The 144,179-nt window shown below is 45.9% G+C and overlaps 3 protein-coding genes across 9 annotated transcripts; 1 reads left to right on the top strand and 2 right to left on the bottom strand.

The window, feature by feature from the left end:
* Window positions 1-24,635: 24,635 nt before the first annotated feature.
* Window positions 24,636-37,809, bottom strand: TNFRSF4 (TNF receptor superfamily member 4). 3 transcript variants are annotated; one of them, XM_020976568.2, is made up of 7 exons: window positions 37,004-37,806; window positions 34,798-34,920; window positions 31,752-31,853; window positions 31,099-31,165; window positions 30,647-30,861; window positions 30,051-30,176; window positions 24,636-29,807 (listed from the first exon to the last, which is right to left on the bottom strand). In XM_020976568.2, exons 1-7 carry the CDS (start codon window positions 37,143-37,145, stop codon window positions 29,746-29,748), a joined length of 837 nt encoding a protein of 278 aa, XP_020832227.1. In that variant the 5' UTR covers window positions 37,146-37,806; the 3' UTR covers window positions 24,636-29,745. The 3 variants fall into 3 exon arrangements, with proteins under 3 accessions (XP_020832227.1, XP_078001906.1, XP_020832245.1); XM_078145780.1 differs by lacking the exon at window positions 31,752-31,853 and having other exon boundaries at window positions 37,004-37,809; XM_020976586.2 differs by lacking the exon at window positions 34,798-34,920 and having other exon boundaries at window positions 37,004-37,807.
* Window positions 37,810-48,098: 10,289 nt separating this feature from the next.
* Window positions 48,099-103,744, bottom strand: SDF4 (stromal cell derived factor 4). Of its 5 annotated transcripts, none has more exons than XM_020976539.2 (8): window positions 103,649-103,731; window positions 95,131-95,229; window positions 91,313-91,672; window positions 73,359-73,495; window positions 62,036-62,149; window positions 55,676-55,834; window positions 52,639-52,814; window positions 48,099-49,150 (listed from the first exon to the last, which is right to left on the bottom strand). In XM_020976539.2, the coding sequence occupies exons 3-8, from the start codon at window positions 91,615-91,617 to the stop codon at window positions 48,974-48,976; spliced, it is 1,068 nt and encodes a 355-aa protein (XP_020832198.1). In that variant the 5' UTR covers window positions 91,618-91,672; window positions 95,131-95,229; window positions 103,649-103,731; the 3' UTR covers window positions 48,099-48,973. The 5 variants fall into 5 exon arrangements, with proteins under 5 accessions (XP_020832198.1, XP_078001905.1, XP_078001904.1 ...); XM_078145779.1 differs by lacking the exon at window positions 103,649-103,731 and adding an exon at window positions 103,548-103,565; XM_078145778.1 differs by lacking the exon at window positions 103,649-103,731 and adding an exon at window positions 102,965-103,367.
* Window positions 103,745-103,993: 249 nt separating this feature from the next.
* Window positions 103,994-105,322, top strand: B3GALT6 (beta-1,3-galactosyltransferase 6). The gene has a single exon (XM_020976547.2). The coding sequence runs from the start codon at window positions 104,212-104,214 to the stop codon at window positions 105,217-105,219; it is 1,008 nt and encodes a 335-aa protein (XP_020832206.1). The 5' UTR covers window positions 103,994-104,211; the 3' UTR covers window positions 105,220-105,322.
* The last annotated feature ends 38,857 nt before the right edge of the window (window positions 105,323-144,179 follow it).

Here is a 144,179-nt window from a genome sequence, read left to right as displayed (position 1 = left end):
CTTTGCAGCCAGCAAGGCCCCACCCCAGAAACCCCACCCCCAGCACAAGCCACCTGTTTGACCCTATTGCTGACCACTAGTGAAGCCCTGCCCTGAAGCCCAGGGAAAGCCAGAAAGTAAGACGCAGAGCCCCAGCACAAAAAGCTTGGGACAGTGCAAGACCAGAGGACAACTTTCACATAAAAACACCAAGTCACAAAAAAGGCAGAAAAAATGAGCAAAAAAAGAGCTTGACTATACAAAGTTACTATGGTGATAGGGAGAGGATCAAGTCATAAACTTAGAAGAGGACAATAGTGTCAAAATGGCTACATATGAAGCCTCAAAGAAAAATCTAATTTGGACTCAGTCCCAAAAAGAATTCCTGGAAGAGCTTAAAAAGGATTTTAAAAAGCAAATTAGAAAAGTAGAAGGAAAATGGGGAAATAAATGAGAGTAATGCAAGAGAATCACGAAAAAAAGAATCAATAGCATGGGAAAAGATAAAAATTTACAGAGGAAAACAACTCCCTAAAAAATAGAATTGGCCAAATGGGGGGAAAAAAGTACAAAAGTTCACTGAATAAAATAATTCCTTAAAAATTGGAATCGAATAAGTGGAAACTAATAACTCAATGAAACATCAAGATATGATCAAACAAAATGAAAAAATTTTAAAAAAAGAAGAAAATGTAAAATTTCTCACTGGAAAAACAACTAACAGATAAGGAGAGATAATATAAGAATTATTGGACTATCTGAAAGCCATGATTTTAAAAAGGGGGGGGGCTGGACAACATCTTTCAAGAAATTGTCAAAGAAAACTGCCCTGATATATTAGAACTAGAAGGCAAAATAGAAATCGAAAGAATCCACAGATCAGTGCCTGAAAAAGATCCCAAAATGAAAACTCCCAGGAACATCATAGTCAAATTCCCTTTGCGGATCAAGGAGAAATTATTGCAAGCAGCCAAAAAGAAACAATTCAAATATACTATACCAGAAGGCAAAGGATTAGGATTACAACCAAGAATCACCAGGAAAATTGAATGTAATCTTTCAGGAGAAAAAAATGGACATTTAATGAAATAAAGGACTTTCAAGCATTTCCAATTAAAAGACCAGGACTGAATAAAAAAAAATTGATCTCCAAATACAAGACTTAAGGGGAACATAAGAAGGTAAAAAAGAAATAAGAAAGAGAAAACATAAAAAATTCAATAAAGCTAAACTATCTATATTTCTATATGGCAAGATAATATCTGTACCTCTTAACAACTTTATTACTTTAAGAGCAATTAGTAGGAGTATATGTAGACAGAGAGTGTGGATATAAGGTGATTTTGAAGGGATGATGCCTCCCCCCAAAAAAAGGGGGTAAGAAAGAAAATTACACTGAAAGAAGAAGGAGGGGGAGACTGAATGGGGTAAATTATCCCACATAAAAGTGGCATGAAAAAGCTATTATAATGGAGGGGATGATGGGGGAAGGGGTGACAGGCAAAGCTTAAAACTTACTCTCATCAAAATTGGCTCAAAGAGGGAATAACATACATACTCAGTTGGATATAGAAACCTATCTTACCCTATAAGAAAGTAAAAAGGGACTGCGATAATAGAAGGGGAAAGGGACTGATAAAAGGGAGAGTATATTGGGGAAGGTGGTGATCAGAAGTAAAACACTTGTGAGGAGGGAAAGGGTAGGGGGTAAGAGAGAGGGGGATAATAAACAAGAGAAAAACACATAGCTATCATAACAATAAATGTGAATGGGATTAATTTACCCATAAAATAAAAATGGATAGCAAAATGGATTAAAAAACAGAATCCTACAATATGTTGTTTACAAGAAACACATTTGAAGCAGAGAAATACACACAGGGTGAAGGTAAGGGGCTGGAACAGAATATATTATGCTTCAGCTGAAGAAAAAAAAGCAGGGGTAGCAATCATGGTTTCAGACAAAGCAAAAGCAAAAATAAATCTAATTAAAAGAGATAAAGGGGGAAACTATATCTTGCTGAAAGGTACCATAGACACTGAAGTCATATCAATACTAAACATATGTGCACCAAATGGTATAGCATTGAAACTTTTTAAGAAGTTGAATAAGTTACAGGAGGAAATAGATAATAAAACTATACTAGTAGAGGACCTCAACTTTCCCTTCTCAGAACTGGATAAATCTAACCAAAAAAAAAAATGAAGAAAGAAGTTAAGGAAGTGAATAAATTTCTGGAAAAGTTAGATATGATAGATCACTGGAGAAAGTTGAATGGGAATAGAAAAGAATATACCTTTTTCTCAGCAGTGCATAGCACCTATACAAAAACTGACCATGTATTAGGACATAAGAACCTCATAACCAAATCAGAAAAGCAGAAATAGTAAAGATAATAATGATACTGTGTTATTATTATAAAATGACATTCAATAATGACAATGGAGAGATTAAAAATTAATTGGAAATTAAATAATCTAATCCTAAAAAACAAGTGTGTCAAAGAATAAATCATAGAAACAATCAATAATTTCATTAAAGAAAATGACAACAATGAGACAACAGACCAAAATTTATGGGATGCAGCCAAAGCAGTACTTAGAGGAAAATGTATATCTCTAATTGCTTACATCAATAAAATAGAGAATAGGGCATGCAACTTTAAAAAAAACCCCAAAACTAGAAAAAGAACAAATTTTAAATCTCCAATTAAACACCAAATCAGAAATCCTGAAAATCAAAGGAGAGACTAATAAAATTGAAAGTAAGAAAGCCATTGAACTAATAAATAAAACTAGAAGTTGGTTTTATAAAAAAAAAACAATAAAATTAATAAACCACTGGTTAATTTGATTAAAAAAGAGAAATAAGAAAACTAAATTACCAGTATCAAAAATGAAAGGGGTGAATTCTCCACCAATGAAGAGGAGATCAAGACAATTGTTAGGAGCTATTTTGCCCAATTACATGCCAATAAATTTTGACAATCTAAGTGAAATTGATGAATAGCTACAAAAATATAAATTACTCAGATAAACAGAAGAATTAAAATATGAGATAATCCCATCTTAGAAAAAGAAACTGAACAAGCCATCAATGAACTTCCTAAGAAAAAATCCCCAGGACCAGATGGATTCATAAGCAAATTCTACCAAATATTTAAAGAACAATCAATCCCAATACTACATAAACTATTTGGAAAAATTGGCAAAGAAGGAGTCCTACCAAATTCCTTTTACAACACAAATATAGTGCTGATACACAAACTGGAAAGAGCCAACACAGAGAAATAAAATTATAAATCAATTTCCCTAATGAATATTGATGCAAAAGTTTTAAATAAAACACTAGCAAAGAGATTACAGCAATATATCACAAGGATCATATACTATGACCAGGTGGGATTTATACCAGGAATGTAGGGATGGTTCAATATTAAGAAAACTATTAGTATAATTGACCATATCAATAACAAAATCAACAGAAATCATATGATTATCTCAATAGATACAGAAAAAGCCTTTGACAAAATACAGCACCCATTACTGTTAAAAAAAAAAAAACCATTAGAGTGCATAGGAATAAATGGAGCTTACCTTAAAATCACAAGTAATATTTATCTAAAATCATCAGCAAGCATTATCTGTAATGAGGATAAGCTACAAACCTTCCCAACACAATCAGGGGTGAAGCAAGGATGCCCATTATCACTCTATTATTTAATATTGTACTAGAAATGTTAATCATAGCAATAACAGAAGAAAAAGAAATCAAAGGAATTAGAATAGGCAATGAGGAAACAAAACTATCACTCTTTGTATATGATATGATGGTATACTTTGAAAATTCTAGAGAATCAACTAAAAAAAGCTACTTTTTTTCCTTCCTTCCTTTCTTTCTTTTTTTTTTTTTGACTAGGCAATGGGGTTAAGTGACTTACCCAGGGTCACACAGCTAGTAAGTGTTATGTGTATGAGGCTGGATTTGAACTCTGGTCCTCCTGAATCCAGAGCTAGTGCTCTATCCACTGCACCACCTAGCTGCCCAAAAAACCTACTTAAAATTATTAACAGCTTTAGCGAAGTTGTAGGATACAAAATAAACCCACATAAATCATCAGCATTTCCATATATTACCAACAAAGCCCAGCAGCAAGAGATAGAAAGAAAAATTCCATTTAAAATTACTGTAGATAATATAAAATACTTGAGAGTCTGCCTACCAAGACAAACCCAGAAACTACAAGAACACAACTATAAAACACACAAATAAAGTCAAATCTAAACAATTGGAAAAAATATTAATTGCTCATGGGTAGGGCAAACCAATAGAATAAAACATGACAATTATACCTAAATTAATCTATTCATTCAGTGCCATACCAATCAAACTATCAAAAAATAATTTGAAAAATTCATCTGGAAGAACAAAAGTTCAAGGATATTAAGGGAATCAATGAAAAAAAAATGTGAAAGAAGGAAGTCTAGTTGTACCAGATCTGAAGTAATTATCAAAACAATCTAGTACTAAGAAATAGTGGTAGATCAGTGTAATAGATTAGGTAAAAATTACATTATAGTAAGTAACCATAGTAATCTAGCATATGATAAATTCAAAGATCCAAGCTTTTGGAACAAAAACCCATTATTTGACAAAATCTGGGAAAACTGAAAAACAGGATCATAGAAGCTGGGTATAGATGAATGTCTCACACTGTATATCAAGATAAGGTCAAAATGGGTACATGATTTACACATAAAGGGTGACACCATAAGGAAATTAAGAGAGCATAGAATGGTATATCTGTCTGATTTATGGATAAGGAAAGTATTTAGGAAAAAAAATATGGAGAACATTACAAAATGTAAAATAGGTAATTTTGATTATATAAAATTAAAACATTTTTGCATAAACAAAACCAGTGCAACCAAAATTTTCAGGAAAGTGGGAGCAGCTAGGTGGCACAGTGGATAGAGCACAGGCCCTGGATTCAGGAGGACCTGAGTTCAAATCTGGCCTCAGACATATAACACTTACTAGCTGTGTGACCCTGGGTAAGTCACTTAACCCCATTGCCTAGCCAAACCAAAAAAACAAAACAAAACAAAAAACAAAAATTTTAAGGGAAGTGGAAAACTGGGGGAAAATTTCGTAAGTATCTCTGATAGAGACCTCATTTCTCAAATATACAGAGAACGGAGTTAAATTGATAAAAATACAACTCATTCCCCAAGTGATAGTCAAAGGATATGAACAGGCAATTTTCAGACAAAGAAATCAAAGCTATCTATACTCATGTGAAAAAAATGCTCTAAGTCAGTATTGATAAGAGAAATGCAAATTAAAATAACTCTGAGGTACTACCTCACACCTATCAAAGTGACTAATATAAAAAAAGGAAAATATTGGATGTTGGAGGGGAGGTGGGAAAACTTGGACACTTACGCACTATTGGTGGAGTTGTGAACTGATCCAACCATTCCTGAGAACAATGTGGAACTATGCCCAAAGGGCTAAAAAACTGTGCATACCCTTTGATCCAGCAATACCACTGCTAGGTCTATATCCCAAAGACATCCCTCGCCCTCCCCCCAAAAAAGGGAAAAGGACTTATTTGTACAAAAATATTTATAGCACCTCTTTTTGCGGTGGCTAAGAATTGAAAATGAAAGGGATGTCCATCAGTTGGGGAATGGCTAAACAAGCTGTGGTATATGATTGTAATGGGATATGATTGTGTTATAAGAAATGATGAAGAGGCAGATTTCAGAAAAACCTGGAAAGACTTATGTGAACTAATGCTGAGTGAAGTGAGCAGAGCCAGGAGAATGTTGCACACAGTAACAGCAGCATTGTTCAATGAAGAATTGCGAATGGCTTAGCTATTCTTGGCAATACAATGATTCAAGACAATCCCAAAGGACTAATGATAAAGCATGCTATCATCCTCCAGAGAAAGAACTGATAGTGTTTGAATACAGACTGAAGTGAACTATTTTCCACTTTCTTTCTTTTTCATTTATCTGAGTCTTCTTGTACAAAATGACTCATATGGAAATGTTTTACATAATTGCATATCTAATTGCTATATGTCAATACCTATAATTGCTATATCTAATTGCTTAACATCTGAGGAAGGAGGAGGGGAGGGGAGGGAGGGAGAGGTGGAGAGATAGAATTTGGAACTCAAAACTTTAAATAAAAATGTTAAAAAAATTTTAAAAAAACCTTTTTGTGGTGGTTGTTTCCATCTACATTGTTGCCGTCATTGAGAAGTTAGTCATCCTGGCTTGGCTTACTTCACTCTGCATCAGTTCATGTTAAATGTTTCCAGGCTTCATCATGGTTGGTGTTCCTTACATTGCAGTACAGTAATACTCCCCTACATTCTTGTACCACAATTTGGTTATCCCCTAATCAATGGGCATCTACTTTGTTTCCAGTTCTTTGCTATAAGAAAAAGTCCTTACAAATATTATGTATGTGGATTTTTTCTTCTTTCTTTTTCTTTCTTTCCTTCCTTTCCTTTCCTTTCCCCCCTCTTCACCCTTCCTATTTTCTTGCTTCCTTTCCTTCCCTCCTTCCCTTTTTCCTTCCTTTCTTCCCTCCCTCCTTTCTTTCTTTCCTTCCTTTCTTCCTCCTTTCCTCCTCTCTCCTTTCTTCCTTTTCTTCCTTTCTCCTCCTTTCCTCCTCTCTCCTTTCTTCCTTTTCTTCCTTTCTCCTCCACTCCTTCCTTTTCTTCTTTTTTCCTTTCTTCTTCTCTTCCCTCCTTCCTCCCTTCACTCTTTTTTCCTTTCTCTCCTTTCTTCCTTTCTTCCTTTCTTCTTTCTTTCTTTCTTTCTTTCTTTCTTTCTTTCTTTCTTTCTTTCTTTCTTTCTTTCTTTCTTTCTTTCTTTCTTTCTTTCTTTCTTTCTTTCCTTCCTTCCTTCCTTCCTTCCTTCCTTCCTTCCTTTCTTTTCTCAGTGACCACCTTGGGATATATGCCTATCAATCTTGAGGTCAAAGGTTATAGACATTTTAGCTACTTTAATTGTGTAATTCCATATTGCTTCCCAGAATAACTATACCAATTCACAGCTCCACCAATAATGTATGAGTGTGCCATTCATTCTATTATCACTCTAACACTGATTATTGTCATTTCTCATCATCTTTACTAATTTGAAGGGTATGAGGTGAAATCTTAGGGTTGCTTTGATTTGCATTTATTTATTTAATTTGGAGCATTCGTTCATATGATTATGAATACTTTGTAATTCTTCTTTTGAGAATTTTTTCTTCCTATTCTTTAATCACTTCTCTACTGGAGAATGGCTTTTGGTCTATATATTTTTGATAGTTGTCTATATATCTTGGATACCAAACCCTTATGAAAGAAATTGAGTACAAAGACTTTTCCCTGGACAATTGCTTCCCTTCTTATCCTTGATGTGTTAATGTTGTTATACTTATACCTAAATTCACATTCTAACATGAATCACAATTATTTGTACACAATCTGCCTACCATGCGTACCTTCTCCCCAGTATCATGTAAGCTCCCTGAGGACAGGAAGTGATCATTTTCTTTCTTTGTATCCACAACCATGGAATGAAGTGTCTCGAACATAATAGAAGCTTAAATGTTTAACTGGATTGAAATGGATTGGGACAGAGGCTCAGATGTATTGGAGCTAGTTCCTACAAAAGCTGGTCATTAAATTTCCAACGCGAATGATTACATTTTAGAAATCGGCAAATGCTGCAAATCAAGGTTTGAAGTATTGTTTTGTTTCTTATTTAGACTTTTTTAGTTTTAATTTATGGAATAAAACAAATATTTCCATAACATAATATAATAAAAAAAAGGTTATTGCACATGAAACTGAAAATCTACTATGTACAACTTGCTATTCCTTTCAAATATACAACAAAATTATCATATAAATGTGTTTTTACCCTTTTTTTCTTCCCCCTCCTCCCAACCTACAGATGGCTACCATTAGACACAAATAGGTGTGTGTGAATGTGTGTGTGTGTATAAAATTGTTCCATATATACTTATATTTGATGCAGATAGATTTTTTCTTCATATGTCCTTTATAGTTAATTTGGGTATTTATAAGAGTCAAAATAACTTATTTGCTCAAAGGCATTCTTACAACAATATTGCTGTTACTGTATACAATGATCCCTTGGTTCTGCTCATTTCACTTTTCGTTATTTCATGCGTGTCTTTCCATGTTTTTCTAAAATCTTTGAGCTCATAATTTCTGCAGTATCAACATTAAAGAAATTCAATGCTCATCAATGTTATAACACTCATAAGGGCCACAGATATTTTAAATTAGAGGGAGAGGCATGAAAAGTTATGTTGCAGAAATTAAAAGATGAAAAGCAAAAGCAAAGACAATTCTTTTAAACAGCAATAAGACATGGAAATAATGCCATTGAAGCAACTTATAAAGTAGTAGCTTATACACTCAGGAAAAAAGGGAAGTCATCCAGTGATATAGAAACTGTGAAATAATGCATTGTCAAAGTTGTAGGATGCTTAGACCCTGATAACATTTCAAAGTACAAACAACTGCCTCTTTCAAGGAGAACCATAACTGATTGGCAGCATGAATTAGCCTTCAATTTAACAGAACAACTTCATGCAATACTTCAAAAGGAATGTGTGTGTGTGTGTGTGTGTGTGTGTATAACTCAATTGCTTTGGATGAATCAACTGATCCTACTGATTGAACACAAGTTTTATACTTCATCCGGATCATAACAGAAGATTTTCTTTGCTACAAAGAGTTACTCACTTTGGGCACTCTTATGAACAGAACATGGGGAATAGATATCTTCAATAACTTTCAAGATAAATGTTGCGAAGTTGGACTGAATTTGGTAAATTTAGTGAGTATATGTACAAATGGTACACTTTTCATCACAGGAAAACATGAAAGATTTATTGCACAGATAAAAAAAAGTATTAACAGATCTAGATGCTCTCATTTCTTTTCATTGTATCCTGTGTGAAAGCTACTATTTTAAGTGGCACTTTGCAACAAGTTATACGTATTGTTAATTATATTCATGCAAATGCAACACGGCATTGTCAGTTTTGTAACATGCTAAAATTGAACAATGAGGTATTTCAGTGTGGATGTGCCATATCATTCTAAAGTGCATTGGCTATTGCAGGGACAGGTATTGGTCAAAATTTTATCTTTGTGAGAACAGATAGTTAAATTTTTTGAAGAACAGAATCAGCTGTGTGAATTTTTGAAAGAAGATTGTTATAGGAATGCTGCATTTCCGTGTGATATCATGTCAAATCAAAACGAATTGAATATTTCTTTGCAAGCTAAAACTAAGTCCACACATGATATGTGGCAAAAAAAAAAAAATCCAAGCATATCAAAAAAAGCTCTTTTTTCAAAATATTTCATCTTCAAAAGGAAATTTCGGATGAACATTTTCCCCAGTTAGCAAAAGTTGTTGGTGAGCAAGATGATATATGTGAATCATTTGAAGAATATGCAGCTATTGTAGACCGATTAATTGGAGAATACAAGGAAAGATTTACTGACTTTGAGAATCATGACATCACACTCAAATTAGCTTTTCAGCCTCACGTAATTGATATCACCAATGCACCTAAAAAACTACAGATGGAATTGATTGAGCTCTCAGTAAAAATAAATTGAAAGTCTTTGTTTGATGCCAAGGAAGATCCAATTGAAAAATGGAAAAATGCAGTAGAACACCCATGCCTTAAGCAACACGCCTCCAAAAATGCTTTCTTGCTTTTCAACCAGTTATTGCTGTGAAGGTACCTTCTCCTACCTAACCCAAATCAAGACACCCTTAAAGTCACAAGTGACTGACATCTGTGTAGAAGATCAACTGGAACTGTGGATCTCCATGCTGCAACCAAATATTCAAATGCTTTCCAACAAAAAGCAGACACAACAAAGTCATTAAAAGGTTAGTTAACTTTAAAATTAACAAATAGTTTTCATTTTTTGAAATTATTGAGTATGTAGTAGTTAGATTTTTACAAAATAATGTACATTTTTAAGTATATCTAATTGGAGTTTCTTGAATGTGGTCTTATTTGATTACAGCTAAATATTAATGTGGTGTTCCAACTCAAAAAGGTTCTTCACCCCAGTCTAAAACCATCAGCAAGCGTCATTTGTAATGAGGATAAATTAGAAGCTTTCCCAGTAAGATCAGGTGTGAAACAAGGATGCCCACTGGCACCAATATTTTTTCAATATTGTATTGGAAATCCTAGCAATAGCAATAAGAGAAGAAAAAGAAATAGAAGGAATCAGAATAGGGAGTGAGGTAATACAACTATCTCTTTTTGTAAACGATACAATGATTTACTTGGAAAATCCCAAAGGCTCAACTAAAAAGTTAGTTGAAACAATTAATAATTTTAGCAAAGTAGCAGGATATAAAATAAATCCACATAAATCATCAGCATTCCTATATGTCACAAATAAAACTCTGTAAGAAAAAATAGTAAAAAAAAAAATACCCCATTTAAAACAACTCTAGATCATATAAAATACCTGGGAGTGTACCTGCCAAAACAAACCCAGGCACTACCTAAACAAAATTATAAAAAAAAAAATTTATACAAATAAAATCAGATTTAAATAATTGGAGAAATATTCATTGTTCATGCATAGGCAGGGCCAATTTAATAAAAATTACAATTTTACCCAAACTAATTTATATATTCTTATTTAGACTTAAGAAAGTGATGGAGAATATGTTTTTTTTAAAAAAAAGCAGATTAAACATACAAGTGTGTTGGACTTATATTTTCCCTTTCCCAGAGAGACAGTCATTGAACATTTACTCTTGGGGGTAACTCCCATTTAGAGCAATGGGCTCTGTTCCAAGTCCTGTCCCCTTGAGGCTTCCTTCCTATCCTACCTTCAGTTCGGCCCAAAGCACTATGTGACAGGAACCACGTTTGGTGGCACAAAAATAGAATGGGCTAATGAAACATCCAGTGACCAGCAGAGAGCTAGCTATTAGGGACTAGAGCTCAGGAGAGATAATTGGGCTGGAAAGATAGATCTGAGAATCATCTGCATAAAGAAGGTTGGTATGCCGCATCACTAATTCATAACATCTTCACTCCTGACCCTGGACAATTATTGTCTATGGCCTTGTATGGACACAGGATCTCCCCAACGGGGATGGCTGGGAACTCCATCCTCTAGCCCAGCGGTTCCCAAACTTACTTGGCCTACTGCACCCTTTTCAAAAATAATTATTCGGTGCCTCCTAGAAATCTATTTTCCTTAACCCTTTAATAGTTTTTTTGAAATTTGTATCATTTTAAAAAATACAAAATAAATGTGTATTTTTTTAAATGACATCTTAAATTTAGTAATTTGTTATGAATTTGTGGGGGGTTTTCCTGCATTGAAATTTTGATGATGAAATATCGTATCACGTAACTCTATAGTATCATATTGTAAACAAGTCATTACATGCACATATTCCTGTTGATGCATGCTGGACTTCCCAACAATGCTCACCTGCCAGCACTTGCTTGTTAAGACCTGTCGGTGGACTTGACCACTGATTGGTTATAACTTGCATTTTGTGTGTTTATCTGGAAAGTAATGTAATCATTATGACTCTAACTCTGTTACACAACACATGAAACATGTACAAATAGTTTTTCAAAATTTTCTTCTCTTCTCTTCTTTCCTTATGCTTCTACCACCTCCTTATTTTTATTCAATGCTCTCTAATTGCGCCCAAGGAAACTACCACCCCCTCATCGTTCCAGCACCCCCTAGGGGCTGGTATCACACACTTTGGGAACCTATATGTGCAGCCCTTTTAATATTAGTGGGGGAAGACAACAGTGCTGCACTTGGGCTGACTCACTCTCAGTAAACTCCCAACCCCCCTCATCAGACCTGTTGTTAATGACTTTTAATGCCACTTCTTACAAATAAGTCATTGCTGGTAATATAATAACATTTGCTTATACTCACCATCTAATTCAATCCAATGAGCATTTATTAAGCACCTAGTGTGTGGAAGGCATTGTCCTAGACAGTGAAAATATAAAGACACAAAAATAAAATACAGAGGTCCCTGACCTCATGGAACTTACATTCTAAGAGTGGAGGAGAGCAGACCCAGGAAGCCCAATTGAGCTACCCACCCATCATCTAGTGGGAGGCAGCAAGAGGACAGAAAAGACCCCAGGGTTTTGGTGGACCAGAGGCACGAGTTGTCTTAGCCACACATATAAAAAGGTTTGCAAAGCTCTGTACCCTGCCTCCTTACATATATTATGTACATTTCTACCAGTATATTTAAAAGTTGTGCACAGTATTTCCACTGACACTGTATTTGTAAGAGAGTGTGCCCTAGGATTACAGAGAAATGTTATTATACCTGTGGTTATTACACCATCTTAATAAATGTTTTTGCTGTAAGTTATTTGTGTCTCTTGGATGACTATAACATGTAAGCTGGGGGAGCGGGGAAGGGGAACAGGGTAGAATCCAGATTCACTGGTCCACTTACTGCTCCTCAAACGCAACGCTCCATCCCCCTCCTCCCTGCCGTTTTACTGGCCGGCCCCTACATCTGGAATTCTCTCCCTTCTTACTTCTCTGGATTCCTTCAAATTTCAGCTAAAATCTCACTGTTTACAAGAAGCAAGGTAAGGCATATCATTGTTTAGTCATGTCTAATTCTTTGTGACTCCATTTGGGGTTTTCTTTGCAGAGATACTGGAGCAGTTTGCCATTTTCTTCTCCAGCTCATTTTACAAATGAGGAAACAAAGGCAAACAGGGTGAAGTGACTTGCCCAGAGTCATACAGCTAGTAAGGGTCTGAGGCCAGATTAGAACTCAGGAAGATGAGTCTTCCTGACTCAGGACCCAGTGCTGTATGCAATATGGCGCCACCTAGCTGGCCCAAGGTAAGGCAACAAGCATTTATTAAGAACTTCATGGCAGACATCATACTAGATGCTGGGAGTATAAATATAAGCAAAAAGTCCCTGCCCTCAGGTTGCTTCCTAGAGCCTTCCGTCTGAGACGACCTCCAACTTACCCCATCTCTATCTTGTATGCACAGTTATTTGCATGCTGTCTCTGGAATTTGAATGTGAGCTCCTTAACAGTGAAGATTGTTTCTTATATTTCTGTGTGTCTCCCATGCTTAGCATAGTGCTTAACATATGCTTAATAAATGTTTATTGACTATCACTCAGTCAATAAGAATTCATTAAGTGCCTACAATTTATTAAGCAATTGGAAGTGGAAGTAATGGCAGGATCAAGGATATGCCCCTATGAGTAATTGGGCTGGAGTAGAGGAGTGGCTCACGGGAATTGAGTAGATTAAGGAACTGGGAAGCTAGGGTATTTCCTAGAACAGGGGAAAGAGTCAATGTGGAGAGGAAGACTGTAAGCTAGGCACTGAATTCATTGAGGAAAAGAGGGAGAATGTCCTGGGGGTCCAAAGGTAATAGCTACTAGCATCTGGATTAGATGATAAATTTGGATAGCCTAAACCTCAAAGGAGAAGAGGTTGTCCAATGATGGCAGCAAAGGAGTTTAGCAGTAGAAATGGATGAGTAAGTATTGTGATACCATCAATGGGTCTCCCATCAGTCTGGGAAAACGAATGAAAGCACAACCAGTATTAGGAAGGCTGACCAAAGATGTGTCATCAGAAGATGGTTCTGTCACTCACTAAGTGCCAGAAAATGGAAGGAAGGAATGAAAAAAGGAAATTTGTTAATTATGGAAAAGGCATTCCAGAAGGCACAATGGAAAAGGGCTGGTAGAGTATCTGGAGTGAGGCATTGGAGAAGAAGGTTAGGAATGAGAGGGATCAGAATAAGGGAGTATTGAGCTGAGACTGAGGGGGGAGAGGAGCAGGGAATTCAGTATCATAGGGATAGGGAGAGTAGGAGGGACTGAGCATATGTTAACCAATGGGGAATGCTTCTAAGCATTATAAAAGTAAAGTTTTCTGGAGAAGGTGGGAAATTAGAAAGGATCAAAACCTACAAGTTGTGTCCAAATAACCCCCAACTGCCCAGCCTCCCAATGGGGTGAACGAGTCTGGCTGTGTTGTGGGCTTAGTGCCTTTGTACCCTGGGACCAGGTGGGAGGTCTTGCAAAGAGGGGTAGTATAGGTACCAGAATCTAGGTGTGCTCTCAATATAGCTATAATTGTAAATATATGCATCTGTACAGTATATGCATACACAATATACTATACGTGCACATGCCGCATATGTGTACACACATCGCCGCTGTCCTTCATTCTTGAAGAGGACCAAAATGACATCACTATGTAGGGGTCAAGTTATAGTGTGTCTGACCATGGCTGATCAGATCAATACAAGCTTGGAATGTTCTACTGCAGGTCAGGCATAAATAGTCCACATGAACATCTGTGGTGGATTCTCTAAATTTGCACATCTCATGTTTCTTTTGAGCTACTTCAACTCTGCTTTGCTCATAGAGCATAGCACCTTCTCTGATGAGGACACACAATGCTGGGCAGTGTCTCCTATGTCAAACAAACAATTCTAAAGTTCTGAAGAGAGACCTTGAGAGTGTCCTTGTGTTGCTTCTTCTGACCACTATGTGAACGCTTGCCCTGGTGAGTTCTCCATAGAATAGTCTTTTAGGCAAGTGTACATTTGGCATTCAAACAACATGGCCAGCCCACTGGAGTTGTGCTCTATGCAGTAGAGTTTGAATGCTTAGCAGTTTAGTTTGAGAAAGGACCTCAGTGTCTGGTATCTTATCCTGCCAGGGGATCTTCAGAATCTTCTTAAGACAATTCAAATGGAAGTGATGAAGTTTCATGGCAGGGCGCTGGTAGACTGTCCAGGTTTCACAGGCATGCAATAATGAGGTCAGCACAATGGCTCTGTAGATCTTCAGTTCTGTAGTCATTCTAATACCTCTTCTCTCCCACACTTTCCTTCGGAGCCTCCCCAATACTAAGCTAGCTCTGGCAATGTGTGTGTCAACTTCATCGTCAATGTGTACATCCCTGGAAAATATACTGCCAAAGTAAGTGAACTTATCCACAGTATTCAAAACTTCTCCATTTGGTATAACTGATGTTTCCACCTACAGGTGGTGTGGTGCTGGCTGATGGAGCACCTGTGTTTTCTTGGTGGTGTTAAACCAAAATTAGCACAAGCAGCAGAGAATCAGTCCATACTTTGTTACTTAGCTTCAGAGGCTGTATTGAGTGCACGATGAACAAAAAATCATGTACCAATTCTCCCTCCACTTTAGTCTTGACTTGTAGCCTTTTCAAGTTGAAGAATTTACCATCAGTGCGGTGCCTGACCTTGATGCCATATTGATCCTCATCGAAGGCATTTGACAACATGGTGGGAAGCATGATGCTAAAAAGCGGGGAGCAAGCACACAGCCTTGTTTCACTCCACTGGTGATTGGAAAATCATGAGAGCACTGTCCATTATCCAGAACCCAGGCAAGCATGTCGTCATGAGATTAATGTGCAATGCTCATGAAGTTCTCCAGTCACCCAACTTTTGACATAATTTTCTATAATCCCCCATGACTGATGGTATCAAAGGCTTTGGTCAGATCTACAACCATTGTGTACAGACCTTTGTTCTGATCCTGGCATTTCCCCTGGAGTTGTCAGGCGGCAAACACATCAACCGTTCTTTGGCCCTTTCTGAAGCCTCACTGGCTCTCAGGTAGATGACCATCTTCCAGGTGAAGGATCAGTCTATTAAGGAAGACTCTGGCAAGAATCTTGCCTGCAATGACTAAGAGAGAGACCCCTCTGTGATCGTCACAGGACAGTTTATTTCCTTTACCTTTATAGAGATGGATAATGGAGGTGTCCTTGAACTCCTAGAGGATAATCTCCTCTTGCCATATAACCCCAGAAAATTTCAGTCAGCTTTTGTATGAGTAATGGACCCTCCCCCCCTCACCTTGTAAATCTCAGCTGGAATAGAATCAGCACCAGGTGCTTTGCCACATGAAAGAAGTCTAATGGCATCAAAACCTCTTCTTCAGTTGGAACTTCAGCTAGGGGAGATTGACTTCTACCTGAGGTTGGTTAATGGCAGTAGCGTTGATTGACGCTGGTCTGTTGAGAACATTGTGGAAGTGTTCAGCCCATCTCTCTAGGATCATGTTTTTATCACACATCAATGTGGCTCCATCAACACTGAATAGTTGAGATGCACCATAGATCTTTGGCCCATAAATAGCCTTCAGGGCATCATAAAAGTGCTTTGGATTGTTACCATCAGCATAAAACCGAATTTCATCTGCCTCTTACTGAGTCAAGAATCCTGCATCTCTCTGAGCTTCACTTACGCTTTACTTTTGATGGAATTAAATGCTGCCTTCTTAGAGATGGATGAACTGTCCTGCTGGTGAACCCTGGGGAGTTCTCATTTGTTTTCAATTAGCAGTTTTTTAATTTCCCCATCATTTTCGACAAACCAGTCTTGATGTTTGCCAGCGTTCTGACCCAGATGAGCAAATGCAGTGCTGTACACCCAGTCTCTGAAAGCTGCCCACTCCGTTTCTGCTCCACCATTGTTAATTGTGTGCTGGCTCAGCTTTCCCTCCGAGTTAGCAACAAACTGTTCCTGCTCAGAGAAGTGCTCTCATCTGTAGACATTAATTCTGGCAGTCATTTTGCCTTGGGGACACTGCTTTTATTGAATGCAAATATTTAGCTTGGAAAGAATAAGTCTATGATCCATCAGTCCATCACTCTTCACCACACATTGCCTTCATCACTTTCACATCCTGTCTCTTCTCCTCACAATGACACAATCTATTAAATGTCGATGTTTGCTGTGAGGGTGCATCCATGAGGTTTTATTGCATCTAGGTAAGTGGATGACAGTGTTGCTGATGAGAAGGTCATGAGATGCACAAGTCTTCAGCAGTAAGTGACCACAGCTGTTGCTGTTTCCAACTCCATTCCTCGTAAGGACTCCCTGCCAAGTCTGGTAGCCTGAGCCCACCCTAGCATTAAAGTCACCCAGAGTTATAAGCTTGTCCTCTTTTGGCACAATGATGATAAGGGTCCCCAGGTCTTCATCAAATTTTTCTTTAACCTCATCAGGGTTTGTCATGGTGGTGGTGTGGTGTTTTCCTGCAGGTGTCTATGACATTGTCATCAGTCTGTCATTCACTCCTTTTGGTGGACATGAAATCTTTTTGACTAGACTAGCTTTGATTGCAAAACCTACACCAGCTTCTAGTGTTCCCCTTCATTGCAGCCACTCCAGAAAAATGTGTCCAGCTCCGACTTCAGTAAGCTGGCCCTCATTTGCCAGCCTTGTTTCACTCAGGGCTGCTATTTGGACGTCATACCTGCTGAGTTCTCTTGCAACGAGAGATGTTCGTCCTTCAGGTCTACTGGACTTTGGGTTGTCTATAAGTCTGTGCACATTCCATGTGCTGATGGTGAGTGGAATCATCTTTGCAGAAGTTTTGTACCCTTTTTTCTTTTCAACCACAGGGTGTGATCCCTGCTTGCCACAGGGATCAGGCCAGGGTTGGGGAAGCAGACAATTTTCAGGGCACCTTTTCTAGCCCCTTCTTCACACCAGGAGGTGAGAAGTGTGATCCTTAAAAGGCTGCTCAAAAAACCCAGGGGGCTGCCAAATCCCACTGCTGCTTCCAGTGAGAAGATGACCCTGTGGCCTGGGCTACCTGTGTGAAGGGTTGTGTATCCGCACCTGCTGCTTCGTCACTTGCCCGTCGCCACAGCACTTTGAGATAGGTAAAAAGGGTAAAATGGCATGGGCGATGTTTTTTGATGCGTGCCTAAATCGGATTTAAGTGAGGCAGAATCGCATGAAGTCATCAGCCTCACTCTCTCTTACACAGTCATCATAGACAGCTGGTGACAGCTCCAGAAATAGTGGAGGCCCTCGGCATCTTCGACATCTAACCAAGCTCTAAGTGCTCCACAGCACCACCTTCAGCTGTCTTCATGGCTGCTGGAGCCAAGCGTTCTTCATCTGCCCATTCCCCCAGGAGAAGTCGTCACATGCGTCACATGGTGGACACCACCCCTAACTCATCAATGGAGTTGAGCCCCCTCAGTTCCCCTCAACCTGCTTTAGCCCATCGGCCCGAACAGTTCACAGGGTGTGGCCACTGCGCACGCAGCAGCTTGTTGGAGCCACAGGTGAGTTAGGCGGGACAGGTGGATATCAAAGGTGGGTGAGCAGCCCTGAGAAGGGCTTGGCTGGGGTCACACCAGAGGCACTAGTTTTCCCTAAACACACTCTACACCCCATATACACATATATGTGAGGTTCAGCGAACTTGTCTGTAAAATGAGGGCGCTGGGCTGGATGCGGCTAAGTTGTTCCCACTTCTATGCTGTAGGAGAGAGGAGGGGGAGGGGAATGAGGCGCTTGGGGCACAGGCTGGGGCTGACTTCCGCTCCCCCACAAGCTCCCTCCTCCAGCGCCCGGCCCCAAGGAGGACAGTTCTCTCGTCAGGCATTTGCCACCCACTCCCATCATACTTCCTCTGGGCTAAATGTGGGCAGGTGTTTCTCCATTGGTATTCAGTCCTCTCCCCTCTTAAGGCGATATTCATTGAGAGAGAAGTGTCATCTGGGGCTAGCCTGAGGAGAAGCTTATGGGAAATTCCTAGGAACCCTATGACTTAGTGGTTCCATTTGGAAAGAACCTCAGAGGTCAAGTACAACCTCCTCATTTTACAGATGAGGAAACTGAGACCCAGAATGGAGAAGGGTCTTGCCCGAAGTCACACAAGCAGTGAGCATCAAAGGTGGGATTTGAACCCAGGTCCTTGGGCTTGCTCTGACACCACAAATGGGGGAAGATTGAGGGATGGCCCCCTTCCCAGGGTGGGAGGTAAGAAGTTATTGATTTTTACTAGCTGTGTGACCCTGGGCAAGTCACTTAACTTTTGTTTGCCTCAGTTTCCTTATCTGTAAAATGGGAATAATAGTAATAGCACTTAGCTCCCAGGATTGTTATGAGGATCAAATGAGATACTATCTGTAAAGCGTAGCACAGTGCATGGCACGTAGGAAGTGTTATGTAACAGTTGGCTATGATTATCTTAAAGATATATGCCTTCTTCTCCTCAGTTAATTGCCATAAAGGGAGAGTTGTGTGGGTATTTAATCTCGAAGTCACTGCCATTGCATTGATGATTACAGAGGGCTTCCTTTAACCTGGTTTGCTTTTAAGAGCTGGTCCCCTTCCCTCTGCTCCAGCCACAGTGGACCGGACCCTGACCTCCCTCCTCCCTCCCTCTGACAAAAGAGCTCCAAAGTGAAGAATGGAGTGGGGGTGGACTGGGCTGGGAATGAGGAGGGGGGGACTTCAGGGGTCAGACAGAGAAGGCATTGAGGAGTGAGGCACAAGGAATTGAGGGCGGAGAGAGTAAGCGGTGCATCGCACAAGACAACCAGAGGCAGGGAAGAGGCACGTGACAGAGCAGAAGAGGATGGTGCAGGAGGCCAGCACCGTGGAATGAAATTTAGGACTGGAGCCAGGGCGAGTAGGGAGGGGGCAGGTGGGCGAGATGAAGCATCAGGGGAGGAGGGCATCAAGCATGGAGATGGGAAAGGCTGAGCCCGCCACTGCTTGTCTGCCCCCTTGAATCCCTCCAAGGGGGAGTCAGTCAAGGAGGGGGACAGGGTCTGGGGCAGAAAGAAGGAGGGGGTGGGTGACTGCTCTTATTTACCCTGGGGGGTGTTCAGGGAGGGGGCGGAACAGCTGTTGGTGGGGGGGGCTGGGGAATATAGATGATTATAACTTGGTTTTGCCCCGTTGTTTATAGCAAAGTTTTCCCAAATGATACGTGCAGTGCACATGCATTGCCTGGTGGGGAGCAAGAAGAAATTACATTCTGAGGGGGCAGCTAGGTGGTGCAGCGGATAGAGCACCAGCCCTAAAATCAGGAGGACCCGAGTTCAAATCGGCCTCAGACCACACACTTGTCACTTACTAGCTGTGTGACCCTGGACAAGTCACTTAACCCCCATTACCTAAAAAAAAAAAATAGAAGAAATTACATTCTGAGAAGACTGGGTGCCAGTGAGAAGTGGTTAAGAGGAAGAGAAGTGAGTAGGGGTTGAAGATGCAGTGGATGTTTGTGTGTGTCAGAACACCTGGGGACTGGGAGAAGAAGATGGAATCATCTGCTCAGAGGAGGACAAGAAGAAGCAAAAGAGTCCTGGTGGTCCTGCCACCCCCTCAGAACAGAAATGTTCTCTGTAGCAAGCATCCTTGGCTGGGACCTAGCTATCCTGGGGAAGTGAAAGGGGCAGGCATGGTGAGCTAAGGAGGAAATGAAAATGCCCAGAGGACAGAAGAAGGACTTTGCCAGGAGGAAGAGAGGGGAAAACAGAGAAAAGCAGCTCGACATCTGCTTTGAGGAGGGGGATCACTGGATTATAGATTCAGAGCTGGAACAGACCTCAGCAGGAGTCTCACTCCGGGCAAATATTTTGATAACTAAACATCAATAAAATCGGCTTTCTTTGTAACCCTATTTTATTTTATTCATTTAAAAACATGATTCTGAGGAGAGGTCCAGAGGTGTCACCAGACAGGACCCAAGGGGGCCAGGACACAGAAAAGGCTGAGGACCCCCTGTCTGAGAGGTTGGATCAAACTGAGAAAGCTTCAGTGAGTTAACCAAGATCAGAAAAATAATAAGTTGGAGAAAAGAGATTCAAATCCAGGCCCTCTGACTCCAAAGTCACTTTTCCTTCTACTACACTAACGGGTCTGTCCATGGGAAAAGGCTAGACCAGTGGAATGCCACACATATAACAGGCCTAGCTTTTAGCACATTTGACAAGGTCTCTCCTGTTTGACGTGTGGACAAGATGGAGAGATGCAGTTTAGATGACAGTATTTTTAGGGGGATTTAAAATCGGTAGGAGGCACAGTAGAGAAAACACTTGGCTTGGAGTCAGGAAGACCTGAGTTCAGATCCAGCCTTCAAATCAGCCTTACCAGCTACATATCCCTAGGCAAGTCATTTATCTTCTCTCTGCCTCAGTTTCCCCAGCTATATGGGTATAATAATAGCACCTACCTCCCAAGGTTATTGTGATGATCATTTAACATTTATAAAGTGTAAATGCTTGCTATTATCATTTGAGAATGACTGGACCCAAAGACAACTCAGTATTAAATGGCTCATTATCAGAGGGAAGTGCCTCTGGTGGAGTGCCCCAAGGATCTATCTGTCCTTGGAACTTTGCTGTTAAACTTTCTTTTTTAAATAAATGACTTGAATACAAGTATAGCTAGCACCCTTATCCCATCTGTAGATGATGCAAAGCTGGGACCCATTGCAACATCCCATGTAACCCACTGGATGATCAAGGAAGGGGCCAAAAGGAAAGGGTTTAAATTCGGTACCAGCTGCCATCCAGGAGACTCAGCTTTCAATGGTCCTCCCAGAGAACGACCACGTCAGCCCTCTCTGACCAGCAACAGCCCAGGTGAGCAGGGGAAGGAGCTAACCTGGAGAACAGAAGACAAACGTGGGGGACACGCCAACTGCCCTCAAGTATCAGAAGGGCCCTCACATGGAAGAAGGATTAGACGTTTTCTACTTGGCCCTGAAGGGCAGAACGAGTGGTGAGATGAAGTTCTAAAAGGCAGATTTCATCTTGAAATGAAGGAGGACTTCCTAACAACAAGCCTGTCCAAATGTGGCATGGACAGCCCCAGGAGGTAATGAATGAGTTCTTCCACTGGAGGTTTCCAAGCAAAGAATGACAGTATATTCAGGTGCCCATTTGTATGGGCAGGATGTAGGTGGGATTCATGTTCCTGTATGAGTTGGACTGACTGGCCCCTGGGGTCTCCTCCCAGTCTGAGACAGAGAAGTGAGGACCTGCTGAGCGGAGAAGGGACACCACTATCACCCTCACTCCCTCTGTGGCTGTAGCCTCAACCCCACACCAGGGTTATGATGGATACTAATGGTGGTGAGATTCAACCGGTCCTTCACAACATAGGTCTCTTGACTGCCATGTCCAATTGATGAGGGTGGGGCCCAAGGCAAGATCTTCTGCCCTTTGCCCCAAAGGGAATCTGACTCACAGGCCCCAGACCCTCATCTCCCTTGAAAGCCCTAGCTTACCTTTAGATCTCATTCAGATGCACCTTCAACCCTTGCCCTGAATAGAATCTGGCTCCCTCTTGTCTATAGGCCCCAGAAAGGCCTTCCTTTGTCTCCTTTTGAAAGTCCTAGCCCCACCTTGATTTTGTGCAGATGCCTTCCAAACTTCTGCCTTCCTGTTCCTCCATTATCTATTTCCATTGTCTATTCAATCTCCTCAATTAGAATTGTTACCTACACCCTTTACCCAACCCCCTTCTCTGGCCACCCAAAGTTACTTTAGTATTTAAGATCCACCTTGGCCCTCATTCAGATGCTGAGAATCTCATGCTCAAACGGCTGAGTACCTCTCATGCCAGCTCGTCTTTATGGGCGTCACCCAGCTGAGAATCTCGCCTGCCCCAAAGGCTGAGCCTTTCTCATGCCCGCCTGTCCTTACGGGCGTCACCCGGCCTCTGTGATTTATCACTAATAAACTTTTCCTCTGGCTGAAGAAGATTTGAGTTGAATTCTTTCAGACAGGGCCCGGTACCGCGATCTTGGGGTCCCAGCACCCCAAAACCCCGAGACCTCTTCACAATGACCCTCCCAGGACTAGCACGGGCTCTTTTTGAGGAATGTGATGAAGGATGCAAAAGTGCCCCACCCTGTGGAGGTGGCCTCCACGACCTTTCCAACAGTCGTTGCCATGGAAACCACTGTCATCTCCTGCCCTGATCAATTTGGCTTTCTTGATCCTCAAACTAGCAAGGCCTGATCCTCGCAAGGAAACCCTGCTGGTCAGTTTTCACCCCCTGAACCTTCTGGATCAGGGGTCCTTAACTCTATGATTGCTTTCTTTTGTAATCTGCTAGCTTATTTCCTACATTTAATAACATGATTCTGAGAACTCCATAGGTTTCACCGGGAAGTTAAGAACCCGAGTTGCAGATGGAAAATATGGTGTTAGTGAAGTCACTAAAGTCACTGTGCCCCTTCCCCTCTGTCTCCTCTCCCCATGATTTCATCCCAGTGAAGCTCAGACCTACCACTCCCCAGAGCCCCTCCTCCTCTGCCTAGCCCATCCACTATGCCCTGGCAAACCTCTTCCATCATTCTCTTATTGCCAAATCTCTTCCTTCCTTCCTTCTTTCTTTCCCGCCTTTCTTCCTTCCCTCCTTTCCTCCCTTTTTTTTTTTGCCAAATTTCTTCTTATTCTAGAGCTCACCCTTTCCCTCTAATCCACATAGACCTGGTTTCTTCCAGACGACACTTCATTCCTGGACACTCTCTCCATGGCTGGTGTGTACTTACCTCAAGCTGCAAATGTACCGGGCAAGGACAGTTGGCATATTCCTCGTGCTCCCCACTGGCAGTCCTAGATCTTTCCTCTATCGGCATCATCTCTGCCTTTGAGGTTCATAGCCTCAGACACTTACAAGCTGTGTGAACCCAAGCAAATCACTTCACCCCATTTGCCTCAGTTGTCTTATCAATTAAATGGGGCTAAAAGCATCTACTTCCCTGAGCTGTTGTGAAGACCAAATGAGATATCTGTAAAACATTTTGTAAATCTTGAAGTTCTAGATAAATGCTAGATATCATCATCGTCATCATTATTATTGATCATTATTGTCTTGTCTGTATCCTCACCCTTCCTGGTCCAACTCCTTGGTACAGCAGTCAAGAAAGTTCTGGATTTGCAGCCCAGAGGACCTAGGTTCAAATGCCAATTCTACTGTGTATCTCTCTAGGTCTGTTTCTTCGTCTGTAAAAATGTAGGGGCTGGACTCAGTGACATAGAACGTCTATCTCAGCTCTAAAACTATGACAGCTAAGAGAAAGGAATGAAGGGAGGAAATAAGCATTTATTAAGCAACTATTTTGTGCCAGGCACTGTGCTAAGCACTTTACAAATATTATCTCATTTGATCTTCATGACAGCCCTGGGAGGGAGGGGCTATTATTTATCTTATTTTATAAATGAGAAAACTGAGACCAGCAGAGTTTAAGAGACTTGCCCAGGATTGCACCACTAGTAATGTCTCCTGTTGTTCAATCTTTTTTTTTTTTCAGTCATGTCTGACTGTTCATGACCCTATTTGGGGTTTTCTTGGCAGAGTTAACTGGAATGATTCACTATTTCCTTCTCCAGCTCGTTTTACAGATGAGGAAACTGAGGCCAACAGGGTTAAGTGACTTGCCCAGGGCCATAGCTAGTAAGTGTCAGAGAGGCTGGATTTGAACTCAGAAAGATGAGTCTTCCCAACTCCAGACCCAGTGCTCTATCCCCTGCACCACCTAGTAGGCACTCCATGTTCTAAGGACCCTCCCAGCTCTGACATTCCCTGCTCTAAGCTCTTCCCAGCTCTGACATTCTCTGTTCTAAGGGCCCTCCCAGCTCAACATTCCCTGTTCTGAGGGAGAAAGAACTGATAAACAGAGGTACATATAAATTATTTTACATATACACATATTTGTGTCTAATGGTAGTCATCTTTAGGATGAAGCATGGGGAGAGAAGAAAAAAGAGAAATTTACAAGATATTTTATTATATATTTAAAAGTAATAGCAAATTGTACATAAGAGATTTACAGTTTCACATGCAATCATCTTTTTTTTTATTAAATACATTATGGAAATGCTTGTTTTATTCCATGAACTCAAAATAAAATAAAATAAAAATATAAAAAAGAAAGATACAAAACTGGAGGTCAGGAGAAAGGTTATAGGGCAGGATAAATCGATTTGAGAATCAACTTCAGAGACATGAGATCCCCAAGTAAAATAGTCTAGAGGAGAAGAAAAGAGAGCCTAGAACAGAACCTTGGGGGAACCTACATTTAGTGAGCCAGACATATATGAAGAGCCAGCCAAGGAGACTGAGGAGAGGTCAGACAGGTAAGAGGGGAACCAGGAGAGAGTAGCTTCATGAAAATCTAGGTAGAAAAGAGTGACTGATAGTGTCAAGTCAGGCTGTAGAATACCCTCACTTCCAACTCCCGAGCTCTTGGGATCTAGCTTCGGCTCCGAGGTTGCTGTCCAAGGTCCAGTTTCCTCAAGTTGGTACCTGATGGCCTTTTCTCAGCTCCATCTGACACCACTGGCCTTCCCTTCTCTCTTTCATTCTCTTCTCCTCCCTGGCTTCTGGGGCGCTCCTTTCCTGGTTCTCCTGACTGCCTGACCATTCTTTCTTCATCTCCTTTGCCAATTCATCATAGATCTCCTTCCCCTTCAGAACATGTTTCTCCGGGCTCTGGTGGCTTTGGGCAAGTCACTTAACGTCCTCAGGACAGATGAGTTTCCTCATCTGTGAAATGAGGGGGGTTGGGTCTGTCGTCCCTTGACATCCCTTCCTGCTCTGGATATATGATTCTACATTTGCTTGTGGTTGCTGGGATGGCTGAGTGGCACACGCATTAGTGTTGGCAGGAACAGGGACACAGCTCTCCTGGTTTCTAGTTTCACTGGGTGCACCGTGCAAATTGCCACACTACTGAAGATGCTTTAAAAAAATTCTCAGGGGCAGCTAGGTGGCACAGTGCATAGAGCACCAGCCCTGAAGTCAGGAGGACCTGAGTTCAAATCCAGCCTCAGACCAAACACTTGACACCTACTAGCTGTGTGACCCTGGGCAAGTCACTTAACCCCAACTGCCCAAAAATAAAAAAATAAAAATAAATAAAAATAAAAAAATAAAAAAATTCTCAGTCCCAGCTCCATTCCTGAATCTCCATAGTTTACCACCTTGTCCAGCAGGAATATCTTCCCTATTACCTCCAGCCCCTACCCCCTTCCAGTTCCTTTTGATGTATTCCTTTTCCCACATTAGAATGTAAGCTTCTTGAGGGCAGGGACTGTTATTTTTTGCTTGTATATACAACTAGTAAGTATCGGGCCTTTCTCAGGTCTTTCTGACTCCAGGTCAGTGCTCTATCCACTGGGCCACTTAATTGGTTCTTAACTCCCTGCTCAAGATGAACATGTCACTTCCCTGTTCAACAACCTTCAATGGCTCCCTATTCCCACCAGTAAGGGGTTCTTCCCCCTTTTTGTATCATGGACCCCTCTGGCTATCTGGTGAATCCCAATGATCCCCTTCTCAGAATCATGTTTTTTAAATACACAATATAAAATGTATTGGATTGCAAAGGAAACCACATTACACTGAAATACAATTATCAAAATATACTTAAGATAAAAAACCAAGTTTATAGATCCCAAATTAAGAACTCTAGGATGTTCTAGGACACATCCAGTCTCCTCAGCCTGGCACAGAAGGTCCACACCTGGCTCCAAGCTTTATTTCATTTCATTTCTCTTCTTATATTCTATGTTCCAGTCAAACTCTATTGCCTGGTCTCTGGACTCCACACTTAATCTCCCACCTCTGTGCATTTGCATCTATGAAGCCTTCCCTGAAGCACACCCTACCCCTGCTGCCTTCCTCCTCAAATTATTTATTATCTCTGCACATATCATATTCTCCAGGAAAACATATGCTTCCTGAGGACAGGGGCTATTTCATTTTTAACCTTTGTACCACTGGCGCTAGAAATAAGGCCTTGTATACAGCAGGCACTTAATAAATGTTTATTGAATTGCACTGTAATGACCTTTGCATTGACTAATCTGTGTATATGCCCAACAAGTTTGGATTTAAACAATACTGATTTCATGATTTCTTCCCATTTTCCCTGAGATTGAGAAAGCTAGAATTCTTACTGCTACTTCACAGAACGGGTGGGAGATGGGGGGAGAAGTAGCCAGAGACTCTTATTTCGTTACTGTGATTCCTGGTTTACAAATCAAGACTATGGTTGTAATTACCCATTTTAAAGGTGACAAGATTGAGTCCGGGAGAGCACAGAATGGGAAGTAGGCACTCACTAATAATAAACAGCAGCTCACATGTCAAGGCTGGCCGAATGCTTCACGTTTTGACTTTTTTTTGGCCCTCACAACAGCCCTGTGAGGTAGGTGTTCTGATTATTCCCATTTTATAAATGAGAAAACTGAAGCTCAGAGAGATGGATCCACTCGCCCTGGTCAAGATATCACAGATATCACAGAGCTAATGTGTCTGGTACAAGATAAGAACCCAGGTCTCCCTGACTCCAAGTGCATTGCATAGTCCTTCCCCCCATACACTTGCCTGCATCTCACAAAGCCAACAAATGGCACATCTGTGGCCCATCCATTGTTAGTGTGCTCCGTGCGTTGGGAGGGAGGGGAGAAGGAAGAGGCGGAGGGAGGGCAGAGATAGCCAGCGCCCTCCCCCGGACGGCTCCTGGAGCTGCCCAGAACACGGCGGGCTAGTCTGGCCACTCCTGAGGGCACGGCAGGACCGGACCAGGGAGAAGAGGGTTTGCCCCAAGGACTCCCGGCCTCAGTCTTCCTGCCACCAGGGGCACCTAAAACAGTGCGCCCTGACACCAATGGACACGCAGTGGGGAGTGGGAGCCCAGCATGGAGGAAAGAAAGCCTTGACCTACTGCACCAAGCAGTGTGGAGGATGGCATCAGCTCCACTGGAGGGCTGAGGCCCGTGCTGGGGAGGTGGGGGCATGGAGCTAGGGATGGGCCAGAGAAATGTGAGAGTCGGGGAGGAGAAGCCTTGCGCTCGTGTTAGACGCACGAACATGTGGAGACACAGAGAGGCTGAATAAGTCGTTCAGGGTCACACAGCAACTCAGCAGGAGAGCTGAGAGAAGACAACAGCACAGGTGCTTCTGCTCCCCCCTCCTTTTCTCTTTCTCTTTTCTCTCTCTTCTTTCTTTCTTTCTCTTCTCTTTCTTCTTCTCTCTCTCCTTTCTCTTCTGTCTCCCTCCTTGCCTTTTCTCTTTCTCCTTCCTTCCCTTCTCTCATTCTCTCTCCATTTTTCTTTCTCCTATCTTTCTCCTCTTTTCCCCCTCACTCTTCTCTCTCTCTCCCTGTCTCTATCTCTCCTCTCTTTCTCTTCTTTTTCTTTCTCCTTCCTTCCCTCCTCTTTCTCTCCATTTTTCTCTCTCTCTCCTCTTTCTTTCTCTCTCCTTTTTCTCCCCTCTCCCTCTCTGTCTCTGTGTCTCTGTCTGTCTGTCTGTCTGTCTGTCTCTCTCTCTCTCTCTCTGTCTCTCTCTCTCTCTCTCTCTCTCTCCCCCTCCATTTCTCCCCCGCCCAAGCTGGCCAAACAGCCCCCAGGCCCTCCTCAGTTTCCAGGCTGCCTTACCAGCCCAAGAGTTTATACAATAAACCGCATACAGAGCCTCCGACTCCAGAGTCAGCACTGCTACATGACGGCTGCCCCCCAGCTTTCATGGCTCAGCCACAGAGGGGTAAGCTCAGCTCCCTGGAAAGGGGCCCAGAGGCCCCCCACAAGGCTCCGGCCACAGGCCAGGACACCCCATAGGGGTGAATATTCAGGGAAGACAAAACTGCACTATTTGGTCTCCCTACCCCACCCCCAGCAGCTCAGCACTCTGCTATCATAGAGAGTGGGGGGGTTATGTCCAGAAATGGGGAAGGGGGAGGGACAGCTGGAGAGCGACCAGCCACAGTGGGGAACGACGGCAGACAGAGTGTTAGAGACTCGATATGGGGGCAGGTCCAAGGGAAGGAGGTGGGTGCTATGTCTGGAGAGTGGAACAATGCTCAAAGAACAATGACCAGGAATTTCTCAATTTTTTTGAAGGGGAGGAGGCGAGGACCAAGAGTGTGAATGTGGGAATGGGAATCAGCAGCAGGGCTTAGCCCCAGACTTTGGGAACACGGCAACAGAAGACAGAGGAAGAGGACAGGAGGCAGAAACCCATCCTGAGCTAGCACTGCTGCCAGGTCAGCAGAGGGGATGGGGCCACGGAATTTGGACAGAAGCAGGGGATGCTGGCCTTGGGGCTCATTTCAGTGACAGAACTAAAGGTGTGGAAAGATGAAAGGGGTCAGGAGGATCTCTGGCCACCTGCCCTTCTTTAGGCCCTGCGTCATCTGTCCCTGAGAATCTTTCTGCGTGAGAAGACCCATGTCTGTGTTTTTGTAAAATGGTTAAACACTCATTAAAAGGACAGAGCTGGAAGGCACCTTCGAGGTCATTTTGGAAAAGAGGAAGCTGAGGCCTAGAAAGCCCAAGGGACTCACCTAAGACCACACAGTCTAAGTGGGACAGCCAGGACCTCTGACAGCCAGACCTGTGCTCCTTCCACTGGGGGAAGAACCACTGACCAATGAGAGCTAGGTCTGGCTTTCAAGCACAGGCCAGATGACCACTCATTGGGCGTGTTAGAGTGGGGACTTCTCTGGGTGTGGATTAGACAAGACGGTCCTGGAAGTTCCTTCCAACTCTCAGATTCTGAGGGTTTGTACTGGCTAAGCCTGTATAGTTACTGTGAAATGCAAGCCCCCTAGAACTCAGGTGAGCTTCTAGACACAACAAACCCCAGCGGTTGCCTTCAGAAAGAGGTACAGAGGAAACCTTAACAACCCCCATGGGATCTAGGAGTCTGGGCTGCTAGAAGAGTAGCTTGGACCTGGGGGTAGGGTAGGAGAAAAAGCTGGACGGAGAGAGCTCCCTGAGGCCCCTAGTCTTCCGACAGCAAGTCCAGTCAACCTGGGGAGAGGAAGGGAGGGAGGGAGGGAAGGATGGCCACTGTCTGTGGTCTCCACGGCCTCAGACCTTGGCTAGGCTGGACTGGTGTTCCTCTTGGATGGGCATCCGGAAACTGTGTGTGCCTGGGGGTGGAGGAAGAAGGCACTGGCCATGGGGCAGGGGGCGAGGACACAATGCACCTTTCGGGGAGCAGATGGAACCACCCAGACTCTTGACAACCACAGAACCCCAATTCCCCCACCCCATCCACCTTGGAATGCTACCACCTCTGTTCACATTCCCTCAGTGTTCTCTCCCCATCTCCTTGAGCTTGTTCAGAGGGAGGTGGAGAGGAAGGCAGGAGGACGGGAGCAGGGTGGACTCACCTGGGGGCTTCCAAATTGCAGGCAGCTGCCTCTTGTCCCTCTTGGACAAGGAGATCCCGAGTACCAACATAACCACGCCAAACACCAAGAGCAGAAGTAGCACCAGGAAGATGACAGAGAATGGAGCTGCAGCATAAGGAAGGCACAGTGATGGAGGGGGCTGCCTCCCCGACACCTGCAGCCATGGGCAAAGCAGCCCTCTGCCCTAGCCCCTAGTGCCTTAGGGCTTGTGGGTGGGGAGGCTTCCCTGGAGGAGCAAGTGGTCTCAAAGACGTCACGTTCTGTCTAGAAGTCACATTCTGTCTAGAAGTGCGGGTTTTTGTCTCCTTGAAAGGCAGCGGGTCTGAACCCAAGAGGCCACGGGAGCAGAGAAGAACCTGGGAGCCCAGCCAGTAAGACCCCTCATTTTTAAGGTAAGGAAGCTGAGTCCCAGACATGGCAAGGGGCATTCACGCCGGAAGCCACCAAGCCAGGGTTTGAAGCCACGTGCTTGTCTCTCTCCCCCAGCCCTGGAGACTTGCACGTGGTGGGGGTTGGGATGGCAAGGAGAGCTGGGGCCGGGGCAAGGGCCGAGGCGGCCAAGGGCACATCCTTACACCAGGGCTTGTCAGGGAGGGACTGGAAGGTGCTCAGCACTCCTACGCTCTGTGTGGTGACCCTCAAGTGCGCTGTGGAGGAGGAGGAGCTGGTGGTCGTGGTCCGGGCAGATGTTGGAGGGCTTCGGGGGGGCCCCGGAGTCCTGGCATCCTCACAGTCAGCATCGGCCTGAGGACTACCGGCTCGCAGGGTCCGTTTGCCTATGGCCGTGCAGCTGCGGGGTGGGAGCGGACACAGGTGTGTGAGGGCAGGGCCAGAGTGCAGGGAGCCAGCCCTTCACCCCTTCTGCCCAGGCGCGAGATCCAGGAGGTACTGGGGAATCTTTGAGGTGGAGGAAGGAGCAGGGGAATGGGGTCTCCCTCATCCTTTCAGTTTTCCCCTCCCTAGATGCACTAGGAGCTCAGGGCTGGCTGAGGAGTCCTTGTCCCCTTCACGGCACTCGGTAACTTACTTGGTCCATGGTTTACACATGCTGTTTTCTCCCAGGGAAAAGTGTCCCGGGGGACAACGGGAGCATTCTGGAACCAAAGACAAGGAAAGCTTTGCTTAGGGTGACCCACTCTTTGGTCCTGGGCAGAGAAAGGTGGAAACTACACGCTCTGCGGGGTGACCTCCCCTCTCTGCTGTCTAGGAGGGATGTCATTCTGGAAGAGCAGGGGGAAATGGGAAAGGAAAGAAGGAAACAGAAAGGGATGGGGACAGGAGGAGGGGCAGGAAGGGGGAGAGGATCCAGGGCCTATGCATCTGAGTAGTTCAGCGTTCTCCAGGCCTGGGCTCTAGAAAAACTCAATTCTCTCCCTGGAGCAATTGACCCCACCCTGGCCCGCCCCAATCACCATCTATGCAAGCCCATCCCTACACTCACCTACAGAGGCACAAATATACCCAGTCACACATAAGCACGCATCCACGTGCACACACACACACACAGGTACGCCTCCATACTGACTCACATGTACACAGTCCGCGCGCACACACACACACACACACACACACACACACACACGCACGCACGCACACGCACACACGACCCATGACCCTGGAAGGGAAGACTTGGGGTTCTGACAGACCCTCTACTGGGTGGGGCTGACAGGAGCTGCTCACCCACTCCCCACTTGAAGGTTTCAACGGGCTGGGTCCCTGGGGTGCATTGACACACGGTGTCACTGGACGCTGTGCAATTCTTGAGGACCTGGCTCCCGCTCCCTGAGAAGCAGGAGGGAAAAAGAGTCAGTGCAGGGCTTCCCCTCACCAAGGCTGGGGGGGGGAGCGCCCAGGCAGGAATACGGATCTCTGTACAATTCCTGGCGAAATGAACAGAAGGGAATAGAGTCCAGGGCTCCTCTTCCCAGTTCAGAAGCGAGTGGTCACGTATGCTGTGCGGGACTATGGAACGCCAGCCCTAGCTAGTGAGGGAGAGGAGAAGGCACTGGCCCTGGAGTCTGGAGACCCAAGTTCAAGTCCAGCCTCAGACACTCCCTAGCTGGGGGATCCTGGGCAAGTCACCTCCCCGCTGCCTGCCTCAGTTTCCCCAACTGTAAAATGAGGATAATAATAGCACTTCCTCTCAGAGCTGTTGTGAGGACCAAATGAGGTAATAATGTTTAAAGTGCCTTTGTAAACCTTAAAGCTCCACATAAATATGAGCTATATACATACATACACGCAAAACACATACACACTTAGACTATGCCTTGTCTTTGCAGGGGCTGTCCCTCAGCCCCCTCTGGGGGGCTCCTACACCCCCAGCAGTGAGGATCCCATGGGGTTTGAGGTTTGCCTCTGTGGTTGAGAAAATGGGTGCAGCACTAGTGAGAGAGCTCCCCAGCCCTTCATTCATCATCATTTCAATCAGCATTTACTGAGACTTCCTGAGCTGGGTGGAGGGAGACAGGAGGGGGAGGGAGGGGAGAAGGAGGGAGGAGGAAAAGGAGGAGGGGAGGGAGGCAGAGTAAGAAAGGGAGGAGGAGAAGGAGAAGGAAGAAGAAGAGGAGGAGGAGAGGGAGGAGAAGGAGAAGAGGAGGAAGTACATTTCTTTCTCCCCAGCTATAACATGTACCTCGTTGGAGTGACTGCTTTCCATCAGTGAAACAGTCATTACTGGAATCGTTGTGGTCAGTGGGATGGCTGGCTTAAATGGCCCTAGAGAACACTTCCAGCTCTGAGAGTGTAGTTCGTTAGACACACACATACACACGCACATACACATGTGTGCACAGACGTTCTGCCTCCAACTGCACTTTGCTGTCCTCTCTTGCGCCACCCCCACGTTGTTACAGCGCCAGATGACCCCGGCAGGGCAGCTCCTCTAGCTCTTGCCCCCACCTGCTCCCTGCACTGCAGTCCTGCCCACCGGCCTTGCTTAACAATGACAGACGGTTTGCGTTGTTATTGCTGGTTTTGGTGATACCTGCGTGGAATCAGGAAGACTCACTTTCCTGAGTTCAAATTTGGCCTCAAAACACTTGTTAACTGTGTGACCCTGGGTCAGTCACTTAACCCTGGTTGCCTCAGTTTCCTCATCTATAAAATGAGCTGAGCAGGAAATGGCAAACCACTCCAGTAAAAGAAAACCCCAAATGGAGTCACCAAGAGCTGGAAATCAACTCAACAACAATAAAAACGGTTGGGTTTTGGTTGGCGGTGGGGGCGGGAGGGTGATGTGATAGTGGAGAACAGGCAAGACAAGACTTCACTGGTACAGGGAATTCCCAGATGAGAACAAACACTTCACCAATGCAGCTCATCCTCCGCCCTCCACCATCTTTTGGAGGTTTATCTGAGCACTGACACTTAAATTGTTCTTAAAAGTTTACAAAGTACCTCACACACAAGCTCAGTGGATGCCAACAACCGTGGGAGGGAGGCACGTTTTTTAAAAGAACGTACTGATGCCGGCCCGGTGCGCCGGGTGTTTGGTGCAGGTGAGGAGAAGAGGAGCCAGCTCTGGGATGGGGGGACACCTCCCCCTTCACGGGATCCCCCAAGCTCCTGCCTCCCCTGGCCTTAACTCACACCATCTCCCTCCCCTGGAGCACCCCCCAGGCATTACTGTGCAGCACGTTTGTCACGACCACACAAGGGCAAGGCGACCAAATCCCAGGAATCGGCACCCCAGCTTACGGCCTTTTGGTTCCCAGGGAACCCTCCTCACACTTAGATGGGAGGGTTTCTCAGACAAGGAGGCCCAGTGGGCCTTAGGACTGAGGCCAAAGCCTGCCCAGAATGTTAGAACCTGCCAGGGTTGTTCTACTGCCATCGTCTCCAAGAACCAAGGGCACATCTGCACCATGGTGAAGTGGTGGAAGACAACATCCCTAGCAGGAAACTTTCTTTCCAGTCACACAATCATAGGATTTAGAGTACGATGGAAGCTTAGGACAGGGAATGTCAGAGCTGGGAGAGGCCTCAGAATATGGAATGTCATGACTGGGAGGGCTCTGAAAGATGACTTAGCAAACAATGCCATCATTCTACAGAGCAGGGAGATGTGGCCCAGAGCGGGGGGAGAGTCTCACCCAAGGTCATGGGTGACTGGATGTGGGGCAGTTGGGTTAGGCCCCCTCTTTGGGAAGCACCAGGCTTATGGTGAGGACCGATGGGGTATCCAAAGAGTGGCTTCTGGAGTTTGGTGGGAAGGGCCAGGAGGGTGCCATCTCTGGGCAAGAAGCCGCCTTCGGGGTCAAATTAGGGGAGTTTGGTCTGAGATTCCCAGGCCCAAAGGATTTATGCCCATTTCTAGTCAAGCTCATTGGGGAAAATCTGATGTCGCTCTCAGGTGCATCGAGGGTGAGACAGCTGAGCTGGGGGAGGCCAGAGGTGGTGGGGGTGGTGTCCAGGCCCAAAGGCCTGCAGCCAAGGTAGCTCTGAGGCAGAGGAATAAGGGCCAAGGAAGGAACAGAAGAAGGTGAGTGACCTCAAGGCCTAGTGAGAGTAGGCACTAGACCACAGGCCTGGCCACGGACCTACCAAGGGAAGGAGGGAGGTAAGGAAGATGGGTCACAGGCAGGACGACAGACAAGTATTCTCTCAGCCCAGGGTCAGGGCATTCTGTTCTAGGTTGGGGAGCACCGCACCAGAGAGGGGTGGGAGCACAGGGGAGCACGAGGGAGGAATAGGAGCCTGGGAGAGGGGTGGGACTGGCCCTTACCGACATGGCACTGGGTGCAGGGCTGGCAGAAGTCATAGCTGAATCCTTCCTTGAAGAGCCTCTTGGCACAGGGTTTGCACCGGGTGTCCTCTCTGTCGGTACAGCGACTTACCATCTCAAAGCCTGCGGAGCGGCCCACGGGGAGCCAGCGTGAGCCGGGCCGCCGTCAGACTGTCACCCAGGGGCACCGTCTCATTTCTGCACATCTCCTCACCTTCCTGCACCTCCCTGGCCACACTGGGCTGCTAGCTACTCCCCTAAATGACACATCCATGCATTTGCACAAGTCAACCCCTACGCTTGGGAAAACACGCTCTCATCTCTGCTTCTCAGAATCCTCGCCGCCCCTCAGGCGTCACCTCCTCCGTGATGCCTTCCGTCAGCCCCCAGCCACTGATGCCTCTTCCCTTCTCAAGGAATGCATTTCAGCTGGAGCTATCCTTTGAACTCAACATGCGTTATTAAGAACCTACTATGCGTCAGACATTACGCAAGGGGCTAGGAACACAAAAACACTTGAACAGTCCTCATGGATCAAGTTTAACTATGAGGCTGGAGTGGAGGTGGAATGGGATACGTGGAGAAAGTACGGTAGGGGGAAAGATGTGTTTGAGAGTCAGAGGAACCAGGTTCAAATCCTGCCTCCAATGCTTATTTTTTTGTGTGACGTCAGGCAAGCTCCTTCCCCTATTCTGAGCCTCAGTTTCCTCTTCCGAAAAAAATAGCCAGCTGGACTAGATGGCCTCTGCCCCCCCTGCCCCGCTCTAGGTCGAAGGCACTAGACACACAAGTCTGGTAAGGGCACCCAGACCCAGGCCAGCCTCCTCTAGCCTGGCACTGAAGTCCATCCCAGGTCCACCTTTCCAGACCAACTGTACACGGTTCAATCATCCTGGGCTTTTCGCTCCTCCCCAGGCTCAGCACTGCACCCCCTGCCTCTCAGGGCAGTCTCCCTAAGCCCCCAAACCCAACACACTGGTGAGAGATGGGACTGGCTTCCATCAGCTCCTTTGGTGGCAGGTTGAAATTAGAGCCTCACAAGAGGGACAGCCCATGTCAAATGACATTAAACACTGATTACCTAGAGGTTGGCAGCCTTGTATCATGGAAGCAGCTGGTGGCACAGATGGAGCGTCAGAAAAGTCCACGTTCAAATCACAAACGAGCCACTTACTAGCTGTATGACCCTGGGCAAGTCACTTGACCGCTGTCTGCCTCAGTACCATAGCACAAAGTATATATAACAGGTGCTATATAAAAACGCCTTTCTCTCCCTCCCCCTCCTCCATGGAAATAGTGCTAGCTTGGAGTCAGAAGACTTGGGCTCAGTTCCCAGCTTTGGTACCAGCTGTGTGATCTTGGGCAAGGCTGGGACTGTTTCCCCCAGATGTGGACCCCCAAGGCAGTTCTAGTGGAAAATGACTGGCCCTTAATCTCACAAACTTCCTTCCCTCTGAGTCCACCTCTCTGTGGGTCTTGTGTGTACACAGCTGACAGAATGTTGCCTCCCCCTTGGCCTGGGAGCTCCTCGGGAAAGGGGACTACCTGTTGCCTGTCTTCTTATCCCAACATTTAGAGCAGTGCCTGGCACCTAGTATACATAGTACCTGGGCAGCCAGGTCCTGTCTGATGGAGCTCTGGGCCTGGAGGCAGGAAGAGCCAGGTTGAAATCCAGTCTCTGACACTTACTAGCTGTGTGACCCTAGGCAAGTCATTTAACCCTGTCTTCCTCTGTTTCCCCAACTGTAAAATGGGGAACATAATAGCACCTAGCTCCCAGGATCAAATGAGATATTTGCCTGTTCCCTCTCTCTTTCCCCTAATAAACACTTGCGGACTTTTCCCCTTCACTTCCCCGCTTTCTCTACTCTCTGGTGCAGAGTCCCAGATTTGGAAGTGGAGGCCTTCAGTTTGAATCCCACCCTCTGCTAATTACTGCCTGTGTGACCTTTAGCCTCTCTGGGCCTCAGTTTCTTTCTCTGCAAAATGGTCAGGTTGGATTAGTTGACCTCAGAGGTCTCCTTCCAGTTATAACTCCCCAGTTCTATGAAGCCGTCTTCCTCCCTCCCTCCCAACCCTGGTGCTCTCTTCTTCCTCCCTCCCTCCCAGCCCTGGCGCTCTCCTCTTCCTCCCTCCCTCCCAGCCCTGGTGCTCTCTTCTTCCTCCCTCCCTCCCAGCCCCAGTGCTCTCGTGCCCCAGGACTCACCAGGCTTACAGTACTGGCAGCACTGACCAGCTGAGCTGTAGGAGTTCTTGCCACACTGGTGCAGAGAGGCGAGGCGCAGCTGGGCAGCGAGGAGGCAGAGGAGCGTCACGAGCCTCCACAGGTACCTGTGCCAACCAGTCATCTTCCTGCCTCCCTCTGTTCCACGGCCTCTGCCTGCACTGAGAGCTCAGGTCGCCAAAAACCCTTCCTCCTTCACAAGGGAAAGCCCCTTTCGGCGGATGTTGGGGTGGTTGTTTTTTCATAGAATCACAGAATCTCAGCTGGACCAACCTCGGAGGCCCCCCTATCACAGTCTGCACCTGGAAAATGCACTCTCCTGCAGTGTGCTTGAGAGAGGGGTAGTCCGGCCTTTGTCTGAAGATTTGAGGAGGCCCCTGCTCCCTCCTCTCTATGGGTTAGAAAGGGCCTCCCTGAAATCAAGCCTGAATTGGCTTCCAACTGCTCTCTACTGCTCCTGGTTCTAGCTGTCGTCTGGGACAAGTCCCTCCTTTACCGAGGTCCCTCCCAACACTTGAGGACAGCTCTCACGTGTCCCCTTCATCTTTCCCCACCCTGCGTCTTTCTTTCTCCAGAATAGACATCTCTAGTTCCCTCAACCTATCTTTGTGACATGAACTGGAGACCAGTCACCACCCTGGTATTCCTCTGGATTACCAACAGTTTACAAGCCTCATCTATTAAATATGGAACACAATATGGTCTGACCAGGGTAGAGAGTACAAGGCTGTCATTTCCTTATTCCTGGACACTATGCCCTTTTTCTTTTCTTTTTTCTTTTCTTTTCTTTTCTTTTCCTTTTCTTTTCTCTTTTCTTTCTCTTTCTCTTTCTTCCTTCCTTCCTTTCTTTCTTTCACATTCTATAGCTACTTTATTTTACTTTTTAAAGCAGGAATTTATTTTTATTTCCCCTTCCATTGGGTCATTCTCCCCACTCCCCCCACTTAATAGTATTTTTTTCCCAATTACATGTAAAGATAGTTTTCAACATTCACTTTTATAAGACTTTGAGTTTCAATTTTTTTTTCTCCCTCTCTTCCTTCGTCTCCTCCCCAAGATGGCATGCAATCTGATATAGGCTATACATGTACAATCATATTAAACATATTTCCACATTAGTCATGCTGTGAAAGAAGAATCAGAACAAAAGTGGAAAAACCATGAGAAAGAAAAAAAAACGCTTCGCTCTGCATTCAGACTCCATAGTTCCTTCTCTGGATGTGGATAGCATTTTCCATCATGGGTCTTTTGGAATTGTCTTAGATCACTGAACTGCTGAGAAGAGCTAAGTCTATCAAAGTCGGTCCTCACACAACATGGCTGTTACTGTGTACAACATTCTCTTGGTTCTGCTCACTTCACTCAGCATCAGTCCACACAAGTCTTCCCAGGTTTTTCTGCAGTCTGCCTGCTCATCATTTCTCATAGCACCACAGTATTCCATTACATTCACACACCACGACTTGTTCAGCCACTCCCTAATTGATGGGCATCTCTTCCATTTCTAATTCTTGACCACCACAAAAAGAGCTGCTACATGTATTTTTGTCCGCGTGGGTCCTCTTCCCTTTTTAGTGATCTCTTTGGGATACAGCCCTAGTATATCATGCTTCTTTCATACAGCCTGGGGATGCATTTGCCTTTTCAGCTGCTATATCAAATGGCTGATTCATATGGAGGGTAGTGATCCAGCAAAGCCCCAGCAACTGTGTAAGATCTTCTTATATTCCCTATTCAATTAGACCCAATGTGCCTTGGAGGCAACCCAGTCCAACTCGCATCTGGCTAGAAACCACCTCTATAACATCCCCTACAAGGGGACATCCAATCTCTATGTGACAACCTCTAGTGAGTAAACAGTTCTCCCTCCCAAAGCAGCCCATTCCATTTTGGGGTAATTCTAATTGTTAAAAAAAAAATTGTTCTTCTTGATAGCGGGTCTAAATTGGGCATTCTGAAATGGTTATCCATCACAAGAATACGAGATTTAGAACTGGGAGGAGCCTTGGATAACCTAATCCAATTGTTCCCACTCTGGGGCCAGCAGAAGCTCTGGGGACCGTGACATCATTGCAAGAGTTCACAGCATCATCAGTGAAGAGCCAGAAGGGCAGGTGGAGGTCACTGACATCCCCTTCCATTTTACAGAAGGTTTTCTCGATTTCCCTATTTCTGCCCTTCAGTCACCGGATTCCAAATCCTGGGCTCATCCTCTGTTCCTTGCTTTTCAGCCCTGACCTCCAATCAGCTGCCAAGTCTGGCTGATTCTGCCTTCACATTAACTCTGGCATCCGACCCTCCTGACTCATGAAGCCTATCCTCTGGTTCACAACCTCACCCCCTCTCCTTTGGATTGTTTCTATGACCTCTTAATTGGACCCCCTGCATCCAGTGTCTCTCCTCTCCTAGCCAGCAGCCACGCAGTCACCAAACTTAGACTGAAAGTCCAAGTCTGACTGAGTTACTCAAGATTTGATGGCTTGTTGCCCAAAAGCTCAAATACCATCTTCTTTGGCATTTAAAGGCCCTTCGCAATTGGGATTCAACCTATCTTTCCAGACCCTTTACACGTTATTCGTCTGCGTGAACTGTACCATCCAGCCAAATCAACTTTCTTTCTAAAAATTTTTCTCAATTACATGTAAAGACAATTTTCAATATTCATTTTTTTAAAATTTTGAGTTCCAAATTTTCCCCCTCATCTCCTTCCTCCTCCCTAAGATGGTATAAGTCAGGGGTGAGGAACCTGGGGCCTTGAGGCCATATGTGGCCTTCTAGGCCCTCAAGTGCGCTCCTTTGAATCCAAACTTGGCAGAACAAATATCCTTAATAAAAGGATTTGTTCCATAAAACTTGGATCCAGTCAAAAAGCCACACCCGAGGACCTACATGTGGCCATGGGTGGAGGTTCCCCACCCCTGGTATAAGCCATTTGGTGTGGGTTACATGCTCAGTCTTCTAAGACATATTTCCATATTAATAATGTTGTGAAGGAAAGATCAAAAGAAATAACAAAAATGAAAAACGCACAGTGAAAACTGTGTGCTTTGGTGTGCATTAAGACTCCAGCAGAACAGTTCTTTCTCTGGAGACGGACAGCATTTTTCACCATAAGTCCTTTGGATGACTGGATTGCTGAGAAGAGCTACGTCGTTCATGGCTGATCACCGCACAATGTTGCCGTTACTGTGTATGACGTTCTCCTGGTACGGCTCGCTTCACTTTGCACTAGTTTATGTAAGCCTGTCCAGGTTTTTGGGAAATTAACCTGCTTGTCACTTCTTAGAGTGCAATAACACCCCGTTACTATTATACACCACGACTTGCTCAGCCATTCCCCAGTGGACGGGCATGCCTTCAATTCCCAAGTCTTTGCCAGCACAAAAAGAGCTGCGATACATATTTTTGTACAAATAGGATATTTTCCCTTTTTTATTTTTGTTTTGAAGTCTCTTTAGGATACAAACCTAGTAGTAGTACTGCTGGATCAAAGGGCATGCATAGTTTGCGCATTCCAAATTGCTCTCCAGAATGGCTGGATCAGTTCACAACTCCACCGACAATGCGTTAGTGTCTCGATTTTCCCACAGACCCTCCAACATTCGTTATCTTCCTTTTCTCTCATATCAGCCAATCTGATAGGTGTGAGGTGATACCTCAGAGTTGTCTTAATTTGCATTTCTCTAATCAATAGTTATTTAAAGCATTTTTTTTTCACATGACTATAGATGGCTTTGATTTCTTCATCTGAAAACTGCTTATTCATTTCTTTTGACCATTTATCAACTGGGGAATGATTTATATTCTTATAAATTTGACCCAGTTCCATATATGTATATATATTGAAGAAATGAGGCCTTTATCAGAGAAACCTGCCATAAAAATTGTTTCCCAGCTTTGTGCTTTCTTTCTCATCTCGGCTGCACTGGTTTTGTTTGGACAAAACCTTTCAAGTTAATAGAATTCAAACTATCCAGTTTATATCTCATAATGCTCTATCTCGTATCTGTTAATAAATTCTCCCCTTCTCCACAGATCTGACAGGTAAACTACTTCTGGCTCTCCCAATCTGCTGATGGGATCACCCTTCATGTCTAAACCAAAATGTACTCATTTTGACCTTAGCCTGGTACACAGTGTAAGTTGCTGGTCTACACCTAGTCTCTGCCATACTGTTTTCCAGTTTTCCCAGCAGTTTTTTGTCAAATAATGAGTTCTTGTCCCAAAAGCTGGGGTCATCGGGTTTATCAAAGACTAGATCACTACCCAAGCCAACTTTCTTGCTGTTGCCTACATAGGAGATTCCTATCCTCGTGGCTTTTCAACAGGCTGTTTTCCCCCATGCCTGGAATGAAGGGAACATAAAACAGGAGTTGGGACTGGTCCAAGCAATACCTGTATAAGAATCCCTTTTACAAACATCCAGTCAGGGAGGGGGGAGCCCATTATATCTCATGCAGCCTATTCAAACTGGCTAGTCAACCAGCATTTATTTCAAGCCAGGCACTGAGGAGACAAAGAAAGAATAAGGACAGTCCCAGGTCTTAAGGTGCTCATCGTCTAACTGGGGAGACAATACGTGTATGACGATGTACAAAGCCGTATACACAGGACAACCTGGATACACTCAACAGAGGAAAGGCACGAGAATTCTATCTGGGACAGCCTGAACCTGCCCATCGGTAACACCTGCTGAGTGTTCCCACATCTGTCCAGGAGGCCAGGCTACTCCTTCTTCCAAAGACCCCAGGGCTCTTGCGTCCATCCATCCTGTCTGTCCCATACCCTCTTCTCCCTAACAAATCTCTTTTCCAACCTAAACATCTCTAGTCCCTTCAAGGGATTCCCATATGATACGGACTCAAGGTCTTTCACCATCCTGGTCACTCTCCAGCTTATCAATGCCCTCCCTTTCTTCAAACGAACACAAAACTCCCAAAGAAGTTCACGCAAGGCAGAGGACAGCAGGACCAGGACTTTCCTAGTCCCGGGCACGAGACCTTCCGATATAGTTTAAAGTCATATCTGTTGTTTGGGGGGAGCCTATCATACTGCTGACTCATAATGAGTTCATTAAAACCCCCAGAACTTTTCCTACAGAAACTAGAAATCCCCTCCCCCCGTCCCATGTTGGGTATTCTTTTTTGACAATAAAGTCCAGCATACTGACTTGTTGTGGGGGGGAGGGGAAATAGAGTAGGAGAAAGCAGATGGGTTTGGGGCAAGGGGCTCCTTGGTGTTTGCCAAAAACCACCTGAAAAATCTACTCTTCCCCCCCACCCTTCTTCTTCTCTTCCGGGCTAGGATCCCCTCTCCATCATGTATTTGTGAATCTTTCCCTAGCTCCAGGGCTACCTCATGTCTTTCCTGAGGTCCCCCCTACAATTATGGGTGCTTCCGCCCCAGATATCACTCTGCTTCTATTCTGCATGTGTCTGTGCACATGCAGTCCCCACCCGAATCCAGCTGGGGGTGGTCAGGGAAGGTTTCATCACAGAGAATGGAAGATTCAGAGATAGAAGACCTTCGCAATCTAGCCCAACACCATCATTTTACTGGAAAAGAAATGGAGATCCACCCACCTCCCCACCCCCCCAAAAAAAGAAAAGGTGATTTGCCTAAGATAATGAATGAATGAATGAATGGAAAAGCATTTGGGGATACAAAAACACAGGAAGGGTTAGGGTTAGACATGGCAAGTAGAACTCAATGGCCCCCAGATCACAGATTCTAACTTTACGATTATTGTTTTTGATCAGGACGTGGGCCCTTTTCCTACACCTCTCCCATTCATCAGAAGTGGGTATTAGTCACCCGCTTCGACAAGCCTTGGGTGTTCTGTCCAACATCAGGTACATTCTCCTGAACGGCTAAGCAGCTGCTCCTACACGCCTCAGACACCTCGAATCATCTCCTCTTCCTCCGGCCCTTACTAAATGAACATTTTAAATTCAAGGTGGAAAGTCAAGAGTCTTAGAGATGGAGACTTGATCAATCAGTGGGATTCCATCAGACCAATACCAATGCGCTGGGAATTTTCATGGGACAACATATGTATTTTGAGCTACAAGCATCGGCACCATCTTGTTTTTTCTGACCTGGAGCCCGGTATCTTTGAGGCTTCAATTTGAAAATCCACGTGGAGGACAGCTGTCCGCTCACTTGGCAGTCGGCTTCCTTCTCCACGATGCTTCCTGTTTTTCTGTCTTAGCCTTTGTTGTTGTGAAAAACCAGCCTTGCCATCCTCCATCGCCCCAAGACAATGGGAAAGGAAACTGTACAGTGGAAGCAAGAAGAGAGGCTGAGTTTTTATGGAACTACCCATGGGTGGGAGACGCCACAAGAACGTCATTGCCTGCTGCCTGGCTCTGGTCTTCCTGTTTCCTCTCTGGTCTGTTCCAGAGCAAATGTCTTCCAAACTTCTCATGAACAAAAACGTTTTTGAGCCTGCTGCTGGGTTGTTCCATGAAGGGCAGACTTGAGTTGACACGCCAGCCTCTTTAGTGCTTCTGTGAATAAAGTGAGATTATATCCCTGGAATTACAAAGCTATTGGGAAACAGTGTAAAAATCACTATTATATATACACACACACATACATACATATTTATGCGTACATACATATACACATACACATACACTGACAAGAATGGCACAGTCCTGGGATCACACACACACATACACACACACAACAGAAAGAAAACATTAACAACTGGACGAACCAGGGGAGGCTGAGTTGAGCCTTGATTGAAGGAAAAGATTCTCTTAGGCAGATGTGAGAAAGAGATGGAGGCAGCTTGTGGATCGTGGGTTCTGAGAGCTGCTGGTCATCTTTGTTTTCAGTCTTTCACTTAGGAAAGCAACTTAACTTTTGCCTGTCTCAGTTTCCTCATCTGTAAAATGAAGATAATAATAGCACTTACACGTTTGTTACAAAAATCAAATGAGAGATTTATAAAGTGTTTCTAGTAATAATAAAAAAATGTTATTAACTCACATTCTGTCTGATCGAGGGGTCTCTTCTGGGGACGCAGGGGTTTCTTGAGCTAGAGGCCGGCTTTGTCCCCTCCTGATGTCACTGCTGCCCATGAGGAGATACTCCAGGCAGGAGTGGGTGGGGGTGGGGAGCAATGATGAGCCCCTTGTACCTTCACATGTTATTAAAGAAAAACAACACCCAACCCTGAAAACACAACCCTCCTTTCCTCCCTGGTTTCATCCCTGGTTGGGTTTTTCTTTTCTTCCTCTGGTAACGACTGGAAATCCCCGCTCCCTCCCCAGGCCGGAGCAGCTACAGGTGAAGGGAAACCAGGCTTTTTGATGTACAAGCCTCGGTCCCCACCTGCGCGGGCAAACTTCCCTTGGTTTAATGTTGGCGCTGTGACGCCATCTGATCTCTGGTCTGTGCTCTGTGCTGTGCTCCAACCGACAGGTAGTCTGTGGGCCCGGTACGGACTGAATTCAGTGCAGGTGTGTGGGTGTGTGCACATGGGTACAACGATGGTGGTCCTGACTAGGGCACGAGGGGGGGGTACAACGAAGATGCCATCAGCCAGCAAACATTCATGAGGGCCTAGTGTCTGCCAGCCATGCTGCTAAGCACCGGGGACACAACCCTGCCACGTGACCAGGCTCCCCCAGAGGTTTCCTAGACGGTCTCAGAAGCTCCCATTGGCTTTAGACCTAGGACTCTTTGATTTACACAGGGTTCTATTATTTTTGGGGGGAGGGCAGGGTGAGTAAGCTAAGGACATAAGAGTTGAACAAAGCATCTGATAAAGCATCTTGGGCTATTCTCAGAGAGATGGATTGGGTAAGCCTAGACTCAGAACTGGTCAGAGGGCCAAAAGAGGACTGGTTAACGGTTCAGTGTCAGCACTGAAGGTCTCCAGTGGAATGCACCATGGACCTGTGCTTAGTCTGTGCTGTTACCTAAAGGCCCAATCCCAGCTAACAAGCCCACCAAATGAGGAGAGGACAAACAGCTGGGGGTGGGGTGGGGGTGCAGGGCAGGGATAGCTAACATAACGGAGGCCAGAATCAAGATTTTAGAGCACTGGGTTGAATCTAAGAAGATGAAGTTCAAAAAAGAAGGAAACAGCTACTTATTAAATGCCTACTATGTCAGGCACTATGCTGAGCGCTTCACAAATATCATCTCACTGGATCCTCACCATAGCGCCTGCGGGGAGGATCGTACCCCTTTCACAGTTGAGGAATCTGAGTTACACAGCTAGTACATGCCTAAGGCCAGATTCAAATTCAAGTCTTCCTGACTCTGGGCAGCTAGACGGTGCAGCAGATGAGTGGGGAGCCTGGAGTCAGGAACCCCTGGGTTCAAGGCACATACTAGCTGTGCAACCCTGAGGAAGTCATTTCACCCTGCTGGCCTCAGTTTCCTCTTCTGTAAAATAAGCTGGAGAAGGAAATGGCAAACCACTTGAGTATCTTTGCCAAGATAACCACAAAAGAGGTCACAGAGTCAGATATGACTGAACAACCTCCTGACTCCAGGCCCGTCACTCAATCCCCCTGCCCCTGGTGGGAGGACAGGGATGCCTGCCGCAGCCCAGTTCTGAGGGGTAGGCGTCATCAGCCTTCAGAAGCATTTTCCATCGCCAGAAACTCTATCAAGTGTAAGTCAGGGCTAACGGTCACACACACGAACAATCAGCTCACTTAAGAATTCTTATTCTGTTCATACTTCTATTACCAGGGCTGACAGCCGGCCTCTTATGAGAGAGATGAGAACTACCACATTCCCCCTTGTGTGAAAATCACACACTCTTACAAAACGCGGGCTTCATTTACCCTGTGGTCTGTGACAGAGGCTGAAGTTCTTCAATAATCACAGCTGGACACAGACGTATAAAGACAGAGGCAACCTGAAAGACCTGACCACGAGTCTTCTTGGCTGTGTCCAGCAGTCTTGAGCCACAGAACTGGAAGCCACGCGTCATTTGCACCCAGGACCTTCAATGGTTTGGTCACTGCTAATACTAGCAAAAACCAAAGCTTGATTTTAAAGCTCTTTAAAAGGTTGTATTTAAACTCCCAAAGAAGGACACTTTCCCCCTTGTCTATTTTTATACAAACTCTGCCTACTCACAATTAGGTATACCGCAAGAATTGACTCTCAGTGATGTGGGGAGAAAGCCCCCAGACAGCTGGGAGAGTCCAGCTCAGTCGCTGTCTTAGCATTGTCGGGGAGGGGGAAATACTGTCTCGGGGGGCCCCAGGAAAAAGAGTTAGTGAGAGAAAATACAAAAACTGCCGTGGAACTTGGCCCTGGTCCCAATCAGCAACTCACATCTACAACAGGAAACTGGTCAGCAGAGAACTGAGCCAAGCTGAAGACCTTGTGTCAAGCCTGAATGACATTGATAAAGCGCACTACACTGTAATGTCTCTCTCAGGGCATTCTCACGGTAATCCTGTGAGGGAGGCACTATCGTGCGACTTATCTACACAGCTACAGGAAACTGAGGCTCAAGAAGGTAAATTAGCATGAGATACCGTGGGCAGGGGCTCATGTTGCGGACACTCCCTAGATGGCCTCCACTGGCCTGCGACTTGCCCACACGCCTAACGGCGGCCAGGATTTGACCCATTTGATTCCACACCAAGCACACCACCCTTTGTATCACGATGCTTTTCTATAAACTGGACCACTGGGTACCAATCTCAGCAATGGGTGGATGCCAGGAGCTTCCTGAAGTCGACTGTCTCGATTTAATTAAGAGGTTGGGGGCTATGGAAAATTGTCAAGGGAAGAGGGGTCCTGCGGTAGCAGCATGGACGAATGGGATTTCTATCCGATGATGAACCGGCCCCTGCCTCTCTGTCCTAGGTGGAGTCCAGTCTCACCGACTGCCTGCGGCCATCAGAACACACCATCCCGGTCCACCATGGCTAATGATCCAAACGAAACCTGTGCGTGACGTGAGCGTTCCCTAATTATACACACAGCACACACCCAGACAGGCGTGCTGCCTAGGCACATACACATGTTGATTAAAATCCTTTCAGGGATCGCCATGTGCTCCCTAACACAAAAGCCCACCTCTCCAGGGCCGGTCCCGCCCAGGTTGATGTCCTAGGTGATGACTCGGCACCCAGATGGATGCCAGGGGTGAGCAAGCAGGCTGCAACATATCATCAGTGAGAGGCGGCAGTCAAGATGCGATTGAGGATAGGAAGTAATGGAAAAAACCAATCACGGGCTGAGGAGACCGGACAGACCCGAGGGGCACACTCCAGACCAACTCCAGACCAACTCGCTAGGAGATGGCCAGGACCCTCCAGGGAGGACTGACAGGAAATGCGGATAACAATGACACAGGAGAGGAGGAGTGCCCGCCAGGCAAAGCAGGCTCGCCTCTGAATCCCCTCCTGCTGGGGCCCAGGGCCTGACACATTGTAAGTACTTAACACACACCGGCTGACTGGCCTTTAGCAGGGCTGGGGAGGAGGCCACAGTACAGCAAGCCAGGCAGCAGCTTCTATTTCCCAGACATAATCTGCTCCATCCATAATTCCCAGACGATAAATATATTTCCTGCTCTTCAGTGACACGCTCTGGGCGGTGCATAATGAAGGGGGGATTACTACAAGGGCAGGGGGCCTCGACCCATTCCCACCCTAGAGACAGAACCAGCCTCCCAACAGAAACCATGCATGGTTCCAAAACGATGACTCATCGCCTCCTTTGGCAAACACGCTCACCGTCACGTCAAAGATACTCCTCAGAGTTTTCCATGTTCATGGAGGGGGCACTGGAGGCAAGGATGTGGTGATGACCAAAGGGGGGTGGGGTGTGTGTGTGTGTGTGTGTGTGTGTGTGGTGTGTGTGTGTGTGTGTGTGTCTCTGACATTTTTCTGCTATTTGAACAGTACATATTTATGGGGTCTGGGGTGACAGCCAGGGGGATACAATGGAGAGAGGACAAGATTCGAGGCCCACAGGACCTCACTTCCAGGCCCACCTTAGGCACTCTCTGCTTCTGTGTGTGACCTCGGACCAGTCATTCCCAGACCCACTACCCCTGTGTCCTTCCCATAAACACAACAAGCCAAGCTTCTGGAGGCAATTTTTAATAAATCTGAAAAACAGAAATGCCACTGGGACAAAATCATGTAGCGGGAAGGGCAGGGGAGGCCCAGTACAAATGGAAGCCTGTCAAAGCGACCTGAGGGGGACAGCTTCATCATCAGGGACAAGGAGGAAAAGCCCATCCCCTCAGCACTCTCTGGCTTGGCCACACCCAAGCATGCCCGGAGGATTACTCCAGAAATCAGAGAAGGGTGGAAATCATGCTGCTCCTGTCAAATTAAGATCCTTTCCCCTGGATGAATTCCAAGGATCAATTCATTTCAAGGCCACCACAGTAAACATGAACAGAGGTCCCTTTCCCACGGCCTCAGGGCTAAGCCTGGGGTGCCCCAAGCCAGGCCCTACACCCACCCCAGGGGGTGCCCCGCAAGCACCTGGTGGACCAACGTGGGTCACTTACGTGGAGCTGGAAACGCCCATCTCTGGCCTCCTCCTTCCTGCTGGTCGAGCACTAGGCCCCTGAGCCAGCTTCTTCCTTGAGAGGGCCACAGTCCGCTCTGCTCTAAGCCATGGAGAAGCCCCCACCCCCATCCCCAATCCCACTCAGCTACTTCACAGGTGTGTGTCACGAGTCAAAGGAGGGGTCTGGTTGAGAAGATGATGGTCAGCGGCCACTGCGCTGCCAATCTGGGACGGGCTGCAGGATGACGGAAGCCAACGTTCAGAGTTCTGGGTGGATGGAAGGCTCTCTGCTTCAGAACAGGTGAGTGCGTGCACACACGCACTTGCACACGCACGCACACACGCACACGACACAAACAGCAGCAGGAGATTCTGTCCTCTCTTGGTGGGGCAGGAGCAGGGGTGGGACAGCGAGAAGGCGCCACAGGAGGGAGCAGCTCAGAACTCTTCGTGTACGTTCCGGGCATAGTCCATCAGCTTGCTTCCTGTGAAGTACTCCCCATACTTCAGGATCTCCTCCATCTCGAGGTGATGGTTCTGGTTCTCGTCGGCCACTGCGATCATCTGCTTGGCTTCATTGAGAGCGTTGTACTCGTTCATGGGGTCCATGTACTCCTGTGAGAGAGGAGCCGTCAGAGGGCCTGGGGGTGGGGGCAGAGACAAGACACCCCCCCCCCTGCTCCAGCTCCCAGATGCACTAACCCCAAACGCCTTTTTACTCACAAACGACTGATTTACATACAGCCTTTCCCAGTCTCCCAAACAGAGTTACGTGAGACAGTCCTTTTCTACCCTTGTTTCCTCGGAGGCCCCTGCTGTCATCGGGGCCCTCCGCAGAGCTGCCAGCCGGGAGCAGCGGGCTGGGGAGCTCCCAGAGGAAGGACCGTTTTGACCACTGGGCACCTGAGTCTCCACAGGCTGCCACGGCAGTGACCCACTGCAGCAAAGCAGGGGGTGCCCTCTGTAAGCTGCAACGACGCCATCAGATCTGACGGATCATCCTCTTACTAATCTGGGGCCCTGAGAGCAACATCTCCTTCATTATTCCACTTCTTTCTCAGAGTCCTACCACGTGGGTACTTCATATCCTGCATTCACAAGCAAAGAGCTGCCACCAAAAAAAAAGAAAAGGCCACCAAAAACCTTTATTTAAATTAATTTCCTGACCAAAACATTGAACCACAGCGCAGACAGTGCACAGGGCCCGAAAAGCTTGCACCACCTCTGAAGCGGCCTTTCAGCAGGAGGCTCAGTCACGGCAGGGCCCAGAAGCCCGGCGCCCCTCCTCCAGAGGGAACCCTCTGAAAGGTCACCCTTGGCCGCTTCTCTTTCCATGGGAAACCGTGGGCGCAGAGGGCCCTGGCTTGGCAGGCCTTCTGCCCTGCCCCAGGAGCCCCATCCCCAGGCTGAACGCCTTCTCTGTTCCCTGGTCGTGAAGGACGACAGGCCTGCAGGGCTGGCTCTTCAGGAAGCTCCCAGCAGAGCCCTCCATGGCCAACGTGACTCCCCGCCCACCTTCTGCAAGCTGCCAAAATGATTTTCCTAAAGCACATCTCACTCTCCTGCTCAAAAAAACCAGCAGTGGCTCCTTATTTACTCTACAGTCAAATTCATACTTGTTTGCCGAACGGGCACTCTTGTCACGTTCCCCAAATATCTCCATCTGACATCTCCTTTCTCCACACCTTTGCCCAGGCTGTACCCCATGCCTAGAATGCCTTCCCCTCTGCCTCTTAGTCTCCTTCAGAGTTTACCTCAGGGGCTACCTCCTCCATGAAGCCTACCCTGACCCCCCCCAGCTGCTAGGGCCAGCCTCCCACCCACCCCAAATTCCTTCGTTTTGTATCAATCCCATCTCCCTGATACTTAGGAGGGAGCCGCCTGACAAGCTCTAGGCCTGTCCCATGCTTCCTCTGTCCTTTCGGGGACATGGTGTCTGCATGATGCACCTCCCTGCGCCCAGGTCTTCTGAAATGCCCACTGACCAGGACTCCCTGGCTGTGAGCAGCGCTGACGATCAGTAGCCTTGACGCAACGCCCAGGGAGCGAGGGCTCACACATCTCTGCTGCCCTGCCACACAGCCGAGGCTTCAGACCATCCAACACTTCTCCTCCATTTCCCACCTTTCTTGCTACAGCACAGAAGGCCGAAGGGGCAAAGGCCAGAAAGAAATTGATGCCCGAGGCCCAAACACCGGAGGCCGGGCGTCAGGAGACTGAGACCCCAGACCTTTCTTACTCATCTATTTCAGGCAACATCAGCTAATTCTCTGCGGCCAGGGGAGCTCTTCCTTGTAACTGAACTACTCAGCCTGGCCCTGCCAACTCAATGTCATAAACCCTCCTGAAGCACCTCTCCACCCAGAGTAATAAAGCAGACCCTGCTTCCCACACAGCCCATGAGTTAAGACGACTCTTAGCAGTTCTCTTAAAGGACAGAACCAAAGATCTGAGAGCTGGAAGAGACCGTGATCAGAGTCATCTGTAAAATCAGTCTCGAAACATCAGGGAATGAAGAAATGATGTGCCCAAGGTCACGGCACCTGCCGAGCTCTCCTGGACCCTGCCCGCCGGGCCCGGGCGGACAGCCCCCGGCCCCCAGAGCCCAGAAACACCCACCGCACCTTCTATGAGGCACTGCCAGCCCCTCCTCTCACCGCCTAAGCTCCTTCTTGTGAAGGGCAGACACCACCCCCACTGTGAGGGAGGCAAAAGGAAAAGGTTCTAAGAATGAGAAAGACTGTTCAGCAGCCAGAGAGACAGACCTGATTACTGGAGTAACTTTTCTTGTTTCTACAGAAGTCTAAATGCTGGCCAGAACTTCATTACTCAGAGCTGCGGGCAATGAGGTGCCTTGTGACTTTCCTCTAGGAATAAATTTGAGGGGGTTCCCGAGAGCCAGGGGGAGAACCAGATGCTGGTGCGGAGAGGTACCAGAGCCACAGCACTGAACCAGGCGTCCTTGAAAACCTCTCATGAATCGTAAACAGTGTCTTCTCTCCTCCTCTCTGCTCCCCCTTCCCCTTCTCTCTCTCTCCACCTCCCTCCTTCTCCTCCTCTGTCTCTCCCCACCTTTCCCTCTCCCCTTTCTCCACAAATAACATACATCTCCAAAAGTGTGACACACTTCAGTGAGGCAGGGTGGCAAACTAGAGAGAGATAACCGTGGAGTCAGGAAGCCCCAGGTTCAATCCTCACCTCTGCCACAGCCCAGCCGTGGGACCCGGCACAAGACACTTGGCCTCTCCAGGGCTGGCAGAGGGAGGGTCCTCACTGACCACCTCGGAACTTAACGACATCATCCACTATGGGGGATGGTTCTCAAACACTGACTGGCCTCCTACTTAAAACCTATGAATGCCCAAAGCCTAGTTTAAGAACTAATCCTTGGATTTTCAGGTCAGAGGCATGAAGGTGGGCAGACTGGATAATCGAGATAGGAATGACAAGGCCTCCCCACAAAGGAACAGTTCCTGTTACAGAGTGTGACGCTTTACAGAGTGGTAAGAGGGGTGTATGGACCCTGCCATCACTGAGCTGTTCTATATGAGGACCAGAAGGACTGTCTGTTCCTGGAGTGGAGAGCAGGGCCCCCTCCTGTCCCTGGCCTAAGCTACCCTTTCAACACTGTGACCCAAGGGGCGCCACATCAAACCAGCGCTAAAAGCCCAAACGTTCAGTCTGAGAGTAGGGCCTGCAGAAAGTTGGATGAAACTGGTGGCCACTCATTTTTTCTGGAGAGCCACAAACAGGTTTTGGGGGAAGAATGGTAGAGATTGAAAAGAAATTATTTTTTGTCCTTCCAACAAGATTTGATTCCACAAGTACTCTAGACTAGGCTCAGCACCAGGAAGGAAGGGACACAGATCAATGGGACCCCGTCTCTGACCCCGAGGAGGCTGGAGGTGAGTCACAGCCTTCGGCCCTCCGGGCGCCATGAACAGAGGATCCCCACCAGCCCCTCTCCTCTGTCAGAGATGGGATTCACCCAGGTTCCCCAGCAGAGGTTGGCTGACCTGAAATGGCAGAAAGCCCCCAAACTGCCAGGCTAGTCCAGCCTGATCACAGTCTAATGAAGGCAGGGCCCGCCCCTCAGACCTCACCTCTAGTTCCTCCATGGTGACAATTCCATCGTGGTTAGCATCAATTACTTCTTCAAATTCCTTCTTTCTGTCTTTCACCCAGTCGTCATCAATGTCTTGGGCCTGCTGGTTTTCAACCGTCCCCACAGGCAGGGAAATGAACTCAGACAAAACCAGCTTCTTATCACCGTCCTGGTCTGGAAAAGAGGTTTGAAGAAAGAAGGAGCATGAAAGCAGAGCAGCAGAGACAACTCAGCCCTAAGCACACAAAAGGCCGTCTAAATCTGCGGAAACATCAATCTAGCTCCTAGGCTCGTTTTCTCCTGGAACAAACCAGACCACAAATTCCACATATCTCACTAGTCTGTGGTAGCTGAGGTACCTTGAAGCACAGACACTATGTGAGGTGCCACCGAATTAAAGTCATCAAGAACAGACATCCTCAGGGAAGAAAGCTGAGGGTGCCCACGACAGATACAGGCATGCCCAGCGAACCCCAGAGGGCATCACCCCTCCCGCCTGGTGACGGAGTCACTTGGGCACGTCCTGGGCCCTCCCTGCCCACCCCAAGTAAGTTCTCTGCATCTCCCCCCAGTGCGCCTGACGAGCGCGTGGACCAACCAGTGATCCGCCAGATCACAGTAGTGTAACTTTAGAGCCAAAAAGGGACCCAGAGGACACCAAGTCACTGATCATCAGATCTCAGATTCAGAGCCCAAAGCCATCTACTGCAGAGGAGAAAACTGAGGCTTAGAGAGGCTCACAGCTTTGCCCAAGGTCACACAGCAAGTCCCATCAGAGGCAGCAGCGCAAGCCCAGGCTCCATTCTCTTTCTTGCTGACTCTCTGCAGAACTGGACGCTACTGGACTCCTGGCCTGTTGTCCGCTTCTCTCCTGCCCTTTCAATGGCCCTGCCCCTCCCACCCTCCCCATCTGACCGCTCCTTCTCAGCCTATCCTCCTGGATCCTCCTCCCCCAGCTCTGCTCTGGGCCCTCTTCTCTTCACGTTCTCAGTGAGCTCATCAAACATGATGCCTGCATGGGCCCACAGCCAGATTTTTACAAAATAAATGCCTGGCACCCAGGCACTCATAAATGCTTAATGAAGGGAAGAGTCGTTCTGCTGCCCAGAGGACAAGTCCGAGATCCTTGGCCAGGCGTAAAAATTCTGTTCTCTACTCAGGGGCCTCAGTCTTCTTTGCCTGAACCTCATCTCCTGCCACTAGTTTACAGGAATCTCCCGCTCCAGGGCAGCCGACTCGGGACCCTCCAAGTTCTGTCTGGCATTCTCACCTCCACAGCGTGGCTAGGCATGCCCTCCCATTCTCCAGCCACCTGTATCCCTTCTGAAAGGGCCAGCACTGGGGTCTTTTCTTCCTGGGAAGCCTGTGCTAACCGCTCACGCCCACAGGGCTCTCCTCTTCCCTAAATGGACCTACTGTGTGCTCAAGGCACTGTTCTGGGTCTTTGTGGGATACATACTTGGGTAAGACACTAGTCTAGCCCTCGAGGGGCTTGCAAGTAAAATTCCAAATGACTCTCTGCCATCAGTTAAAATCAAATAAAATTAGATACAGACAGATATATAGCTTAAAGAAAAGAACAGCTTTCGTGCCATGAAAGAAAGCAAAGCTATCTCTACTTTAACGAAGAAAATAGTTTCTCCACAGATTCATTCTTCAGCACTGCAAAGCACAAGGCAGAGATAAGAAGGTGCCCTTCAGCAGAAGCAGTGTTTCACTGGTGGTAAAACACAAGAAATCTCACAAGAGAGGTCACACACTCCTCTTTCACACAGAACAGCACATAATTCTATATACATATATATGCATACTTACGTATGATTAGATACAGACAGTACCTAGTACATATCAGATATATATAAAACATATCTATATATTAAATATAGATCTATATTGGATATATAGATACTATATAGTATAGTAATTGTTCCCTAATAAGAAGTCGAGTAAGGAAGACAGAGAGTAAGGCAGAGCCCTGGAAAGATTCCCGAACAGCTGCCCAGGAAGGGAAAATCCCTAAGATCACGTGGATTTCCAAAACCAGGTTTTACATCATTGTGTTAAAATGTCCAGGAAAAAAAAAGTCATATAATTAGAGTGGGCCTAGCTTTTATGGGTTAGGAATGAAAAAATAAACCAAAGGAAGAAACTATCAGAATCGGAAAGAGCACAAAAAACAAACGTAAGAGAAAACTTATTTTCAAAGGTATAAGATTAAGGAAGGGAGAGGAGAGAACCAGCAGTCAGTTTCCCCTTGAGAGTGAATTATAAAAAACAACTTTTTTTTCCCCTAAAGTAAACCACAAAATTTACATTGTTAATAAATTCTACCACAAAAACACAGGTAAAAAAAAATTTTTTTAAACTTCAGGGAAACTTTTCTACAAGGGATACCAAAATAATAAAAGCTGAAAGTTAAAAATGGTTTCATAGATAGATCTAGTTTAACTTTCTATCCAAAGCTGTAAGAGAGTCAGTCATCTGTTCCTTAAATACTTCTGGTGTCAGGGAACTCACCACTAGGTTATAAAGCCACCTATTCCATGGCTAATGCTCTGGGTGAAGCATGCTGAAATCTGTTTCTCCACATGTCTGATGCATGAGCTATACAAGCCAAGTTAAGTCCAGATTCAGAGCTCAGAGATACACCTGTACAAACTGATACGCTGTGAAGTTACTGCACCAGGAAGATGAGAGACGACAACCCAGCTGAAAACAAGCCTGCACGGCATCTGTCGTCCAGACCGTCCTGCTCCGTAGAGCCAGGGGCCTTTCCTGCCAGCCCTGGACTTCTTTATCACAATGGGCTTGGAGGTTACAAGGTAAACGCAGAAGGCAAATACAAGACTGGACTGGGACGTAGAAACAGAAGTTATATCAGTAAAAACCAACAAAATGGGCTCTCGTGCCTTTCTGTTCTCGCTCTCTTAAGGCCCTCTCACCAGTCTCCACACGCCAGCTCTGTCTCCTCTCTACCCAAGAGCCCCTGGGCTCTCGTCGCCCTGACCCACGCTAGGTGAGGGTGAAGCACATACCCAAGTCCCGCACGATTTCCTTGACCATGAACTTGAGCATGCCCCTGCTGTGTTCTGGATGCAAGAAGGACAGGAACTCCTCCTCATTCAGTAGCAGGTCGGCTGGAGGGTTGTCGGCCTGATACCAGCGATCCTTGAGGTTATCGAGAACTTCCAGGGCTGAAAAAAAGGACATGTCTCATTAGCACAGATAATCACAGGTGCCACACATGCAACACCCTAATTTTCCACAGCTGAAGGGGGATGTTTCTGGGGAGTTCTGATTACATATGTTTTAAAAAGAAAAGATCACCAAATTGGAATTTTAAAAAGTCATCATGACCATTCCAACATAATCCCATGTGACAAAGCCATTTACATGGGGAAAAAATGGAAGTGTTGACTTGTCCTCTCCTACAAAGACACCTTTTACTGTGCAGAATAAAGGATGTAATCACCTGAAACTGGATTTTATTATTATGAAAACTAGGGAAATGGGGGTGGTCTGCCACAGTGGTGCTAATACACTGAGTCAAAAATTAGGGTGCACTGAAGGAAAGTTACATGCCTTTCTTAGCCCAAGGTGGGCCCCCCCAGGTCACAAGATCTATTTGACAATCAATCCACATTCTCTAGTCTCCTTCTCTGCCCCGACCCTGACTCCAGGCCTTCTGAGACAGCCTTATGATTTCCTCCTCAGCACCAGGACAAGCTCCATGAGGAAAAGGGCTGTTTGTTTTTGTCTCTGCGCCTTCATCACCTAGCACAATGCCTGGCATGAAGAAGGCACTTAATAAAGGCATAAGTGATGTGCAAGAGGAGAGGAGGTCCTTCCCCACAGCTACAGAGCGACAGACAGACATCACTCAGAGCCGCCTGAAGGCTAGGGAACACTGCTGTGTGCACCAGTGGGCAGACGGTCTTTCTAAGACTACTTCGGCAACTGCAGACAGACCATTCAAGGACTAGACAAGATGAACGTCATGCCTTGGTCGCACACGCTTTTGCCAAACAAAAGGTCAGAGGCCGGCACGCACCTCCTGAGAGGGTGAGAGAGACTGACAAAGATGTCAATGATCTCAAGGAAAAGGCTTTGCAACTCTGACCCGGACAGGAAGACAACACGATTGCTTCAGTGTTTGGAGAAATATGCACGCCAGCATCCCAAGACAGCACAAGCAAGAGGATGCCTGCTCTGCTTTACAGTCTCACCTGCCCCACACCCCTGGCATCAGTCAATTCAGGAGAGACAAACACTTACCAAGCTCTTGGTGGCAAGGTCCCAACTACAAACAACAGCTGCTGCCGGACGGGAGCCTAGCCAGAATGCCGGCGTCTAGTGCAGCTGTTCTCAGAGTGGTCCGAGGACCCTCAAGGCCCCGAGACCTTTTCAGGGGGTCCAAGAGGTCAAATCTATTTTCATAATATCCTATGATATTATCTGCCTACATCTCTTTTTTTCAAACTACATATCTATATGATTTCTTCATACACTTCACATGCAGGTTTATTGTTTCAAGCTCTAATACAGCCATCATCAACAGCAAATAAACCCCCATTTTATGAAAGCTCTTTGGTATCCTCGATTATTTTTGAGAGTATAAAGGGGTCTTGAAACCAAAATACTTCAGAACTGCTGGTCTAGTTCACTGCCACTAATAAGTGGAACCAGAAAGATGGCACTGTTAGAAAGACAGGCTTCAGAGACTACCAGAAACAAACCCAAAGGGTAGGACCATGCATTCCAACCCCGAAACCTCGGACAGCCTGCTGATGCCCTCAAGAAGTAACAAGGCCTGAGTGATACGCGAAGGAATAAAATACGACTCAGTGTAACAGCAAGCCCCGCCAGGGAGGAGTTACTCAGACCATCCGGGGGCTGAAGCCCAGCAGAGGGTCTGTGACTTTCCAGATGCAGCTGCCCCTGATACCGGCACTGATGACGGGAGAGTTGGTCAGTCTTTGGGGATGCGGGATACTACATGGTTTAAAGTCTGATCGATCCTCCACATGACAGACTTCCAAGAGGCAAAGCAGACCTCATTCTTTTACCTGACCTCACTGGGCACAGGCTCAAGCACCTCTGCCCTCCTGGCTGCCCCTCTTGGGCACTCCCCAGTTATAGGAACATCCCTGCCGCCCATAAGAGAACACGACACTGCAGATGAGGCCTGATGACAGGGCACAGCAGACAAGCACCCCCTCATGCCTCGGCACCACACCTCTCGAGGTGACCCACCACCACAGCGCTTTTGCTGCTGCCCTCTCACACGAGTTGACAAGTGTTTATTTAATGCTCACCACATGCCAGGTATAACACTAAGTGATGAGAATACAAATACGAGCAGAAAGAAAATCAGTCCCTGCCTGCCCTCCAGGAGCTTCCATTCTAAAAAGGGAAGAGAACCTAGAAAAAGAGCCTGGAGGAGGAAGGGCCTGGAGGACAAAGTCTAGACAGTGGACACGTGGGAGTGCAGCCCACGAAGACAGGGCTGGCCTGGGCTCTTTCCTGAAAAAGCAGGTTCTGGGAGGAACCGTCTAATCTAATAAGAGGAAGGGGCTATAGGGACAGAGTGACTGTCTGTGAACAGACTCTGTGTGTGTACATATCCCTCTCCCAGTAAGGACGTTGGCCAGCCCTCATGCGAGTCACCAATAACTTGGTTATTACTGCTGGAGCTGTTAGCCAGCTCGGAGACAGTCCTTTCTTTGCAGATAACATCAGAGACCCTGATAACACCACAGCCCCTTCCTCTGATTATGGAGACAAGATTCTTGTTTCTCTTGTCTTTTTCATTAAGTGGAAACTATACTACCAACACTGAGTCATATACAACCGAAAACTTGACAGAGAAACAAAAGGCCAATTCTCTTCTTACTACAGGTTATTTTCATGCACAAAAGAACAGACTACAAGAATTTCCATGAAAAGTACATTGCAGAATGTCATTTCTTGCTGTACTAGAAGAGACCAGACAGGGATAAATATCATGAAAACGAGATTTGGAAGAGTCAAGTTTCGGGATGCAAATCAACACACCGCACCTGAGGCCTGGCTGGTGGGCCACGCTGCCCCAAGCCCCGTGACTCAAAGGGCTGTCTTGGGCCCTCTATCCTGAATCCCCCCTTCCCACCCCCTTGTTCTACTCTCCTATGTATCTGTACCCTTGTCCTAGCTCCCCAGAAAAGCATACACTCCCGAATCTCACTCAGTCCATCTCAGTGAGGGTCCAGGCACCAGGGCAGAGTGAACGCAGTGTTAGGGGCAGTGTCAGGAAGCCCCAGATGCACATCACTTACTAGCTGTCAGAGCCATGAGCTTCAGGGTCCTTCTCACCAACAGAAGCCCTCGCACAAGACTACTGAGAGGTTCAAACGAGAGAATGTGTGCAAAAGGCTTGGTAATCTCCATACAGCCCCAGTGCTAGGCACAGGGCCTTGTACAAAGATGAGCGCTAGACAAAACGCAGATGTGAGCCCAATACGTTATTGTGGCCTACTCAGCATTTCTGTAAAGGAAAATTATACACATGGTCCTAAGACTAAGGGAAAATACCTGTACTGCAGAGGAGCTGAAGTCAGATTTGCATTTTGGTGGCTTTTTGATGAATAAGGGGTAAAAAAAACAACCAATTTTCAAATGACTAATCCCACATAGATCAAAGGAACACAGAACCTGCGTTGGAAGGGACCCTAGGGGCCATCAGGTCCAAGTAGGAGCTGTATAAGGATCCCTTCTACAAAATTCCTCAAGCCCCCCGGTGAGGGTGGGGGAGCCCACCACATCTAGGGCACAGCTCTGCAAGGGGCCTGAACCTGCCTCTCTGTAACATCTACTGATTGCTGCCACATATCCCTGAGGTCAGCTAATCAAAGACCCCAGGGCTCTCGTGTCCATCCATCCTGTCTGCCCCACCTTCCCCTCCCCTAACAAATCTCTTTTCCAAGGTCTCCAGGTCACCATCCTGGTCATCCTCCCCTCTGGCCATTCTTTCATAAACAGTGGTGCCCCAACTGGACACGTCCATGTGGTCTGAGCAGGGCAGAGGACAGCAAGCCTGGCCCCCTGCTAGTCCTCGGGCAGAGACCCTCCCATTCCTCTGAAGGCAGGCACAGGTCCCATCTACTTTGGGCTGCCACGTCACACTGTGACCCACCCTGAGTCCATTAAAACCCTAGAAGTTTTCCACATGCACCACTGTCTAGATATGCCCCCTCCTCTGTGTTTGTGAAGTCATCTTCTGAACCCAACAACAAAACTTCACATTTATTCCTATTAAATTTCACTCTGTGAGATTTAATCCCTTATTCCAGCCCACCGAGATCTTTGGCGAGTGGCACATTAATATTGACAACCCTTCCCAGCTTAGGGTCCTCTTTATATTGAAAAGATATGCCAGCCAGGCTTTCTTTCAAGTTAATGATTCAACTTTTTTTTTAATTTAATTTTTTGTTACATTTCAAGTTCTGAACTGTCTTCCTCCCTCTTCATCCCTAATGGTTCAATTTTTAAATGGCCCAGGGCCAAAGAAAGATTCCTGTGACATTCCATCGAAGACTTCCCCACAAGATGACATGGATCTGTTAATGATTACTTTGGGGTCTCCAGCCCACACTAGCTTGTCTATACGGAGAACATGAGCGACTCTGTCCAATACTTTGCTGAAATCTAAGCAGACCCTCCATCATGCTGGCCGACCAGCTTAAGTAAGCCAGGCCAAAAAGGAGATCAGTCAGTCCTACAGGACCTCTTCTTCAAGAAGGCTCTCTGTGATCAACATTCCCTTTAGAAATACTTACATATAAGGGGATGTCAGACTGTGTCCAGCTTTCCTATATTTCTTCATCATGAGATGATATATAAGATGAAGAAGTCACTCATTAACCCCAAAGTCATCCTCATTTCCACTTCAGCAGCAAGATACTTCTTACAAGCCAGCATGAGGCCCAGAATAGCAGTGGCCCTGGATAATTCTACCATCTTTTGAAGAATGAAATCAATACTGTTGTGATAACATATGTAAAATGTCTTACAAAACTTGAAGCACGGGGCAGCTAGCTGGCACAGTGGATAGAGCACCAGCCCCTGGATTCCGGAGGACCTGAGTTCAAATCCAGCCTCAGACACATAACACTCACTAGCTAGCGATGTGACTTTGGGCAAGTCACTTAACCCCAACTGCCTCACCAAAAAAACAAACAAACAAAAAAAAAACCCTTGGAGCACAATGTAAACGTCAGGCCCCAGCCCAGCAGCTACTGTTAAGTTCACATTTATCAACTGCTTGGCTTTTGCCAGAGAGAGTGCCAGGAGATCGCCAGAGATATTTGCAGGAGAAGTCTCTGCCAGGCTGGTGAACTTTTCAAACTCATCATCAATGTCCTCCTTCTGTCTTGCTAGCCTGTAGTATATTACCAAGACAGCTACACTTCAATTTCTTCCCCCACTGATCCTCAGCCAAATATTCCTGACCATATTCCACCTTGTCCCCCACTGGAGCCCCCAGACTCCTCACACAAATACATCTTCTTAATATGCGACGTTTCTCTACTTCCCTAATCGAATCAGCATCCTTCTTTCCACAGCCATGTTTGCAACTTGCCCCCTCAGGTTAATACCTCCAAGACACCCTGCCTATTACTCATATCTTGTACATTTATGTATGAGAACCATGTGTCTCTACATAATCACCAGGAGCTGACTGTGGCATTGGGGTTTAACTCATCTGGTAAGTTCTCTATCCTGTCCTAGATACCGGAGACATTCAGAAGAGATTCAGCTGGACATCAGGAAGAATACTTAACTTTCAAGACATAAGACACAACCCTAGACCACCCAAGACTACAGTACCTCCTCAGAGAGCTTCAGGAAAACAATAAGAAACCATCTGGCAGGGAGAAGGGTCAGAGAATTTAATGAATGAGGCTTTAGTTTTAATATTCTTTAGCTTGTAGACTAGTAAAGTAAAAGACTAGTAAAGACAGATCAAGCTCAAAAACCATTCTTCTTACTAATGTGTCTAGAATTCAACTCCTCTGCCTGCTCTTGGATGTAAAGCACCCTACCCCCAGCCCTGCACATCTGGCAGTTAATTACCTCCCCACCCCCCAGCCCTGCACATCTGGCAGTTTAGTTACCCATGACCCCAGCCCTGAACATCTGGAAGTTAGTTACCCATCACCCAGCCCTGTACATCTGCAAGTTACTTCCACCCCCACAGCACATCTCTCCCCTTTTCAAGTCAAAGCAAATGCTCCACCAGGACTGCACCAACAGACCTCCCACCATCCTGGTTCTGATGGCCCAATACCCAGCTAGCCCAAGAAGGAAGCAATGCGAGCCCCAAAAACCTGGGGGCTACAAGGCTCTTGTGGACTTACTTTCTTCATCAATCTTCAGCTCCTCATTGTTCTTTATCTTTTCTGCAACCTCTTTTTCATTGTGACCCTTGCTTGCCAAAAACTTCACTTTATATTCGTCCCAAGACACACGGCCTAAAAGAATATATCAAACACATTAGAATATTTAATAATACATTGTTATGCTCCTCTGATACAGCTGTTAAGCTCTTGATACTACAGTTCTATGCAAAAGACAGGAAAATCCCCAATTACTCCTGTCCTATACTCACTGTGGTTATGGGGGAAGCCTTCCCAAATACTTAACTAGTTGATTTTCTCTCTGAACGAAGACCTCAAAAATACTTTTCTTGAGCCTAATTTTACTTTCAGGTAAAGCGGGGTGTGGTATGTGTGTGATGTGGTAGAGAAAAGCAGATGAATAAGAAACCACGCTGGCTTCTCCCTTCCCCAGTAGTTCATAGCTCAGCGCAACCTCTCTATAGGCACACCACCCCAGAAAATACGACGGAATAGAATGAACCCAAAGTAAAAGGCAGTATGGTTAGAGGAAGCCTTCATAACAACCGAAAAACAGAAGACACCACAAAAGACAAATCAGACTATTTACATTACGTAAAATTTTAAAGATTTTGTACAGACAAAATCAATGTAACCAGAATAAGAGGAGAAGCTGCCAGGCTGTGTGTGGAAAAACCAATGAACACTTCTAATTAAAGTTTGCTAAGATATAAACTTTTTAAAGATAGGAATACTTTTCAAAAGAAATTAACACACATATGAAAAAATGTTCCAAACTGTTCATAAGAAAAACAGAAAATGAAACAACTCTGCCGTTTTACTTAATCCCCAACAAACTGGCAGTGATGACAAAAGAGGGAAGCGGTGCAGGGTAGAGAAGCTGGAGGAAGAGGAACACCTCAATCCACTGTTCCTGGCGCTCTGGAATGATTCAGAATTTCTCTGAAAAACAATCTGAAATCATGGCAGTGAGTTTTTCATAGCCTCTGCCCAGTGAGGTCAATGTAGAGAGGGTCCACATTGTGCCACAAAAGATAACAAAGAATAGAAAAGAGGAATTCATGGAACACTAATGCATTGTTGGTAGAGTTGTGAGATGATCCAACCATTCTGGACAGCAATTTCAAACTGTGCCCAAAGGGCTATAAAAGTTTGTATACCCTTTGACCCAGCAATAGCACTTCTAGGTCTGTATCCCAAAGAGATCATACAAATAGGAAAAGGACCCACGTGTACAAAAATATTTATAGTAGCTCTTTTTGTGGTGGCAAAGAATTAGAAATTGAGAGGATGCCCATCAGTTGGGGAATGGCTGAACAAGTTGTGGTATATGAATGTAATAGAATGCTATTGTGCTATAAGAAATGATAAGCAGTTGTGCTGCTTCCCAGCAATACAAGGATCTAAGACATCTCCAAAGGCCTCATGATAGAAAATGCTATCCACATCCAAAGAAAGAACTATGGAATGTGAATGCAGATTGAAGCATACTATTTGCTATTTTTTTTCTCTTCTGTTGAGTTTTGTTTCCTCTTTCTAGTGGTTTGTCCTATTGGTTCTAATTCTTACTTACAACATCACTAATGTGAAAATATGTTTAATAGGAATGTATATGTATAGCCTATATCAGATTGTGTGCCATCTTGGGGAGGGTGGTGGGGAAGAAGGAGGAGAAAAATTTTAAACTCAAAAGCATTTGGAAGTGATTGCTGATAAATCAAAATAAATTAATTTAAAAAAAAAAAGAAATGATGAGCAGGAGACTTCAGAAAACCTGGAAAGACTTATATGGACTGATGCTGAGTGAAGTGAGCAGAATCAGGAGAACACTATACACAGTAAAAGCCACATTGTGCGATGACTAACGTTGACAGACTTAGCCCTTATCAGCAATGCAAGGATCTAAGACATCTCCAAAAGTTTCGTGATGGAAAATGCTATCCACATCCAGAGAAAGAACTATGGAGTTAGAATGCAGATCGAAGCATACTATTTGCTATATTTTTTCTTCTGTTTTGTTTTCTCCTTCTTGTGGTTCGTCCTATTGGTTCTAATTCTTACTTACAACATCACTAATGTGAAAATATTTAATAGGAATGTGTATATATAGCCTATATCAGATTGTGTGCTCTCTTGGGGAGGGAGGGGGGAGTGAGAAGGAGAAAAACTTAAAACTCAAAAGCTTATGGAAGTGATTGTTGATAAATCAAAATAAATTAATAAAAAAAAGAGTTCAGAGAAAGAAAGAACGTCTGGTCAAGAAAGTATGAGCAGGTAAATAGGCATGACTCTTCCTAGAAGATAAAGGGAAATAACTCTAAAATACATCTGGATTCAGATTTAGTGCAAGAGCCAATCTGGGCTACTGGCAATGGCAAAACTCTCCCCTTCTTTTGGGGATCACAGGAATGGAAGACGCTGCCAATGCTGCCACATTAGAGGTGATGTTGGCTGGTTCTGTGCAACTGTTTTTCTTGGTATACGAGGGAGGATTTCACGCAGGGAGAAGTTCATTAAGAAGCAATTACAACTTAAAAAGCAAATGGCACACATAAACATTAAAAAACAAAAAAACACCAAAATTTCTAGGATGTATCAAAAGCAGTTCTTAGAGGAAAAATTCTCCCTCTGAAGACATACATAAACAAAATAAGAGTTTTAATGAACTAAGTATGCAATTTTAAAAGTAAAAAAATGAAAAAAAATAAACCCAAGATATGCAAAAAAGAGGAAATCTGGAGAATTAGAAGAAAAATTTTAAAAAATATATACACTATATAAAGATAATTAAAATAAAAAACTTGGTTCTTTGAAAAGGCTAATAAAAATTAATAAAACAGTTAACCTGCTCACAAAAGGAGGAAAATCCAGTTACCAAAAATTAAAAAAAAAAAAGATGAAAACCACAACAGAAAATAAAGTATTTATCAGAATGAATGAAAAAGCATTTATTAAGAGCTTAGTATGTGCCAAGCATTGTATTAAGTGCTTGGGATACAAAAAGAAAAGTGAGACAGTCTCTGCTCTCAATGAATGAACATGATCACAAGAGACAATACAGAGGAAAGTTCATTCAGCTATAGGGCAGATGGCAAGCCCCAGTGGTCCTTGGGGTGTCACAACAAGACAGATGGCAATGCACAGGGCACAGGACTTACTACAGACATTTATGTGCTAGCAAAAATGAGAATTTAAAAGAGGTAGAGTATTGTTTACAAAAATAAATGAACAGAATATCAAATAGAGAACTTAAAAGTTTCAGAAAATAAAATTAAACAAACAGTAAAGGATATATCAAAGGAAAAAAAAACAAAACAGTGGTCCAGATGGATTTGCAAGGAAAACAATTAATACCTATGCTACACAAGTTATTCTCAAAAACCTGAGAAAGAAAATATTCTATCAAGCTCCTGTTAGGAGATTAAATCCTAACACTTAAACCAGGGAAGGCTCAAAGAAAGGAAGAGAATTATAGACCAATGTCACTAAAGCATATGGATATAAAAATTTTAAATAAAATCCTAGCAAAAAGACTATAATAATATATCTCAACATTCATATTTTAAAATTTTGAGTTCCAAATTTTCTCCTTCCCTTCAGCGACTACCCATCCATTGAGAAGGAACACAATATAATATCAATTATGCATGTGAAGTCATGCAAAACATACTTCCATATCAGCCACACTGCAAAAAAAAAAAAAAGAAGAAAAATAAAGTGAAAAAAAGTACGCTTCAATCTACACTCAAAGCTCATCAGTTTTCTCTCTGAACTTGGATAGCATTTTTCATCATGAGTCCCTTGAAACTTGTCTGAGATCACTATATTGATTAAATAGCTAAGCCTTTCACAGCTGTACATCATAATATACAGTAATGTGTTTTTAAATTATTTACTATAGCCAAACTGAATTGATATTAAGCATGCAAAAATGGCTCAACATTAGAAAAACAAGTAATATAACTGAGCATATAAAAAATGGAGACATACTGCCATGTAATCATATTAAAAACACAAAAAAGCTTTTAAAAATAAAACATTCATTTATAATTTAAAAAAAAAACTCTTCAAAGTATAAGCATAGATGAACCTTTTTATAAAAAAATGATAATATATGTCCAAAATGGAAAGCTGACACTGGGGAAAGCAGAGATGCCTTCCCAGTAACTAGAGGAGTAAAGCTATTTGACATGTTCTAGGAATCCTAAGGAGAGTAATTAGACAAGAGATAAAAATAAACAGCAGACAAAAGCAGACAAAATTAATCCTATTTGTTGGTGGCACAGAGATGCAGCAAACAGCTAATACAATGGCAATAGCTAGCAACAGCAAGCATTTATATTGTATATATATATAAACATATATATATATATATATATATGTGTGTGTGTATATGTATATGTGTATATATATATATTTGTTAAGTGCTTTACAAATACGATCTCGTTTGAGCCTCACAACAACCCTGGGAGGAACGTACTGTTATTATCTCCCTTTTACAGATGAGGAAACTGAGCTTAAACGTCTCGGGGAGGTTCACAAAGTGAATAGGTATCTGAAGCTAAATCAGAACTCAGGCCTTCCTCACTCCAGGACTAGCTCTCTATCCACTGAACCAGCTAGATGAGGAAATACCCAATCAAGAAGGCAGATACAAATTAAACCCACAAATAAACAGCATTTCTATATAACAACAATAAAACCCAGGGAACAATAATAGAAAGGAAAATCCCACTCAAGAGACTAGAAAGTGCATAAGTTATCTTGGAGTCAATTTAACCAAGGCAGACACATCAATAAAATTATAAAATTCTTTAAAAACTAAAGAAAAACTTAAAAACACTCAAAGGGATACTCGTTCACCAGCCTCAATATAATAATAAACATGACGATACTACAAAATTAATTGATAGATTCTATACTGTACCAAACCTCCAACAGAATACTTTACAGATCTCGGCAAAGTAATAATCACACTCCTTTGGATTTACAAAACTTCTAGGAACACTGGAAAGCCACTGGGCAGAAACGAAGCTGGCTGCTGCTGCTGAGCCACATCTGCCTCTTTGTGACCCCGTGGATCTTAGCATACCAGGCCCTTCTATCTTCCACCATCTCCTCAAGTCTGTTCAAGGTCATGTCCGCCGTCTCCATGACGCTATCTATCCATCTCCTCCTCTGCCGTCCCCTTTTCCTTTGGCCTTCAACCCTTCCCCATAACACAGTTTTTTCAATGAGTCCTGTCTTCTTATTATGTGGCCAAAGTATTAAAGATTCAGCTTCAGAATCTGATCTTCTGGTGAATATCCTGAATTAATTTCTTTAAACATTGACTGATTTGATCTCCTTGCTATCCAAGGGCCTCTCCAACATCTTCTCCAGCCCCACAAAAGCATCGACTGTGCGGTGCTCAGCTTTCCTTGTGGTCCAACTCTCATAGCTCTACATCGCTACTGGAAAAACCACAGCTCTGACTCGACTGAACTTTGCCAGCAAGGTGACAGCTCTGCTTTTTAGTATGTTGTCCAGATTTCCCACACCATTCCTTCCAAGGACCAGACATCATTTAATCTCATAGTTGCAATCGCCGTCTGCAGTAATCTTTGAGCCCAAGAACATAAAATCTGACACTGCTTCCATCCCCCTCCCCCCATAAAGTGATGGAACCAATTGCCAAGATCTTGGGTTTTGGTTTTGTTTTTTATTTCCTATGTTAAGTTTCAGGCCAGCTTTTACACTCTATTCTTTTACCCTCATCAAGAGGCTTCTTAATTCTTCACTTTCTGTCATTAGAGTACATATCTGAGATTGCTGATAACTCTCCCAGCCACTATCATTCCAGCTTTTCATTCATCCAGCTTGGCATTTCCCAGGATGTACTCTGCCTATAAGTTAAATAAGGTGACAATATACTGCCTTGTGGTACTCTTTTTTGACTCCTAAACCAATCAGTTGTTCCATGTTTGGTTCTAACTATTGCTTTTTTGGCCCACATGCAGTTTCCTCAGGAGACAAGTAAGATGGCCTGGTCCTCCCAGCTCTTCGAGGCCTTGCAACATTTTGTTGTGATCCACACAGTCAAAGGCTTTAGTGTGGTCAATGAAGCAGAAGTAGAGGTTTTTCTGGAGCTCCCCTGCTTTCTCCACAGTCCAGTGAATGTTGGCAATTTGGTCTCTAGTTCCTCTGCCTCTTTGAAAAAACTAGCCTGCTCTTCTGGTAACTCTCGGTTCACATGTTGCTGAAGCCCAGCTTGCAGAACCTTAAGCATGACCTCGCTGGTGTGTGAAATGAGCACAACTGTCTGATAACTGGAACATTCCTTGGCATTGCCCTTCTTTAGGAATGGCATGTAAAGTGATCTCTTCTGATCCAGTGGCCACTGTTGAGTTTTCCAGATTTGCTGGCACACTGAGTGCAGCACTTTACCAGCATCATCTTTTAGGGTTTTAAATACCTCAACTGGGATACTGTAAGCAAACTGGGAGAGCAAGGAATAGTTTACCTATCAGATTTATGGAGAACAGAAGAGTTCATGACCAAACAGGAGAGAGGGAACATTACGAAAAGCAAAATGGATAACTTTGATTACGTTAAATTGAAAAGTTTTTGCACAAACAAGGCCAACGCAACTAAGATTAGAAGGAAGGTAGAAAATTGGGAAAGAATTTTTACAACCAGTCTCTCTGATAAGGGCCTCATTTCTAAAATATATAGAGAATTAAGTCAAATTTATAAGAATACAAGTCATTCCCCAATTGATAAATGGTCAAAGGATATGAACAAGCAGTTCTCAGATGAAGAAATTACAGCCATCTACAGTCATATGAAAAAATGGTCTAAATCACTACTGATTAGAGAAATGCAAATCAAAGCAATTCTGAGCTACCACATCACAACTATCAGACTGGCCAACATGACAAAACAAGAAAATGATAAATGGAGAAGATGTGGGAAAACTGGAACACTAATACATTCTTGGTGGAGTTGTGAAAGGATCCAACCATTTTGGAGAACAATTTGGAACTATGCCCAAAGGGCTATAAAAATGTGCATACCCTTTGACCCAGCAATAGCACTTCTAGGGCTATATCCCAAAGAGATCACACAAATGGGAAAAGGACCCACACGTACAAAAATAGTCACAGCAGCTCTTTTTGTGGTGGCAAAGAATTGGAAATTGAGAGCCCATCAATTGGGGAATGGCTGAACAAGTTGTGCTGTATGAATGTAATAGAATACTACTGTGCTATAACAAATGATGAACAGGCAGACTTCAGAAAAACCTGGAAAGACTTGTATGGTCTGATGCTGAGCGAAGTGAGCAGAACCAAGAGAACCTTGTACACAATAACAGCCACATTGTGCAATGACTAATATTGATAAACTTAACCCTTCCCAGCAATACAAGGATCTAAGACATCTCCTAAGGCCTCGCGATGGAAAATGCTATCCACATCCAAAGGAAGAACTATGGAGTTTGAATGCAGATCGAAGCATACTATTTGCTATTTTTTTTTCTTCCGTTGAGTTTTGTTTCCTCTTTCTGGTGGTACCTACTATAGGTTCTAATTCTTGAAAATATGTTTAATAGGACTGTATATGTATAGCCTATATTAGATTATGTGCGGTTTTGGGAGGGTAGTGGGGAGGAAGGGGGAGAAAAATTTTAAACTCAAAAGCATATGGAAGTGATTGTTGATAAATCAAAATAAATTAATTTTTAAAACAAAAGACTTACATGAACTGATGCAAAGTGAAGTGAGGAGAACCAGGAGAATGTTGTCCACAGTAATAGCAACACTGTATGATGATCAACTGTGAATGACTTAGCTATTCTCAGCAATACAATGATCCAAGACAATCCCAAAGGACACGTGATGAAGCATGCTATCTGCCTCCAGAGAAAGAACTACTATTGTCTTAATACAGACTGAAACATGCTATTTTTCACTTTCTTTTTCTTTCTTTCTTCCTTTTTCTCACTCTTTTGAGTCTTCTTGTACAAAATGACTGATATGGAAATGTTCTACATGATTGTACATGTATAACCCGTATTATTACATTGCTTAACACCTCGAGGAGGGGGAGGGAGAGGGGAAGAGAGGGATAGAATTTGGAGCTTAAAACTTTTTTTTAAATGTTAAGAAAATTGTTTTAATAACATGTAATTGGGGGGCGGGGAATAAAACATTAAAAAACTTAAGAATAAATAAATAAATAAATAAATACCTCAGCTGGAATTCCATCATCCCCACTGGCCTTACCATTAGCAATGCTTCTAAAGGCCTGCTTGACTTAACTCTCCAGGATGTCTGGCTTTAGATCAGTAACCACACCACCATGTTTACTGGTATGTTAAGATCTTTCTTCTTTCTTTCTTTTATGTATTCTTGCTACCTCTTCTTAATCTTTTCTACTTCTGTTAAATCCCTACCATTTTTGTCTTTTATTGTGCCCATTTTTATATGAAACTTTCCCTTGACAGCTCTAATTTTCTTGAAGAGATCTCTTGCCTTTCCCATTCTATTGTTTTCTTCCATTTCTTTGCATTGCTCTTTCAAGAATACCTTCTTACCTCTCCTTATTAGTCTCTGGGATTCTGCATTCCATTGGCTCTAGCTTTCCCTTTCCCTTTCCTCCTTTTCTTAACTATTTTTAATGCCTCATCAGGCAGCCATTTTGCTTTCTTGCTCTTCTTTTTCTTTGGAATATTTTGTTGCTGCCTCCTGTACAATACTGGAAACCTCTGTCCATAGTTCTTCAGGCATTCTAGCTACCAGACCTAATCTCTTAAGTCTATTCATCACTTCCACTTCATATTCATAAGAGATGTTATTTAAGTCATACCTATGTGGTATGATGGTTTTCCCTCCTTTCTTCAATTAAATCTAAATTAAATCTAAATTAAAGTTCATGATCTGAGCCACAGTCAGCTCCAGCTCCTCCACCTTTGGCTGCAGAGCATACACTTAATCTGATTTCCATATCAACCATCTGGTGATGTCTATGTGTACAGTCACCTTTTGGGTTGTTGACAATGAGTCACCTTGACAAAACTCTATCGGTCTCCGCCCTGCTTCACTTCTGTGCTCCAAGGCCAAACTTGCCTGTTATTCCAATTATCTTTTGATCTCCTATTTTAGCATTCCAGTCCCCGAAGATGAATGCTAATATCTTTGGTGTTATTTCTAGAAGATGTTGTAGCTTTTCCTAGAAATGATCAACTTGGGCCCCTTCAGCATCAGTGGTTGGAGCACAGACTTGTAGAAATTAAGTTTAGACTAACATATTACAAAATATACCACACACACAAAAAAACCCACAAATGTGAAATACCAAAGATCACATAACAAAAAAACTGAAAGAGAAATTGTCACAGCTGTGAATAAGGGAAAACTTCTTAACATGAGACAGAGGTGATCACAGAGGACAAAACAGATACTTTAAACTGAATGAAATAAAAAAATCTTACCCATCAATAATATCAAAGCACCCCAAGTCCAAAACACATAAATAACAAAAGAAATAAGACAAAGTCCCGCCCCATCATTTTCTGGGCCCCAGTTGATTAGCGGTCAAAGGATGTGAACAAGCACTTCCCAAAAGAACCACAAACTACAAATGACTAGAGGAGAGAATGCTCCAAATCATTTAGAAGAAATCGAGAAATGCCGATCTTTTGCCACACACTCAGCAAACTGGCAAAGGTAACAAAAACAGAGCTGCTTGGACGTTTCAGAAGCACTGAAGACAAGCACACTAATCCGCCATGAGTTGAGACGTAAACTGGTCCAATCATTTTGGAAAATAATTAAGAATTATGCTTTTAAAAAGTAACTAAAGTGCTCAGTGTCTGACCAAGATATGCCACTGCCAGACATATACCCCATAGGTCAAAGACAGAAGGAAAGGGCCCCCCCCTTACATTATAGTCACAGCAACATTTTTGTGGCAGAAGACTGGAAAGCAAACTGACCAGGGATTGTGGCTTATGAGCGTAACACTATTACTGCCTGGCAAGAAATCACGAATGTGAAGCCTGCAGAAGCGTGGGAAGATCTCCGTGAACTGCTGCAACATGAAGAAGAATCAGAAAATCAGGTACACGATGACCACAGCAAGATCAAGAGAAAGAAGTGACCAAAAAGACGGAGATGGAATGCTGGGCAGTAACAGCCAAGTTCGCCCCAGAGAATTCACATGAGGAGACACTCCACCCTGACTTCTTTGCAAAGGTGGGGGACTGTGGGTAGGAGACACTCCAAAGAATGTCAGGTTTTTTTCATGGCATTGGTCATTTTTTACGAACTTATATTTCTCTTTTTATTCTTTGTTAAAAGAGATGGCTTTCTAGGAAAGTGGGGGATAGATACTTCGAAATAGAGGTATTATGAAAACAAAAAGATGAAAAAAATTTATTTTAAAAAATAAGATGTTTTAAACTGTTAGCATCTATGTCCTTTACTGATCATTTTCTTCAGTCCTTTTCTTCAGATTTTGTTGCTATTTTTAAAACATAGCCTTAGTGGTTATATTAAGAATCCTTCATTTAAAAAAAAAAATTCAGAGGAAACTTTGCAGTAGAATCTTTGAAATTTACTTTTTAAATGTTTGCTCTAAATGGCACCAAACAATAATCAGGCCATTTCCTAGTTCCTACTTTCACATCAATTGTATTCTGACTTTTGACTGTGACTGTTTCTAGTGAAGCAGTCAGCAAGCATTGATTAAATGCCTACTGTGGACCTGGCACTGTGCTAGTTCTCCTTATAAGACTGGACTAGTCATGTCTGGGGCTTCAAGGAACAGGAACCAAGTTCTACACTTAGTCTGACCTGACCTAATAGACCCCCTCTTCACACTGGAAGAACACAAGCAGACATGCCTGTTCTACTTCTCGGCCACCTTCTGGGCCCAGGACACTGTGCAGTTAAGAGAAAGGAAAGCGCCTACCTAACAGCTCTACCCCGCGACAGTGGCCTATGGCTGGTCCAGGCTGTCTGGTTTTACCTGGCAGGGTCAGCCGGGGTGGCAGTCTTCTTTGGTTTCTAAGGTCCCATTCACAGATATGCCCTCCCAGTAGCCAGCTCTTCGTGCAGGCACTGCAGCTTTTCAGGCATGAAGGGGACCAGGCTAACTTACTTCTAGGAAAACAAGTGTCATTTTTCCTCTGGTTTACACACACCAGTATTGGGGGAGTAGTTCTTTTTTCACATTTTTGCTTTAAAAATGTGTAGTTTGTCTCAAGAAGACCTTTGTGACTCTGCTGGACACACGAGGGCATTTTAAAAGGCACACTGGATGCAGGGGTGGGGGGTCCTACCGTCGCCGTCGGGATCGACCGCCCTGAAGTGCATCTTGTTTTCTTTGACGGCTTCCTGAAAGTGCTCCTCTGTCTTCTCCATGATCCAGCGCTGCATTTCTTTGGCGCTGATCCTTTTGTCATCATTAACGTCCACCCTGCAAAGATGCACCAAAGTCAGGCTAGAGAAGAGCACCATAGTGTAACTAAGGTAGCTGACGAGAGAAGAGGGCCATGCCACCGATCCTTAGGAGGAAGCAGCCTCACAAATGCCCAGAGTCCATGCCCCTCCTTTTACAGGCAAGGAAACGAAGGACCCCGGAAAGGAGGGACGTGCCCCAGACCACAGGGCAGAATGGCTGTCTGCGGCCTGCTTCCTCACCCTTAATTTTAAACACCAGGGATGACTGGGCGGTGACTATGGCGATGATGACAGATGACGCTAAAGCTGTGGGAGGTACTTGTCTCCCCCTCTAGGACCTACGCCCCTAGGCCAGGACTGGTGACACTACTCTATCCACACATGTGTCTATACCACTCAGGCAAAGGAGACAGGGATACAAGTAAAGCAAATGAAGGCCAAGGGCCCCACAAGGCTCAGAGCGCTAGAGAAAGGCCCAGCGCGATTACTGATGTTACAAAAGGAGCTGAGAAACGTCAGGATCACCAAGGCCCAAGTGCTGACTCCCTGGGAGGAACCAAGACATGCTGTTCTCCCTCCCCTCCCCCTCTTCTCTGCCCTCGCAGTGACCTCTAGGCCCTCTAGGTCTAGATCTGAGGCTTCTCTTCATGCAGACTACAATGGTATTTATTAGATTTTGTCACCACTGGATTGCAACTCTGACTCGTACTGAAGTCCGCAAAGACTATCGGGATCTTTTCTGGACAAACTCCTACCTGACCACCTCTCCCCAAGTTGGCGCTCATCAACCTCATTTTTACATTTTACCTGTGCTCTTATTAAATGTCACCTTCTTCGGTTTGGTTCAACTTTTCCAATCTTTCAGCCTGCTGAGGTATTTTTGTATCATGACTGTCATTCAACGTGTTCGCTACATCTCTCGCTTAATGTCATCTGAAAACTGGAAAATCATACCATCTATGCCTTGATTCTAGTCCTTGAGGAAAATGAGGAACAAGAGAGATGCAGGAAAAGACCCCTGGAGCCTCTGCTGGAGGCCTTCCAATCTGACAACAGCCAGAGGCAAATGAATGGAAAAGCACTGCCCCAAAGTATGCAAAGTGCTGGCGGTACAAATACGAAAGGGAAGCCAGCTCTAGTTCACAGGCAAAATATACAGGGGAACAATGTTTTGCTTAGGAAAGTAACAGGGGTGGGGAGTGGAGGCGGGGGAGAAGAGCTTATCAATTGACCCAGTAGATGCAATCAAGTGATCCAAACAATAAATAATAAACTAGCAGGCATTTATTAAGTTTCTACCGTCTACTTACTGTGACAGTGGGCAAGTTGCTTACCAGTGTAAGCCTTGTGCCTCAGTCTCCTCAGCTGTAAAATGAAGAGACTTGGCTAATCAGCCTCTGATACCTTGTCCCTCCAGGACAAGGATGTTGTGATCTGCCCAGCAAGGTGCCAACCCCAGAGGACACAAACATTCAATATGAAACAGTCTCTACCGTGAGGAGGCCCAGATCACAAAGGTAGGGACAAGCCCACATGTCAGCAGATACGGAATAAAAACCAACACACATACTATAGTTTAGAGAAGGCCGAAGGAGCCAGAGCAACAGGAAAGGCTTCCTGCAGAAACTGGTGCTGGAGCAATGCCTTGAAGGAAGAAAGCATTGTAAGCAGCAGCAAAGAGGAGGGGGCACATGCCAAGCACGGAGGTGAGGTGACAGGAGATGAGCGGCCTGTCAGACCACCTTGTAATTGTCTAAGAAACGCTGGCTGGCTGACCAACCAGAAAGAACCCAGGAGGAGAGAGATGAAGGGAGCAGCGTCAGATGCATGGGGAGATTGGGAAGGGGAGACCACCAGCCATGACAATGAGGAAACCACAGGACCTTCAGTGGGGGAGCTTCACTTGAGGGATGAGTCAGGCTGCACAGGGTGGGGAGGGAGTGGGCGGTCGCTGAATCCAGGAAAGACCACTTTCTCTGTGAGTCTGAGGACAGCTAGAACGGGTGGAAGCCAGTCTTTTGAGGGCTGAGGGAGTGGGTGTATTTCAAGGCAATAGGAAAGGAAGCCCCTGCAGAGAGAGAGGCTGAAGATTAAAGAGAAATGGGGATGGGTTGGGGCAAGCTGCAAGAGAAGAGGGCAAGTGCCCTGGGAAGGCACAGGAGAAGGGCATGTGCAGAGAGGCTGCCCCACAGCCAGAGAGGGGCCACCTCGCACTCGTGTCATCACAAGCACAAAGGGAGACAGAACAGGCCCGGGGAGAGAAGGTCTGGATGGCTTCTAGGGGCTAAGCTGGGAAGTGCCAGAAGGCCTGCCCACTCAGGATAACGAGGTTCTAGGGTCCCCAGGCAGCCTGGCTGCACTTTGTCTAAATACTGCCTATTCTGGCAATACCTATGTGATTTCATAATTAAGTTTTCAGTCTTCACTTAACACACACACGTCCACATACAAGGTAGAACTGAAAACGATTAGTAACGTCTGGACTGTGGCTCTCCCAAGACTGAGCTACCTTTTCTTTTTAGGTAGAGAAGACATTCAAGTTGTAGCTTTCAAAGGTTCCTTTTGTTCCGTTCTCAGAGACTCTCCTTTTCTTAATGCTGCCCCATCCCTTTCCTTACTCTCCCCAACTCTCTCCCACTGGAGAAAGAAGGAAGCAAAGCCCTAAAAATTCAATAGTCAAGCAAAACAAAGTCCCACTCTGGCTGCATCTGGTTCTGTGTCTAGACTCTGCTGACTTACACAGAGGTGAGCAGCGGCAGCGAGACCCCGCAGCTAGAGAGGAAAATGCAGCTCACACGACATTCCAAGGAGAGGCTCTGAGCAAAGGTGCTCAGAGGGAGAGCAGGTGATAAAGGAAGGCAGCCATCCACTCGAATGCTGACTCCAGGCAGCCAGACGGAAGGGGGAAGCAGAGCAGCGTGCTCTTTTCTGGATTTAATGATGGTTCCAGAACTAGAAATCAAGCAACTGGGGGAGGAGCGAAGAGATGGGGAGAAAAGTGAGCCTGTCCAGATGAGGGGTACAAGATGAGAACCACATGAGAGTCTGTTAAATGCTGGTTCAAACTGAGGTAGACTATACAGACAGCATCCTACTGACCTACCAATCTAGGAACCTGGGCGAAAAAGGAAACACGGTCAGTGTGACAGGACTATCCATGATCCCGCCACACTGACCAGCAACTGCTACCTTCTCTAGATTTTTACTAACTGTCCCTTTAATATACAGTCAAGAATGTGGCCAGGAATCAAAGTCAAATTCATCGCCCTACCCTCTGCAGACATCCCACTCCTCTCTTATCTGAAAATCAGCATAGCTTTTGTCCTCTGGTCCCGGCACATCTGCTGGGATCCACAAGCCTTCAGAGTCCACTGACAACGGCTCCCCAATCCCATGTGGTCATGGTCTCAGCACCTGGGCTGCGGTTCATTTAGGCCTCTTCCGGACAGCTATGGGGTCCTCTCTCCTCCTTGATTAGAAGAGTTTCAACTCTCTATAAGCTATGTTCATTCTTTAGAGAATCACACCTTACTGGGTGAGATGATCAAAATGGCGTTTCTGAGTAAATAAAACAGGGCACCACAACCTGGGGCTGTATCAATGTCACCAAGGTAAAGTCAACCTTTGATGCTCATACTACCTGAGCAGGTCAAAACTAATTCTAAGACCATAACTATTTCTACTCTCAAATAATGGCAGAAAGTAAGGGGATTTCTTCAGCAATATCTCTGGTTCTCTTCTAAAAGTCACATTACCCCTAAAAAACTCCAAGAGTAACCACATATGACTGTAATGAATAAAGTTAAAATGTCAGCAGATAGTAGATCAGAACAATGTAAATCAATAAGCAGGCCTGTCCCTAGATGGAAATACCATGGAAGACTAATGGGGAGAGCCACATTTGTAGCCGATCTTCTCTTTTTCTCAAATTGTATTAACTTGCCTCTGTTTTTAATCACACACACACACACACACACACACACACACACACAGAGGTGTGAGTAATTTGGTGCCTTAAAATTACAGTGTAAAACCACCTTCATAGCACTGACAGGGAACCACTTGGAATTTATTAGTTAATTCAATTTCCATAAAACTGCATTCTTCTTCCCTATTTTAATCTTGACTATGGCATTAGAGGAATAAGGAAAAGAAAAAAGGAGTGGACTCATGATGTCATTGGTTTACTGAAGATTCAAGTTCAAATCCAGCCTGAGATACTTCCTAGCTGCATGGCCCTGGGCTAGTCACTTAACCTGTCTGCCTAGGTTTACTGATTTGTAAAATGGAAATAATAGCAGCCCCTCCCTCCCTCTCAGGGTTGTAGTGAGGATCAAATGAAGACAAATGAAAAGCTCTGCTCCTAAAATGCCAGCTCTTATGATTATAAGGAATCCCCCTAGCAATGTAGGTTGGTACTTCTCAATTTACACACTCTAGTGGTCCAGAACAGTGAGAGATAAGTGACTTGTCCAGGGTCACACAGCCATCCTGCCCTCCAGTTGGCTCTGGGGCCACAACGCTGTGCTCACTCTCACTGAGAACACGTTCAGTGAAAGGTTTCTAAATAAATCCCATCTCCAACTAGAGCAGACCAAGAGTCTCCTTAGTAATTTAAGGCAACAGAGAAACTGGGCAATGGCCACATCCTCCTCCCACCAAACTCACCAAGCCCACTCAACCACAACAATTTTGGGTACAGACTAAACTCAGCCCATTTTAAAGGCGCTCTCACACAGACCCAGCAGGTAACACACCTTCTTGGGTTAGCTTTGCAGCGGCGTGCCATAGAAGGAGGCAACCTAGGAAGGCCATGGAGCCTTGCCTGGCCTCTCTCTTTAGTCAAGGCAGGGGGAACAGGCCCTCTGCTGGTTTCTGACAGGGAAGCCTGGGGGAGAGGACACTGGGCACGTGATACTGCCTACCCAACTCACTTGGATTTTATAAGAGGTCTCAAACTGTACTTTGGATATTCTGAGACATTTTGAGCTCTGCTAAGGACCAGACACAAAACCTCACCAACAGGGTTCTGGGTTCTGAAGGCAAAGGTCAAGCGTCCATAAAATTAACATAAATCCCTCAGAGAAGTTCCAAGGGACTGCTTACTTTGAACATGATGATTAAAGATTAAAGGATTCCCTAGTGGACATTATTCCTTCATTCATCAATTAGGGGCCATATTTCATCGACACTGAAAAAAAATTCCCTCCCACACCTCTTTCCAGTTGCGATGTTTAAGAAACATACAATGTTGTTCTAGCAAAAGTCAAGATATGGACTAAACGTTTAAAAGGGCAGCTAGGTGGTGCAGTGGACAGAGCGCCAGGCCTAGAGTCTGGAGGACCAGGGTTCAAATCAGACCTCAAACATTTACTAGCTGTGTTACCCTGGGCAGGTCACTTTATCCTCTTTGCCTCAGTTTCCTCCTCTGTAAAATGAGCTGGAGAAGGAAATGACAAACCACTCCAGTATCTCTGCCAAAAAAATCCCAAATGGGGTCATGAAAAGTCAGATATCACTAAAACAACTGAACAACAAACTTTTTTTGTTGTTTTTGTTTTTTGCTAGGCAATGGGGTTAAGCAAATTGCCCAGAGTCACACCGCTAGTAAGTGTTACGTGTCTGAGGCCACATTTGAACTCGGGTCCTCCTGACTCCAAGGCCAGAGCTCTATCCACCGTACCACCTAGCTGCCCCCAACAACAAACTTTTAAAAACAGACTTGGGAAAATAAAGTATAACTCACATGTTGAAGACTTCATCTTAGTTTCTTTTACCACAAAATAAAGGACATTTCAACTACGCCATTAAACATCCAGCCAGCTAGCTGCAGAGTCTTAAGACATTCTGCTCAAATCACTTTTGGGGTTATTATCGCTCTACAGTGATGGTTCTACGGACAGATCCAAGGAGCTCACGTACACAAGGTCACCAACAAATGATCACAACCGGACCTTCCAAAGGTGTGCTACAACAGGAGCCCTTCCTTCACACCACCCTTGGCGCTGGTGCTCCAGAGCTAACAAGGACGAGCTGGACGCGCCCCCTGCCCTACCGCATAGAAGCAAAGCAGCCAAAACGTTCCGGGCCGTCTGCGTGAACGGTCTCACTCCTCCAAGGGGGGGGGACCTCTGGGAAAGGAACTGGCACCCAAAACAGAAACCAACCAGCTTGCATTAGATGCAGGAGGCAAATACAAAACAAAAGGCCGTGGCCTCCCAGGAGCTTACAGTCTCAGGGAGGGTGATCCTGCGGCATTCCCATTTCAGAACTCACAAAGAGGAGGCATGACATCCACTCGAGATTTGGGGACACACAATTTCAGAGCATGCAGACAATTCTCTAGGAGGTGTCAGCTCAGGAAAGATGCAGCTAGAGGGCATCACAGCACACAGAGTGCTGGGCCTCAAGATGGGGAGATCTGGGAGTTCAAATCCAGCCTCAGACACTTCCTAGCCATGTAATCTTGGATGGGTCATTTGACCCTTGTTTGCCTCAGTTTCCTCAACTGTAAAATGGGGACCATAATAGCACCTACCTCCCAGGGTCATTATGAGGATCAAATGAGATAATAATTGGGAAGTGCTTAGCACTGGCATGCCACAGGCACTTAATAAATGCTTATTCCCTTCCCCTCTTAAGATAAAATTCTGAAGACACAAATGGAGAAAATTACATTAAGGAGAAAAGGGGGGAAGCTGTCTAAAAACAGAAATATGGAAGCAGAGGGATTTGTGACCAACTTCGATTGTAAAAATAGGGAGATAGAGTCAAGGGAAGATTAAAAGGATAAATAGCATCAGGAGTGGTAAGGCTCAAAATGAACAAAACACTGGGCATCGAAGCCAAGGACACCCTTCTGGGTTGTTTTTTGTTTGGTTTTTTTCTTGCTTTTTTTGCTGCCAGGCAGTCGGCGTGGGCTAAGTGACTTGCCCAGGATCACACAGAGAGTAAGTGTCAAGTGTCTGAGGCCACATTTGAACTCAGATCCTCCTGACTCCAAGGCCAGAGCTCTCTCCACTGTGCCGCCTAGCTGCGCCTACCTTTCTGTTTTAAAATCAATTTTTAATCGTCAGGTATTCTTTTTACAGCACCATATTTCCTAATGTATTCCACGCCTCTCTCCTTCCCAGAGAATTATCACTTGTAAACAAAAATGGGGGAAAATTAATTTAAGAATACTAAATAAAACCGAAAAAGTTTGATATGACCCAGTGTTCCACTTCCATAGTCCTCCTCCTATGAAAAAGGAAGGGAAGTGCCATCTCTTCTCTTCTCTAGGGTCAAGCTTAGTCATTCTACATACAGCCCTTAGCTTGGATTATGCAGCCCACTGATCATTTCTTACAGTATAGTTAATGTTTCATGATATTCATGAATCAGGACTTGCTTCATCTAGTCCTTAATCAACGGGCGTCTTATCGGTTCTAGTTCTTTGCTAATAAAAACCCTGCTGTTATAAATATTCTGGCATGCATACTATAAATTCATAATATAAACGCTGTTGTAAATACGCATGTGTATTTAACGCTCATGTCTTTTTCTTACTATGCCTAGCAGAGGAATTTCTGGGTCAAAAGGCATGGACACTTTGGGCACTTTTCTGTTCTGGGCCCTCTTCTCTTCTCCCTCCATATGACTTCACTTGGGGATCTCATCAGCTCCCATGGATTTAATGACCATCTGTCTCTATCCTGATGATTCTCAAACCTACCTTCACTGCCCCAGTCTCTCTGCTGACCTCCCATCTCACATCTCCAAATGCCTTTCAGACATCTCAAACTGGAGGCCCAGTACAGTCATCTTAAAACTCATCATGTCCAAAAGAACTCATTGTCTTCCCCTTAAACCCTCCCCTCTCCTCCCTTCCCTCTTACTGAAGAGGTCAGCCACCTTCCTTCCATCCCCCAGGCTCTCAACCCAGGAGTGATCCTGGACTCTGCTCTCTCTCATGTCCAAGCTGTTGCCAAGGCCAGGTGCTATCACCTCTGCAGCATCTCTCTCATCTGCCCCCTTCTCTCCTCTGACACTGCCCCTATTCTGGTGCAGACCCTCATCACCTCATGCCTGGATCACTGCCTCCACGACCAGATACAAATGCTCCATGTGGCGCTCAAAGCCCTCTGTCACAGGCCCTCTCCTACCTTTCCAGTCTTCTTACAGCCTACTCCCCATCATGTACTCTTCCATCCAGTGACACTGGCCCCCTGGCTCATGGACCAGACCCTCCAGCTCCTGGCTCTCTCTGTCCCCCGTGCCTGGAGTGCTCGTCCTCCTCCTTTTTGCTGTCTTCCTTCCCTGGCTTCCTTCAAGTCCCAACCAAAATCCCATCTTTTACTGGAAGACTTCCCCAACCCCTATTAATTCCAGCACCTTCTCTCAGTTATTTCAGCTACAGCTTGTTTATACAAAGTTGTTTGTTTGTCTTCAAATGACTATGATTTAAGAACAAAAAGCATCAACAAAACTAAGTATTCCCCCCAAAGTTAAGAGACAAAGCAGAACCACTCTTGGATTCCGCTTGTTTTCTCTGCCAAGGACACTACTCTTTGTACTGTGAAAGACAGCACGAAGACCACAGACAGGGAGATGAAAGCCTGGAGTCAGAAAGGACACAGCACTGTCTCCAGAGGCTTCAGGACTCTCTCACCAAGTATGACAACAGCTGGCAGGTATGGTGGCTGAGTCACAGTCAAGGGCCTCAGTAAAACCACACAAGATGGTCAAAGGCCAGTGGCCTGAATCTCAGAACAGGTGAGCAGGACCCTATGACCCAGGCTGAGGAGTGCACGGATCGCTGGCTCCATCATGTTGCTGGAGAACCCTGAGAAAGAGAATGGGGACTGGCAACCCCCCAGCACGGCTTCGTTGAAACAGCGTGGGAGACAAAAGTGGGCGCCCATCAGTGGGTGTATGACTGAAGAGGGGATCCTCTTCCTGGGGAGAAGCTTTAGGAAATGACTTTAAAAGAAAAAGAAGCACTGATAAAGCAGAATTTTAAAAATAGCAGATGAACTTCATTTCTTTTTATGGAGGGTTATCTGACCCCGTGAAGATGAGGAAGATATCACAGCCATGATCAGCCTTGATTTCATCAGATGTTGGACAGACCTCTGTGCCATCCAGGTGCAATGTGAACCCAGACAGAACTGGCTGAGCAACCGGACCCTCAGAGCAGGACGGCAAGGCTCCAGGGCAGTGCCCCAGGAACCCTGCCTGGATCTGTGCTAGCTAACATTATCATCAGTGACTCAGGAGAAGGCGCCGGTGGCAAGTTTATCAAATCTATGGATGACACAAAGCTGGGAGATGTGAGAACACCCCGGTGACAACCATGATCCAAGCCAGAGCTGTGGGCTAGAGCTGGGGAGATTAAATGTGACAGACAAATATTTAAAACCCAACCCGAGTTTTTTTTAGAATAAGCTTTTTGAGGACAAGATGGTTGTAGAGTGGTTAGACAGACACTGCGGAGTATGCAGATGGGATGGGCGCAGTGGGCTGCAATCTGGCTGCGTGCTCTGGGGCCCACACTGAGGGGGGAAGCCCAGAAGACAAGGAGCGCCCCCTTCCCTGCCCTCAGCCGACGGGCACATCTGGAGGGCAGGGCTCAGCGCTGGGGCAGGGGGAAGAGGATCAGCAAGAAGGGGGACACTGGGGGTGAGATGACAAGGACACCTCCCCTCCTCATTCGTGTGAAAGACAACCACATGGAAAAGGTGCCCGTCTGTGTAGTCCAACAGCCACTTCTAAAATCACTAGTACAAAGTGACTAGACCTGTCCAGAAGTAAACTGAATCGCCCAAAGTCCTCCCTCACAATAAACTGTGTTTCTACAGTATCTGAAGGTTTACAAAGCCCTTCCCTTTGCTGGCCAAGAAACACGTATTAAGCAGTTGTGGCGGGAGCAGGGCCAAGTGCTGGGAATGCAAACCCAAACAGAAAGGGGTGCAGCCCTGGAGGAGCAGAAGGGTATGGTGGGGAGGAGTGGGGTCAGTGGACAGTGCCAGGCCTAGAATCAGGCAGAGCTCACAGAGGTGACCTGGGGCCAGCCACATCACCTCTGTCTGCCTCCAACTCTTCATCTACAAAATGGGGATGGTAACAGCAGCTGATCCCAGAGTGGCTGTGAGGATTCAACGAGATGATGGCTGTAAAGTGCCTAGCACAGTGCCTGGCACCTAGTATGTGTTATAAAAATGTTAGCTATGATGATGAAGATGATGATGAGGGTAGGCACCTAAAGTAGGGGCATGGAAGAAAGCACAGCCTAGAGAGGAAAGAGTTAAAGGACCCATAATGCACAGGAGTTGTTACAGCATTTCCTTTTGCGGTGGCAAAGAACTGGAAACTACGAAGGTGTTTATCCACCGGGAAACAGCTAAACAAATTACGGTATGTGAATTTAATGCAAGACAGTGGCCATAAGAAATGATGAAAGGGATGGCCTCAGAGAAACCTGGGAAGACTTGCATGAACTGACACAGAGTGAAGTACAATCCATGCACCAACCCTATAAAGACAAGTCCAAGGACCCAAGAACTCCAACCCACACGATGAGTCTCAGTGCCAGAGGACAGAGTTAGATGAAGCTCGCCAACACCCTGGCAGATGGATGGTGCCCTTGAGGTACACACTGAGTCACATGCCCTTTCAGACAAGGACAGAGCAGGAGGCTGCCCTGCCTGACCATGCTTTTCCAATGGGGGTAAACTAGAGGTCTCCAAGTGAAGACTGCAGGAGCATTCAATGGGGATTTGCAGAGCTTCATCCATCCATCTCTAGTTATACCATTGTGACTAGAGGCCAAGGGAAATACTGAGCCAATGAGAATCAAATGAAATTCTTGGACAGAACAGAAATTAACTTCTCTGACTCTAAAGCAAACAAAGGGTGGACCAGAAGCGTTGCTGTCACACACGAAAACCAACATGCACCTAGTAGTAACAAGGGCCAATCATTCTCAACGGGAAAGGAGGCTCTGCCTGCTGAAGTGTGGGAATCCATCTGTAACAAGGGAACGACATTTCTGTAAAACAAAGAGCGGGTGGCAAGAACTACCTGTCCTTCCGAGAAGCACCTTCCTTTGCTCTTCTCAGAAACCACGCCACCAGAGTTCTCCCTCACTAAGGGAGATTAGAAGGTCACAGCATTGAGTTTATACGGTCAATCATCAAGTCTCTTCCTGAAAAACAAGTGAGAAGAGGTCCCCTCCCTCCTTTTTTACAGACAGGTTGGGGAGAGAGAGAAGGGGTACTGAGCACTGCATTTGCGTGATCAGGCTCAGTTAACGTGTTGGTCAGTTTTACAGGACGGGTTTTTTTTTTCTCTTTTCAAAAATTATTTGTTACAAGAGACAGTTCCCTGGGTAGGAGGGAGGAGGATAGTTAGAAACACAGGTGACAAATAACAATTTCAAAAAATGTGTCCAGCTCAAATGCCCGGCTTCTCCTTCCCCACCATCCTTGGCTGGTACACCTTCCAACAAAACACAATAAAAACACTTGGCTCCTCTAAGTGGAGGAGAAGTCCTCCTGTGGAAAACGCTGCTGCACTTCCTCCAAGGCAACCCACCATCCCAGCTTAAACTGCTAAGGGGAAATCACTGCCACCTTGTGGCCAATTTGCACTGGTCAGTTACTTCATCCATGTCACACTGGGGGAAATGCACCAAACGCCAGGAGGAGAAAAGATGACAGACAGTTGTCCAAGACACGGCAAAAGCCGCCCCAAAGAAGGGGGCGGAGGCCCTCTGACCTGGAGCCTTGGCTAGGTCGTCTGGTCCGGAGCCAGCACATGAGTTAGGGCTCACAGTTGTAAATGCAAAGCAGAGTTTCACATTTTGGCGGACAATGTTACAAGATGTTACATTAAAGTAGTTTAATTTTTTCTTCAACAAAGACATTTGACACTCCTTAATTTCCAGAAAAGGATTATAGTTATCTATTGAAAATGAATTTCAAAGTGGTTTCAAGCTATGTCCCAAAGTCACTAAGCTGTGCCCAGTGATGCCAGTTCCAGGGCAAGCCCCCAAAGAGATCTAGGAAGAAGACAAAGACCATGTGGACAAAACCCTTTCCAGGCGCTCTCCTGGCCAGGGTGACGGAGTGCCGCTGCCCGTGCACCGTGTGCTGAGGATGAGCTGAGGCAGAGACAAAGACACAAGTCCAGAGGCCCCTGAGGAAGCCTGTGCCCCTACTTCTGGCCTCTCACAAGTCACCCACGCTAGTTGCAGCATCAAAGCCAGCCATGTGTGGATCTGTATTGCTAGAGGGTGCCACGGTGCACAGAGCGCTGGGCCTGCCGTACAAAAGCTCTGAGTTCAAATCCAGCCTCAGACACTTCCTAGCTGTGTGACCCTGGGCAAGTCACTTCACCCTGTTTGCCTCAGTTCCTCATCTGTAAAATGAGCTGGAGAAGAGAATGGTGAAGCACTCTAGTATCTTTGCCAAGAAAACTCCCAATGGGGTCCTGGAGAGCCAGACATAACTGAAACAAAATTGAATAACAGCAAACCTTGTGATACTTCTTTGTGGCACTTCTTTTACTATTGTGTCCAACAATGGTTCCACTTTTTACACGTCTGTGCCCTGTCTCCAGAACTCAAGGATAAGATCTGTTAAAACACCTTCTTGGTCTCCAACTTCTCCCTCCTTTCCAGAGTGCCTAGTCAAGGTCTAGAGGCCAAACCCTAATGCTAGCTATCTCATTGCTTCTTCTCATAGGCGTATCCCTCAACATCTCTGTACCTGTTTTGCTTCCTCCTCTTCATTTCCCTTTTTATTCCCTTAAATAACCATGATATAGGCCCAAATTTTTATTAACACTGGGTTTATCGTTTAACCTTCTACATTAACTTGCCTGCAACTTTAAAAAAAATAAAATGTTTTCTATTTTGCTCAAAAACACTACTAAATAGGTTTTTAAAAAAATTAATGTGGCTAATACTTGACTTTTTAATCCAATGGTTCTTGGAAAATAAAGTTTACAGACCTCTGCAAAACATGGAACCCCAACTTCAAATAGTTCTTAGTGAGAGGACTTTGTCACATTCTCCACCTCCTGTTACCTAAGCTACCCACAGGGAGTGATAACACCTTAGAACTATCACCCTTTAATTGTTCTACCGCTACTAAAATTACCCAATCAACAAGCATTTACTAAGGAACTACCAAGCGCCAAGCAAAAGGCCAAGGACATGAGAAAAGCAAAAACACGGTGCCTGCCCTCAAGGAGCTCCCAGTCTAACGGAGGAGACAGTGTGCAAACAACTCTATATGGATAAGACACATACAGGATGAACTGAAGATGATCCCAAAAGACAGCACTAAAGGGCATTAGGAAAGGCTTCTTGCAGAATAAAGTGCTCCTGAGTGCATTCGGCCCGCACCAGACTAAAATGAAATTGGAAGAGATTTAATAAAATACAAAAACAAAACAAAACATAAATAATGTTAATATGTGTTTTCTAAGTCGCTACGAGCCCAAAGGAATCTTTACATATGATTTAGCAGCTCTTGCTTCTACTTGAGGTTGATTCTGTTGCCGTAGAAGGCAGGGTTTGAGCTGGGACTTCAGAGGCCAGGCGGCAGAGATGAGGAGGGAAAGCGTCTCAGGACTTGGGGACAGCCAAGGAAACGTCCCAAGCTGGGAGATGGAGGCTCTTGTCTGAGGAACAGCCACAGCCAGGAGAGCCAGTGTCACTGGACGGTAGAGCACATGGAAAGGAAAGAAGACTGGAAAGGGAGGAATGCCCAGGCTATGAATGGTGTCTAAAAGCCAAACAGAGAATCACACATTTGATCCTGAAAGGAACACACAGCCACTGGAGTTTACTGACTATGGGAGGGGGAACTACAGAAGAAAGAATTAGAAAGGGCTTGGTAGAAGAGGTAGAACACTGCCTGAGCTATAAACTCTCCGAAAATCAGAATGGTTCAAACAGAAGCCAATGACTTCATGAGGCAAGAAGAAATATTAAAACAAAATCTAAAGCCTGGAGGAGAACAGAAGAAAACATATCAATAACAACTGACTTAGGAAACAGATTGGGGGGGGGGGAATTAAGGACTTAAAAAAAAAAAAAAGGACCATGGGACAATCCAAAAGTCAAGACCAAAAAAGGAGTCTAGACATAATATTTTAAGAAATTTTAAAGGAAAATTGTCTAGATCTCTGAGACCCAGAGGGCAAAGTGTAAACAGAAAGAATTCATCAGTCATCTTCTGAAAGAAACGCAAACTCCCAGGAATGTTATAGAAAGATTCAAGGATCCCAAATTAATAATAATAAATAATAATAATGCAAGCAGACAGAAAGAAAGAATTCAAGCACCAAGACGCCCTCGTCAGCATCACATACAATTTAGCAGCCACCACTATGAAGGAGCAGAGAATTTGGAAAATGACATCCCAGAAGAAACAATGAGCCAAGAATAACTTACCCAGCAAAACTGAGTATAATGTTATACGGGGAAAAAATGAACCTTTAATGAAGTAGAGGACCTCCAAGCATTCCTGATGAAAAGACCAGAGTTGTGTAGAAGCTTTGAAATTCAAACACTGGAGGGAAGAAAATGATTTAAAAAAAAAAACAAATAAAGAATTACTTACATTCAAATATGGGTAGATGATACATGTCTCCCCTCTGATCCCTATCATCTTCAGGGATCACAGAGGTAGTCCAATTAGACAAGGCCTAGGACTAGTGCTGTTATGCCTTGATGATCCTAAGAATGAAAAAGGAGGGAAGAGGAAAATACTGGGAGGAGGAAGGAAGAAGGTTAGGGAAAATTATCTCACATAATCTGAGTACACAAATAGACATTTATACAAAGAGGAGGGGTAGAAACAGCTGATATTTGAACTTCACTCTCATCTGAACTGGTCAAAGGAAGAAAATACACACACACACACACACACACACACACACACACACACACACACACACACACACAGAGTTGGGTACAGAAGTACATTTTACTCAACAGGGAAATAGGAGCAAAGAGGGAATTAGAGGGAGGGTATATTAAGGGATGGATTAGTTCTAAGCAAAGCAAGCTCTAAGGACGTATAAAAATATTTATAGCTCTTTCTGAGGTGAAAAAGAATGGGAATCTGAGAAGGTGCCTGTAAGCTGGGCAATGGAGGCACAAGTTACGGTTTATACATGTGATGGAATACTATTATGCTGAACTCATTTCAGAATAATAACCAACCAAGATTCCAGAGAACTAATGACAAAACATGCACCCACCTCTGACAGAGGTGAAGGACTCAGAATGCAGAATGAGACAAACACTTTTTAGACACGGTCAATGTAGAAATTTGTTTTGATTGCCTGTACACGTTTATAGCAGCATTTCTGTTTTTCTTGTGTTCTCATTTAAGAGGGGTAGGGTTGGAGTAGGAGGGTAATAAAGTAGATCTTGGCTTCTTAAAACAATTTTTTTTTAAAAGAGATCACTGGTAACTTTGGAGAGAGCAGTTTCGGTTGAATGAGGTCAGAGGATAATTAAGAAGAGAGTGAGAGGAAAGGAAGTGGAGGCACCAATGACATGTGGCCTTCTTGGGGAGGTTAGCCACCAAAGGGAGACAAGATGTGGGGATGGATGGGGAGACCCAGGCACGTTGGCAGGCAGCAGACAGGGAGAGTCTGAAGAAGAGTGAGAAGGTGAGGATGAAGTAAGGAACAGTCTAGAAAAGACAGAATGGAATGGAGTCCTCAGGGCAAGTAGTAGATCTGCCTTGGCAAGGAAGGAGATGGGAGATGAGAAGGATGAAGGGAGAAGAGGGAGCTCTCAATTTTTTCAGTGAAACCATGAGGCCAAGGTTCTCAAATGAGAGGAAAAAAAAAGCAAAAATAGCCCCTGCTCTCAAGGAACTTGTACAAACAGCATAAAGAGATCAACTGGACTCCAGAAATTCTGAGTCAATAAGCATTCATTAAGACCCCATGTGTCATACCCTCATTTAGGTCACTTCTCCATCTATCCATCCCTCATCCATCACCTCACTCTCTTTCCCTCACAATCCTGACCCTAGAACTAGTCAGTGAAACTCCACACCATTCCCTGAGCTTAAGTCTGTCCTTGTCAAGTCATCCAGAGCACCAGCCCTCCCCCTCTGGCACTGCCAGCAGCTGGCAGCTCCTAATCTCAAACTGCTAATTGCTAATGGATCTTGTCCACTAGGAAATCAGTTCCCTAAATCAACTGAGCTCAGCAATTGATCCTTTAAATCTTCTCAGATAATCGCTCTTGAGTTACCCAGCCTCCCTCCACAATCTCAGTAAAGATTTATTAAGGGCCCTGGCGCCCCCAAGCCAAACCAAGCCCCATAATCCCCACTACGGAGGCTAAAAGGCCTACCCCACAGAAGGCTGATGGCCTTGCCTCCTTCTTTACCGAGAAAATGCCCTCTCTCGGCTCCCCCTCTACACTACCCACTCGCTCACTTCTTAGCTCCAGCCTCGCAGGAAGTAATGGCCCTCCTCCTTACCAGGCTAACCCTCCTAACTATGCTCGATCCTGCGTCTCCTCCGGAAGCCTGCCGCTTCAGTCACAGCGCTCGCCATGAATCATGAAGGCTGTTTATACTGCTTGTTTGCTTGTGGTCTCCTCCTATTAGACCATAAGATGATTGAGGGCAGGGATGGTCTTTTATCTTTTTTTTGCATCTCCAGTGCTTAGCACAGTGCCGACACACAGTAGGTGTTAAATAAAGGTTTGCTGACTGGCTACCAGGTCACTTCCTGCTCAAAATTCTTCACTGGTTCCCCTTCCCTGTAGGATGAGATATCAGCTCCTTGGCCTAGTACCCACTGCCTCTAGAGTCTGGCTCCAAATGGCCTTTCCAGCCTTATTTCACTCTGTGTTTGAGCCAACGTGGATGAGCAGCTATTCCCCAAACTCGACATTTTATCCCCTGCCTCTGTGAAGCCCCACAAGCTAGCTATCCCCCCTGCTCTCCACATCTCTTCCCCTTCTAAGCCTAGCTCAGATACGATTCACTGGCTATGGTTCTCTCCTCAAATTACTCTGCATTATACTTATCTATTCTATTAAGAGGCAACTAAGGGAGGGCAATGGATACAATTCTGTGCCTGGGGTCAGGAAGGACCTGAATTCAAATTGTGCCTTGGGAACTTACTAGTTGCGTGACCCAAGGCAAGCCACTTAACCACTGTTTGCCTCAGTTTCCTCTTCTATAAAACAGAGCTATAATAACACCTCCTTCCCAGGGTTACTGTGAGGATCAAATGAGATAACATTTGTAAAAGAACTTAGTACGCTTCCTGGCACACAGTAGGTGCCACATAAATGCCAGCTGTTATCATTATCAGCCTCATTATTATTTTTCCAGATAAATGTTTCATCCCCCCAAACAAGGGCTGATTTGCTTCTCACTTGGCACCTACAGCACTTAGCACAGTGGCCTAAACACTCTAAGTGCCTAACCAATATTTAAGGCATTACACAGCAAACGCACCCTTAAACAGAGTACGTTTGCCTGTGAGGCAGTGATCTGACTGTCACAAGATGCGGATTCACGACCTGTCATGACAACACTCTAATGCTTGCGATCCTCATTCCTCATCACCCCAAGAACTACTGGGAAGAGGAGTGCAAGCATGCCCATTTTACAGATGAGGAAGGACCCCTGAGGCAGTCATACAACCCAGACTCATCAGAGGCAGGATTCATCCCCAGGCCTCCTGATTTGAGCCTGCAGCTCTTTCTCCTAAAAGCCCAATAGCTCCTGATGGCCACAGCAAACACCCAGAAGCACGTGAACCTCAGGCCTGCCCCTTAGACTGCCTATTCCTGACTTACTTTGCAAAGATTGCCATGAGTTTTTTCCTGTTTCTTCGTGGTTCTGAATCTTCATCAAACTCCTCCATCTCCTTCCCCAAAAAGACCTCCTGGTGAAAGTCTTTGTTCAGGTGCCCATCCATCTCCATCTTGACTCCATTCAGGTGGTCTCGGGGCAGGATCTCATTCTCGTCCTTGTCTACGCCCTTCTCCTTTAAGGCTGAGCTGTTCGCAGGCCTGGCATAAACATCCATGAGGAGGAAGACAAAGAGCAGAGACAAGTAGACGGAGCCCAGGCTGCAGAGGAAGGCCTGCTTGGACACCATTTTCTTCCGGCTCTTTAATAGGCGCTCCAGTATCTTCGAGGAAGGATCCAATGAGCTGCCAAAATAAAAACAAGACAGTAAAGCTCTCCGGAGGCCCCAGCAAAAGCCGGTCCTGGCCTCCCCCATGGGGCCTCATCAACTACACACCCATCGACAGGCCCACCATGGAGCCAAGTTCTCGCCTCTAAAGGACAACCCTCCGCTAATGATAATGGGAACATCCAGGAAACAGCCTGGTGGCACAAGCCCATAATCCCTGCTGCTGGGGAGGCTGAGGCTAGTGGGTCACTGAGTCCTGAGCAGCACTCAGGCTATAGTGGAATGGGCGTCCACCCTACATCCAACACTGACCCAGTGGGCCCCCTGAGAGCCAGGATAACCAGGGGGGCCTAAGGAGGGGGGCAAACACGGCCAGGCTAGAAAAATGGAGGCAGTTAAAGCTTAGGTGCCTAGCAGCTTCGGGGGGGGGAGGGTCAGGCCTATGTGAGGCCACCGCACCTCTAGCCTGGGCAAGCAGTCATACCAGACTAACTTAATTCATTCTGTGACAGGGTTACTAAACTGGCTTATCTAGGGAATAACATAAATATGGTTTATCCAAATTTTAACAAGCCACTTGATAAAAGTATCTTGTGCTGTTTTGCTGTTGTTTTTTTTATATTATAGTGATATATTTTATTTTTATATAATTTTCTTTTCCCAGCCAGAAGGTCCCCTCCCCTCGTAGGCATAAGGACCCCTGCGGGGGTTTGTCAGTACTGGGATGTCCCAGGAGAGGAAGCCCTTCCCCAATGCAGGTTAATTCTTTCTCAGCACCTGCTAGTTCTACAGAGGTGGAGGTGACTTGCCCAGCTCAGATAAGCAGGATGTGCCAGGTCAGCCCCTGAGCCCTTGTAAGAATAAGAAATAAAGGGGGAGGAAAACAACCACAGAAAAGCGGCCAGCCCAGCAACCAAGTGTGAGACCTCCCCCAAGAAGGGAATGTGTTTTCTCTTCTCATCCTTAGGGCCAGGCTTGGTCACTAATCACGACACACTGTTCAGCTTTGATTTTTTTTTTGTTCTTTCCATTTATCTTCTGCTACTCTGACAGGAAAATGGAGAGATACGGACTAGAGGAAAGCACAGTTAGATGATTCTGAATGGGCTGACTGGCCAGCCTCAAGGAGCTGGGAAGGTCTCCAACAGAAGGAACCCAGGATTTCTGTGGCCAGTGGCCATGTAACCCTTCTACTAGTAAGCCGGATAAAGTCAAAGACAGCTTCTATCAAAATCACTGGATGAGTCAGGATTCAAAAAGGGTGACAGGTTCAAACAATGCACTGAACCTAATACGATGAGATTTAATAAGGAGAAACACTGGGCTCAAGAAATCAGGATGGGGAAGCAGTTAGACAGGTGTTGGTCTGAAAAACACAAGGGGCTATTAATGGATTGCAAGCTCAATGCATCAGTAGGGTAGAGCTGCTAAAATAAGCCAAAGCCAGTCCTACTGTATCTGGCCCTGGGGTATGGTGGTCCCTTCTGAGCAGCACATCCTGACAAACTGGAGAACATCCACAGGAAGGCAACCAGAATGGAAAAAGGCCCCACACTCATGGAAGTCCGTCACAGACCCAGGGACACCATAGCTCCTTTGAAGTACCCAACAGCAGGATTTAATCTCCTCCAGTCTGGCACTGAAGGGCAGTGGGGAGAAACTGTAAAGACGCAAACGTATGCTTCATTTCAGAAAAAAACAACGTAACCACACCAGGAGCTCTCTAACGTGGGAGGCAGTGGGAGCCCTCCAACTGATGGTACGTAACAAGAACACGACCGCTACAGTCCCTCCCATCTCTGAAATCCTGTGATTCTAGCACGGAATAAGCCCTGTTTAAATGAATTCACTTTTTTGTGGCTTAAAATTTGGAGCCCAGCAGATCTGGGGAGACTTGTATCCTAGGCCAAAAGACAAAAATTCAAAGATACTTGGGAGTGATGAGATTCATCCCCTTTCCTTTCTGCCTACAGGCTTTAGCTCTTTTTATACCCACCCAAAACACCCCCTCCTTCATTTCAGCTCAGCAGGTCCAAAACCCACTTTTGCTCATTTGAGGGTAGGAGGGTCGACTAGAATCCCTAAATCTATCAGAGAGACTAACTACAAAAGAAGCCCCAAAGTCTCAATCCTTCCCACGAAAAAGGTTTCCCAAGCAGTTGTAGGGAAGGGAACGGCTCTGCCAAAAGCCCTCTTCTCCAAGTGCGACAAAAAATACACTGTGTGACTGGCATATCTCTGTGTTCTCCACTTAATTTAACTGTCGTAACATCGGACTAAATGAGATGTTCCAGACCTCCTTTCTTGTATTTATCAGACTCTCAGCAATCCCCTCCCCCTTCCCCTCTGAGACAAAAACTTGGAAAAAAGTTCTCAAAAGAAAAAAGACACACGACCCTGACTCACTACACGCGAATCAGGAATTTAGTCAATGCCAGCCTAAGTCTCTAGCAAGGTAACCCAGAAATCCTTGGCCTTCTGGCACTGAACACTTCTGTCACTGGCTTGGCTCAAGGCAGAGCGAGCATGCTGATCCTACATGCAGATCACCCAAAGCTGGGAGGGCCAGGAGCCAAGGTCAGGAACCAAAGCATGCTTAAAGAGCAGCCATCCTAAAAAAAACAAATCTGGGAATTGCAGTGGCTTGTGAGCTCAGCAGCGCCAAGTGGGGACATGTGGCAGCCACAGAAGCCACCTTCATCTCCAGAAGCATCCACAGGACAAGGTTCTTCAGTCTCAGCTTTAATGCCACCATTTCCTCGTGACTCGCTGACACCTTGGGAACTGAGCTGAGACCCCCCCAATCCTCCCCACAGACACTTGGGCTTGGGTGAGTAACTGGTCGGTGACAGGACTTTCTGCCTCTCCATACTTAAGGTGAGCATTCCCAGGCACCAGGTCAGGAGGGAGCTCATCTCTACCCCAGCTGCATTATTACCGGATTCCTCTGATTTTTCCTGCAGGCCCCTACCTCAGGAAAGCGCACTGTCTTCCCCCATTAGATTATAAACTCCTCGAGGGACCAGGCTATCTTTTTTATATTGGTATCCCGCACTTAGCACAGAGCCTGGCACCCAGCAGGCTCTTAATAAATGTTTAATGACTGACTCACTCACTACAACCCTAGTACTAATGTTAGTCTGCAAGTTTTAGCTCTATCCCTGATGTTTCCTGATCAGTCCACAATCACACCCGATGCAGACAAGGTGTAAATCTTTACTGCCCTTTGTGTAATTCTATAGTATCCATCCTGCCTGAAGTAACTAAGACACACCTAACATTGCTGAAAAGGCTGCTCAGAACCCACTGGCCTTTGTGTACACGTTCTACGTTCAGCATGCAAGAAAACATTTTTAAAATGTCTCGGCAGCAATATCTGTCAAGAACACCTTGGACAATTTTTATGTCAACAGAAGCCCTCCTTCCAGGAGGGAGGCAACAGTCCTGTGGCCTTCTATCAGCCGGGTCACATACCTGACATGTAAAGGCAGTAACAAGCTGGAGAACAAGCAGGGCGGTGGAAGGGCACAGGGTCCAAGTCACAGAGGATTACAGGAACTGGAGACGTCTGGCCTGCAGGAGATTGGGGGACAAGGGGAGTAGGAGGGAGGAGAGGAGAGCTATCTTCAAGTCTCCGAAGGGATGGCACACGGAGGAGTAGACTTGTTCTGTGTGGCTTCAAGAGGGAAAGAAGTGAGAAGCCCCCTGGTTTGATGTCACAGCGAGGATTTGATGAGGTTGGGATCTGGAACCCAGAAAGGAAAAACCCTGGACTTTCCCACAGTGGCCAAATCTCTGGAGGTCCCCTGAGGCTATAATCCCATCAACTGGCCTTTCATTGTGGACCTCCCTATGGCCCCAGGCCACTTCCCACCCTTAATCCTAGCTAGGCTCCATTCTCCGTTGGCCACATGGTCCAGGTCCCAGGAGTTCTGTTCACTGCAACTTACTGGCCACTCCCATCCAGATCCTCCTTAGACCCCTCCTTCAGTCTACCCAAACTACTTGGCCACTCCTAGATCCCCCCCCACAGTCTTTCTGTATATGAGGTCCATCTTGTCTCCATTAAGATGCTTAGATTCTTAAAATCTAGCCACTGCTCAGATTCTTATAATCTAGCCAATACCTCACTAACGTTCAGACTCCCTAAGAGTCTGCCCAATATGACGGATGTTCTAATACACCTTGTCTTTGGCTGAAAGAAGGCTCGGGTCAAATTCTTTCGGGCAGGACCACCCATAAACCTCTAAACCTCATCAGATTCCTTGCATGAGGAGACTGGACAAGAGAGCCACCAAGGTCCCTCCAGCTCCCAAATTCAGTGATTCTGTGAATGATACACTTGAATTGAAGATCAGTCAAGCTATTTATTAGTTTTCTGACATCTGGCAAATCACCTGACTGCTCCAAGCCTCAATTTCAATCATCTGTAAAATGACTGCTGGGCTAGCATAAGGGACCTCTGAAGTCCCTCGGCCCTCAGGGATCTAGGACCTAGAGAAAAACTACCAGAACAAGGAGGAGGTTGGTGACCCTCCCATGGGAAGAATGAGAGAGGCCTTTAAACAACTGAAGGGCTGATTCTCCAGCAGATAAGTGGTGAAAAGATTTAAACAGTTCTTTAGAGAACAAATGTAAACTATTAACAATCACAGAAAGAATGCCCCAAATCACTAGAGGGAAATGCAAAATAAAGCAACTGAAGTTCCACCTCATGGTCAACTGTCAAAGGTGATGCAAGGACAGAACAGTTCATGTTGGCCAAGCTGTGGGCAAACAGGCACACCAATGAACACACTTTGGGTGGAGCTGCAGACTGGCCAATGGTTAGGTACAGTAATCTGGAATTACACAAAAACTTAAACTGCTGTACGCACCCATGAGTGGGCTGTCCCATCCACAGGTACAGGTACAGGTACACATCCCCAGGGAGGTCAATACGATAAAAGGTCTCACAGCTAGCACTGGAGCGCTAGCAAAAAAAAAAAGCAAACAAAGGAGGTGCCTCATTGACCAGGGAAATGGTTAAATTATGGCTCCATGGAACCACATATGTGCATTTAACTCAAGTAGATTTCAACTACATGCAGGAAGGGGGGAGGGAGACAAACAACTGAAAACTAGAGGAGGCCAGCCACTATTCAGCTCCATGAGCATGAGGGCTTTATGTCACAGACCCCTCGGCAGCCTAGCAAGGCCCTTCTCAGAACACCATTGCCTACATTCTTAACTGAATAACTGAAGGAAATGCTAAGGTTCAGTTAAGGTAATGAAAACAAAAACCTAACTTTTTTTCCCTGTTCAAATTCACAGACTCCCCTGAAATACATCTGTGGATGCCAGTATAAGCAGGACCCCGTGTATGTGACATGGGATACATGAAGGTTCTGCCCTCACACGTCCCAGGATGGATCTAGCCTCTCTCTGCCATCCAGTCTAATTATTTATTCTGCCAATAAGAGAGGCAGCCTGGGGCTGGCCTTCTCATCAGGCAGCCCCCCTGCAGCCTGCTCCTTCCGATTTCCCCTCGGGTCCTCTCACATTCATGGCAAAGCAGGACCAGTTGTGGGCAGGGCTAACTGCCCTACAGGAATTACACCTACATAGAAGTCCTTTCAAGAGTCTTTGACTCAATGGATCCTGACTCTGGGAATCCAATCCATGCCCAAGATCTGTCTGTGCTATACATGAAAGTAATGGAATCTGGATGTACTACTCTCAAGAAATAACAATTTTGAAGAATCTAGAGAAATATAGAAAGACCAAGGAGAGCAGAACCCAAGAAAAAACCATACAATCTACCACAATAATCTAAGTGAAAACAACTCTAAGGACTATCAGTGGCCCCATAAAAGAAGAAACAGCCTGTACTCTTCTAAGGAGAGAGGGAGCAGGTTGTAAATATTAACAACGCGATCACTTTGGGGCGTGGATTTGCTCAAATTACTCTAACAAGAAAGGATTCAATGAGAAAGAGTGCATGTTGGGACGTGCATGACGTTTTTTAAAAAGCATAAAAGCTATTCATTGTTAAAATAAGTACATTAAAGGGTTATTACAGGAAAGAGGGATTATAGGTGTTGAAAGGAAAAGCTGCCAAGAGGCGGGTTAGGCGAGGACTCTCTAACAAACAGCTACCCCAATTGGAGCACAGGGCTGGGGAGAGATTGGGGGGCAGGGAGGCCAGAGGACTGTATGTCAGGGACGTCACCAAAGGGGTTCCGGATCAGGGAAGCACTGAACAAGATGAAGGCCGAGGCTCTTCTCTCTGAGCTCCTGGCCCCCTTATCCTCCCCCCTCCACCTTCCGTTCCTCTTCCTTTAACCCAAATTCCGGGTCCTCAGGGCCTCCTCCAGCTGGGCTTCTCACTCTCCAGATTTCACCATTTTGCACCGAGACAGCCCCCAGCCCCCTTTCCCCTGAGGCCTCCATTTTGGAAGGGGCCTGGGCTACCAGTCCTCTACCCCCTCCCATTTCTGATTCCGGCAGGGCCATCTCCAGTCATCCTGATCTGTATCTTGCCAGTGGACTCCAATGACTCCGGTGGAGAGAGTGAGGCTGGTGACCTAGCACCGCCCTGCCTCACTTCAGTCCAATTCCCTTGCCAGTCATGGCATCATCTTCCTGACGTCATGGTCCTCTTCGAGAACAAAGGACAGACCACAACCTGTGAGAGCAGTCCAGGCTGCCCCACTGGGGACCCGACTGACCAGCTCCAGCTGGGCAACACAGCTCCCTCCTTTCCTCCCCCTCTGTCCACGTAAAGCATCGTGCCCTTACCTGGGGGTGCTCTGCCTGAAGGACTGACATCTAGCAAGAAATCTTGGGGTTCGATTTCTTTCTCAAAGCTATGCCTTCAAGCAAACCAGATTCCCTCTGGCTCTCCCTGATTGGCCAACAACAGCTCCTAGGCACAAGCCTCACTTAGTGGTCACAGTCCAGACCCTGATGGCTCAGAGGGAATGTAAACAGTAATTGTTTCTGTTTTGGGTAGAAAGTCAGATTGATTTTTTTTTTTAAAAAAGAAGGAGACACTCCTTGGCTCATTTCTTAAGCAGCCTTAATCACTGAATGAGCATTGCTCAGTCAAACTAAGACCTGTTAGAGACTTTAGCTTAAAAAAGGCCAAGGCCTCCCACTGCATCCTGGACTGTCTCCAGCCATCCTCATCTATGAGGAGAAAAGTAAGGCTGGTGCCTTTGCACAGTCCTCTTCACGTAAACCCAGTTCACTCACAAGCCATGGCATCATCTTCCCGACGGTGCAGTCCTCTTCGAAAATGAGACAAACAACAATTTCTGATTCTTTCAGGACTTTGCCACTGCTGCCATGGGGGTGCCTTTCCTTCAAATTCTTTAACCCCCTTTTGCGGATTAACTTTACTCCATTCCAATGGAAGCATCTTGAGGGGAGGAACCGGTTTTTGGTTTGTTTGTTTTTTGTTTTGGATTTGTATCCCAAGTGTTAAGCACATGAGGAAGACAGGTTCAAATCCAACCTTAGACACTGACCCTGCAGCAAGTCATTTCTGACTCTTCGTGACCCCATTTGGAGTTTTCTTGGCAGAGACACTGGAGCAGTTTGCTATTTCCTTCTCCAGCTCATTTTACAGATAAGGAAACTGAGGCAAACAGGGTCAGGTGACATGTCCACTAGTAAGTGTCTGAGGCAAGATTTGAACTCCAGACCCAGTATTCTGTCCACTGCACCACCTGGCTATCCTGCCAAGTCACCTAACCTCAAATTGCCTCAGTTTCCTCATCTATAAAGTAATAACAGCACTAGCCTCCCAGGGTTGCAATGAGCATAAAATAAGACAATAATTGTAAAGGGCTAAGCACGGTGCCTGGCGCAGGGCGGACACTACATAAATGCTTACTCCCTTCGCTCTGCAGCACTACACATCAGTTTCTATCAGCACAGTAACTAGCACACAGTAAGCACTTAATAAATGCCTGCTGTCGGCCTGCCTGTCTCACCAATGTGACCCCAACTTCCTCACTCAAAGGAACTTCCTCAAACTGGCCCCGGACATGGCTCACAGGGTCCCACCTCTGGGTGGGCACTGGGCCCTCTCCTGAGAATGACCTCCTCTCATCTTTTCTACTAACCAGTCTTCAAGGCCCATCAAGGCCCTCCTCCTAAAGACATCTCCCAGCTTCCTGAGCTCTTCTTCCACCAAACTCTCACAGCATTCAGTATTTGTACCACTGGCCTTAGTAAAAACAAGTGTCCTTGTGGCATCTATTGTTGTCATGCACCATAATTTAACTCTTTGGAATTATTCATTATTTAAAGCATTGCTACAACTAGGCGGAATCCCTTCAGAAGGAGAGCATATTTACATTAGCAAACCATCAGCAGCACACGTTTGGTCTAGAAAACAGACAGACACACAATTTCCTCTAGAGCAGGGGCCTTTTATGCTGTTTTGTGTTACTTGCTACGCCTTGCACAATGCTAGGTACCTACCTAGGTGGTGACCAAAAAGAATGTGCTGACTACTTAGATGACTGGGTACACCATGTTTTTCATCCAGCCCTTCACAGGCCTCCAGAAATCCTTTCACACAGACTCACCACCTTACTAAGGACACCCCTAAGCTCACACAGTCACTAGAGGGTGAACCTAAGTGTCCTGTTCTCCCAGGAGGACTGCACTAGAGTTCTGAATTTATCTAAGTAAGGTCAAGTTTCTAGTCCCAGGTCCAACACTTAATGGCCCTATAACCTTGGGGAAGTATCCCTTCACTGTTCTGATGCTTGAGTTTAACTATAAATGGGGTGCTCATCCCTTCGAGGCCTCCCTTATCACAGGGGCAGTTGTGAGGTCATCAGATGAAATAACAGGCAGAAGGCCCAACAGATTCGTGCATCTCCTCCTAGGCTCCCAGTGGGTCCAGCCTGATTACCACCTAGGGCAGCTGGGAGGCTTGAAGAAAAGGCAGGCCCCTCACCCTGACCAGAGCAGGCAGCAGCAGGGTCCCCAGAAGACCTCTCCGGAGGACACAAACCGCCCCCCTCAAACAGGATTTGAATTGAGAAAATCAGATGAGGTCAGATCAGGTAACAGCTTCCTTGGACAAGAAGATCATGAGAAGTAAAGTCCTTTCATCTGTACAGTTGCACCAGAGAAAAGAGCCGGCCAGAGATAAATAACACCCTTCCCAGGTGAGGGGATCTAGCCTCTGACCCAGGCACAGCAAAGAAGGTCTTTCCAATCAATCCCTGGTCTCACCAACAATCCAACCTCCAGTCCCCATCTCCCTCCTGGACTTCCAGATTTGGGGGAACTAAGGAGAAGACCCACTATCCTCCTCCTTTCCCCATGCCATCCCACAGCAGTCCACATAATAATAATAACTAACATTTATATAGCTACCTATGTGCCACGCACTGTGCTGAGCACTTCACAACTATCTCATTTGATCCTCACAATCATCCTGGGAGGTAGATGCCATTATCACCACCATTTTACAGTTGAGAAAACTGAGGCAGAGGCTAAGTGACTTACCTGCCCAGGGTCACACAGCTTAGTACCTTAGGCTGGTTTTGAAATCAGGTCTCTATCCATTGAGCCACCTAGCTGCCTCATACTGATGGAAATCAAGAAACACTGGAGGCCACAACACCTGGGTCTCTCTGCTTCAGGGAACTGCCCCATGTTTATCTGTGCCTCTATAAAAAGGGGGTGAGAGCCTGTCTGCTCAGCCCTGAAGCACCTGGGTCAGGAAGGCTTTTCTCCCCCCAGATGGCCAAGGGTAAGGCTGAGACCCAACAGGTGGGGAATGGTCCCTAACTTCTTCTACTAGCTGTGAGGAGGGAGCAACAGAAAGCCTGGGGTGGAGGGGCCACTTCAGGGGTCAGCAAGCTTGAGCCACGGAAGAATGGAGAAGACCCTGAGGAGCTACAGCTGTTTGCCAAGAGGCTAACGGGGGAGAGAAGCAGCCTGCATGAAGCCCAAGCTCAGGTGAGTGTCCCATTGGGAGTCTCCGGCCTTAGAACCACTGCAGCTCAGCTCAAGAACCCCAGGGAGCTTAGCTCCCTGCTGCAGAAGGAGCTGATAGCAGTTACCATTGGCGGGAGTCATCCAGGTGGAGAGGGTCCTTTCACAAGCCAAACAGATGATGCATTTGGCACCAAGAGACCCTGCTCCGGGGCCCAGGCCCTCAGAGCAACAGAACAGCAATGCTGGTGAGGAGCTGGGTCCATAAAGGCAAGCATGGCGATGGCTACTCGCCCCATGGGGGTCTGGAGACAACAGGCTCCTTCCCTGGGCCCTCCACTCAGTCACCTCAGCTACAGGGGCTCCAATATCACATGTATCCCCTACTCTCCCATCTCCAGTTCCTGTCACCACTCTGCATTCAAGATGAGCTGACCCATTCTGGGCAAAGAGATGGAGGCAGGGGCAGGGAAGAGACTGAGCTCTCCCTATGTCCCAGGAACGGGTGGAGTAAGGTTAGTATTCTATCCATGCATCAAGAGAGGAAGCGTTTTGAGAAGTGGGGTGGGGAGAAAACTGGGGAATTTCTTGCTTGTTAACTCTGCATTTCAAAGCCAGATAAAAAATAAAAAATTAAAAGGGATAAGATTCTATAAAAGGGTTTGGATTTCTTTCACACCCCTAACTTCCTTTTGCTTCTGTCCTAAAGAAGGGTTTCATCTAGTTGAAAAGTAAGCACAGCTGATTCCATTACCTGCAGAGACAGATGAGTGAAAAACCAAAGACGATCCCAAAACAACAACTTGAGACCGATTTAGGGATGTACCGCAGGATTAATCTTAAAGAACACATTTTCCTCTCCTCCCCTTCCTCCACCATCTGGATCCGGCCAAACTCGATGCTCCACTAACTCAACATTGCACTCCCCCTCCTACCCCACCGTGTGGCAGCCTCAGCCACGGCTTTGCGCCCCCACTTCTTTGCATACACTCCCCCAACCCCCAACCTTATGTGGAGGGTCAGTCTCAGTCTCCTCCAGGAAATCTTTTCTGGTCCTTCTCTCAACTGTTCAAGGTCTCTCCAACCTGAAATCACCCTGTCTTCTGCTTGCTTTCTCAATACGAGGTAAAGCCCATTAGCACATCAGCTCCCTGAGAACTGTTTGTCTTTGTCATCTTGAACCCTAGCACCTAAAGGCCTGGGTTCAAAGGATCCAGGTTGGAGTTATGGCTCTGACACGAGCTCCCACACTCAGCTCGCTGGGCTCCAGTTTCCTTAACTGAAAAATTAGGGAGTTGGACTAGAAGACCCCTGAGATCCCTTCTGACTCTAAAATTTGTGATCCTGCTAAAGAAATAAGTACCTTTAAGAGACATCAAAATAAATCTCTGCGCTGTGAGTGAATAAACAACACCAAATGACCACTGGCGGAAGGGCATTCTAGGCTTAGTTCACAGGCCCACCCCCCACCTCTCGAGTCTAGATGAGATCCAAAGTCCCTTTCCAGAGCTCTAAAGCTACGGAGGCTCACATTCAGTCAGTCAACAGGCTTTTATCAGGCGCCCACAGTGTGCTCAGCACCGCACCAAACTCGGGGGATACAAAGAAACAGAAAGGTCAGTGCCTGATCTCAGCCTAGCGGGGGGCCAGCCGTGTGCAGGGGAGAACCCCAGGGCGGGCCAGGGGAGGCTCAGCGGGACGATGGAGGGGGGATGGGCACTGAGGGGAGGGAGTGAGCTCCCCATCGCCAGAGGTCTTCTAGTGACCCCTCCTTGGGGCAGGGGCGAGACGCTGACCGCCAAGGTCCCTCCTCCAGTCGGTGACCCCGTGACCCCCGACGGCCCCCTCCAGCCCGGTCAAGTGCGTGACCCGGGTCCCCTCCAGCCCCGACAAATCCGACTCTCCGTGACTGGGAAGTGAGCTCCCCGTCGCCAGAGAGCTCCTACCAGGGCCCCTCCAGGCCGGACGGCCCGTGACACCGGGACCCACGAGCCCCCTGCCCCGCGGCCAAGTCCGGGCCGCCCCACGCTGGGCGCACGTCACTCACCGAGCCCCGAGGCGTCCAGAAGCAAAGTCAGCGACACCGTCAACGGAAGCCCACACAGGCGGCCGCCATCTTTCTTCAGGGAAGGGGGCGGGGAGGTGATGGCTGCCGCACTCTCTCACTGCCTATAGCGCCCGCGCGCCGCCATCTTTCCCCCGGGCGGAAGAGACCAAGATGACGGGATCCTCCCACGTGCTAGAGGCGGCGGAAACTACCTGCATCACATGCCACCCGGGCCAGTCCCAACCCCGCCCCTCAGCCCTGCCACCTCAGCGCCCTCGGCCGCAGGCACGCCTCCGCCGGCCTCCTTACGAGTCTGCGCGCCCGCCCCTCTCACTTTCTCGTCGGCAGCCGAGAGCGGAGAGCACCGCCCACGGGAGCGAGGCGCGTCACCGCGTCACGGTCCGCGATGACAGACTAGGCGGGAGGCCGTCTCGCGCACGCGCGGTAGCGGCGCGCGCTGCCCCCCCCCCGCCCCCGCCCGCCGGACGCCCCCTCCTCGGAGCAGGCCGGCGAAGGTCGGCGCAGAGGAGGTGCGCACGCAGCCCCGCGTGCGGCAGGGCGCGATGAACCTGCCGCGGCTCGTGTGCCGGCACCGCACGGCGCTGGCGCTGGCCGGTCTGGCGCTGTTTGCGGGCGCGCTGCTCTGGCTGGCCAGGTGCGCGCCCGAGGGCCCGGCGGGGGTCGGCCGCGTGGCCGCCGCGGCGCATGCGCCGGCCGAAGCGGGGCAGCCCGCGGAGCGCGCGTTCCTTGCCGTGTTGGTGGTGAGTGCGCCTGCGGGCGCCGAGCGGCGGAGCGCAGTCCGCGGCACGTGGCTGGCGGGCGCCGGACGGCCCGGGCCGCTGGCCGACGTGTGGGCGCGCTTCGTGGTGGGCACGGCCGGGCTGGAGGCCGCCGAGCGGCGCGCGCTGGAGCGGGAGCAGGCGCGCCACGGCGACCTGCTGCTGCTGCCGCACCTGCGCGACGCCTACGAGAACCTGACGGCCAAGGTGCTGGCCATGTTCGCGTGGCTCGACGAGCACGTGGCCTTCGACTTCGTGCTCAAGGCCGACGACGACACGTTCGCGCGCCTGGGCGCCCTCCGCGACGAGTTGCGCGCGCGCGAGCCGGAGCGGCGCCGCCGCCTCTACTGGGGCTTTTTCTCCGGGCGCGGGCGCGTGCAGGCGGGCGGGCGCTGGCGCGAGGCCGCCTGGCTGCTCTGCGACCACTACCTGCCCTACGCGCTGGGCGGCGGCTACGTGCTCTCGGCCGACCTGGTGCGCTTCGTGAGCCGCAGCCGCGACGTGCTGCAGCGCTGGCGCAGCGAGGACGTGTCGCTGGGAGCCTGGCTGGCGCCCCTCGACGTGCGCCGCGAGCACGACCCGCGCTTCGACACCGAGTACCGCTCGCGCGGCTGCAGCAACCAGTACCTGGTGACGCACAAGCAGAGCCCCGACGACATGCGCGCCAAGCAGCGCAGCCTGGCCCGCGACGGCCGCCTGTGCCCGCAGGAGGTGCGCCTGCGCCTCTCCTACGTCTACGACTGGGACGTGCCGCCGTCGCAGTGCTGCCGGCGCCGCGAGGGCGTCCCCTGAGCCGTCTCGACGACGTGCGGGGCGGAGGACGGAGGAGGCTGGGAGGGGCGGCGGCTGCAGGTGCAGCTGCGGGACCGGGACCGGGACCACGCGCCGAGGCAGCTCCCCGACGGGGCGGCGGGCAGGCTGCCAAGGTCCGACGCCTCCCCGGAGCAGCCTCCCAGAGCACCGCGAGGACGCCGACGCTCCCGGAGTGCCGAGCCTCCCTGACTGCAGCTCACATTCGGCCGAAGCCCGCGTGTGGAGCCAGCGTCAACCCCCGAGCGGCTAAGACCTTAGACGCCGCCCTGGGTGTTTGGACAGGAAGAAGTGGTTGATTATCCGTCATTTCTTGGGTTTATTTATTGAAAGTTGCACACGGTGGTCACATGACCTCTTCTTCTAATTCTGAGCCAGGCCAGCCTCCCCAGCCCCGTTACCTAGGAAGGGAGACAAACTTCAAAATACCAGTAACTAAAATTGACCTCTGTTTTAGTCATGTATGCCAAAGGAATCAAGAGTGTGTATATTCTAGGGTGGGACTGAATAAATTTTCCTCATCTCATTCTAAACAAAGCTGAGACTTGGAGGGGAAAAAATATATTTTAATGGCTGAAAAGGAAATCACTTTTTGACCCCTTTTACACCATACAGTAAAAAAATATTCTTGCCAAGGCAATTGTAACTCCCCTTAATCTGTTCTTTTGCCTCCGACGTTAGCAATATTTGTTGTAGCAGGTAAAACTTGTTTGGATTTTATTTTGGAGTGACTGTATTTAATGAGCCATTGGCGGGTATGTCTCTGGGGGAAGGCAGTACTGTAAATACAGGTCAGTGTTTAACTGTGATATATTTATAAATACTGTAAATATGTATAGTGAGGAGCTTAAGCCGAGTGTGAGGTTCCGAGCATTTGAATAGTTGTTAATGAAAAGTCTTTTTATTCTTCATCTGTCTTAACAAAACTTCAAATTCTCGGGGGTACAGTTTGTTTTTGGGCTAGGAGTTTTATAATTCCAATTTGCTTCATGTCCTTTTAAATTGGCAAGAGTGAGGGAACCATCCGTTTATCTTAACCGTTTACACGTGTTCTGATAGAGACTCTCCTTTTAAGGCTCCCTTGATGGAGTGAATAGTTACAACTTCCTCTAACCAGACAGTGAGAAGGGCTTCTCAGGCTTCCGCATTCACTTTGATTCGTGCTGCTTTTCGGCAGACATGCAGCCGAGAATCTGAATTCTTTAGCACGGGTCTGAGGTTCTCCAAATGCCAATATTACCTTTGAACAACAAAGGAGGTGGTTCCTAGGAGGTTACCCTGGCCAGTGGCCTCAGGTGCCTTTTTCTTTTTCTCTGGCAAATGAGAAAAATGAAGTCTGAAAAGGACTAGAAAAAATCTAGTCCTTGTAATTGAAATAGGGCAAACCTTGTCAATGCACCGCCAAGCCTCTATGGACCGTGTTATTTAACTGTGTTTTTTGCTTTGTGTTTTATACTACCTGAGAAATTATTAAGTACTAGGCTTGGTATAACCCAAGTTTAAGTCATTTTGTTTTGAAACAAATATTGGGAATCATGAGGATTCTAAAACAATAACAGTGTTGTCTTAAGATTTCAAGTTTTATTTTTTCTTCATAGAAGAAAGAGAGTGGTGTAAGGGTTTTCAAAACCGACTTTTCCAGTAGAGCGAGTGGTATAGCCTGGGACGAGCAATCAGGATGGCCATGGGCAAATGACCTTTCCCCTCTGGGCCTCAGTTTCCCCATTTGTAAAATGAGAGGTGTTGTGTCCAAAGTCTGAAGGCTGGAAGCTCCAGAAGTCTAGGAGAAGCATTCAGTGGGTCTTCTGGAAGCAAGGCCTACCTGGTTCAGTTCTCCAGATTGGCTGATGGCCTTTCTGATGAGGCTCCTCAGGGATTTCCCTATGCTGTGCTCTCAGGCTACTGAAACTGAAGACAAAGTTTCTGTTGAAATGACCAGCCCATAGTCTGTGTCGCTGGTCACAGCTGAGACTTTGCTAAGGTACAAAAGGAACATGACCATCAATCAGCCTAGATGTGCACCTCTTTCACCACCAAGGCTCTGTTTGTTTGAAATAAGGGAGATAGAATAAAAGGGGGAAAGCCTTTCTTATTTATTTCCTAAGGCCCATTGATTGTGCATCACCCTTCTCACTACATGTGGAGCTAGGAACAGGGACTGAATCTGTGGTTCTGGTGGCATGTGGTGCCTCAACGAGCAGCTTCGTCTGCCAGGGCAATTCTTGGCCTTACCTAGAATATTGAGAGGTTAAGGAACTTGCCCAGGCTCCCAAAGTCAGTGTTGAGTCTTGAACGCAGGCCTTCGTGACTCCAAGGCCAGTCCTTTGTAGCCTTTTGCCTCTCAGATCTCTAAATGGAGTATAGAAATTTATACACATACACAGAGAGAGAGAGAGAGAGAGAGAGAGAGAGATAGGTCGTGTGGGGTGTTTTTGTTTTGTTGGGGGTTTTTTGCAGCATAGGCCCTTTTAGGGTTACCAAATACCAGATATTTGGTAGGCTGTTACAAGAACATTAAACGTAAAACAGAAAGCATCCAGATGGCAGGAATACTATTCCATTTATATGTGTGTATATATGTATTTTTTTTACAAAGATGATGCTTTAAAATACAGTATCCATTGTAAACACGCCTTACCTCCAAGGTAAAACTTAACCACCAGCGCCTCTGTATTTGAACAACTCTCAGTGACTTTTTGCTGGGCGTGTACAAATGATCTGACTCCATCTGTTGGATCTGCTACAGTCCTCATTTCCTTCCTCCTGCCCATGTTTTACAGAAAAGGTTTTGAGAGCGAGGACCGTGACTTAAAAGCACTGTATCAGGATCATTGCGTTGATAACGACTGACATTTGTAGAACCCTTCGGTGACTTGCTTTGACTTTGAGGCCACACCTTAACCTGTGAGGCTGGTGGGCTCTCCACTTTATAAACAAACACGTTGAGAGAAAGAAGGGCCCTCGCCCAAGGCCGTCCCCCAGAATCAGTGTCAAAGGCAGGATTTAGAGGCACTAGGTGGTGCAGTAGATAGAGCACTGGCCCTGGAGTCAGGAGGACCTGAGTTCAAATTCAGCCTCAGACACGTAACCAGCTGTGTGACCCTGGGCAAGTCACTTAACCATATTGCCTACCCCTTCCCCCCAAAAAAAGCAGGATTTGAACTCAGGTGACCCCTTCCTATGGACCAGAGTGTCACCTCAGTTTGAATTTAAATGTTTTTTTTTTTAACATTGAGAATCTAAAAGCCTATTAAAGTTTTACCTTTGGCCTTTTGTATGAGCATCTTTAATATCCCATTCACATTGGCACACATGTATTGAACTATACAGACTGGAAAGCTGGCCGTTTTAAAATGCTCACAATAGTGGCTGATTTGATGAAGGGTCTAGAGCAAGGGTGGGGAAATTGAGGTAGACAGGTGAATGACTTTGCCCTGGGTCAACCAGCTTGTAAGTGTTGCATCTGAACTCAGATCTTCCCCTCTGAGCCCAAAACTCTGTGCGCTGTGATACCCTCTTAATGCTGTGATGAACTACTTGTCTGCGTTTTCTGGCTAACGTTGTTGAGGTTAGTTGACTGGCCCAATTCAAGCCATTCTTAAGCAGTCCTGTATGAGGACACTGGGATATAAGGGCAAAAACTGAAAGGATCACCTACCCTCAAGGGGTTTACGTTCTACCGAGGGGAGTATAAGCAGCAGTATGCAAGTAAATACAAAGTAATTTTAGGAGTGGCTCAGCGAGCATTTTTAAGCACTGCTAGGCAGTGTGTGTATACACACACACACACACACACACACACACATATATACAGTGTTCCTTATTTTATAGATGAGGAAACTGAGGCAGGCAGAGGTTAAGTGACTTGCCCAGGGTCTGGCTGCCCAGCACTGTGGTAAGTGCTAAGTACAAAGTAGCCCATGCCTTTGTAGTGATGAATACAGAATTAGACCCACAACCCCCCCCAAAAAAGCCAGAGAACTAATTCAGAAAGATAAATGAGGGTTTCTATATAAAGTTACCATCCCCTAGAAAGAAAGAACGGAAGAGTGGATTTAGCTAGGGAGGTTTCCACAGAAGAAGCCGTCCCTAAACGGTTCTCACCCTCCTGGAATCAGGGGAGGGCTGAGTTTGACAAAATGTATTTGCCAATATGGAGGAGGTGCATTTTGCTTGTTAATGAAAAGTCCCTGGTTTGGAGGCTCTCTGACCAAGTTAGGTGCGGTGACTCCGATGCTCAGGTCTGAGGGTGACATTTATAGTAGGTCTGTATATACCATATTTATGGTCTTGCAGAGGTGGAACCAAGACACAGAGCCTCTAGGTTTAGCTGGCCAGTGAAACCTCGATGCTCTTCATTTCCTAATTTAGCCCCTAATTGTGGCTGTTCCAACCCAAGTATGGGGCTCGACTTTTACAGCGTCAGTGACACTGCACAAACAAAAGGGAGGTTGTTCTAAAAGGCATAGCTTGGGATTTAAAGAGCTCCATCAGGCACTGTGGCTACGTGTCAGGGGGCTGATTTCTAGAGACTGCCATGGAGAGGGGAGAGGGAATCATCTGAAAGAGTGCGCTCTTCAATTCAGCAAGTATTTGTTTGATGCCAGGCACCGTTCGAGAGGTTCTGTGGATACAAAAAGGTTCTGTCCTCAAGGACCTCTCCAAACCTAAAGAAACAAAAATAGGTAAATAAAAAATAAAAATAAAAATACGTAAATTAAAAAAACACAGTAAATGCCAAGTAATCAGATAGAAGGACCTTTGCTCCTAGCAGAGGGGTTCAGGGAAGGCCTGTGCACAGCAGCAGATGGCATGTGGAATGTGGGAGGGGAAGCACGGAAGAACCAGCCAGGAAAGAGGAGCCACATGATGCAAGGCTGTAATTAAAAGCCAAAAGGAAGGAGGCCCCGGAAGCCTCTTCATTGGGAAAAGGGCCTCAAGCATATTAATTGGGAATAATTTTGTGTGATTTTTAATCCGGCTTCTCCTCATTTGCTAGGAGCTAATTATCATAACCCCAGCGTCTAACAGTGGCTGACACATAGTAAGTACTTGGTGGATTGAATAGGATTGAGCAAGACTGTGACTCTACTGGCTGATTGTTCATAGGAAGCATGTGGGTGGGGGAGGGAACTCCAATCTCGTTAGCTCATAGATGATCTCATAGGAGATCACTCGTAGGTGATCTCATAGGTCCAATTATCATCTCCAGTTCAGATGATTCACAGATGGCTAGATCCAGCCCTGACCTCTCTCCCCAAACATTAGTCATGCATCACCAACTACTTCCTGGGCATCTCAAGTGGGATGTCTTCTGGGCATCTTATCTTGACCAACACAACACTATATTTATATATTATATATAATATAATATATCATTAGATGTTGTAACCTGACTCCTTTCTGTTTTTCTAATCTTCTAGAACCTTACGCCCCTCTTCCTACACTACCATCTGGCTACGGTGTATTCCTCATACACCATTCACCATTTCCCTTCTCCTTGCCTTTGAACTGGCCGTAATGCCATGCCTGTAATGCTCTTCCTCCTCACCTCTGTTTCCAACGATGAAATACTACCTTCTGTCCAAGAACACCCCCACCCCCCACTGCTAATGCCATCCCTCAGAGATGACCTTCCATTAACACTACCTGTGTCTTATGTATACATACATAGTTGTTTGCATGTTCTCTCCTTAAGGGCTGGGGCTGTGTTTATGTCTTTCTATCCACAGAGCTTAGCACGAGCCAATCGATAAACATTTATTAGGCACCTGTACTAACCACAGAGGATACAAAAGGAGGCAAAAGACAGTCCCTGCCCTCATGGAGTTCCCAATCTAAAGGAGAGACAATAAGCAAACAAATATATGCAAAGCAAGCTATTTTCAGGATAAATAGGAAATTATTAACACAGAGAAGTCACCATAATTTAGAGAGCCTAGGAAGGCTTCCTGGAAAAGGTGAGATTTTAGTTGGGACTTAAAATAAGCCAGGAAGGCAGAGTTGAGGAAAGAGAGCATGCCTGGTAACTGGTAAGTGCTTAATAAGTGTGTGTTGGCTGACTGACTCTGAGGTCCCTTCCATCTCTAAATCTATACTCCTACAGCCTGTGTTGCTAGTGGGGGTCATCCCAGGCTGAAGATAAGGGGAAGGGGGAAATAACAAAAGGGAGGGTGAGTGGGGAAAGGGACTCGAGGGAGGACAAGGTATTTGTGACTTGGTTTACTACTGTACCAGAGCATGAAGGGGGGGTGGGGATGAGGCCATAGTAAAGGCGAGGAACCAGGAAGAGACAGAACTGTGACTGTTTTTCATGTGGGAAAGGTTGCCGGCCGATCCCACAAAGAGGGACTGATAGACAGAAGGACAGGAGGCTGCTGGAGAGGGGCAGTGCAGAGTCCCAGATCATGGTGGCAGTGGAGTCATGGGTCATGTGGAAGGAGCCAAGGAGTGACCCTCCCTAGATGGGAATGGAGGGTGGTGCTGACGTGGGAGGCCAGCGTGTCGGGAGACTTTATAAGCACGTAGATTGAAGTCCCCAAGTATGCAAGCAGAGGCTGGAGACACCTCCGAACCATCTTTTGTAACTTCTTTCACATTACCAGTCCCCCACCCCCACCCCTCACACACATACTCTAAGTTCTGGCCAGAAGGGCATTGGTTGTCCTCCATACACGACATTCCGCTTTCCACCACCATGCCTTTACCAAGAATGCTCTCACCCTTGGAGTCCCTACTTCCAAGCTCAGCTCCAATGCCTTCTTGCTTGGCAAAAGGTGGCACAGTGAATGGTGTGAATAGTCAGGAAGACCCCAGTTCAAATCCAGCCTCAAACACTTCACAGCTGTGTGACTGAGCAAGTCAGTCATCCTCTGCCTCACCTGTAAAATGGGAATGACAATAGTACCTGTCTCCCAGGATTGTGAGAATCAAAGGAGATATTTGTAAAGTGCTTTGCAAACTTAAAGTTCTTTATAAATGTTGATTATCTTCTACCTGTGACATTTGCTAATCTCCCTCCAGGTATTAGTCCCCACAGGACGTTACTGTACATTTGCTCTGTGTATATTTTGCATTTACTTAGCTGTTTGCCTCAGTTTCCTCATCTGCAAAATGAGCTAGAGAAGGAAATGGCAAACCACTCTAGGATCTTTGCCAAGAAAACCCCAAATGCGGCTGCAAAGACTTGAACACAAGTGGAACGATTTAACAACAAGCATATGCCCCTATCCTTTCCAGTCAGCTCCCTGAGGACAGAGATTTTGTGTTTGTTATGTTCCCAAAACGCACCACAGGGCCTGCCTGGCACACATGAAGGGCTGGTTGGATCGAACTGGAGCCAGCTACTGCGCTCAAGATAAGAGGAGTAACACCAGCTTAGAGCCATGAAGATGCGGCCTGGGCGGTCAAAGACAGATTGACCTTTGAGGGAGGAGAACTCACAGAAAGTCTGAGAGCAGCAGTGAAGAGTGAGGTATGTGCTGACTCCTGCTCCTGGCCCATTGTTACCCAGGGGCTGCTGCTAGGACTAAATTAGATGACGTAGTAATGGACCTCTGCAAACCTTAAGCTATGGTGAGGGAGTGTTCTGGCTCTAGAGAGCCAGCCATCTGTGAGAGCATGGAAAGAATGTGAAATGGAGAGGATGTAAGATAGATTTCTATATCCCACTGTGTGTATATTATTCCGTCTTTAAGCCAATTTTGATGAGAGTAAGGTTTAAGCTTTGCCCATCCCCCTCCATTCTAATAGCTCTCTCATGCCTCATTCAATCTCCCTCCTTCTTCCAGTGCAATTTTCTTACCCCTTTATTTTGTTTTTTGGGGTATCATCCCATCAAAATCACCTTATATCCACACCCTCTTGTCTACATATACACATTCCTTCTAATTGCTAATGGTAATATTCTTCTACTAGTAATAAAGTTGTTACAAATATTATCTTGCCATATGGAAATATAAATAGTTTAACCTTATTGCATTTCTTTTATTTTCCCTTTCTTGTTTCTTTTTTACCTTTTTATGTTTCCCTTGAGTCTTATATTTGGAGGTCAAATTTTTTATTCGGTCCTGGTCTTTTAATTAGAAATGCTTGGAAGTCTTCTATTTCTTTAAAGATCTATTGTTTTCCCCTGAAAGGTTATATCATTTTGCTGGGTAGGTGATTCTTGGTTGTAATCCTAACTCCTTTGCTTTCCGGTATGTCATATTCCAAGCCCTTCAGTTCTTTAATGTGGAAGCTGACAAATGCTGTGTAATCCTGACTATAGTTCCATGTTATTTGAATTGTTTCTTTTTGGCTGCTTGCAATACTTTCTCCTTGATCTGTAAGCTCTGGAATTTGGCTATAATGTTCCTGGGAGATTTCATTTTGGAATCTCAGGCAGTGATCAGTGGATTATTTCAATTTTTATATTGCCCTCTGGTTCTAATGTATCAGGGCAGTTTTCTTTGATAATTTCTTGAAAGATGTCTAGCTTTTTTTTTTTTAATCATGGCTTTCAAGTAGTCCAGTAATTCATATATTATCTCTCCTGGATCTATTTTCTAGGTCAGTTGTTTTTCCAATGAGAAATTTTACATTTTCTTCTATTGTTTTTACTTTTTGGATTGTGTTTGATCATATCTTGATGTCTCATTGAGTCATTTGTTTTCACTCATTCAATTCTAATTTTTAAGGAATTCTTTTCTTCAGGGAGCTTTTATACTTCCTTTTACATTGGGCCAATTTTATTTTTTAGGGACTTGTTTTCCTCAGTATGTTTTTGTGTATCTTTTCCCATGCTATTGACTCTTTTTTCATGATTCTCTTGCATTATTCTCATTTCTTTTCCCACTTTTTTCTTCCACTTCTCTAATTTGCTTTTTTAAATCCTTTTTAAGCTCTTCCAGGAATTCTTTTTGGGCCTGAGACCAAATTAGATTTTTCTTTGAGGCTTCACATGTAGTCATTTTGACACTATTGCCCTCTTCTAAGCTTATGCTTTGGTCTTCCCTATCACCATAGTACCTTTCTATAGTCAAGTCTTTTTTTGTTTATTTTTTGCTCATTTTTTCTGCCTTTTTTCTGTGACTTGGTGTTTTTATGCGAGAGTTGGGCTCTGGTCCTACACTGTCCCAGGCTTTTTGTGCTGGGGCTCTGGGTCTTACTGCTGGCTTTCACTGAGCTTCAGGGTTTAGCTGCTTGCTTTCTCTGGATGGGTGGCATCCCTTCTGGCCCGTAATGGAGGGGTGGGGCCTCCCTGTTGCCTCCTCTGGGTGTGAGGTATAGCTGCCTGCCTGTTCCAGGGGTGGGGCCTTGCTGCTGGGCAGGGCCAGCCCCAGGGCGGCTGTAGGTCAGCAATGGGGTCAAGACCTCCCTGGTGGCTTTTGCTGGTGGTGAGCTGTGCTGCACAGACTGGCTCATTTGCCTAGGGGGTTCCCACTTTGCAGGAGGGCGGGGCCTCGCTGTTGGATTGCCCCAGGCTTAGAGCTTTGCTGCAGGCCCCCTGCTTCAGCCTGGCTGCTGCTGCAGCGCTTGGACCTCCCTCCCCTCCCACCCCAGTGAGACAGACCTCTCCTGCAGGGCTGGTAAGCGGCTTCCCTGCTCCTAGGTCAATTCTGAGGTGGTTTTCTAGTTGTTTGGAGGAGAATTTGGGAGGGCTTCAGAGGGTTCCTCCGCCCTCTTGGCACTGGAAGGCATCATACCTATTTCAAATCTTCGGGTGCCCTTTCTCCCCCATACCTCCTGGCTGAGCTTACACCAACTGCCTTGTTAAGACGGGTGTCCCTCTTCTAATTGTTGTTCAGTCACATCTGACTCTCCGTGACCCCATGGACCATGGCCCATCAGGCCCTTCTGTCATCTGTCATCTCCCAAAATCTGTCCAAGCTCATGTCCTTTGTTTTCATGACACTATCTCTCCATCTCATCCTCTGCCATCCCCTTCTCCGTTTGCCTTCAGTCCTTCCCAACATCTGAGTCTTTTCCAGTGAATTCCAGCTTCTCGTTATTTGGCCCAAGTATTTAAATTTCGGCTTCAGTATTTGACCTTCCAGTGAATCGCCTGAATCAATTTCTTTAAGTATTGGCTGATTTGATCCCCGTGCCCTTTTCTAGACCCCTTTCTCAAGTGTTGGCACCGTGTCCCTTGATCAGGTCAGCTGGGTCCTCCTCCCTGGGTGGAGCGTGCCTCACTGCTCCCAAGAGCCCCTCTCACCATCCTTGTGATCTCTCAAACCACGATGCCTCCCCTTCCCTGGCCACTGGTCCCCTGAGTGCACTGTGTGCCCCTCTTAGGGTAGAGATCCTGGGCCTTGGGAGCTGTGATTGCATCTGTTTGTGTTCCCAACATTTAGCATAGTGTTTGGTTCTTAATAAATGCTCAATATGGGTTTTGTTTTCCTCCTATAAAAAATGTAATTGATTTTTTTACATCACCACAGTTTCTCCCAGATAATAATAACAATAACAGTTATAATAAGCATCTTTATATCATTTATAGGTTTTCAGTAGGGCTCTGTCCTGGGCCCTCTTCTCTTCTTCTAAACTACTTCAGTTGTCTCATCAGCTCCCATGGATTTAATGACCATCTGTCTCTATCCTGATGATTCTCAAACCTACCTTCACTGCCCCAGTCTCTCTGCTGACCTCCCATCTCACATCTCCAAATGCCTTTCAGACATCTCAAACTGGAGGCCCAGTACAGTCATCTTAAAACTCATCATGTCCAAAAGAACTCATTGTCTTCCCCTTAAACCCTCCCCTCTCCTCCCTTCCCTCTTACTGTAGAGGGCAGCACCTTCCTTCCATCCCCCAGGCTCTCAACCCAGGAGTGATCCTGGACTCTGCTCTCTCTCACCCCCCACGTCCAAGCCATTGCCAAGGCCAGGTGCTGTCACCTCTGCAGCATCTCTCTCATCTGCCTCCTTCTGTCCTCTGACACTGCCCTGAACCCCGTCCATGCCCTCATCACCTCATGCCTGGATCACTGCGGTAGCTTCAGGTGCATCCACCTGTCTCCAGTCTCTCCTCCCTCCAGTGCATCCTCCGTTCAGCCACCAAAGTGATTTTTCTAAAGTGCAGTTCCAGTCATGCCACCCCCCACTCAATAAACTTAAGTGGTTCCTACTGCCTCCAGGATCAGATACAAAACGCTCTGTTTGACATTCAGAGCCCCCAGCACCTGGCCCCTCCTGCCTTTCCAGTCCTCTCACACCTCCCTCCCCATTACATCTTCTTCAGTCAGGTGACATTGACCTCCATCCCTAGCTCTGGGTGTCTTCTCATGCCTGAAATGTTCTCCTCTCATCTCTGCCTGCTAACTTCCCTGGCTTCCTTTAAATTGCAACTAAAATTGTGTTTCCTACAGGAAAGCTTTCCCAATCCCTCTTCCCTATTTATCCTGTATGTAGCTTTCTTTGTGTATCTGTTTGCATGTTGTCTCCCCCACTAGATTGTGGGCTCCTTGAGGGCAGGGGCTGTCTTTTGCCTCTTTTTGTATCCCAAGCACAGCGCCTGCACATAGTGAACACTTAATAAATGTTTGTTGATAAATGACAGAGCACTTTACTAATATGATCACATTTGATCTTCACAACAGCCCTGGGAGGTAGGTATGATTATTATCCCCATTTTACAGTTGAAGAAACTGAGGCAGACAGAGGTTAAATGGCTTGCCTAGGTTCACACAGAAATAAGTATCTGAGGGTGGATTTGAACTCAGGTCTTCCTGACTTTAGGTGCAGTGAGTCTACCTATGTGGCCCCCTCCTCCCTCTAAGAGAGCTCTGCTGTCCTTATACAAGCACAGACTGTTTCTGGATGGCTTACCCCGTGGTGATATTGTGCTAAGTGACATGCAAAAGGCTCTAATAAAGAAATATGACCCATCTGTCTCTGTCTGCCTCTCTGTGTCTCTAGCTCTCCCTCTCTCTTTCACCTTCTTTCTCTCTCTCTGTTTCCCTTCCTTCCTCCCCACTCCCTTCTCTCTTCCTGGCTGCTTTTGAGTGAGGAGGAAGAAATGCTGTAAGCCTTGGTGGAAAAGCCCCTCACCAACCTGGTGGCTTCAAACACAGCATGCTTTTGTTTTTTTCTCTTCCTATGGTGTTTATTCTTCTCTGATCCTCCGTAAATGAGTATTGAAAACAGAGCAACCAAAGAATTGGAAATTCAGGGTATGCCTGTCAGTTGGGGAATGGCTGAACAAGTTGTGGTATATGAATGTAATGGAATACTACTGTGCTGTAAGAAATGATGAGCAGGTAGACTTCAGAAAAAACCTGGAAAGACTTACATGAACTCATGCTGAGTGAAGTGAGCAGAACCAGGGGAAAGTTGTACATAGTAACAACAGCATTGTACACTAATCAGCTGTGAATGACTTAGCTCTTCTCAGCAATGCAGTGATCTAAGACAATTCCAAAAGACTCATGATAGAAAATGCTGTCCACATCCAGTGGTTTGTCATTTCCTTCTCCAGCTCATGTGACAGATGAAGAACTGAGGCAAGAGGGGTTAAGTGATTTGCCCAGGGTCACACAGCTAGTGAGTGTCCGAGGCTGGATCTGAATTCAGGTCTTCCTGACTCCAGGTTCTAAGCACTGTACCACCTTTAGATAAAAGAAGAGAGGTGCTTATTAGAATAATAGCAGGTAGATCATAGACTGGAAAGGTGCTTATGCTCATCATTTGTTCCAAAGGAAGGAACCTACCCTGGGAGCAGAGATAGTCACCAATGCTAACCAGCCCGAGGACAGGGACAGACTTCCTTAAGCTATCAAAATCCTGCTTTTCAAAATAAAGCCTTTGTGCCTCCATTAGAGGCTGACATTCTAGAAGCCAGCCCGCCAGCCCTGCTTGGGCAACACCTAGTCAGATGGTGAACAGAGAACAAAATGGAATTTGTTAGGTCAGCTCCCACCAGACCACTCTTGGCGTCCCCAAATCCACTTGTGACATTGAAGGGCTAAGTGCTCAGAAGCGTGTTGGGGAGATACTAACTGAGGATTGATATCTCGGAACAGACCGGAGCCCCTGAGCTACATAGTATCAGAAAACTGTCTCCTAGCAGGGAGGAGAGGGAAGAAGGGTGAGAATTAGGAGCAAAAATTTTTTTAAATGAGTGTTTAAAAAAAATTATATGTAATTGGAAAAAATAAAATATAAACATTTTCAAAGAAAGAAAGAAAAGTGCCCCCTGGTGCCTTGGGGTCCTCGAGGAGCCTGAGGGGATAAGCACCCGGCTGAGCCCTTGGAGAAAGATCCATCAGCAGCTGAGGGGGTGGGGAGAGCCCACCCCAGAGCCTATGCATGCTCCATTACATTATAAAATCTTAGTTTGGCAGGTTAAGATACTTCATAAAGAATGAAATTCCCTACAGAGTTTTGATCCCTCATGTATCTTTTTCGTTGCAAAAAAACCTTTCTTATTTATGAACTGTGGCAACCACAAACAAACCTCCAAGCGCAAAGAATAAAAGAGGATTGCAGATGAAACCGTGGGCTTCTGCTGGGTACAGTTTGGTTGGTTTTTTCAAAACGTGTCTATTAAATTTAATAAGTTAATAACACGATTATCCAGTTTGTTTCTGTGTCCCCTTCTGAACTTGACGGGGAGGAGGGAATATCTGTAAATGATTGCGGTGAGGAAAAAAAAAAAAAGAATATCAGTAAACCTTTAAAAAAAAAAATTAACAGTTAACTCAGTCCCCATGGGAGGGAGCTCCGCAGCCCTGGAGTAAAACCTGAATTAATTGGATCCAATGGGAACGCTTCATCTACCATCGACAGCCACAAGGCATGAGTTTCTAACAAAGAGAAAAGTCTTTCATGCTGAAAAAAGAAAACACATTCTTAAAAGAATTTAAACTATATATAATCAAAGTGTGTGCCCTTTATCGCCCTGCCCCCTCCCCCACATACACACGCACATCTGAAATGTTTCTCCCAGAGAATTTTCTGGATAAACCCTCACATTGCCAGGGTTTGGGGTGGAAGACACTTGTGGTTCATACTAGCTACAGGAAAATAAAGTCTGCCAGAGCCTGCACCCCACCTCCTTTCTCTTCTTCCCCCTCCATCCCTCCCTCTCCCCCTCTGCCCACTCCTCTTTTTTTCCTCCCTTGCTCCCTCCCTCTTCTTCTCTCTGTCTCTGTCTCCTTCACCTCGCTCTGTCTCTATCTCTCTTGTCCTCTCTGTCTCTTGTCCTCTATCTTTCACTCTTTCTCACTCTGTTTCTGTCTCTCGTCCTCTCTGTCTATCTCTCCTATCCTCTCTGTGTCCCTCACTCTGCCTCTGTCTCTCACTCTCTGTCTCTGTCTCCCTCTCCCCCGTCTGTCTGACTGTGTCTTCCTCTCTCACCCTTCTGTCTCTGTCTCCGTCTCTCTTTCTGTGTCTCTCACTTTCTTTCTCCCTATCTCTTTCCCTCTCTCCTCTGCCTCTGTCTTGTCTCAATCTCTCACTTTTAACAGAGCAAAACCGAAGATTATAAGGTCTTAGATCCAGGGTAGCTACTAGACGTGCATATTGGTGTTGTTCACAATCTGGCACCCACAAATGCCACTGGTTTGGGACAGGAAAGTAGACTGAAGACAGTCTGCTCAACCCACAAGCCATAACTCTCCATCTTTTAAACAGCCCAACAGTAGTCAAATTGCAAGATGCCTAACGACATGCACAACTCTTAATTATTACTTTAGAATATTCCATTTCCCCCCAAATAGAAGCAAGACTCAGCTGGATGCTCAATCCTATGCCAGTGCCTGAAACCTCAAAGGTTTCCATTCGAATTCCCACAACCACTAATTCGAATGTCTGATTGTAGGTTAGAGGTGACCTGGGACTCTCAAAGATTGGGAGGAGGGGATGGGAAGAGAGTAAAGCCTGCCAGGTTTCTCCATGCTGCACAGTCTTGGGGGTGGTCCCACCAACAGACAGAGCCCGTCGTCCTTGGACCAACCTCTCAAAGTAAGGAGCAGATCACCACCACTTGTCTGTCCACTAGGTCATCAATTCTTTTGCCGTAGCAACCCATGGAGCAAAGAAAAATACAAAAGGACCCTGTGTCCCGGTGGCCCCTTTTAGAATTCTCTAGTACAAGAAGACTGCTAAGAATCATTTGATTTTTGACTGGCTAGAAGCATTAACTTAACTTTAGGTGCTCTGAATGTAAGATCTTAGTCCAGTGAACCCTGGTGTAATTTCAGAAAGACTGAAACGCACAAATATTTATATTCTCATGATAAATGAAAGCAGAAGACGAAGGAGATTTGCAGTGCCGTAGCAGGCAAGCTCCCAGGTTCTCCTCGGAGAGTCAGACCAGCAGTCCACAGAATTGGTTTCAACATAACTGTCATTTCGTGGGGCCTTTAGTCATCTGACATCACAAGGTTCATGATGAACACAATCACAACAACAAAAGGCCACCCTGCAGATAATCGCCATTTATGCACCAATATCTGTTGCGGGTGATGAAGAGATGGAGAAATTCTTCAAAGAGCTTAGCTAGATCAACACAGCTTCAGTGACTGAAGTGCAAAGGTGGGCAAGGAGGGGAGGGTGGTAAAAGGGATGCTGGATAAATTGGACTGTGTGGTTCAGGTGCTGGACTTGGAATCAGGAAGACCCAAGTTCAAATCTGCCTCTTACTAACTGTGGGACCTTGGGCAAGTCCCTTACCGTTCCTGGGCCTCAGTTTCCCCATCTGTAAAATGAGGAGGTTGGACTAGATGACCTCTAAGCTCCTTCTAGTTCTCAGTCCTCAAAGGCTTGTAGCCTCCTCGAAAGTCCCACAAGACTATACCATGTATACTTTCTTCAAAACTGAGTTGGAAGGCATTAGACACAGCAAACACCAAAAAATCACCATAACCCAAAACTGCGGTTTTGATTACAGATGTGAGCGTTACAGATTGCAATCAATTACAGGTCTGAGGATCATCTAGACCTAGAAGGTACATGCGAAGTCAACTAGTTCCATCCTCTTATTTTACAGATGAGGAAACTGAGGCCCAGAGACTTACCCAAGGTCACATGGGTAATAACTGAAAGAACCAGAAGTCAAACCCAGGTCAGAATGACTTGTCTGTGTAGTCAGACCATTAACCAGATCAAACCAACATTGTGTTAGCAGAAAAGATAAAAGGAAAAAAACCAAAACCTAATTGCATCAGCTTCAGCCTTCACTGGCTGTTCACATACCATGTATAATCTTTGGCCCAATACTTCAACCTCTTGACTCACTTAGAGCCATTAAATTGTAAGCTCCTTGAGGGCAGGGACTGTCTTTTGCCTCTTTTTGTACCCCCAATTCTTAACACAGTGCCTGGCATGTGGGAGGTGCTTTATAATGTTAGAATGAATTAAGTTACAATTATTGATTGATTAACTGGTTTTCTGGCTCAAGGAATTCTCCTCTTGATAGACTAAGATCCCCGAACTCTCAAACTTGGGGTCCCATCAGGTAACATCCAAGTCTGGCCTTGCTAAAGAAATCCTGTTCTTTTACTAGGAGCTAGGTTCTGGAGCTCATTGCCAACAAAACGGCCCTGTTCTGGCTAGAAGACTGGATTCTGAGGCAACCCTGAAGGACTCTCACCATGTGATTCCTCTATGGGCACTATGAAATTATTCTAAAGCAACCTCCTCCCCGCTGCCCCCCCCCAATCCATGACATGGGTCCCATGATTCATGGCTCTGCTATTTACTCAGAAAAGGGCAAAAAAAAAGTACGAACAGGGCTGTAGAACCAGTGTACTCTGTGTTTGGGGCAGAGACAAATTTTATTAATTAATATGATTGTAATTCTAGGTAACTCTGCTTAGAGATGGAAAAGCTGAAATCCAAAGGAACAGAAATCCATCCTGCCTTTGAAAATCTCTCCGGCAAGAGCCACGCTTAAATTATAGTTTGTAATATTCCCAAGCAAAGACAAATAAATACAACATAGTTACAAAGCTCAGGTGAACATTTTGAATTAACAGTTTTCATTCATCAATAGGACAATAGTCACTTCAAAAATGCCAAGGATGGACCCTGAAGTAGTAATTTTCCTAGACCATTCAGTCGGGGCAAGAGGGGAGAATGTTGAGTCATGTCTGACTCTTTGTGACCCCGTTTGAGGTTTTCTTGGCAGAGATGCTGGAGTGGTTTTGCCACTTCCTTCTCCAGCTCATTTTACAGACGAGGAAACTGAGGCAAACTGAGGTAAGTGACTTGCCCAGGGTCACACTAAGGCCAGATTTGAACTCAGTGAAGATGAGTCTTCCTGACTGCAAGCTCAGTGCTCTATGCACTATGCCACCCCCTAGCCGCCCTCGAAATAGGCAGTCACCTTACTTAGATAAAGGGGGTCCTGTTCTAAGTCCGATTCCCCCCTCTAATCCACGTACTAGGAATTTGAGTTCCTACTTAAACCTTTACTCAGTTTCCTCACAGAGAGTAGTTAGAGCTTTGAAGCGGGCCAGAGGATCTGATTCAGGACATTGTTATTCCAGCAGCTCGATAAAATACTGATAAAGCTTTCTTCATTCATTCAAGTTTGGAAAGGATTTCAGCCTGGAGAACTATTTGTGTCTTAATATTTCTAAAAAGAGGGCAAGAGGGGAGCCTTCATGTGCTTCCAAGAGCTGGGAAATATACACAGTGACTACAGTAATGTAAATAGGAAGGACAGCAACCATGTAACAATAGAAATGTAATGTGAGGTTACAATGATGGAGCCTGACCAGGAGGCAAGAAGGGCACAATCGTTTATTAAGCACTGCAGGGAGCAGCATGCTTCACTGACTCCACTGGATCTTCACAATAACCTTAAGCGGGCAGGTGCTATTATTATTCTATCTTACAGTCGAGGAAACTGAGGTGGACAGTGGTGAAGTGACTTGCCCAAGGTCCTACTCAGTGTCTGAGGCTGGATTTGAACTCAGATCTTCCTGACTCCAGGCCCAGGGCTCTATCTACTGCGCCACCTAGAGCTGAAAAAGTATACCTCCCTCCCTTTACTGAAGCAGGGGACTCTGGGGTGTGGAATACTACATATAATGTTGGACCTAGTGAATATATTAGTTGGTTTTGTTAAAAAAAATTTTTTTCTCTCTTTTAAAATTCTTTGTTATAAGGGATGGCTTGGGAGGAGGAGGAGAATGAAATAGTGGGATATATAGGTAATATCAGAACAAGAGATACCAATAAATGTTTGTGTTTTTTTTTCTTTTTAGGCAATTGTGGTTAAGTGACTTGCCCAGGGTCACACAGCTAGTAAGTGTCAAGTGTTTGGTCTGAGGCCAGATTTGAACTCAGGTCCTCCTGACTTCGAAGGGGGTTGCTCTTATCCATTTCGCCACCTAGCTGCCCCTAGATTCCATCTTTAAACCCACAGCAAAAGCACAATAACCATCATTACCAACATCAATACTGATGGTTCATTTTCTATTGGCCTCACTTAGTTTCAAGAAACTGGAGAGAATAGCCTTGTGAGTTTCCCATTTGGGCTTGTCTGTAGGGCAGGTCTGGCAGTGGTATGAGTTCCCCATCCTCTCTGGCCATTGCTCCAACTTTACCTTTCCACAGTGGGTGGGAGCCTGAGGCTGCCTTGAAGCTGTGGAGTGCTAGAAGGAGCTGATTTCCAGAGCCCCAGGTAACTGGCTCTTCCAGCAGTGTCCAGTGTTTAAGGGAAATGGAATGTCTCCTGGCTAGCTGTCTTCCTGACCTCTCATCGAACCCAAGCCCAAGGCCCGTCTAGGGAATCTGGGGAAAGGAATTAAATTGCTCAGAAACCATCCATTTAAACAAAGTCAGAAATGACTGCAATATGGAAATAACACTCACGTTTGATCCAAACTTATCGAAGAGAAACCCACCCCTGGGATCCTAGGGAGTACAAAGTCATCACATGTATGACACGGGTCATTCAGATAGAAAGTCCTATCCAAAAGGGTTTTTTTCCTAAATTTTCCCCATACTTAATTCAGCAAACATTTATTACATATCTGCTATGTCCAAGGCGTGTGCTAAGTCGTAGAGATACAAAAGGCAACAATGAAATGGTCCCTGTCTTCAAGAAACTTACATTCTAATGGGGATATTCAACATGGACACAGATAAATGAATGCAAATTATGTATGAAGAAATTATAATCAGTGTGTCACTTATAGGCTCTGGGGTCACTCTTCCAACCCACACCAACGGAGCAAGTGACTTCTCCAGATTCTAAGGGTATTAAGAGATTTGGGAGATGGGTGTCTTTAGTATTATCACTCTTGAGACCCCATCTTTGTATTCCCCGTAATATCAATCACCCATGATTATTGCCCCAATATCATTTTGACCAGTTGATCTCTCCTCAATATCAATTGGTAGTATGTTAGCTAGTTAACATCAATTACTTTTTACAATGGATATTAACTGAAAAGTTATAGCAAGAACTGCAGTAGAAAAATCTCCCACAATGGTCTGACTTCAGAAAAACCTGGAAAGACTTGTATGGTCTGATGCTGAGTGAAGTGAGCAGAACCAGGAGAACATTGTACACAGTAACAGCCACGTTGTGCCATGACTAATATTGATAAACTTAACCCTTCTCAGCATTACAAGGATCTAAGACATCTCCAGAGACCTCGTGATGGAAAATGCTATCCACATCCAAAGAAAGAACTATGGAAGTTGAATCGCTATCATTTTTTTCCTTTTCTGTTGAGTTTTGTTTCCTCTTTCTAATGGTTCCTCCTATTGGTTTTAATTTTTACTTACAACTTCACTAATATGAAAATATGTTTAATAGGAATGTAAATGTATAGCCTATATGAGATTGTGTGCTGTCTTGGGGAGGATGGTGGAGAGTGGGGGGATGAAAATTTTAAACTCAAAAGCATATGGAAGTGATTATTGATAAATCAAAATAAATTAATAAAATTTTTTAAAAAAAGAAAGATCTCCCACACAGAGCACATGCCGCCCTCTTCCACCATCATCCCAGGGGAGAATGGGCTCAAATCTACCAAGTGGTGAGACTACCATTGTCCCCACCAAGTTCACTTCAGGGTGTGGCCCAGCCCACGAATGAGTGGATCCTTTGTTTGCAGAACACAGCATCTCAGCCAATGGTTTGATTCACCGCTAAACTGGGTCAAGCAGACTGATCATCCCAGCTGCCTTCTCACTGAACTTCTTGGTATCGCCAGCGCTTAGCAAAGTGCCTGTCACAGAGTAAAGCTTAACAGATATTTGTAAACCAACTAACTGACTGACTGCTGTGGCTACTGAAAGTCTCTGCCAATCAGCCCTTTGCACATCACAGGCTTACAACTGGTCTGTTCCATCTCCATACTAATTCACCTAAAATTAGGAAAGACAGAGAAGAGACACTGGCAAAAGCCAATGACAGCACAATGCATTTATGGGCACATGGTAGCCCAGGTGGGGAGACAAAGCAGTCAACATCGAGCTGCCGGCAAGTTCGCCACCGCTGGCCTTCTATCCTGCTCACCCCTCGCTAGCCACCAGGGAAGGGAGAGTTCTTCCATTCTTTTGTACCTTCTGTAGGTAACTCAGTTCTGGCTTTTTGTCATCATGCAGTAAACCAATAGGAAACAACCACAGCACCCTTAGCATGCTCTAGATCGGGGAGAGTGAAAGGCTTCTCCATCACAGCACACATTTCCAGAAGCAGGATTGCCAAACCTTCATCTGGATGTGCAAGGGGCAGAGAATACTGTGAATGCTAAAAGGACTGGGCTGTCTTTGACAGTCCCCTCCTCCCACCCCCTTGAGACTAATCAATTAATCCACACACATTTATCCAGGATGTGCTACTTGTCAGGCTTTGGGGGTACAAAGACAAAAAAGGAAATAGCGCCTGCCCTCAGAGTGCTTCCATTTCACTGGGGGAATAAATAAATAAAACCAACAAGTAAAATTTAATTTCAAAAGGAAGTGAGGAGTGACTTCTACTATTCAGCAGTATCCTACTAAATGTTTTATGTTTTGATGTTTTGAGAACCAGCCTCAAAACATGAAACATTTAGCAGGATGTTGCTGAACAGTCATTCACATTAACCTCAGCTCCATACTGCTTGAACAGCCCCATCAAGATATGTGTCTTCTGACAATCCACGCCAGGGCTGGGGCTCACCCTCTCGTCCTCCAGGAAGCACCAAGGTAGCTGTAGGGAGTACATCCCACAGTGTAGACAGCCATCACCTGAGGGGCCCAGAAGCTCTTAACCTCTCAAACTTACAGAGTTGCCTCTCAGGCTGAAAATATCCACCCCAGCATCTCTGTTTGGCCACCTGTGCTTGTGGAAAGAAATGCAAAACAGAAGATATGGCTAACAGCCTTGAGATCTAGACTCTGGCTCACCTAGACAAACACTTGCCCAGGCTGCCACGTGTGAGCCATAGACATTGCTGCCAGCATGGGGATGGGGAAGAAGAAATGGGGTGCCCTTTCCTTGGTGGGAAGTCCCAGAAAGAGTTCCAAGTCACACATTCAGGAAAGAGAAAGCACGGAGCAAGAACAGGAATGGTCACAATAAGGCCTTCTGAGTGGGCGGCTCTTCAGTGGCCAAACCTATTCTAACACACTCGTCCTTCCCCTGCTACCATCAAGGAATCTCTGTGTCATCCCTCAGTGCCAAGTCCTTCACAGTTGAAGTTGGCTGGTTGTTGTCCTTTGTTCTCGAAGAGAACCAAAATGCCATCACTGTGTTTGGGTCAAGGTACAGTGTAGGCCTGCCATGCTTGTCTGTCCTGTGCCAGTGTCTCCCATGTCTCACAGTCAATTCTAAAGTTCTTCAGAGAGACTCTGAGAATGTCCTTGTATCACGCCTCACCTCTATATGAGTGCTTGCCTTGTGCAAATTCTCCTAAAATTGTCTTTTATCGTTGTTTGCTTTTTTTTTTTAAGGCAGTTGGGGTTACGTGACTTGCCTTCTTGTAAATCTCAGCTGGAATGGAATCAATACCAGGATCTTTGCAAATGAGAGGAACCTAATAACACTCAAAACCTCTTCTTCAATTGGAAATTTGGCAGGAGAGGGATTGACTTCAACCCGAGCTGTATGGTCAATGGCTTCAGCATTGAGTGATGATGGTCTGTTGAGAACACAACGGAAGCGTTCAGCCCATCTGCCCAGGCTCATCTTATCAATAATCAATGTGATTCCATCAACACTGAGTAGTTGAGATGCAGCATAGGCCTGTGGCCCATCATGAAAGTGTTTGGGATTGTTACTATCAATGCAAAACTGAATTTCCTCTGCCTTCTTACTGAGCCAAGAGTCCTGCATCTCTCTGAGCTTCACTTATGCTTTACTTGTGATGCAATTAAATGCTGCCTTCTTATAGATGGATGAACTGTCCTGCTGGTGAACCCTGGGGAGTTTTTTTTGTTTGTTTGTTTGTTTAACAGCTTCCAAATTTCCCCATTGCTGCCAGCATGGGAATGGGGAAGAAGAAATTTGTTCCCCTCACTTCATGGGAATCCCAGAGAGTTCCAAGGGACACATTCAGGAGAGAGATAGAAGAGCAAGAACAGAAGTTGTTTGTCCCAATAAAGTCTACTGAGTGGGTAGCTCTTCAGTGGCCGGACTTATTCTGATGCATCCCCTCCCACTGTTACTGTTGAGAGATCTCTGTGTCATCCCTCAGAGCTGAAGCAGAGCTCAAGTGATCCACTTGAAGTGGTCCAGGGACCCATAAATCAGAGGGCTCACCTTTTTACCTCCATTTCAACTTTCTAACAAGTGACAATGAGGGAGAGTTTCATCTGGCGTATCTGATTCACTCCAAGGACAAACAGCTATGCCAAATCTTTGACTCTGGGCAAATAACTTACCTGTATGGGCCTCAGTTTCTTCATCTGTAAAAGGAGAGAGTTGGATTCAATGGCTTCTAAGATTTCTTCTGGGACCAACTGTATAATCCCATGATTGACTGACTGTGAGCTTATGAGATTTGAACTCAGGTCTTCCTGCTGCCAGGCACAGCACTCTATCTATCCACTGTATCGCCTACCTGCTTAATAGGTCCAGAAAGTAGACCCATATCATGGCCCAGCAGCAGATTGACCCATACAATATCCTATGAGGAACCAGGCCAGTGGAGTGGTGGAATAACTGGGTTGTGTCCCATGAAAACCTTCGTGAGGTCTTCATTAGGAAGGAAAAGACTTCCAGGGCTAGGAATCAGGAGATCCCCATTTCTCATGTGTGCCTCCCTGCCATTCTACTTTAAATGTGATCCCACTATCTCCAGACCTGGCACGGGCAGAGGGAGAGTGTGCCCCTTCTTTAGGGGATTGTTTTGTACTAATCATATTTTATATATATACTTTCTGAATAAATTCCTTTTCTAAAAGCTGATGGAGTTCAACTGATTGATAATGGAGAGCACACTGGTAGAGGCCCAAGAGTGACAGAAGTTATCTTGAAACTTTGAGGAGAGGCAGTTGGCAGCACCCATCCAGGGACCTCAAACCTTGAGTGCGAGTGTATAGCTAGGAGAGTGATAGCAGATCGGCTACTACATAAAAAATATCTTCAGAAAACCTTAAAGTATTTCCCACCTGGTTGTACACCTTTTGGACTGCCTTGACCTGTGCCTTGCCCCCAGGAATCTCATCACTGAGAAATCTCATTCTCCTACAAGACAGCTCAGCCTTGGGACTCTCCCCTCTTCAGTACCCTCTTCCCCTCGGATTGGAGGGCAGAGCCATGAACCCCAAAGCCTCCACACACATGAGTGTACCCAGGCCAGCTTTTGCCTCATTTCCCATCTTGGACTTCTCTGTCATGCCACTGCTGTCCACCCTGCCCCCACCCCCACTTTTCAACTTTCTTTTGTGTGTTATCTTTCTCCACTAGATTGTAAGCTCCTCAAGGGAAGGGACTGTCTTTCTTCTTCATGTCTGCATCCCTAGTACTTAGCGCAGTGTTATGTCTTTAATGGTGATCCCTTAATATATATTGATTGATTGATTAATTGATAAATTTGAACTATTATTACTGACCTCCCCATAGTATCCTCCTCTCAAGGTTACATTGAAGTTGGGAAGGGGTAGGGAATTACACACACACACACACACACCTAGAATCACAGGATGTTTGAGTTGCAAGAGATGGGAAACATGGAATATCTGAGTGCAAAGAATGTTTGAGAGACACCCTCCCTAATTGTATAGATGAGAAAAATGGAGGCCCAGAGAGGGATGGCCAAGATGCTGCCACCAGGCCGTGCCAGGATTGGCTAATGCACCTGGGCTTGTTTAGATCAGAGAGACAGAGAGTAATCCAGGGGAACGGGAGATAGGGCTTCACAGGGCTGAAAGGCTATCGTGGGGAACAGGGGACAGGCTGGTTCTTCATGACCCCTTTTGGGATTTTCTTTTTTATTCTTAGGGCAATTGGGGTTAAATGACTTGCCCAGGGTTACACAGCTAGTAAATATCAAGTGTTTGGTCTGAGTCCAGATTTGAACTCAGGTCCTTCAGGGCTGGTGCTCTGTCCACTGCACCACCTAGTGACCTCCCCCCCTTTTGAGACTTTCTTGATACTGGAGTAGTTTGCCATTTCCTTCTCCAGCTCATTTTATAGATGAGGAAACTGAGGCAAACAGGGTGAAGTGACCTGCCCAGGGTCACATAGCTACTAAATATCTGAGGTGGGATTTGAACTCAGGACTAGTGACTCCAGGGCCAGTGCTCTATACTCTGCACCACCTAACTTGCCCCAAAGATTTAGGTTTGATTAAAAGAAAAATTCACAACAATTAGAGCTATCCCAAAGTGGAAAAGAGATGAGCAGCTAGGTAGTGTAGACCTGAAGCCAGGAAAACTCACCTTTGTCAGTTCAAATCCAGCCTCAGACAGTAGCTGTGTGACCCTGGACAAGTCACTTCACCCTGTTTGCCTCAGTTTCCTCATCTGTAAAATGAGCTGGAGAAGGAACTGGCAAACCACTCCAGTATTTCTACCAAGTAAACCCCAAAGGGGGTCATAAAGAGTCAGACATGACTGAAATGACTCAACAAAGTGGAAAAGCAGGTAGTGAATTGCTCTTCACAGTCTTGGTGGAGATTTATGAAAGGCTTTTGCAGGTGTTAAAGAGTAGATTCCTGCTCAGGTATGAGCTGGATTTGATAATTTCTAAGGTCCCTTCCAGCTCTGAGATTCTGTGATTTTTCTATCAGAGAAGGGACTAGAACACAGGCATTTGGGTTTCTAATTCAGTGCCCTTTCCCCTCCACCCTATGGGTTCTCATGGGCCCTGGTTATCTGACAAGGACTAACGTTTTACTAAAAACAAATGAATGGTTAGCTTCGCTAAGCTAAATCGATTAACTGTCAAATCTGCTAAGGGTCCTTTACCACTCCACACCTGAGCTCACCCTACACCCCGGCGCTGAAAGGAGCCGGTAAATCAGCTTCTGCCCAGCTCACCTGACCTGTTTCCCAGGAGCAGATGTGGTCGGTGTTGGCTCTGGTCATTCTCCACAAAGTCCTTAGCTGTTCTCATGCTTGAGATTTGCCTGATGCTAAATTCCAAGGCTTCTTAGGCCTCTGTGACCCTCTAAGCCAGCCCCAGGGAGCCCCGCCTCACATTTCCCAAAGAAGTCCAACTCAAGGCTTTGCAGCCTTCTGTACTCAGGCCGGCATCCGATGCTGAGGGCTCTGTCACAGCCATGACCAGGATGTAGCTATCCCAGCTTTTTGCCCTAAGATACCAACAGCAACTACGTCCCCTTCAGGTGCCTGGTTGTCATACCTCAGGCCAGCTTCTCCACCACTCCCCACCTAGGGGCAATCAGTCTCCCTTTGTCCCACCCACTATCTATCACTACACAACTTACCTGAAGATACTTTATGTTAACCCCAGTTGCATTTTGTGAACTTGCCCCAGGTATAAAAAATCCTGGTTGTGGACCTGGGCCCAAGCTGGTCCACCACTCTGAGAGCTAGGAGAATAGATATGTAGGTGGGTGCTACCATCTAGCCCTTGGGCACAACCATTCCATTTCAGCAATGTGGAAAATCCCCCGGAGGGGACCTGAGCTTCCTGGCATGGGAGAGAGCCCCATCTGGGGACCAGCAACCCATCTCCCCCTCTCCCATGGCTTCACATAGGCTATGGCCCAAAACCTCTGCCAAATGGGTTGGGATGAAAGGCTGCCCACTCACCCGCTAAGAATCCCATTAGGACCACTCAGGCAGGGGCTTGGGCCAAGGTACAGGCGGAAGGGGTAAATTTCTTCCAGCACCCCGCACCCCTCAGCCTGTGTTCCTAATCTGGAGGAAGCAGCTTGCCTGTGGGTTCTCTTCCTTCCTCTCTTTTTTTTTTCCTTCTTTTGGTCAAGTTTGCTGGAAGGCGCCATAAATTATGCACAACTTTGCTCCTCTGGGCAGCCTCACATCTGGATTTATTGTCTCCTCAGGAGACGGCCTGTCCTGTTCAACAGCAGACTGCCCCCATTTGAATTGGATGATTGAGTTTAAATTACTGAGAAATGATTCTGGAGCCAGACAATCCAACGTAAATAGACAGCTTTGGCCCTGGCCAGGCCTAAACGATGGAAGTTTCCCCAAGACGGAGCTGCATTTGGGCTTAGATGTCTGGCAGACCCAAGGGAGATGATACATTCAATTCAATGGGGAAAGGGGGGAAGAGAGGCGGAGAAATAAGGGAAGGATGAACACAGATAGTAAACTATTCAACAAAACAGAAAGGGGAATAATTCATAACAGGTTATGAACAGGCCAATTGTCAACAACCAGAGTGTATTTCAGGACATTCATGAAGGAAGAAAAAGGGTCCCAGGCTCTTTAGAGGAAAAATGTAAAGGGGGTGGTATACAGATAAAAATCATGGTTTCTTTGTGTTGCTCATGTCGAGGGAGATAATGAGAATGGAATTTTCAGGGTAAATCTAATTTACTGTTCAGTATTTATGCTCTGGTTCATGATTTCTTTTTCATTAAAAAAAAAATGTGTCCTGGGGGCGTGCAAGCTTGTGTTTCACTTGCTTCCGATGACAAGATGAGGCCAGGGAAATTTCTTTTCCCATTTCTGGCTGGCTCCCCTCCCGGGACCGTTCAGGCTCGGGCTCGGGCTCACACACCCATCCCCATACAAATAATTGTAACCGGTGACCCCAAACTAAGGTTCTGGGTTTCAAAGACTGGGTTCAATCTTGGGGACCCCTCAGAAACAATCTCTCTTTTGGCTTGGATTTCATCCATGAACAACAGAATTTAGCTCTATTTGCACCCCACCCAAGGATTCCCCTGAGAAAATCAGAATCTGACTCATGTCAAGGCCTCTACCGAAGGTAGAAAAAGTCCCCCAGCTTTCATATGAGCACTCAAGTTATTAATACATTGAGTACAGGATGGGCCTCACTTTATCTGAATGAAAACACAAAAGATGTGCCTGAGATATAGCTGCATAACTGGTGACTGTCCAAGACTGGATTCAAACCCAGGCCTCCCACGACTCCAGATCCAGAGCTTTATCCCATGTATCACAGACTTCCCAATACAATGCCTAATTGGCCACGACCAGGCTCACACTTGGCCTTACCGTCAGATATTCATACCAACAGCCAAACCTCATGCCAGGAAGTATGAGGTTGGGGTGGGGGACAAAAATTGTTTCACTGGATGTTTTTAAACCCAACCATTTTGAGTTGGCTTGGAGCATTATAATAGATTCTCAGAGCTAGCAGTGACCTCAGAAGCCACCCAGTCCAAACCATGCTTGACCAAGAATCCTCTCCACAACGTCCCCAGCAAGTACCCCCCTGCCCAGGCCCTACTGGAATTCCTCCAGTACCAGGAAATTCACTACATTGGTTTGGAGTTTTAGAGGCAGATTTTAGCTCAATGCAAGGAAAAACTTCCTGACAATTAGAATAATTCAAGAGGGGATTTACAAAGAGGTAAAAATTAAAAAAAAAAAAAGTTGATACAAAACTTTCTCCCCAAACTAACAGTGGCCCATTGACTCTTAGACACACAAGGTCCCTGGAGAGAATGAGCTCAAACTCGCCACATGTTTAGACAACACATTGGCAAAGGGGAAACTCCAAACCCTTGGCACTGGAAATCTACTTTTCTTCATTTGTGGAGATATCATGAAGTTCCCCTAACGTTAGCTCTTTGTCAGGTGGGCGTCCCTTCTGGGCTGTGTGGGTCAGCGCCTCTGTGGAGCCCACAGACAGCCCTTCTGTCTACCATGAGGGTTCTGCCTCCCTGATGCCATCACCACCACCACCACCACCACCACCACTACCACCACCATTACCATCACCATCACCATCACCTCCACCGCCACCACCACCACCACCACCATCACCATCACCATCACCATCACCTCCACCACCACCACCACCACCACCATCACCATCCCCATCCCCATCCCCATCCCCATCCCCATGGGGCTGTCTTAGCACATCCATTTCTTGGGCTTCCTCTATCCTTAGCCATTACTGCTTGGGGAGCCCCTGCTACTGTGTCTGGTCCCTGATGGGACCTCAGAACCTCCAGACCTTGTCAGGCCATCTCGACAGGCCCATCTTGGAATGCAAATTTGCCTAAGAACAGGAACAAATTAGCATGAAAGAATCAGAGGCATCTCATGATCTTGGACAAGTCAACTGCCTTTCCCATACCTAGCAGTCTCCTCCTAGCCACAGAGTAGTGATAACTGTCATTTATACAGTGCTGACTATATGCCAGGCATGGTGCTAAATACTTTACAAATATTATCTCATGTGAGATAACCACTCTGGGAAGTAGGTATTGTTATTATCCCCATTTTACAGTTGGGGAAACTGAGGCAAACTGAGGTGAAGAGCCTTGACCAAGGTCACACAGCTAATAAATGGCGGAGCTGTGATTCCAACTTAGCTCAATGACTCCAAGTCCAGATTTCTTTCCATTGAATTGTACCTTTCCAATATCCATCACTACCCGAGCATTTGTGTCAGACACGTGAGAGGCAGACAAGAGGGAAATCATTCCTGCCCTCAAGGTGTTTACCATCTCAGACTCAACATACCTAAAATAAAACAAAAAATAATAAAAATTCCATTTTCCCACAAACCAAATTCCTCTTCCAAATGTCTGTTTTCCCTGCTCCTTCCAGGCAGCGAGGTGCCCGAAGGAGCCATCTTCTGCTCCTCCATCACTTCTCATCATTTAAGGAAAGCATCGGCATGCCGTTGGAATCTGAACACCCCCAATGGTCCAGAGGAAGCTCTTCCTTAGGCCTAATTTCACTTTGGTAAGAGGTCATTCCCCTTGGTGGAAAAGAGAAGCGAGTCAACTGCCTCCATCTACTCACCCCTTTTCTATTTTGTAAATAGCATTTTATTTTTTCTAATTACATGTAAAGATAGTTTTAAACATTCTTTTTTTAAAAAATAATATTTTGAGTTACAAATTTTTCTCCTTTCCTCCCTCCCTCCCAACCCTCATCTGCAAGACTGCAAGCAATATGATGTAGGCTATCCACGTGCTCAGCTCTCTTCAGATGCTTCTTCCTCAGCTTCCTTCCTGCATTCTCACCTTCCTGCCCTGCTGTACCAGAAGGAAACTTAGAGGTGATCTGGTCTGACCCTCCCCCACTACACCACCCTACATATGAACATACGCTTTGGGAATCTTCTCTGTAATAGCGCCTTGATTGATAGGCATCAACGCCAGGCAGCCAGCCAATAAATTAAACATTTATTAAGCGCTTACTGTGTGCCAGGCACTATGCTAAACACCAGGAATACAAAGAAAGGCAAAAGATAGTCCACGCCCTCAAGAAGCTTACATTCTACACCAAAGTCAACAGGAATAGCCATGGTAGTAGCAACGCCAAGCTCAACCACTCCACGATCGGTGGCGCCAACGTCAAAAGCCACCACACCCATCCAACCCCACAGGCAGAGTAGCATGTGCTGAGGTGTGGGAGGGAAGCCACACCCTTAAGACAGTCCACCAACCCAAGTCCCGTTCTTTGTCCAGTCCAGTAATTGAGCCCTGAATCATAGCAGATTCCTTCCCTTGAAGCTTTCTTCAGAGAGACACGCTGAGGGGGGTGGGAGGTGGGGGTTGGGGAGAGGAGGATTAGAGATTTAATTAAACACCCATCTGTCCTTTACAGCAGGATTGGGAACATCTTGTCTGTGTCAACACTGTCTTAATTACCCAAAGGCCTGAGAGTGATAAGGCCTGAAACCAGAGCCAGAGAGAGATGGAAGGACCAGCCTCTTCACTGAGTGATCCCTTCACAGCCTAGAACATGCCTAGCTTACCACTAGATCCAAAGACCTTAGAGCAAAGGGTTCACTCAAGGATTCCCATTCCCCTGGAAACCTGAGAGGTCTCGTTGCTCCCCTGGCAGGAAATACCCATTCAACACCAGTTTGATTCCCAAATACTGCCTACTTCCTTCACCCAAAAGTTGAAGAGAAAGAGAATGTGGGTGGTTCATTTCAGGAAGTGTAGGATGGTAAAGAGAGCCCCGAATGAGAGTCAGAAGACCCTCCACTCTCAGGTTCTTCCAGGCTTTGAAGCTATAATCCTAGAACCCTCACACCAGGTTGTTATTTGGGGTTTTTTCCTCTGAAAGTTACCCAAACAGCTTTATTGCCAGAACCACGTATAGTCTTAAAGGGCGTTTCCCACTCCTCCCTCATGAAATCCTATGTGGCCTGACAGAGGTTTTTCAGAGGAGTTGTCATGTGTGACTCTCCCAGCCCAGGCAGGGACCTTGGCAAGCAGCAGGGCATCAGGAGGGGTAGTGGGGCTCTGCTCTTCTTCAACCTTGATGGGGTGGATGGGGAGGATGATATCTCTTCCTCGTGCCCAGAGGGCTTGGCACGGAAAAACATAACTTAGAGAAAACTTCCAAAAAAACTGAATCACAGAATTTCAGAGATGGGAGTGATGTCAGCAGCCATCCAGTACAATCCAGAGCCGAAAGGAATTCCCTTCCTCAAGACAACTAACATGCCCCACCCCGCCCTGGTCTTCTCAGAGTAAACATCCTCACTTTTTTCAATGAGTCCTCCTGTTGAAGAGGTCTAGGGGTTTTGGGGTGCTGGGACCCCAAGATCGCGGTACCGGGCCCTGTCTGAAAGAATTCAACTCAAATCTTCTTCAGCCAGAGGAAAAGTTTATTAGCGATAAAACATATAGGCCGGGTGACGCCCGTAAGGACGAGCGGGCATGAGAGGTTCTCAGCCTTGTGGGCCTGAGATTCTCAGCTGGGTGACGCCCATAAAGACGAGCTGGCATGAGAGGTACTCAGTCGTTTGAGCATGAGATTCTCAGCATCTGAATGAGGGCCAAGGTAGATCTTAAATACTAAAGTAACTTTGGGTGGCCAGAGAAGGGGGTTGGGTAAAGGGTGTAGGGAACAATTCTAATTGAGGAGATTGAATAGACAATGGGAATAGATAATGGAGGAACAGGAAGGCAGAAGTTTGAAAGGCATCTGCACAAAATCAAGTGGGGCTAGGACTTTCAAAAGGAGACAAAGGAAGGCCTTTCTGGGGCCTATAGACAAGAGGGAGCCAGATTCTATTCAGGGCAAGGGTTGAAGGTGCATCTGAATGAGATCTAAAGGTAAGCTAGGGCTTTCAAGGGAGATGAGGGTCTGGGGCCTGTGAGTCAGATTCCCTTTGGGGCAAAGGGCGGAAGATCTTGGCTTGGGCCCTGCCCTCATCACTGTGACATCGAGGAAACCTTTGGCCATCCTGGCTGTCCTCTTCTGGACACTCTACAAGTTACCCGGATCTCTATTAAACCAATCTATTTTGGTTTCGTTGTTGTTGTTCTGTCATTTCAGTCACGTCTGACTCTTGGTGACCCTATTTGGGGTTTTCTTGGCAAAGACACTGGAGTTTTTTGCCATTTCCTTCTCTAGCCCATTTTACAGATAGGGAACTGAGGCAAATGAGGTTAAGGGACTTGCCCACGGTCACACAGCTGGTAAGTGTCTGAGGCTGGATTTGGAGGTCTTCCTGGCTCCAGGCCAACATACACCAACAATGTTAAGTAGAACAAGACAAAGTACAGATACCTGGGGACATTGGAGACTTCTTCCCATGTCGACATTAAGCCATTAACAAGCACTCTGTGACTCTGGTCTTCCATGAAGTCTGGAATCCATCTGATTGTATTATTACTTGGCTTCTATCTCTCCTCCAAAAAGATAGAATGAAATGCTTTATAAAAACGCTGCAAAAATCTAGATACGTTCTATCCACAACATTACCCTCACCTACCAGCTTAATGATACTGTCAAAAAAATCATCGGGTGTCTAGTGCGTATGACTCGTTCTTGGTGGAGCCCTGCTGGCTGTTAGTGCTCACTGATCCCTTCTCTAGGTGTTCACCAATCATCATCTCTTTTATTCTCTGAATGCGAATTTTCCCAGGAATCCAAGCCAAGCTCATTGACTTATCATTGCTGACTCTATTATAGTCTTCCCTTTTATGGAAACGAGGACCCGTTTTGCCTTCCTCTAGCCTTTATGGCACCTCTCCTGTTTTCTGTGATCTTTCAAATCTCAAAGACAAGTGAACTGGTTTAATGGCAGAATCACAGAGTGTCAGAGCTGGAAGAGATCTCAAAGGCCATCTTCTCCAACTCATAGTTGACCAAAATCCCCCTCTACAACACACCTGATGAGTGGCCATCTGTCCTCTGTTTGGAGTCTTCTAGTGAAGAAGGACCCATTCTATCTTGAGGCTGCCTGTTCCAATTTGGGGCAGCTCTCTTAGAAGGCTTTTCCTGCCAAAGTTTGCTTCTCTCTAGCTCCCACCCATTGCTCCCAGTTCTGTCCTCAAGGACTAAATTGGATCCTTCTTCCACATGACAGCTCTTCAGAATCCTTGAAGACACTGATCTTGACCAGCCAATTTAACTCACACCCTGTTAGTCTTCTCCTCTCCAGGCTAACCATCATCAGTCCCTTCAACTGATCCTCATGTGGGCTGGATTCAAAGCCATTCACCATTTTGGTCACCCCTCCCTGGACACTGTCCAGCTTCTCAATACCCTTCTTAAAATCTTCCCCCTAGAACTGACCATAATAGGAGCAGAGATGGTCTGATGGGGACAGAGGACAAATGAACTATTCCCTCCCTGGAAGCCCAACTTCTCTTAATGCAGCCTAAAATCTTCTACTTGGTGGCTGCCATGTATAGTAAGAGCTACGTAAACATTAGGTATGATGAGGAGGAAGAGGAGGAGGAGGAGGAAGAAGAATAACATGAAGAGAAGGAGGAGGAGGAGGAGGGAGAGATTGTGAGTTTGTAGTGTACTTCATTCATCACTGGCTGTGGTGTTGAGAAAGGACTTTTGTCCATCCCTATCAAGGGGACTTAAATTTTGGTAGATTCAAAGGGAAAGGAACAAATATTTATTAAGCACTTACTATGTGCCATGCATTGTGCTAAGTGCTTTAAAAATATTATCTCATTTAGTCCTCACAATAACTTTGGAAGGTAGCTACTATAATCTCCATTTTACAGTTGAGGAAACAGGTAGACAGAAGTTAAGTGGCTTGCCCAGGGTCACACAGGAAGAGTCTGAGGCCAGATTTGAACTCAGGTCTTCTTGAATCCTCTTGAAGAATTCTACTCACTGGACCACCTAGCTTAACAACACAAAGTCAATGTGAAACACGAGTCAAATTAGCCCACAGCCCGGCACATAAGTAGAAATTAATAAATGCCACTCACATCATTATAGTCTTTGCATCTATTGTTCTCCTGGCTCTGCTCACTTTTCTCTGTATCAGTTCACGTGAGTCTTCCCAGGCTTCATCTCCATATTCATTCTTCCTTACAGCATAATGATATCCCACTACTTTCATGGGCCACATCTTGTTTAGACATTCCCCAATTGATGGGTACCTACTTTGTTTCCATTTCTCTGCTGCCATAAAAAGGGACTGCTATAAATATTTTGAGATATACGGGGCCTTTCTTTCTGTCTTTGACTTCCTTGGAGTATATGCTTGGCAATAGAACCTCTGGGTTAAAAGACATGGACATTCTAGTGACTTTTTTTAAGCACAATTCCAAAATGACTTTCCAGGATGATTGTACCAATTCTCAGCTCCATCAACCATATAGTAGTGTGTCTGTCTTTATACAGCCACTTCAATGTTGGCTATACAACTAGCTGTCCTTAATCTCTTCCAGTAGTATGTCAATTTCCTGAGGGCAAGAACCATTTGATTAAAAATAAAATCTTCGTAACTCCACACCCACAGAAACTTAATAAATGCTTGTTGGATAGGATTATGCATGTAAATTTTGCTGACTAGTGCTTTTTCTCGAAGATTAACTTTTATCTAATCTGTATATATCTTATATGTATTTAGTTATTTTTGTAATCGGAATCTGGAACAGTGCAAAGACCCCATCCATTTATATGAGTAATGCCATCTCTCCACATGGAGAACACAGGAAGCTTGCTCACGGAAGAATGGTGGTAATGCATAATAAGGGGTAGGCTCACTGATTGGCTTGGGGGGCATTCAAAAAAGCGTGTCAACCTTTGCCCTTTTCCTCTCTTTGCTCCACTGACACCTGGGAGAACTCAGTGACTCTCTTGGGACATCCAGTAAAAGACCACATACAGCTCCTGAGACATGAGAACTCTCTGGACTTTTGATTCATTCTTTTACATTCTAAATGAAGGGCGTTTTAACAGATAGGAGAACGGACCACAGGAATTTGGGAGTTGGAATCCAGGCTGGGCTTTGAAGCAAACACAGCATTGATTCCCCAACGAGCCAGGATTGACCTTTGTGAGCAACCTTCAGGACTCCAGCAAAGAGGGAGAATTTGTCCAGCAGTCATGTCACATCTGGACTGCACATAAATTTGGTAGGATCATTGAGATGGAGAAACTAAGCTAAGTTTTGAGCCGACTTCCCCTAAGCCTGAGGTAGTATAAAGGAGAGTCTGCTACAGACATACTGGGAAAAATGGTTGTACTTTCTTTGTGCTCTGTCTCTGAAGTAAATGTCCCCTTGTAAAAGTTACCCAGAGTTAAGTGGGCAGTTAATTAGAGTTGGGATGCTAGTCGTGGGCCCATAACAATGAGAGGAATGTAGTCAGCCAGTCTCTAAATCAATTCAATCTGACTCAATCTACCTCAATGAATCAGAGTCATCCATTGAAAGTAGGAAGGGACCTTAGAGGTCATCTGGTCAAACTGAGGCCCAGAGAAGTGGACATAAGAGCTTGGGATCACAGAGAACAAAGTCAAGATCCGCATTTAGCTTTTAGGAGGATAGGATGCTTAAGGATCGCCTACGTGCAGGCTTTCCTGGTTCTTCCAGCTGCTGGTCCCTCCCTCCCAAACCTGCCTCGTATTCATTTCGCAGTGCATAGAGCACCTGGATTCAGGAAGAACTGAGTTTAAATCTAGCCTCAGATACTTACTAGCTGTATGACTCTGGGCAAGTCACTTCACCCTGTTTGCCTCAGTTTCTTCATCTATAAAATGAACTGGAGAAGGAAATGACAAATCATTCTAATATCTTTGCCAAGAAGACCCCAAATGATACTAATGCATTGGTGGTGGTGTTGTGAACTGATCCAACCATTCTGGAGAGCAATTTGGAGCTATGCCCAAAGGGCTATAAAACTGTGCATACCCTTTGACCTAGCAATACCACTGCTAGGTATATATCCCAAAGACATAAAAAAGGGGGGGATAGGAGGACCTATTTCTACAAAAAAAAAATTATAGCAGTTCTTTTTATGGTGGCTAAGAACTGGAAATCAAAGGAATTCCCATCAATTGGGGAATGGATAAACAAGCCATAGTATATGATTGTTCTATCAGAAATGACGCAGGATAATTTCAGAAAAACCTGGAAAGACTCACATGAACTGATGCATAGTGAAGTGAGCAGAACCAGGAGAATATTGTACACAGTAACAATATTGTTCGATGAGGAACTGTGAATAACTTATCTATTCTCAGCAATACAATGGTCCAAGACAATCCCAAAAGATTCATGATGAAGCATGCTATCCATTTCCAGAGAAAGAACTGGTAGTGTTTGAATATAGACTGAAGCATGCTATTTTCACTTTCTTTCATTTTTCTTCATTTTATTTGAGTGTTCTTGTACAAAATGACTAATATGGAAATGTTTTGCATAACTGCACATGTATAACCTATATCTGATTGCTTGCCATCTGAGGGAGGGTGGAGGAGAGGAGGGAGGGATAGAATTTGAAACTCAAAACTTTAAATAAAAATGTTAAAAAAAATTTGAAAAACCCCCCACATGGGGTCATGGAGAATCAATCATAACTGAAACAACTGCATGTCCCTGGACAAGTCATTTAACCCTGTTTGCCTCAGTTTCCTCATCTGTAAAATGAGCTGGAGGAGGAAATAGCAAACCACTCCAGTATCTCTGCCAAGAAAACCCCCTGTGAGGTCATGAAGAGTCAAACGTGACTGAAATGACTCAGAAACAACAAATGGATCTTGTATCTCTTTGTACAGGTGCACGTTGTCTACCCTGTTAGCATTAATGGCCTGTGGAGACAGGGACCGTTTCCATTCTGTCTTTGTGTCTCCAGAGCTGAGCACACGGCTTGCCTGACACGTAGCAGAGGCTGAATTCTTGCTTAGACTTAGCGCTGCAAAGGAGGCCGTCAAGTCCAACCCCATCATTTTACAAATGAAGAAACTGAGGCACAGAGCCATAAATGTCTTCCTTAGAGTCATTCAGCTAGTAAATGTCTGAGATGGGATTGGAACCCAGTTCTTTGTCCTGATTCTAAGTCCAAGGCTGTTTCTCAATTATTGGTTTACTGAAGATTAAATAAGACACGATCCCTGCCCTCATGGAGCTTACAATCATGGCCTAGCATACCTATACAGACTGTATCAGCGTATATCAGTCACAATATGACATCATTTTAATGAAGGAAGCAGGGGCCCTCCAGCACGGGCATGACAATGACACATATGTCCCGGCACACTCACGCTTGCACGTTAAAGGTTTGGAGAAGGCCTCTGGCCTCCACCCTCCATGCGTGAGGGGCCCCGCTGCCTCATGCAGGGCCTGACAGGCTGTTTATTTTTGTCTCCTTTGGTTCCAGAGCCGTGGGAGGGACCAGTGGAGATCAAAGTCAGGCTCTCTGACCAGCTCCCTGCCCCCATCCCCATCCCTGACCCCTAGAGCCTCCTGGCTGGGGTAAAACCCAACAGATGTGGCCTGAGCGTGTGGGGAAGGGCCAGCCCCACGGGCTGCATCTGACCCTCTGTGTCCCTGATGCCTGCCTGTGCCAGCTTTAGCTTGGTCTATCTTCTCAGCTCACAAGCTGGGCCCCCATCGGGGCCTCATCCTCCTGGGAATTCAGAACCCAAGGGAAAAGTGAGGGAGAAGGAGAAGGATGTCCAACAGGAGTCAGAGATGCCCTAATAATCAAGGGTGGAGGGTTAATTAAATCAACCAAACACATAAATTAAGGGCCTACAATATATGGGGCATTTGCTGTGCTAAGCTAAGAAACACAGATAGTTGAGCTAACCTCTCTAGGCCTCAGTTTTCCCATCTGTAAAAGGGGAGGAGTTTGTCTGCAACAGCTTCTAAGATCCTTTCCATTGCTAAATGGATATTACTATGACCTATGAAGACACAGACCTTGCTCTCAAAGAGATTGTAGTCTAATGATAGGAAAGGCTAAAGATACATTATATAAGGGAAGTGAGGTATGTCAAGCAACCATCCAAACCTGAAGAGGAAGGGATTGCTATCACATAGGGGTGGGAAAAGAAGCAAGACCTGGGCCTTTAAAAGAGAGACTTCAACAGGCAGAGATGGGGGGTAGGGGTCACAGCTTGGAAAGGGTGAAGAGCCCTGCCTGGAGCAAGGATGGGGGACAGCAAAGGGAGGGGCAGGGAGCCCTCAGGGACCTGGGGTGGAGGAAAGAGGCCATGCTGGGGCTCTCTGACTTGGTCCTCTCCCTCTGATCTCAGGCCTAGTGTCTGGGATTGCAAGGTCTCCTCCGTCACAGAGGACAATGGGTGGAAGCCTCTGAGTGAGAGTGGGGCAGGGTCCTGCTCAGAGGGCAACGAGCTAAAGCAGAGGAGCAGAGAGGAGGACTGGACATCCTGCTCAATTTGTTTTCTAGGCTGCTTTCTTTAAAGAAAAAACAAACATTTTTATTAGCAATTTTTGATTTTGTTGTTCCCGATGCTCTGTGACCCCATTTGGAGTTTTCTTGGCAGAGATGCGGGAATGGTTTGCCATTTCATTCTCCAGCTCATCTTACAGATGAGGAAACTGAGGCAAACAGGGTGAAGTGACTTGCCCAGGATCACCCAGCTAGCGAATGTCTGAGGCTGGATTTGAACCCAGGCCCTCCCAACTGTAGGACTGGGTGCTCTATCCACTGAGCCACCTAGCTGACCTAACTTTCGCTTTTTCAACTCCTTAATTTCTGAGTAATTTTCTCTCTCGTGGCCCTACCTAATGTTCCTCATAACAAAAAATTTAAAAAGAGATAAAAAAGTCAAATGTAAACAACCCACCAACTGAACCTGACTGTCTATACCACGTTCCACAGCCATAGGCCCCCACCTTTAAAAAGAGCACTCAGAAGGGGTTTTTTTGTTTGGTTTTTTTTTTTGAGGCAATTGAGGTTATGTGACTTGCCCAGAGTCACACAGCTAATAAGTGTCAAGCATGGTCTGAAACCAGATTTGAACTCAGGTCCTCCTGACCCCAGGGCCGGTGCTCTATCCACTGCTGCCCCTATGGGTGGGCATCTTGAGGCTGGTGGGTGGCTGCACTTAAGGTTGAGGTGGGCATCTGTGGCCGCACTTGAGGACCTAGAGGGCTGCAGGTGACCTCGAGGCCTCAGGTTCCGCACCCCTGGATCCTGGACAAAAGAGGTGGAGAGGGAAGCACCAGGAGTCTAGAAGCTG

Source organism: Phascolarctos cinereus, unplaced genomic scaffold (assembly GCF_003287225.1).
Source record: "Phascolarctos cinereus isolate Bilbo 61053 unplaced genomic scaffold, phaCin_HiC Scaffold_726;HRSCAF=1367, whole genome shotgun sequence".
In the NCBI taxonomy this organism is placed as follows: domain Eukaryota; kingdom Metazoa; phylum Chordata; class Mammalia; order Diprotodontia; family Phascolarctidae; genus Phascolarctos; species Phascolarctos cinereus.
Note: the sequence above shows the minus strand (reverse complement) of the source record. Positions and strands in the feature narration are given on the sequence as shown.

Excerpts from the sequence above, each read along its gene's own strand:
- B3GALT6 (XM_020976547.2), top strand. The coding sequence starts at position 104,212 with ATGAACCTGCCGCGGCTCGTGTGCCGGCACCGCACGGCGCTGGCGCTG.
- TNFRSF4 (XM_020976568.2), bottom strand. The coding sequence starts at position 37,145 with ATGACTGGTTGGCACAGGTACCTGTGGAGGCTCGTGACGCTCCTCTGC. Across the intron at positions 31,854-34,797 it reads CTGCACCCAGTGCCATGTCG|GGAGCGGGAGCCAGGTCCTC; the intron begins GTAAGGGCCAGT and ends CCTGCTTCTCAG. Across the intron at positions 31,166-31,751 it reads AACCTTCAAGTGGGGAGTGG|AATGCTCCCGTTGTCCCCCG; the intron begins GTGAGCAGCTCC and ends CTTTGGTTCCAG.
- SDF4 (XM_020976531.2), bottom strand. The coding sequence starts at position 91,617 with ATGGTGTCCAAGCAGGCCTTCCTCTGCAGCCTGGGCTCCGTCTACTTG. Across the intron at positions 62,150-73,358 it reads GGTCGATCCCGACGGCGACG|GCCGTGTGTCTTGGGACGAA; the intron begins GTAGGACCCCCC and ends ATATTCTTTTAG. Across the intron at positions 49,151-52,638 it reads TCACCATGGAGGAACTAGAG|GAGTACATGGACCCCATGAA; the intron begins GTGAGGTCTGAG and ends CCTCTCTCACAG.